Source organism: Engystomops pustulosus, chromosome 1, assembly GCF_040894005.1.
Source record: "Engystomops pustulosus chromosome 1, aEngPut4.maternal, whole genome shotgun sequence".
NCBI lineage: Eukaryota > Metazoa > Chordata > Amphibia > Anura > Leptodactylidae > Engystomops > Engystomops pustulosus.
This window is the reverse complement of record NC_092411.1, coordinates 79,417,821-79,535,608: the sequence shown is the minus strand read 5'-3', so window position 1 is coordinate 79,535,608 and position 117,788 is coordinate 79,417,821. Positions and strand designations below refer to the sequence as shown.

At 41.7% G+C, this 117,788-nt stretch overlaps 2 protein-coding genes across 10 annotated transcripts; both read left to right on the top strand.

Annotated features, from left to right (window-relative positions):
* Positions 1-14,120: 14,120 nt before the first annotated feature.
* On the top strand, positions 14,121-72,675 carry SEPTIN5 (septin 5). Of its 8 annotated transcripts, none has more exons than XM_072144506.1 (14): positions 14,121-14,303; positions 14,428-14,438; positions 32,821-32,895; positions 51,964-52,060; positions 52,779-52,865; positions 55,349-55,472; positions 55,559-55,696; positions 57,724-57,841; positions 58,222-58,323; positions 58,714-58,810; positions 62,848-62,983; positions 65,508-65,537; positions 65,951-66,053; positions 68,323-72,675. In XM_072144506.1, the coding sequence occupies exons 1-14, from the start codon at positions 14,258-14,260 to the stop codon at positions 68,377-68,379; spliced, it is 1,221 nt and encodes a 406-aa protein (XP_072000607.1). In that variant the 5' UTR covers positions 14,121-14,257; the 3' UTR covers positions 68,380-72,675. The 8 variants fall into 8 exon arrangements, with proteins under 8 accessions (XP_072000607.1, XP_072000614.1, XP_072000608.1 ...); XM_072144507.1 differs by having other exon boundaries at positions 14,123-14,303; positions 55,562-55,696; XM_072144513.1 differs by lacking the exon at positions 32,821-32,895.
* Positions 72,676-77,756: 5,081 nt separating this feature from the next.
* Positions 77,757-91,130, top strand: GP1BB (glycoprotein Ib platelet subunit beta). 2 transcript variants are annotated; one of them, XM_072122149.1, is made up of 2 exons: positions 77,757-77,903; positions 90,476-91,130. In XM_072122149.1, the coding sequence occupies exon 2, from the start codon at positions 90,490-90,492 to the stop codon at positions 91,105-91,107; it is 618 nt and encodes a 205-aa protein (XP_071978250.1). In that variant the 5' UTR covers positions 77,757-77,903; positions 90,476-90,489; the 3' UTR covers positions 91,108-91,130. The 2 variants fall into 2 exon arrangements, with proteins under 2 accessions (XP_071978250.1, XP_071978335.1); XM_072122234.1 differs by lacking the exon at positions 77,757-77,903 and adding an exon at positions 86,828-86,950.
* The last annotated feature ends 26,658 nt before the right edge of the window (positions 91,131-117,788 follow it).

Sequence of the window (117,788 nt, the reverse complement as noted above, 5' to 3'; positions counted from 1 at the left end):
CACTATGACTATAAGATGAAGAATTGTTTCATTGTCTCTATGTTGTGCTCCCCAGCAATCCCTAGTGTCCTTGTATATACAGTAAAATACCTGAATAGTAGCCTCAGTGACCACATGTGTTCTGGTATATGTGGCTGCCTATGTGCTGTGTGCAGCCATACAGTATGTAATGATGGCTCTCAATACTGACAGCATGGGATTGCAATCGCTGGAGCTGTCGTGTAATGAAAAGCAGAACTGCCAGCAATGTTTAGCTTCTTGGAGCCTGTGTAGAAGATCACTGGGCTGATGTTCTCACATTTAATTAATATCACTTTTTATATGGGTTATATAAGGTTCAGAAAAGATCAACTGGAAGGAATAATCCATAAATATATGAAGAAGTCTAAACCACACAGTATTGATATAGCAGGACCGTGCTTATATATATGTCTTTTCTTTATGTGGTCTGGCCCTATAAAAGCCCAATAGGAGACACTGGGGATTATTTACAGGATTTGTACGGCTTTGACAGCTATTTAACAGGGTTTTTGCGCTGAGATTGTGTCACACGCAATCAGATTTTGGCGCAGTCCCTATGTGGGGACTAATACAGTGGGAATGGTACTGTATGGGAATCCTAGTGGGGTGGGACAAAAGGATGCGCCGCAGCTTTGGTCCCTCCTTCTCATTCACAAAAGTTGTGAGGTAGTAAGCAATGCTTTATCTAAATCCCCCATCTAAGGGTTACCTTATAAATAGAAACTATAATTAATTTTTATTGTAGGTGGAAATCTATTTTCCTTAACTGAAAATTTGATACAAGTTATACACACATTGTATTGGGAGCGGTTTGTAGCTATTCAAAGGTTACATTTTTGAGTGTGTTTTTGGCTATATGTTTGGAGTGGTTTGCACTGGTATTTCTAGAGCACTATGGGTGGACTCGGACAAAGTTTATTTTGTTTCAGAAATCTCTTTGAATATTATATCAGTTCAATTTATCTAAAGGGGCGTCTTTGGCAGCATACACACAGATTTCTGCAAGACTTTCAATAAAAATTCTGCATTCAAGTCAGTTCCTGTACGCTATATGTTACACCCCGCAATATTGAGAAATTAATATTCTTCTGTATTGTTAAAGGTTATTAATTTATCTCTGCATATAAATGCAGCCAGAATATCCAAGCTATGCCTCTGACATTTGACCTGGTCCTGTTATGACTCATGCTGCCTGCCAGCCCCCAGGAGTATATGGCCTGACTTCCCACAGTATATAACCATCCTGCCAGCCCCCTGTAGTATATTGCCATCCTGCCAGCCCCCTGTAGTATATAGCCAGCCCTCTGTAGTATATAGCCAGCCTGCCAGCCCCAAGTAGTATATAGCCAGCCTACCAGCCCTCTGTAGTATAGAGCCTGTCTGCCAGCCCCTAGCAGTATACAGCCAGCCTGCAAGCCCCCAATCTTTTTATAACTTTTATTTGCCTAATATGCTAATTTTTTTAAGAGGCTACTGGCGCGTGGAGTAGCCAGAGCTGAGGCTACACGGCATGGCTACTCCCTGCCCCAGTAGCCTTTTTGATCCTCCTACTAGATATCTTCAGCACGCAGCAACAAGGACACATCCTCGAAGCCAGAGTTCTGTGCAGAATGCTGGATCCGTGGACGTGGGTGCGCAGCTCCTCATAGCTGCACGCTGAAGATATCTGGTAGGAGGATCAAAAAGGCTACTGGGGCAGGGAGTAGCCATGCCGTGTAGCCTCAGCTCTGGCTACTCCACGCCCCAATAGCCTCTTTAGAAAATTAGCATATTAGGCAAATAAAAGTTATAAAAAGATTGTGGGGACGTGAGTATTAGTCCTTAAAATGACTATCCTCCCGATCAATAGAGGTACCTACCACATGATCTCCCTTAATAGGTAGATCCGTGGTGGTAGGTTTCCTTTAAAAACTTCTGCATAGCTCCAATAGCTTCTCCCATGCCGGTGAGTGTTAATATTCTTTGCAGAAAGTGTTCGGTAAGGAATGCCTAAACACCTAGATAAGAGATCCTCCTTCTCCCAGAACAGCATATCTGTTTAGTAGTTCATGTAGGGAGGAAGGGCAGATTAGACAAGGAGACCACTGACTTTAAAGGGGAGAATTTGCAAATACAAACACAAGATAAAGTAGCAAATGTTGCAAACATTATGACAATGCAGAGGAGTGTAGTCTCTGCTGAAACAAGTTGCGCCTCAAGGACAGTCTTTATTTTGTTTTTGTAAAACTTATTAATAGGCTCTTTACGTTTGTTCTTAAGTTGAATTTGAATGTAAGTTGTAACTGTATATTTTATAGTTGGAGTTCTTTACAAAAATGTTTTTTGTCCCATTGACAATTTTCAAAATTGTTTGTTGTCATTGGAACAATTAATAAAGCTTCATTACAGATACCATAAAGCTGCTCATTCCAGTCTGGGACCAAAGTATAGCATCCAGAGAGTTTCACCAGAGATGACAGTGGGCAGTGTTGTCTGTCTGTAACTTGGGGTCATCTGTAAGTTGGGTACAGTTAAAGAGAACCCATCAAATTAACCACCAAAAAACTAAATATATTTTCATAAACTGCCATTAGAAAGTGTTGCCCCTACTGTATTAGCGTACTCGAAACGGCTTGTTGCTCGGACGAGTATTTCCCCTGCTCAAGATCGAGCATTTACTTAAGAAAACACAGTGAAGAACAGTGAAGAATACAATGAAAACAGTGAACAAAGTATCATTTAAGTGAAGAACACATTGCAGATGTTTCCATACATCTGCTAATTTATCCGAAGACACGCGTGCCGAACTGTTTTCTTCACAATAGTATGTGAAGAACAATATGTGTGAAGAACACACTGCAGATGTATGGAAACATCTGCAGTGTGTTCTTCACACATATCGTTCTTCACATACTATTGTGAAGAACACCGTTCTGCACACGTGCCTTCGGATAAGTTAGCAGATGTACATAAACAATGAATGAATAGTAAACAGGAGAATTATTAAGCCTTGCAGTGGAAGTGATCTGTCCTAAGGTCCACAATGATGCAGCTCGTACAACAGAATCAACTTCTCCATTAACAACACAAATGTTCCAGTATGGAGTTTCTTTGTCTAGCCTCAAGGAAAATAGACCACCATTCACACAGACTTCCACACTATGTGGCACATTTATTAATGAAAGCAACCAAGATTATTAGGGGAATGGAGGGACTAGAATACAATGACAGATTACAAAATTTGGGATTATTCAGTTTAGATAAAAGACGACTGAGGGGAGACCTTATTACAATGTACAAATACCTGAACAAGGATCTCTCCAAAGATCTTTTTATACCTAGGCCTGTGACCAGGAATTTGGGATTATTCAGTTTAGATAAAAGACGACTGAGGGGAGACCTTATTACAATGTACAAATACCTGTACAAGGATCTCTCCAAAGATCTTTTTATACCTAGGCCTGTGACCAGGACAAGGGGGCATCCTCTACGCCTAGAGGAGAGGCGATTTTACCATCAACATAGACAAAGGTTCTTTACTGTAAGAGCAGTGGAACTCTCTGCCGCAGGAGGTTGTTATGGCGGACTCTATGTACATGTTCAAGAGAGGCCTGGATGACTTTCTGGAGAGAAAAAATATCACGGGTTATGGGGAAAAAACATTTAATTGTTAGAGGTTGGACTTGAGGGACTTGCGTCTTTTTCCGGCCTTATGTACAATGATACTCTGATACTATGAATAGTGTTGATGCCACAAAACCCTCAGTTTTCCAACACTCATGCCTTTTTATTTTTATCACTCAATCATCATTTTTTCCATTAACTGAGGGCTTCTTATTTGTGGGATTAGTTGTAACTGACATTGGTATAATTTTGGGATATGTATGGAGTTATGATGCTGCAAATTTTAATTTAGTTGAGCAACAAGACTGAACTTTTTACATTCTGTAATTTTTTTTATATTTACAGTGCCTACAAGTAGTATTCAACCCCCTGCAGATTTAGCAGGCTTGATAAGAAGCAAATAAGTTAGAGCCTTCAAACTTCAAACAAGAGCAAGATTTATTAACAGATGCATAAATCTTACAAACCAAAAAGTTATGTTGCTCAGTTAAATTTTAATAAATATTAAACATAAAAGTGTGGGTCAATTATTATTCTGTTTGGTTCCCCTAAAGTATTAAGAAGTAGTTCAGGCACAAAGAACAATGAGCTTCACATGTTTGGATTAATTATGTGTTTTTCCAGCCTTTTCTGACTTTTTAAGACCCTCCCCAAACTTGTGAACAGCACTCATACATGGTCAACATGGGAAAGACAAAGGAACATTCCAAGGCCATTAGAGACAAGATCGTGGAGGGTCACAAGGCTGGCAAGGGGTACAAAACCCTTTCCAAGGAGTTGGGCCTACCTGTCTCCACTGTTGGGAGCATCATCCGGAAGTGGAAGGCTTATGGAACTACTGACTACTGTTAGCCTTCCACGGCCTGGACAGCTTTTGAAAGTTTCCTCCCGTGCCGAGGCCAGGCTTGTCAGAAGAGTCAAGGCTAATCCAAGGACAACCAGGAAGGAACTCCGGGAAGATCTCCGTTCCAGACGAGCACGTAAGGTACCTTTGCTTTCAAAGCGTCATGTCAAGGCTCGTTTACACTTTGCTCAGGATCACTTGGAGGACTCTGAGACAGACTGGTTCAAGGTTCTCTGGTCTGATGAGACCAAGATCAAGATCTTTGGTGCCAACCACACACGTGACGTTTGGAGACTGGATGGCACTGCATACGATCCCAAGAATACCATCCCTACAGTCAAGCATGGTGGTGGCAGCATCATGCTGTGGGGCTGCTTCTTAGCCAAGGGGCCTGGCCATCTGGTCCGCATCCATGGGAAGATGGATAGCACGGCCTACTTGGAGATTGTGGCCAAGAACCTCCGCTCCTCCATTAAGTATCTTAAGATGCGTCGTCATTTCATCTTCCAACAAGACAACGACCCAAAGCACACAGCCAAGAAAACCAAGGCCTGGTTCAAGAAGGAAAAAATCAAGGTGTTGCAGTGGCCTAGTCAGTCTCCTGACCTTAACCCAATTGAAAACTTGTGGAAGGAGCTCAAGATTAAAGTCCACATGAGACACCCAAAGAACCTAGATAACTTGGAGAAGATCTGCATGGAGGAGTGGGCCAAGATAACTCCAGAGACCTGTGCCGGCCTGATCAGGTCTTATAAAAGACAATTATTAGCTGTAATTGCAAACAAGGGTTATTCCACAAAATATTAAACCTAGGGGTTGAATAATAATTGACCCACACTTTTATGTTTAAAATTTATTAAAATATAACTAAGCAACATAACTTTTTGGTTTGTAAGATTTATGCATCTGTTAATAAATCCTGCTCTTGTTTAAAGTTTGAAGGCTGTAACTTATTTGCTTCTTATCAAACCTGCTAAATTTGCAGGGGGTTGAATACTACTTGTAGGCACTGTATATCTAAAGATTTTTATTTTATCTTTCACATTGTATAGAAGGAGTAACACTTTCCAGCAGTTTCCTACAAGCCCATTAATACCTTTCATGCACCTCCTTCTGACTGGTCTTACAAAGCCTGTCTTTTTACTGTGAGCATAATTGTGTTGTGTTATCACTCTGTGAACCCTCCACAGAAGCTAATAACTAATAGAAATGCCCCCCGCCCCCCCCCCCCCATTTCTGGTGGATGACATTTTGTGTTGCTTCTCTTTTAGGAAACATTTACTAGATTCTTCTAGCTTTTTAAAACTGAATATATTTGGTTTGCAAAATAGTGGGGAAAGCTTCAGCTCACAGCAACACTGTCAGCACCCGGCAAACCCTGCTGGTTTGGCCCACTCGTGGCCACATCTCTGTTCCTAACAGCCTGGCAGTGCCATAAAGTGACGCTATATTTGTTTTAAAGGTTCTGATTAGAAAACATTGAATGTTTTGAGATTAATAATTAAATTAAGAACTTGCATTGGTGATACAACCCCTTTAATCTGTCCCTATGTTTCAATATGGTTATTGGCAAAATATTATTCAGTCTTTTCTTTGTAAGTCTTTTTTATTTTAAAAGGTAGGGACCCTACTAGGAGCTGGAAAACCTATAGCCCCCTACTTCCACATATTGGTTCCTTTCACCACATGGATCTTGATGAGAATACAAGCCAGAAAAGGTCTCCTGGCGTTACTATTCCCCTATGGGAAAAAGTGTCTAATGCATGGCATAGTCAGTCACTGTTTGCAGAACATCTGCTCTCCATGGGGGTTGATCGTGTCCCCTCCCATGCAGATGGTCACCACCTTTGCACTGCCTCCTGGTATACCACAGAGAACACAGTATGTGCTGTACAAACAAAGGCATGTTTGATCTATACCCAAAGCATTAAAAAATGGTGCACATTAATATTATTGCCATATACAGGAACTTATAAAAATGCAGTAAACACTACACTGCATGTGTAATGTGCAATTGAGACACATCAGACAATATGAACACAGCTCATGATCCACAGCAGATTTTTTGTTCTGTGCAGAATTGGATCACAGTGGATTTAAAAAAATGTCGTTTTAAAGCTACCCACGCATGTGCAAAATATTTCTGCATATTATTAAACTGGATTTTACAATCTCATGGTGTGTAGTCTCTGAGGGTGATTATCATGAGTCTTCAAATGGGTGTATGGTTTTGCATGCGTCAAACTTTTCACCCACAATACCACTTGTTAACTTGGTCTAAAGCAATATAGGCAATGCATCATTTTTTTTGTGCATAGAATGTCTTTGTGTATTTCCTACAGCATCCTGTCAAGCTTTTAATACATGCAAGGCCTGGGGAAAATTAAGGGTGGTGTAGGCCCCTGGGCGCAAATTGGTGGGGGCCCTTACCAGATTTTTTTTTTCAATAAAGTAAATAATAATGCTTCTCCAGAGATCGCTGATAACAGAATAACCCTCTAACTGATACTGAATAAAAATCACAATTTATCGACTACAGACATTGGCGGATTAAGACTACCATGGCTTCTGGCCTGTATGGAGATTGCAGGCCCCTTCTAGTCTTGAGTTTTTGAATACATAAATGTGGCCTTCTATCTCTAACACACCACATCATGCCACAAAAAGTTTACCAGGCAAACCCTAAAAAGGACCCAAATCCTAATCAACTTAGACTTACACGGTGCCAATAGGTCATTTGTGGAAGAAAGACTCACTATCAACTCACAGGTGATGTTCTGCTCCATTTGGTCCACAACTTCATGGTGATTTCTCCCAGGCTGCACAATTTTCCCAAAGATGCTTTCACCATTTTTTAATCCTCAAATGTGGAACAAAAATTACCAGTCAATTACAAAACCATGTCACCTGGATAAATACACTGTGCTCCTAAATAATATATACTTCACACTGTGATCACTTAAAATATTACAAAATATACTATACTCTAAACATAATATTCAGAGGAATTTATTATATCATACACCATGAATAAATATATACTATACACACTAAATAATATATACAGTGTGTCCTGTAACATAATATATAGTCCCCCTTTATCAATAATAAATAGTGTTGTCCTAAATGTATTTTATAATATACTGTGCCCACTCAACCACATACCCCTTAACCTATATATGGCACCTATCTCTTCATTTATTCACTGCATACCCATACCTAATTAAAATGCATGATAAATCCACCCTATTAATGAAAATATACTATAAAACAACCCCAATTAATATATGAAGCACCCTCTTATACAGTTATTTATATCCTGTACCCCCTAATTAATATATCCAGACCTCAGTAATAAATATATTCATCCCCCACTAATGAATACATCCAGCCCCCCGTTAATGAATATATACAGTCCCCAGTAATGAATATTGCCAGCCCCTCTTGTCGTGTGGACTTCTCAGTCTATGGGAGAGCAGGGCATTGTTCTTCTGCTCTGCCATAGACACCTGTGTGTGGGGGATCTGGCTATCACCCGCTTCGCTGAACTGGCTCCTGTTTTAACAGCCGGTTAAGAAGAGCTGGTAAGCCAGGCTAGATTCAGGTGGCCTTTGTAAATACGTTCTACGGTATACAGATGAAAAATTGGTAATGAGCAAGTTTCTGATAAACGGCGCACACATATTTGGTTTACAATCAATGCCAGACAGAAAGCACAAAATTTTAAAAACAATACATTAGTGAATAATGAGCAAAGTAAATTGAAGTAGGCGACGCTATGTAATTCGGATGAATCTTTTTATGTGGTAAAAATAAGAAATAATAGGGTACGACACGTTTCAGCTTAGAACTTAAGTCTTCCTCAGCAACATTAAAATATCAACATTACATCTTTACTGTACTAGAGGAAGGCTTATATTCTAGGTCGAAATGATTTGTTATTTATAATTTTCTACATAAATAACATTCATTCGATGTATACATAGCAACACCTACTTAAATCCTGGTGCACAAATTGCTTTGCTCATGATTCTGCATGCACACTATGCTTAAAGCATTGGGGCTGACCAGGTAGCGTTTTCTGCTGGCTACCTGGGGTTGTGTGGCCACCACCTCTTCCTCCAAGCTCTCATACCCTAAATCTGAGTATTGCCTCATTTATTCACTCTTTTTTCAATAACTCATGGCTGAGACAACCTTTCTGTATTGAAGAGGGGTGAGGTTTAGGGCTCTGCACTTTCAGTAGAAGTGGAGCAGGTTGAAGACAATTCGATGGAACTTTGAGGCACTGTTTGCAATTTGATCTACTAATGCCTCAACTCTGTGAAGCCTCTATATTCTGAGAGCGCTGTTGGGGTCTATGGAAATACATTTGCACCAGGGGAAGGTGTAGCAGGCACGAATGTAACACGTCCTCTCCCTGCAGCATCAGCTCCACCACCACCAGCAACACCATTGCCACATCCGGTTCCTTAGTTGCTTATTTACACATACAGGCCCAGATTTATCAAAAGTAGTGCAAACTATGTGCAGAGTTCACCAGATGATTATTATTGTTGTAACCTGGCACACGCTGCAATGCTCGGGAAGTGTTCAATAAATATGGTGCACGGTCCGAGTTGGCACCAGAATGCCCCTTTAAGTGCAGAATTTTATGTAGCGGCGGGCATAGTTTAGCGCATCACAATACTGGCGCAAACACTTCATAAATACACAAGCTATGTTTATGCACACGCAGTAATTGTCACTGTGCTAGAAAAACATACGGGTTTACACACACAGTTACTGTCACTACCGTGTTTCCCCGATAGTAAGACACCCCCGATAGTAAGACTTAGTGGGGTAGGCTAGTGGGGTAAGACGTACCCCGAAAGTAAGACATAGTTAGAGCTGACGGGAGCCGGGTGCTGCAGCCTCTTTATGTCACTGCTGTAGCTCCTGGCGGATAGAAGATTATGTGACCGGAGCTCAGCTACTCCGTGCAGGCTCCGGTCACATGAGGAGAGAGGAGACAGCAATGCACACTTTGGACTCTGCAGCATGGAGCCGAGGGAGAAGCTTCCTGCTGTGTGCTGCTGCCGTCTGTGTTACTGGAGCAGCTCCTCCCCCTCCTGTGTAGCTGCTAAACTCTGCTCCATCAGTCGGAACAGGAGGGGGAGAGGAGCAGGGGAGCACATGTCAGCCTGGACCAGCCTCTACTCAGCCCTGCAGTCAGTGACACTGAAAAGTATGTATGTTATGTGTTTATGTGTAGTGTGTATGTAGGTGTGATGTCTGATCTATATGTGAACATTGTGTGCATGTTTATTTACATGTATAATGTATGAATGTAGTGTGTCAGTGTGTTTGCTTGCACAGTTCTATGGTTTGTGTTAAAACACCCATCCCCCCTCTGCACTGTATAATGCCCCTACTCACAATGTATAACCTCCCACACTGTATAATGCCCCCCCCCTTACACTGTATAACCTCCCACACTGTATAATGCCCCTACTCACAATGTATAACCTCCCACACTGTATAATGCCCTTACTCACAATGTATAACCTCCCACACTGTATAATGCCCTTACTCACAATGTATAACCTCCCACACTGTATAATGCCCTTACACACAATGTATAACCTCCCACACTGTATAATGCCCCCCCCTTACACTGTATAACCTCCCACACTGTATAATGCCCCTACTCACAATGTATAACCTCCCACACTGTATAATGCCCTTACTCACAATGTATAACCTCCCACACTGTATAATGCCCTTACTCACAATGTATAACCTCCCACACTGTATAATGCCCCCCCCTTACACTGTATAACCTCCCACACTGTATAATACCCCCCTTACACTGTATAACCACCCCTTACACTGTATAATGCCCCTACTCACAATGTATAACCTCCCACACTGTATAATGCCCTTACTCACAATGTATAACCTCCCACACTGTATAATGCCCCCCCTTACACTGTATAACCTCCCACACTGTATAATGCCCTTACTCACAATGTATAACCTCCCACACTGTATAATGCCCCCCCTTACACTGTATAACCTCCCACACTGTATAATGCCCTTACTCACAATGTATAACCTCCCACACTGTATAATGCCCTTACTCACAATGTATAACCTCCCACACTGTATAATGCCCTTACTCACAATGTATAACCTCCCACACTGTATAATGCCCTTACTCACAATGTATAACCTCCCACACTGTATAATGCCCTTACTCACAATGTATAACCTCCCACACTGTATAATGCCCTTACTCACAATGTATAACCTCCCACACTGTATAATGCCCTTACACACAATGTATAACCTCCCTGTACTGTATAATGCCCTTACTCACAATGTATAACCTCCCACACTGTATAATGCCCTTACTCACAATGTATAACCTCCCACACTGTATAATGCCCTTACACACAATGTATAACCTCCCACACTGTATAATGCCCTTACTCACAATGTATAACCTCCCACACTGTATAATGCCCTTACTCACAATGTATAACCTCCCACACTGTATAATGCCCTTACTCACAATGTATAACCTCCCTGCACTGTATAATGCCCCCCTTACACTGTATAACCTCCCTGTACTGTATAATGCCCTTACTCACAATGTATAACCTCCCACACTGTATAATGCCCTTACACACAATGTATAACCTCCCACACTGTATAATGCCCCCCCTTACACTGTATAACCTCCCACACTGTATAATGCCCTTACTCACAATGTATAACCTCCCACACTGTATAATGCCCTTACTCACAATGTATAACCTCCCACACTGTATAATGCCCTTACTCACAATGTATAACCTCCCACACTGTATAATGCCCTTACTCACAATGTATAACCTCCCTGCACTGTATAATGCCCCCCTTACACTGTATAACCCCCTGCACTGTATAATTCCCCCCCTACACTGTATAACCTCCCACACTGTATAATGCCCCCCCTTACACTGTATAACCTCCCACACTGTATAATGCCCCCCTTAAACTGTATAACCTCCCACACTGTATAATGCCCCCCCTTACACTGTATAACCTACCACACTGTATAATGCCCCCCCTTAAAGTGTATAACCTACCACACTGTATAATGCCCCCCCTTACACTGTATAACCTACCACACTGTATAATGCCCCCCCCCCCCCCCCCTCAAACTGTATAACCTCCCATTACACTGTATAATTCTTGGCACTTGCTTTTATAAAACTGTTTTGTGGTGAATACCATACTGTTCAGGTTGTTAATAAATGTTAATTTTATGGTTAAAACAAAAATTTACAATTTTTTTCCTATATAAGACATACCCCGAAAGTAAGACATAGTGGGACTTTTGGGGGTAAAAAGAATGTAAGACACTGCCTTACTTTCGGGGAAACACGGTAGAAGGCAGGGTTTTTTCGTACATTTTTCACTCTCCACCTTCAAAAATCCATAACTTTTTAATTTTACCGTGTACAAAGCTGTGTGAGGGCTTATTTTCTCCGTAACAAATTTGACTTCTTAGTGATGTTATTTATTATCCCATGCCGTGTACTGGGAAGCTGGAAAAAATTCCAAATGTGGTGACACATTTGTGTCACTTAAAGTGACGTTTCAGACATTGGGCACTATTTTCCATTATGGTGTTCACCGCTGAGAATAACCATTTTTGTATTTTGATAGATTGGGTAATTTGAGAGGTGGCAATACATAACATGTTTGTGATTTTTTTTTTGTGAACTTTTTTTAAAACTTTTTGAAAAAATATTTTTTAGACCCTTCAGGGTTACTTTAATCCTAGATGGTCTGATCGTTCCTAACATATATTACAATACTACCATATTGCAGTATATGGCATTTTTACATAGTCTTCATTACAATGAGCCACTGGGTCATTGTAACGAATCTTCAGAAGCCATGCAGCCTCGGGTTTGATGAAGACCTGAGGCTGTCAGGGCAACCGATCACCGCTCACTGGTGATGTCCGGGGTGCGATGATGGAACAAAGATGGCAGCGCCCTTGCACCTTTGTCTTTAAAATGCTGCCGGCAGCATCGGAAGAGTTAATAACTGTGATTGGTGCTAGCAGTAGGGTATTAGTAGTAGTCGTTTGAAGACAAACCCAGTGAGCCCTTTAAATACAGCTTCTGCATCTCTGAATCGTACATGAAGGTGTTAAGATTATTTTGCCTGTGATATTTACTGAGGAAACAGCAGCTCATTATTGTTTATGTCTTTGGGTGTCACATGTCCTTTATTCACATGTGACACACTTCAGTCACTGGTGCATTGTTTCCCTTTTGTGCTTTAATTGGAATTGATTATAAACTATAAATAAAGTATTCAGACCTCTTTAGATTCATTGCAGTCAATTGGTAAGTTAAAAAAAAAAATCTTTTTTTCTGTATCCAAACTTGACAGAAAAAAAACTGAAATGCAGATATTTAGCATCTCTCCAGAGATGCTCAATTGGGTTTAGGTCAGGGCCCTGGCTGTGCCAGTCAGGAATGGTGACAGAGTTGTTCTAAAGCCACTACTTTGTTATTTTAGCTGTGTGCTTGGGTCATTGTTGGGGTTGTATTTGGGAGGTGATGAGCAGTGCCTGCTTTTCTCCACACATACCGCCACTCTGTAGTGATAGTTGACTTTGTGGAACTATTTCCCATCTCCCTACTGTATATCTACAGCTCTGCCACTGTGATCTTGAGATTATTCTTTATCTCTCTCCCCAAGGGTCTTCACACGCTTAGTTTGGCTGGGCAGCCAGTTCAAGAAAGAGTTGTGGTTGTCTCAAACTTCTTTTATTTAAGAATTACGGAGGACACTGTGCTCTTAGAAACCTTGAGTGCTGCAGAAATTATTTTGTAACCTTGACCAGATCTGTGCCTTGCCACAATTCTGTCTCTGAGCTCCATGGACAGTTCCTTAGACGTCATGATTCTCATGTGCTCTGACATGCACTGTGAGCTGACAAGTGTGTGCCTTTCCCTATCAAGTCCAGTTGGTTTGATTAAAAACAACTGGACTCCAATGAAGGAGTAGAAACATCTCAAGGAGATGGACAGCATATGAGTTATGTCACAGCCAAGGGACTAAATACTTATGGCCATGTGATATTTTAGTTTTTCTTATTTAATAAATTAGCAAAAATATCTACATTTCTGTCTTTTTCTGTTGATATGGGGTAAAGAGTGTACATTAATGATCTTACCAATTGGCTGCAATGAAAGATAGGGTGCAAAATGTAGAGGGGTCTGAATACTTTCCCTACCCTCTGTATATATACATTTGGACTGTTTATATACTTGCTTTTCTCCCCTAGTAACTCTAACAGATGCCCGCAGTGGCAGCACCCAGGGGTGCTATGGCTGTGTATGTGTGTCCCGCCCTCATGAGGGGATATACTCCATGTCAGTAGAGCCGGGTGGTATGAAGGTGGTGATGTGAGCACTCCCCAGCCCCATGGGGTAAGCAGTAGTAATGGGGACTCTCTGTACGTGGAGTAGGGATCATCCATTAGTAGACAGCACATTGACGGCTCAGCACCGGGCAAGAGCAGACAGCGGGGGGCGGGCCCGTCCTGCGTCCTCTGCGGACCTGATTGGCTGCACGCTGTAGGCTGGGACAGGCTGAGCCAATGGCTGTAAGCTGTGAGGCCAGTAATGCAGCAGCAGCCTGGTCTCCTCATCCCTGGGAGTCTATTGTAAGGGAGAAGCAGCAGCACAAAGAGCGCAGCGCCCGCAGCCCGCAGCATCAGCCAGCGCTGCCCGCACCATGAGCACCAGCATCAGGTACAAGAGCAAGCTGCTCAGCAAGACAGGTGAGGCCCGCGCTAGTGCAGGAGGGGGCGCCGCCCGCCGGCCCGCAGCATCACCTCTCTGACCTGTCTCTCTTCTCTCTCCCCGCTCCTGCTGGATTCCCCGCGGCCTCCCGGCTCCCCGCAGATGAGAAGGAGGTAAGCGCCCCCTGTGTGTACTGTGTCCTACATGGCATCGTGAGCATGGCATCACTGCTGTGCCCACCTCCCCAAATTACCCGCACACCATAGCACGTCACTGGAGCCATCGGCCTCCGCACAGGTTCCCTGGCATCTCCTGCAGGATACATGGGATGAGTGAGGACAAGATGTCATCTGGATGAGGATTTAACCCGTTCATCATCTGTTAGGGGAGGAGAGATCCGACTGGGAGGGATCCAAGCATTCCAAGGATCACTTCTCCTTATCTACACTACAGCCAATTATACTGTATCCATCCATCATTACAGCACCCATGGACAAGCACCCATGTACACATGATACAAATGCAATCAGCCATGTACAAGCGCCCATGTACAAGCACCCATATATACATGATACAAATACAAGCACCCATCATAACCTGGTGCTGTAGATGCAGAGCAGATACATAGTATAAGAAGCCATCGCTTCTATCTTACTGGTAGTAATGTATGAGCAATACTGTATATACAGAGCTTTGTTATCTGTATCTACACAGTGTTTTACATGTTTTATTACAATAGCTATCTATAGCTCTGCCTATACACACCCTGCATTACATATCAACCCTAATAATAGGGTGTTGTATTTACAGTGAGGGATCTGTATGGCTGTGGTATCTGTAGATGCTGTGTATATATGATGGATCACTGGCTACCTCTGATGTTTATCCTCGTAGATTCTGTGACATAATGTAGCTATTTTCTAGAAGGAATGCTTCATGGAGGAGGACCAGGGAACAGGGTCTTTATATATTGTATGGATTCTTTATACACCATGTAACATGTACACAAAACAAATACATGTGTAAAATAATCACCAAAGCCTGGATCTAGATATCCGATCTCCGGATGGAATGTCCTGGATGAAAGGATGGATGTTTGTAGTGATAGAAATGTGCACCCTCGCTAGGTGTCCTGCAGTAGGATACAGGTGGTGTATTGTACTAATATAATGCATGTGTTCAGCAGAAATACCAGACCATTTATCATTTGGAGGAATGTGGGCCCTTGGGCTATATCACTCATTGAAAATGTTATGGATTGTATCAGAACTGGGTGATAACTTCTAAAGCCCCTATAGCAAAGTCACTTTACATCAGTTACCATGTAGTGTTACATTTGTAGCCTGTGGTAGTAGGTGAGGGTTTAGTGGCCAATCTAGCTGTGAGAAATGATGTATTGCTCTACTACTTCTCTTATGCTTAGCCTTTTTTAGTTCCAAGGGTAACAGTTTAAAGGACATCTTTCACCAGATCAAGAAATGTAAACCAAACATACGGACATCCCCCCTCTGTTGTTCTTTTAGCTTCTTATGCTCTTGTTTTTAAAGAAAAAAATATGCAAATGAACCTGAGGGGCACCATTAACTCCTATGGAACCTGGAGCCCCTCAGGCTCATTTGCATAAGAGGAAAAGCCTTTTTTTTGTAAAAACCAGGGCATAAGAAGCTAAAAGAAGAGCAGATCCTACTAGATGGGGCACACCCCATCCCATCCATCACTGCTCACAAGAGGATTTGGAGGCCAGAGCCGCGATCCCAGCAATCTTTACTATCAAAAGTGTTTGTCATGATGAGGAAGCTTCACTTAGTCATTACCCAAATGTGTTAGAATCTGAATGGTCATAAATTAGTCTAAATGGCATTATGCCCAGCGGGTGAATTTACTATAACAGATCTGCACTATGGATGATGAAATATAAATCCATTTTATATGATTTTAGGCTCTGTTATGTTTAAGAGCCTGTTGTGTCTTGGGAATAAGAGATGTGCCCATGAGTGTTACAAATGTATACACAATGTATGTTAAAACCTGGCAACAGTTTGTACACATTGATATAAAATACACAAGTAGATGTGTACAAAATAATCCTTGTTCATAGAAATAGACATGTGTCCCATTATTTAGAGAAACATATGTATTTTATAGCTACAAATATTGTCTGAGGTCACATTGGGGGAATTTAATAATGGTTCTGTGCTTGTGTTTTTTATCAGGCAATCCCAGGGTTTTTTATTTTGTGCCTGTTTCAACAGATTTTAACTGTTCCAACACTGTGCGCAGCTTGTTTCTGCAAATTTTCCTGCACTTCTAATCTAAACACCTATTTGGTGCACATTTAGAGCAGTAGAAAGCAAATCTAACAACTTCTAAACCCCTTTCTGAATGTGGACTGAATCGCCACAAAGTAAAATCCCAGTGCAAAACACCACTAAAGTCAGGTGCCAGGAAACAGTCTTGGCGCTTCAAATGAATAAATTCCCCCATTGCACCAGATCTTGTGGTTGCTGACAGCACTGGTACCATATTGTGTATTCTGTATGCCAGAATGTATAGTATGTTTTGTGCATCCCAGGATCTAGAGTGTGTGTTGTGTATCCCAGGATCTAGAGTGTGTGTTGTGTATCCCAGGATCTAGAGTGTGTGTTGTGTATCCCAGGATCTAGAGTGTGTGTTGTGTATCCCAGGATCTAGAGTGTGTGTTGTGTATCCCAGGATCTAGAGTGTGTGTTGTGTATCCCAGGATCTAGAGTGTGTGTTGCGTATCCCAGGATCTAGAGTGTGTGTTGCGTATCCCAGGATCTAGAGTGTGTGTTGCGTATCCCAGGATCTAGAGTGTGTGTTGCGTATCCCAGGATCTAGAGTGTGTGTTGCGTATCCCAGGATCTAGAGTGTGTGTTGCGTATCCCAGGATCTAGAGTGTGTGTTGCGTATCCCAGGATCTAGAGTGTGTGTTGCGTATCCCAGGATCTAGAGTGTGTCTTGCGTATCCCAGGATCTAGAGTGTGTCTTGCGTATCCTAGGATCTAGAGTGTGTCTTGCGTATCCCAGGATCTAGAGTGTGTCTTGCGTATCCCAGGATCTAGAGTGTGTCTTGCGTATCCCAGGATCTAGAGTGTGTCTTGCGTATCCCAGGATCCATATTGTGTCTTGCGTATCCCAGGATCCATATTGTGTCTTGCGTATCCCAGGATCCATATTGTGTGTTGCGTATCCCAGGATCCATATTGTGTGTTGCGTATCCCAGGATCCATATTGTGTGTTGCGTATCCCAGGATCCATATTGTGTGTTGCGTATCCCAGGATCCAGAGTCTGTGTTGCGTATCCCAGGATCCAGAGTCTGTGTTGCGTATCCCAGGATCCAGAGTGTGTAGCACAGGTGTCAGATGTTACACATGGAGCCCTCTTTGTGGGCACCTAGGCCATTACCCAGAGCATAGGTCACCATTTAGGACTCATGGTCTCCCCTTGCAGTCACAGGCAGCCCAGGATGTGCCACATTCAGTGCTATTTTAAATAGAACTGCAAGAGGAGCCAGGAGGGGTGGACAGTGCTGAAATCACATTGGAGCTGCTACTCTGCGCCCTGTGATTCTTCCTGTTATCAGGGTACCCTGAAGGGAAGCTACAGTAATAATCTGAACTTCTCATTCTTTATACTGTATTGGTGCCCTCAGGTCCCTGATATAATTGAAACCTGTGACAGAACAGGGAGCAATAAGTTACTGCTTAAATTGCCATTTGGCACTTTACGAAAAATATGTTTTTAATAGGTTTTGGTTGTGGTTTGGGTTCTCGTTACTGATCTATGCTGTGTGTTCTGTATCCCTGGATCTATAATATATTCTGTGTTCAATGTCACTGAATTTTACTGAAGGTGTTACTGGGTTATGCTGTATTATATAACTATAATCATAGAATTGGAGGATAATTGAACAGTGGTCTGCAACACGTGGATGTTACTATAACTCCCACCATGTCCTGATTTGTGGAGTTGGGTCATTGGCAGGAGTTAGTAGATGCCCAACGGGAATCGCGGTATTGCCAGGCTGCACCTGTACTGGTATTTACTTCAGATAGAAAGTACATGTGGGTGGTCCTGTGTACAGACACCCTCACACATTGTGCCTGAGCTGGGTTCACCTGTACTTGCCACAAAACCACAGCAATTTAAGGTGCAGCACAGCAATTGTGGTAAACCCTGTTTAGTTACAATGGGACATTAGTGAATGTTGTTGTTGTTTCTGCAGCGTGTATGTGGATTTTTATCCACTCCATTCAGGCACATGGGCTATCAATCTTCTGCATGTGATTGCAACCTTAGAGCAGTGTCTGCAATGTGTCTCTCTAGGACAGGTGATGTAAAACTCTCAGCAAGCCCTTATAGCCCAAGATTGGAAAATTTTGGTAACACTAAGATGTTTGTAGGTTAAATATAGGGAAAGACAGGTGAGAAGGTCAGAATGGGCAGCCAGTGCCATGACCACCATTATTCTAATATGAAAGACCGTACTGAAGGTAAGTATAGATTGTGCCATGTGACAGACACCGGCATCTACTAGTAAATAGTTACAACAGCTAATACTGTCCTCAGAGGAAAACGGAGGTAAGTGCAATGCTGTATATGACTGACCACCATAGACTTCCATTTAGTGTTTAATGTCTATGTCTATGTGGTCTAGGGTGAGTTTTAATACATAGGTTTAAAAAATACAAACAATAAGCAGGCAACCTTGTCAAATACTTTTATTATTTTTACATTTTTTGGTTTTTGTTTCTGTGAATTATAGCCATTATTGAGAAATGGTTGCTATTATAGTTGTGTATAGTATCAGTCTCTCCTCTTTCATTTTTTTCAGATGCATTAGTGTATAGCTACACAGATACTATATAATATGTATACGGTACTTGAAGGGATTGTCTTTTTGCCATTTTCCTTCATTTTATCTATTTACATTATTTCACAAACAGGTTTCCATAGAGAATGCTTAGGCATAGACAGCATGAAGTGTCACTTTCAGGCCCCTTTCACGCCTGCGTTTTTCACGCGCGTTTTCTACGCATGCTTTTGACGCTCAGAACTTGCATTGCACTCTGACCCATTGTAATCAGTGGGTCTTTTCAGACTTGCATTTTTTTTTCACGCACACATGCGCGTATTTTTAAACGCGCGTTTAAATCTCAGCATGCTCTACTTTTGCAAGTCACGCGCCAAACGCACCATACAAGTCTATGGAGACGCATCAAAAACCCATTGCACTCTGAGACACTTGCAAGTGCAATGCGTTTTTCACGCATCAATTGCCATAGAAAAGATAGAGCTCAGTCCCGAGTCCATTTCACGCGCATTACCTGCGCGTAAAAAAAACACATTGAAATTGCATTGAAAACGCGCGTGAAAAACTGAGACACTGAACAAACTCTGACTGAAAACTCATTGTACTCTGATGCAAAATGTGCGTTTTTCACTGACCAAACACTGATCGCACCCTGATCAAACTCTGACGTGATCTGCAACGCAATTGTGGAAGGGGCCTTATAGTAGGTATGATGTTCCTGACGTGGGGTAATACAGGCAGTCCCCGGGTTACATACAAGAAAGGTTCCGTAGGTTTGTTCTTAAGTTGAATTTGTATGTAAGTCGGAACTGTATATTTTATTATTGTAACTCCAGCCAGATTTTTTTTTGGTCTCTGTGACAATTGGATTTTAAAAATGTTGGGTTATCATCAGAACCAGGATTAACAATAAAGTTTAATTGCAGACACCTTTTGATAACTGTTAAAGCTGTTTATTGTAGGCTGGGACTAAAGTACAGTACCAGAGGTCCGTTTGTAACTAGGGGTCGTCTGTAAGCCGGGTGTTCTTAAGTAGGGGACCGCCTGTATTTATAAGTATTTCTACATAGTAAAAACAAAATAACCTCTTTTACAGTTTTATTAACTTACTAGTAGCATTGAAGCTTAGCAGCCCATTTTAAAATAGGTGTGGCACCCTGGACTAGTCCATGAACGCTCTCCAGCAAACCAACCCTTCCGTTTATGTTGGCAGGATGGAGATCCATAGACCCATTACACATGTGGTGTAGAAACATTATGTGTGCCTGCAACGTTTTGTATGTAAATGATTGATAAAAAGAACACCGTTTTTGATTAAGTGTTGTTTGTATCTGTCAGTTACACAGCATTATTATTGTTATTGGACGTGTTACACCTTCCATAGTCTTTGATGGGTCAGAGTGGCTGTTCCTGATTATCCAGGCAGTGCTCGCTGTTTATCTGACAGGTCGGCATTACTCAACTGCTTGTATCATTGTAGTATCATGAGAACAGCTAGGGAACACCTACGGGCTGTGCCGGGACACGTAGTGGAGACCTACCTGTATCAGAATGCATATACTATACCAGGGCAACACCTGTCATCACTTTACATTGTGGTTTTGTTAGTATGGACAATAAAGGAACATTTCTCAAAGCATGTACTTCACCTCCCAACTCCCCCACTAGTAAAACCTGCATTTTGTAGGGGTATTTATATGCTTTCCTCTTTTCCTACAACCTCTCATTTTAGAGAAGGGGGTACAAAGGTTCTGCATCTGCTGTTGCACCTGTTTTCTTCCTTCTTTGCCACACAGGACACTTTTACACAATAAATAACCCCCTGTTGTAGAAAACAGGATCATCAGCAGACACAATCCTACCCTTGGGACTCCAAGAACCTTATTTGCATAAAGTTAAATAGTGTTTTATTTTTTAAATGACAGAAGGCATGGGAACGTGGGTGGACTAAGACTGCCATTGGCCCTGGTTGCATGAATATTATAGCCCCTGGAAATCACATCCTATACAGGCGGTCCCCTACTTATGAACACCCGACGACCCCTAGTTACAAACTGACCTCTGGATGTAGTAATTTACTGTACTTTAAACTTAGGCTACAATGAACAGCTGTAGGAGTTATAAAATGTGTCTGTAACCAAGCTTTATTGTCAATCCTGGTTCTTATGACAACCCAACATTTTTAAAATACAATTGTCACAAAGACCAAAAATATTCTGGCTGGGGTTACAATTATAAAATGTACAGTTTGGACTTACAAATTCAACTTAAGAACAAACTTACTGACCCTGTCTTGTACGTAACCCGGGTCCTAGAGTCAAACTTCCTGTGTGAATGGAGGATGTGTGCTTCTGCCTGCTTTCTATCTGCCATTTTAAGACCTTTGAAGGACTTTCAAAGGTCCTGAAATGGCTGTTTTGTACACAGTACACAGTATTGATAGCATGAACACATATATGAGGATTTCATGGGTGAAGGTCCTTCTGCATATAAAATTAGGTGGTTTTGGCCTCGGGCTACCGCTCAAACTGCCTATTTTATAATCCACTACTGCTAGGAAACCATAACGATAGATCTGGGAAACTAATAAAGTACCCTAGATGTGGGTTGATATGGGAGGTGGTAGACAACCTGGAACTGAAAACAGCAGAATCTTCTCACCTTTACTCATGATGGTTTATTGCCAGCAATGTATGAAAAATTTGTAAAAGTGAAGGGGCCCCTATTCAGCAGTGTGAAATAGGACCCTGCCTCTACTAGTTACACCCCTCATTCCTTAGGGTGCTGTTACACAGGGTGTTATGTGGTTTTTAAACGCATGCGTTTTTGTATGTTTACAATGGGTTTGGTTGGTTTTAATCCGTTTCACAGCTGCTTACACTTAAACAAATTAAGATAAACCGGTTCAAACCAGCCAAACGAATGGTAAACATACAAAAAAGCATGTGCCTCCCCCCTGAGCCGTTTCGGGGTGGCACCAATCGTTGCTATGGCAGCCCTGGAGTCCGATCATATGATGTCTATGGCATCATCTTAAAGGCACAGTGCCACAAAAAAATGCTATAAAAACTGATTAAAAAAGCATATGTACTCCAGAATGATAATGTTGCAAAGTACAACATGTCCTGCAAAAAAAAACAAGCCATCAACCAGCTCCGTAGCCCAAAAAAAGTAAAAAAGTTATGCCACTTGTAAGACGGCAATATAAAAATGATAGACTTTTCCCCACATTAGGGTTTTATTTGGCAAATTTGGTAAAACATAAGAAAAAATATTCAAGTCTGGTATCCTTGTAATCATATTGATCCATAGAATAAATATAACATGATTATTAGGCTATACGGTGAACATGAAAAAAAAAGTAAAAAATCCAGTACAGAATTGATGCTTTTCTACTCCTGCCCTAAAAAAAAGTGAATAAATTTCAACAATAGGGGATACCAACCCCAAAATGGTGACACTGGAAAAGGCATCTCATCCCGCAAAAGAAATCACATGGCCCCAATAACGAAAATACGAAAATTTTATAGCCTACAAAAGGGGCCAATGAGGAAGCTAAAATCCTGGCATCTGCAGGGCGCTCCTTCCCTCCTGCGCCTCGCTGAGCACCCATAAAACAAGTAACGTCCACATGTGGGCGGTCTCTGCACTCGGGAGAAATTGCTCAACAAATTTTATGGTGGGTTTTCTCTTTTGGAAATGTGTAAATTTTAGGGCTAAATGAACGTATAACCGTCAAAATTTGACCATTCTAAATTTCGCCTCCATTTTGATTTAATTACTATGAAGATCTCAAGGGGTTAACAATCTTCCTAAAAGCGGTTTCTGATAGTTTAAGGGGTGCAGATTTGAAAATGGGTTGATATTTAGCATTAAAACCACCCTATATATTTTCTAAGGGACAACATGGCGACATTTATAGGAAATTATCGTCACACAGGAACATTTTTTTTAATAACATCCAATTTTTACATATGTTTACATATTACAGATGAATTAAATTACGTTTAAATGCCCAGATGAGAATACCCCTTTAAGCTATAAAATGGCTATGCCCTTAAGGGGTTAAAGCACAAAGAGCATCATGAAGACCATCACAAAGCAGGTGTATTTATAGGGTGCAGTTACATGTTGCAGTTAAAACTGCATCACAATTAGTTTCGAGGTGGTTTTAGGTGCAGTTTTGTCAATTTCTCAGGTGAATGACATAAACTGAATGGGTGAATTTGATTTTGAAGGAGAAAGCTGTTCCACAAATGTCATTCACCTGTTGATTTGATGTCTTTCACTTGTTTAAATAGGTAATACCACCTAAAACCAACCCAAAACTAATTGCGATGCAGTTTTAACTGCAACGTGTGACCGCACCCATACGGAGACTTGATTACACACAGATTGATTATATTTCTCATCATCAGTCATTTAGGACATTGGATCAGTCAGAGATCAGAGACTGAACTTCTGGAGTGAGTTTGCTGCACTGAAAATAAAGGGGCTGAATAATATTGCACGCCCCACTTTTCAGTTTATTATTTTTAACAAAAAATATCCAATAAATTTTGTTCCCCTTCATAATTGTGTCCCACTTGTTGTTGGTTCTAAACCAAAAAAATGTTATCTTTATGTTTGAAGCCTGAAATGTGGCAAAAGGTAGAAAAGTTTAAGGGGGCCGAATACTCTTAAAGCACTGTACAATAGTCACATGGTCTAATGTGACTCCAAAATTTCTAAATGATCCAAGCCTTATCTCTATATAATTCTGTTATGATGAAGCATAGTTGTGGTGTCATATGAGGAAAGTTTATGGGGTTGTGCAGAGTTGATGTCAGATATGATGTGTACTCTGCTATTCCAGAGCAACCTGCCTAGCAGCAAAATATTCCTGGAAGTTGGCAAGTATGAGACTTTTTTTGTCTTGTCATTGGTTTACAGTGCAGATGTTCACACAGTCTTGTCACTTTATTATTACTCTTTTGACAGTTGCTAGAGGGCTGACCCTGATCCAAGTAGGGACATGTAGAACACATTTTGTTTCAGTGTAAATGTAAAATACTGTAATACAGTGTAAATGTAATACTGTAATACCTGTGAGTTTTTACTTATTGTTTCACTTGAGACTGATCTTTTTTGGACTTTGGTGTATCAGTTGCCTGCATTATTGCAACTTCTATGGGACTTTTGGGATCTGTGGACTGAATGTTCGTGACTAATACTGGGTACTAAATGGCAACCAGAATAGAGGGCAAGGATTTATCTGTATCAGCATTTTTTAAATATCTGGTCATATTTATGATAAATACTTTAATGTAGTCCAGAGTTAGGCCCCATGCACACTACCGATGGTGGGCATAGGAATGGCTGCAAGCTTGCGCATAGATGTCAACGGCCGCACAGAGCGACATGTCCTATCTTTCCCCCTGTTACGGCCCATATGCTGTGCATTGCTATGGAGAGGGCGCCTCCTCTCTATGGCGTTGAACGTATGCCCGCCCAGCTATGGCATACGTTTGTATGATTGCAGCCTTATAATAGACAGTCATTTATGACATTTGAGTTCTCAAAGTGCCTAATGCTGCAGGATAAATCTGTCTAGTCTAACTTTGCACCTCTTATTTATTGGCTAAGTTTACACCAGAAAATACAACATATTTTGGTGCAACTTACTGCACCCTCCCAAAAGACATGGGTGGATTTATCCAATTTTCTTGCATACATTCTTTGTCACAAATCCAGAAATTGCAACCAATACCACCTACATGCCAAGTGGGTGTGGAGGGATGTGAAGGGGGTTATGCTCACCCGCAGAGTGGACCATGGTGAGGGATTCCTGCCCCACACCTGTGCACTAGCTATAGCCTACGCCAGGAATTGGCACAGATTATAGCACAATTCTAGATTGGCCGGTAGCACAGTTGACCACCGGATATATTAGGAAACTGGAAGATATCTCTGGGGGCTTTACAGCATGCGCTGGCGTGCCATGTGATTGTGATGAATCCTCTCCAGTATCTTTCATTGTTAGTCGAGCTACTTTTAGAAATGTATTGGTTGCAGACAAAAACATGTGGGCCAAGCCCACAATGGTGTGTTAATAACAATTTGGGAAGGCATTGGGTATCTCCATTGATGCAATTGACTATATGACTTCAAAGACAACCTGCAAATGATGTGCCAGCAGACTGGCTGGTCTGGTTATTAGGCATCTGTATGGTGCTAGCCAAAAGGACCAATTGTCCTGTAAGCTCCCCCATTGGCTAATAAAAAACAAGATACCGGTATCTTGGATTAATAATGTAGTAACATTCCTTCATTTAGGTGTTTACACACTTCATTACTCTATGTAATTGGTCATTTAGGGTCAGGCATTAGGGGGTTACTGTACTCTTCTATACATATTTAGATTTTATGTACATAAATACAAGAACCTTCCACTTTTACCCAGATGTTTTGAATTCCGGAAAGAAAGTACAACCATGAAATAAATTCAGTGTTGTGTTGGTATGATAACAATGTATACACCATCAGGGCATAGCCGTGTGGGAGTAAGGGTATATGTGAGGTGAAGGAAAGTACATACAGGAGGAGACGAGTCTTCATCTAGTCTGAGTATGTGTTTATGCATAAAGGTCTGGTCTTTGTAGATTTTTACTTCTATAATATAATTCTGAATTCTTAATCCTGATGTAGGTCCAATCTTGATACATGGAGGTAATATGTCACCGCAAAATTACCTATTTTTTTACATCAAGTTTTCAATTAAAATATATTTTAAAAGGTCTTGTTTATACTTAACCCAACTCTAAAACGCCCAATACATATTAGATTAAAAATAACCTAATTTCCCAAATTCAGCTGGTTAAATGGACCAGCCCCTGGCTTTACCTCATTGGCAGATTTAGGGGAAGATACGGACGAGGCAAGTTTGTATTCGGCTGCCCAATCCTTTCTCTTGAGATAAGATGCTATTAGAGGAGTCCTACAGTTACCTTCTCAGTTCAACATACATGCAAATTTGTGGTCTTTCTGTTGCCACAAAACTATAATTTTTTTTTTAATCCAGCAGATTCCATGTGTAATATCTCCTTTAACCCCTTAACAACCAGGCCCTTTTTAGTTTTTACATTTTTATTTTCATGTAAGGAGCTGTGTTAGGGTTTGTTTTCTGTGTAACAAATTGCACATCCATATTTAATATTCTATGCCGTGCACTGGAAAATTCCAAATGCAGTGAAATTGGTGACAAAATGCATTTGCACCATTTTCTTGTGGGCTTGTATTTTACGGATTTCACTGTGCTCCCCAAATTATATGTCTACTTCAATTCTTCGATTGGTTGGTATGATCACTTGGATACCAAATTTGTATAGGTTTTATAATGTTTTCATACATTTACAAAATTTCAAACCTCCTGTACAAAAAACAAATTCTTCATTTTGCCATGGTCTGGCGCTAATAACTTTTTCATACTTCAGTGTACAGAGCTGTGTATGGTAAGGTTTTTTGACACAATGACTTTTTCAATGCTACCATTTTGAGGACTGTACAACCTTTTGATCACTTTTTATTGAATTTTTTTATATTTTGCAAAATGGGTTACAGGGTTAAAAGACGGGAATAACCATTATCATATTTTGATAGATCGGACATTTTGGGACACGGTGATACCAAACATCTTTAGGATTTTTTACTGTTTATTTATATTGATATCTGTTCTAGGGATTAGAATTATAGTGATCTAAGCCAACATGGCGGTGCCCATGCGCCAACTGCTTTTTAATGCCGCTCGGCAGCTTAGCCAGCCTGGATCGAAGGGTTAACACCTGCAATTGGTGCTGGCACTGATCACAATATGCAACAAACGCTTATCGGCTAAGGAGAGGGCTCTTCCCATAAGCCCTCTCCCAAAACCTCTAGACGGCGTTGTTGTGCACCACTAAGGCCAGTGATTGGCTGCATTAGCCCCCCGTTAGGTGGGGACATGATCGCAGTGGCCAAGTAAACCACGACAAGTGGCGACCTCTGGAGCTGTAGTAACCATCTAGCTGTGACCAGCAAACACTGTAGAATACTATACACCATCTCTCCTCTTTATAGGTCTTTATAGGTTTGGATTGTAGTCCACTGCTGTCATTTTAAAGGAATTTGTACTTTATGTGACTCTCTAAGAGATTGTAGGATTTCCTGCTCCCTGTCCTGGCATTGTTTTCTATGTAAATACATATATAGTAATCAGCTTTCTAAGCTATCACCCTTAAAGAATGCATTAAGCAGACCCAGACTTCCTTTATTCTCAAAAGTGCGCTTTGGATAGTATCAAAGGCCAATGAATAAATGCATTGACGTACCAACGCTATTTCCGTTTATAAGGGGCAGCTCCACCCATGAATTACATTACTTAGTAAAATTTGTGATTCTTAACAGTACAATTGTTAATACTTAAAGGGAATCAGTCGGTAGTTAAGCTACAGACAGTGTTAGGTATTGTCCCTGGAGATCTGTGTAAGCATACCTTTGTGTTTGTTAGTATTAGCAGGACTGTAAAAATACATGAATATTCCAGGATTGTAACTGTATTTGGGACACTGGCACTGATGTGTGAGAACTTTTCAATGTACTGCTACAAAGCACCTGTCCTCTGCTATGACTCACTTTGTAGCAGGCTTCTGTTGGAATATGACAGCAGTCATTTGGGGGAGAGGCTGTGCTGTATTCAGTGAAGAGATCTCACACACAAGTGCTCCAGAGTCCTTTGATTCCAGCTACAACCCAGGAATATAAATGTGTGTTTCACAATCCTACTGCTAATAACAACACACAAAATGATGCTGTTGTCATTTTTGTATGCTCAAAATTGCTGACAGATTCCTTAAATATAAATTTAGTTAAAATTTCACTTTATTGCAGTTTGATAAATTTAAAACATTTTATCGATAACTGTAACTATAGAGATAAAAGGATGCATTGTCAGGTTTATTAAACCTGTTATCAGATTGAAGTGGCCCTAACCATGGGAAGGATGATTTTTTATTGGGCAAGGAATGCTGCAGCTTTACTGTTATCAAGCAAAGCCATAGAAGTTTTTAAAAGTCACAAAATTTGGAGGAGTTGAGTTACATCTCAGGACATAATTCATACATTTAAGTCTCTCGGTACAGGCAGTCCCCGGGTTACGTACAAGATCGGTTCTGTATGTTTGTTCCTAAGTTGAATTTGTATGTAAGTCGTAACTGTATATTTTATAATTGTAACCCCAGCCAAAATATTTTTGGTCTCTGTGACAGTTGTATTTTAAACATGTTGGGTTGTCATAAGAACCAGGATTAACAATAAAGCTTAATTGTAGACACAATTAATTACTGTTACAGATCATCATTGTAGAGTAAATTACCAACATCCAGAGGTCCGTTTGTAACAAGGGGTCGTCTGTAAGTCGGGTGTTCTTAAGTAGGGGACCTCCTGTACTCTCTGTATTATTTTATAACTCCCATAGAGGTAAATAGGCATTATAGCAATGTCATAGCACAATGAGCTCTGCTGTTTCTGTAACTTCTTTTTATCCCTATTGGAGACAATGGGGGCAATCTATTGAGACTCACATTTTGAACACCAGTCTTCATACACCCCTCCTCCCCTGCCAGCGCTGAGCAGGGTGTTCACATGCCATGATGTATTGTCCAAAAGTAATTTTAAAAAACGTAATGATTTCCCCCTATGTTTTTTGAAATCCTTTAGTCTTTCACAGTAAAAGCTGTTTTGTGATGTTTGTGGTTAGGATCGAATGAATCTGATGGAAAGTTCCCTTTTAAGAGAGTTTTAAGCATTTTTAGATTGCAGACATATTTTGACTGGAGTGGTCTATTGTTCTTGGCAGGCATCTGGAAAATATTGTGCGCTGCAGAAAGAATAGGTATGAGCATTCCAAAATACTGAGTTGCTCATTATTATCTATTGTGAGTTTGTTATGTGAATTTTGTATGTAAAAGTCTCAAAAGTATAAAAATTATAATTTTATCCTGTGACCTGTAAAGGTACCTGTATCAGGTCCACTTGTAACATTGGGCCAAAATGGGAGGTAAATCCACATGTAATACATGCAGGATCATTGTGGATTTTGTGATATATTTTGCTGTAGATGATATTGAGGAGAGATCAAATGATAAATCTCAGCAAAATATTTACTATGGATTGTTAAATTGTTAGGTTTCGGTGAAGATTCATTCTGCAACACGTGTACAGTAACTGTGTGATCTCTTTGATAATGAAAGATACTGCATTTTGCCAATCTGGCCCATGTGACCAAGTCATGATGGGATATCGGTGGAGAAAAATGCCTTCTTCCTTATGGGATGTATGCAACAAGCGAATTCCCAGGATTCTCAGTGCGTTTACCATGATCAGCATATTTCTCTTTCAGCTCTTCCTATTATGTCAATTTACACCCAGTAATTTGCGTGACCACATTACGGCAGCCATGATGCTTTGAAGCCGGCCCCTTGTATACAGCATTATTAATTTAGGAAGTCATTGTTCCTTTGGAGATAAGGTGTGGCTGTGCAGTCGTCTTGTAAGTCATTCTGCCATCGGGAAGTAAACATTCAGCTCCACAGGTTCTGCATTCCTTTTACTGCCACTTGGGGATTACTGTTTTATCGCTGTTGAAGGAATCTTTGAAAAAGTTACGGATAAGGAATATGCAAATAACTTTTGTATTATTCTTTTATTCCATGCTGGAAAATATATGTACAATAGGTAATCTGCATTTGTTTTGCATGGATAGGAAGAAGAAACAAAGGCTGTCTTTGATCTTAGCTATGTGCATACTCTGAGGCTTATTAGTTTTAGTGTTACCATAGTGCTAACCACAGATCATATATGGTCTTAAAGGAAATCTACCATTTGTTTTTATGCATTGTGAACCAAACATACCTTGAGAATGCTGTAGCTACCCTGATGCAATAACATATCTTGTTTAATCCCAGATCCGAGTAAGTTTGCTCAAAAACTATTATAAAATGCAGGACCTTGGGAAAGCTGGGTGCACACTGGCTAACACGTTACACGGAGCTTCCTCAACTGCCCAGACAGGACTAATCAACCCCAGTGATCTGTAGGGAGGATGTTAATTGTCTGGTGCATGTCCTTTAACCCCTTCTGCTCCAGGAATCCCATGGAAGTCACAGGATCCCATTACAGGCACAGCATACAGTATGAGCGTTGTATTCAGGGAGCTGCAGTGACAGGGCACTGACAATATCAGCCTACAGTACATGATTGGGCTGTCACACTGACAGCCTGATCTTGCTGATAGCATTGTGTGCAGGAACGCACACTGGCATGGGAAAGGGCAGAGCTCACCCCTGGTCGTTGCAGAAGGTCTTGTGCTTGTACTGAATAACCTGGTCGGGAGTTGCAGCAGGAAAGAGATAGGAAGAGGCTGCAGCTCACGGCCCGGCAAAGGGAGAGTAGAGAATAGTCCTTTTCATATGACTAATTTTCTGTTTAAATTGTTTTTATTCATTTTTCTTTCTTCCAAAATAAAATATATCCAGTGCTATAGTTGCATATCAAAGATATAAAGGATTTACAGTTGCCATGAACACTACAGACCGGTACTCAAAATAGACAGGAGAGCAATAACATATATAAAACACTGGTTATTAGCTTTCTGAAACAAAGTAACTAAACAAATACAAACTTAAACTTAGAACCAAGGAGGTGAGTAGGACCTATTATATATACAAATATTGGATGTCTTGTTGTTAAAAGAAGTTTAGCATAAAATTAACACTGCGGTCTGGATGCGACCAGAGATGAGGAAGACCATAGTTGCCATATTTTATAGGGGTGATGGGCTTTTAGGAAGCCATATGGTAAGGCTATTTTGTAGGAAAAGATTTGATTGATCACTAAAATGATGTCGTCTTGGAAAGGAATTGATGTACCATAGATTTCCAGTTTCTGTTTAATAAGATTTTTGCCGTGGTATGGATTTTGGTGTATTAAGTAATATCACAAGGATTCCTTAATGGAATATCTAAGAGAAGTAAGGCGATTTTGAGGACATTGGGGGAAAAACCATTGAAATAAATCTCTTAAACTATTAAAGATTTTATGCCAATAATGAGTTATTTGAGGACAGGACCAGAAAATATGATATATTTTCATAATTCATACTTTTAAACAGGAATTACTACCTCAGTCATTGAATATACATCCAGAATAGTAAGGAGATCTTAGATAAGTGTTTGTACTGTGGTATAAATTTGCTATGGATGACTTCTTGTTCTGGGTCTCTGAGGTCCCTCAGATATCTTTTTCAAAAGACTTTTGGATGAAAGACTTCCTGTTTTAGCAGCGGCATCCATACATTAGTAGTGAGGGCTGTGTGGACACCTGGCTGTACTGTGAGGCAGCTTTGTATCTTCTGCAGCTGCTCTTGTCATATGCAGTGCCTGTCACCCAAAGTACCAGGACCATAATGCTCTACTGTTACAATGTCAGGCAAGTGCTCTATTTACATTTTTCGGGACAGTGTTAGTGTATGTGGGTGAACTACTAACAACCCGACTGATAATGATGAGGGATAACATTTTGGAATGTACATTTCATGACAGTATTCCTGTGCTTGACATACTGATATCTAATACATTGGCTTACATTTATTTAAACATTTGCGACAGTTTACTGTCAGACTTTGCACTAAAAAGAACTGCAAAAATATGCACCACATTTATTACTGATGTGACCTATAATTCTGCTGCACCGAAAAAATGGTGCACACTCTCATAGCAGTTGAGGGGGCCCCACATTAAAGAGGTTTTTCCACAAAGAAAAGTTAGGCCCTATCCTGTAGATAGGGCCTAACTCGTTGATCGGAGGGAGGTCTTAGTGCTTAGATTGTGAAAACGTGGGTTCCGTCGGATTAATGGAGCAGACGAACGCACATGGTCGTTCTGCTTCATTCATCTCTGAGACCCCCACTGATCAGCAAGTTAGGCCATATCCTGTGGATAGGGCCTAACTTGTCTTTGTGGGAAAACCCCTTTAATGAAGACCGTGCCCCAGTTTTGCTTAATCACCCTGCACACTCGACAGGGAAACTGCACCTAGTACAGGCTGCAGTAGTGATAAATGTGGGCCAGTGTGTAAGGATTATACTTCCATGCACCATGCAGTCCCATGCAACTTGTACATGCTGCCCAGAAGCCATAGTCTGATGCTTGAATCTTGCCATTGTACTCGTATACCACTAGTATCAGAAGATGCCACCAGCTTTGGTGGCAATTACTCCCTTGAATTGCTTGAGACACAATGAACGGCATGGAGAGCAAATAGTTGTATGTCTCAGCCTGTGTTAAAGCCTTTGAAGAGGATTGATCAACGTGTTCATCTCTCAAACACATTATTAATGCTGTGTACTGCTCTTAAGTGGCTCATAGTGTGGGGGAAACTTATTGCTGAATCATTGTAGAAGAGGGAACACCCAGAACTGCTTTGGTGCAAAAGGAAAGTCACTACACCAGTAACTGTTTATTTCATAGAAATAATTTATTCAACGTGCCTTATTATTTTGCTCCCCAACATCTGAATATCTGACCCTGATTTTTTTTCTGCTAGATACATAGTTAAACAGTGAGTGGAGGTGGAAGTGATACTTATCGCCCCCTCATTGATAATTCTTGTACAGTCTATGAAAGTCATGTTGTTTAATCTTTTGCAGACAGGAGGGTTTGATGGCTTCGGAAGTGGTTTGACTTTAGGCTCCCATGAGGGCCGCCCTCAGACCCTTGTCACGGTAAGAAGACCCATGTCCACACTGGGTCATTATTTTGACTCGACCCGACCTTTACCCTTTATCGAGCACCTGTTCCCTCCCTGCACCGTTTCCCTTGGTTGTAATGCTGCACTATGAATAGCCTCAGCATACACCCGTCACCTTTCTTCTAGCATGATATCCACAACCAGAGGTCGCACTAACATTTTTCCAGAAGGGTAAAAATACTCCTCTCACCATTTTTGAGGAGTATTTTTACCCGAGGAGGAGTATGAAAATTTCTGTAATACACATAGCACGCACACACACTACGCTCCCAGGACACTGCACACACACACACGCACACACACACACTACGCTCACAGGACACTGCACACACACACACACACACTACGCTCACAGGACACTGCACACACACACACACACACTACGCTCACAGGACACTGCACACACACACACGCACACACACACACTACGCTCACAGGACACTGCACACACACACACACTACGCTCACAGGACACTGCACACACACACACGCACACACACACACTACGCTCACAGGACACTGCACACACACACACACACACACACTACGCTTACAGGACACTGCACACACACACACACGCACACTACGCTCACAGGACACTGCACACACACACACACACACACACTACGCTTACAGGACACTGCACACACACACACACGCACACTACGCTCACAGGACACTGCACACACACACGCGCACACACACACACTACGCTCACAGGACACTGCACACACACACACACACACACACACACTACGCTCACAGGACACTGCACACACACACACACTACGCTCACAGGACACTGCACACACACACACACACACACACACACACACTACGCTCACAGGACACTGCACACACACACACACACACTACGCTCACAGGACACTACACACACACACTACGCTCACAGGACACTGCACACACACGCACGCACACACACACTACGCTCACAGGACACTGCACACACACACACACTACGCTCACAGGACACTGCACACACACACACACTACGCTCACAGGACACTGCACACACACACACACTACGCTCACAGGACACTGCACACACACTACGCTCACAGGACACTGCACACACACACACACACACACACACTACGCTCACAGGACACTACACACACACACACACACACTACGCTCACAGGACACTGCACACACACACACACACACTACGCTCACAGGACACTGCACACACACACACACACACACACACACACACTACGCTCACAGGACACTGCACACACACACACACACACACACTACGCTCACAGGACACTGCACACACACACACACACACTACGCTCACAGGACACTGCACACACACACACACACACACACACACACTACGCTCACAGGACACTGCACACACACACACACACACTACGCTCACAGGACACTGCACACACACACACACTACGCTCACAGGACACTACACACACACACTACGCTCACAGGACACTGCACACACACACACACACACACACACACACACACTACGTCACAGAACACTGCGCACACACACACACACACACACTACGCTCACAAGACACTGCACACTCACACAGCACACTGCACACTCACACAGGACACTGCACACTCACACAGGACACTGCACACTCACACAGGACACTGCACACTCACACAGGACACTGCACACTCACACAGGACACTGCACACTCACACTGCATACTCAAACAGGACACTGCACACTCAAACAGGACACTGCACACTCAAACAGGACACTGCACACTCAAACAGGACACTGCACACACTCACCCGGTCCCGTCGATCACATAAACGCAGGCAGCATTTGGAGCAGGACGGGGAGCGGCAGCCCCGCTGCCCACATGCCTCGCCCGGGGCCTGCGCTCTCGCTGCGGGTCTCTCCTGCCCGCCCCTGACACTGAGTCACGTGTCCTGCTGAGCGGTCCAGCGCGCGCTGCGATCGCTCTATAGACATTTCCCTCATTTGCAGCGCGCGCTGAACCGCTCAGCCTGCGCGCTACAGGGGATAATTGCCATGCGTTCTTTTACGCATGGCAATTATTTTGGGGGGTAATGGCGCCTCATCACGCGTCTATGACGCGTGGTGAGGCGTTAATGCGACCTCTGTCCACAACTATCTTTCCTGGTCTTCCTACTTTAGTGTCCACCTTACTTCCTAATTTTTCCTTTTGCCTTAGACTGTCTTTAGAATTTTCCTTTTGCTTTAGTTATCTTCCACCATTTTACCTTCCTATGGTGATGTGTATCTACCACTCGTTCACTTCTTTTTCTTCCCTTACATATTTATTCTAGGTGGCTGCCTACTTGATGTTTGTTACTGTTAGATGACTTTTACTCTTACATACCAATATCATGTGCTCGTAGGAATAATATAGGTTATGAATGAATGGTCTAATTTCTTATTTTGGGTAACATTGTGGGGGTTGTATTTGATCTAGTCTAATGGCAGTAGACCATGTGATTCAACAATCTTCACACAACAAATTCTGCAGAAAGAGATTTTTCCGATATATATATATATATAGACTACATAGATTGTCTGCCATGAAAGTAGAATCACTGAACTGTACTGACATGCTGAGTTCAGTTGAGTAAGTTTAGGTTCAGTCTGAGAAATCCTGTAAGGGCACAGAGCTTTTTCCTTTACTATAATGGGTCTGTGTGCTATCCATTTCTCTTTTACTAGGATGTTGTGGAAACATTTCTGTGTGGTTCACATTTTGGTGCATAATCCCCTTTGATAAACTGATATCATCTGTCCATATAAATGCAATACTTTGGAGTTATGACAAGGCTCCATGAACCTTCGTGGCCAGGGCCGCCGATAGGGCAGTACAACTGGTACTGCCCTATGGGGCCCGGACTCTAAGGGGCCCTATGGGGCCCGGCCGGTGGGGTAATATTACGTCAAACTTCTGGCCCCGGCTCCTGAATGGAGCCGGGGCCAGAAGCTGCGGGTGTCGGCTATATATTATAGCCGACACCCTCCTCTAACACCCGCGATCGGAGATTTCTCCGATCGCGGGTGTTAACCCCTAACACGCCGCGGTCGCGCTGACCGCGGCGTGCTAGGGGCATTTAACAGGATTCGGACCCCCCCGCGGCGCTTACCGGGGGGGTCCCGCTGCTCTGATCGCAGCCCCGGGACTGCCGGTGCCCGGGGCTGCGCGATCTTCTTCCGGGTGCCGGGTCCGTGCCTCCTGGCAGGACCCGGCTGTGACACACTGAGCATGCGCAGCATGCTCAGTGTTTCACATAATACAGTGTAATACATCTGTATTACACTGTATTAGGTGAAGAATGGCTTGAACAAGTGATCAGTGGATCACTTGTTCAAGCTAACCTGTAAAAGTAAAGAAAAAAAAGTTAAAAACACTGAATAAACACAATTTTTAATAAAAATAATTAATTAAATAGAGTTAAAGTCCCCTAAACACAAACATTCCCTATACACATCTAATAAAGTAAAAATACCTGAAAATCACCAAAACCCCCCACATATTTGGTATCACCGCGTCCGTAACAATCTGTACAATAAGTCAGAAACATTATTGGACCCGTACGGTGAACGCCGTAAAAACAAAACCCGAAAAACTCGCCAAAAATATAAATTTTCATAAAATCCCTTTACAAAAATGTTCTAAAAAGTGATCAAAAAAAGTTATGTGCCCCAAAATGGTACCAATTGAAAGAACAACTCAACACGTAAAAAATAAGCCCTAAACTAGCTCTGTCAACCAAAAAATATTAAGGTTAAGTTCCCGAAAAGATGGCGATGCAGAAACAAATAAGATTTCCTCTGTATTAGTTTTTCTCCAGTAAAATTGTAAAAATAAATGAAAAACTATATAAATGAGGTATCACCGTAATCGTAGTGATCTATAGAATGAAAATATTATAGTATTTTTAGTGTATGGTGTACGACCCCCAAAATATACAAAAAAAAGAAACCCCAAATTGACAATTTTCTTTTCCTCCATACATTAAAGAGTTAATAAAATCTCATCGAAAAGCTATAGACCCACTTAAATGAAGTATTTGTAAAGTGCATCTCATGTCGCAAAAAATAAGCCCTTAAATGTCCAAATTGCCAAAAAAATAAAGATTGTATAGCCAATAAAAAGTGACAATGCATAATCTGCTCTGAATGGCGCAGCTCCCCCTCAATGCCCTGGCGTGTGCCCATACAGCAGGTTACCACCACATATGGGGTATTGTTATACGCGGGAGAGATGGGGGATCAAATTTTGAGGAGCGTTTTGGAATTTTATCCACTGAGAATTTGTACATTTTATGAAAAACACATTAATTTAGCCAAATAAAATGTAATTTCGAAATTGCATCCGATTTTGTTTTAACCCCTGTAAACCAATTAAAGGGTTAACAAACTTCATAAAAGTTTTTTTACGTACGTTGAGGGGTGTAGTTTCTATAATGGAGTAATTTATGGGGTTTTACTTTATTTAGGCCTCTCAAAGTGACTTGAAACCTGAGCAGGTCCCTCAATAGCAGGATTTAGCTTTTTTTATGAAAATGTGAAAAATTGCACGTGACGTTCAATAGTATGACTCCTATTGGCAATCTACCAGAAGAGTGTGCCTTGTCGTAGCAACAGGCCTCAAACCCTGTTTGTGAAAGGTCACTGCGGGGGGCAGGAGGCTTGTTCGGTTTTGGGGTGTGTTGGGGCCCAGACACTTTTGCTGTATGGGGCCCCGAATTTCCTGATGGCTGCCCTGTTCGTGGCAACTATTGGATTGCTTACAATTTTTAGCCCTTTGTTATATGGTGGGATGGTGGGAGATGTAGCAGCCAGTATTGTACACCCATATGGGGTCGCTCAGAGGTCTAACATCAGAAGCAGGCATCAAAATCAGGCATTTATAGGGAAACATTTCTGACATGACCACAACCATTGTATAGAAATACACAACAAACAGAACTATAATAAGAAATACAAAGGTTAGTTCTTAGGAGTGTGACGCTAGTTTCAGGCTGATAACAAAGAATATCTGTCACAAACCAGACTCGCCGGAGTTCACACACTGGGATAACTACTCTATGGAGTCCCAGAATTTAGCCCTTAAGCTCCGCCTACTTCCACAAAATGGCGTCCTTACGCTAAATTTACTCCACAGAATCCACACTGCCACCACCCACGAGTTACTTATGCAAAGAAGGCCGTAGGCACCTCAACCACACAGACAATGCACCCTGATGATAACTCAGCACATGCACTCACTACTTACACGATATTACAATTATAAACTCACACAGAACATGCAATCGCTTACTACATGGACTATGCTAATAATGACCTCTGGTAACGTGATTCCCTTCAGAGACTCAGATTCTTTAAGGCTACAAGCAGAGGCTTATTAAAAAGTTTTAATTTACATAAAAATGCAGTACACTCAAAGAATTCAATTGTCAGATAAAATAAAAAAAGGATTAAAACAATACACATACAATACTTACAAACAGTTATGGAAGAAGAGGAAACAAAAAAGTTCTTGCTAGTGAAATAGGAAGAAATTCTTTGGCCCGAGGACAGGGCATAAGCATCGATCCAGCCTCCTATTGTCATAGAGTCACCCAGACTGAACACTACTATGTGGCTGCTTCATTAATTTAAGCCCAGGTGATTTTTGACCCCCACCCCTGGCTGTGATGTCACTGTGAGAGGGATTTTTCTACCCCCCTCCCATCAGTGAGCTACTTTTTGGGTCTGGGTTTTTATCAGAATCCCATAACTTTTGATTGGGAGATGGCACAATTGTGCCATGGCTTCCAACCAAACGGGCATGTTATTCCCATTAACCCCATACCAAACTCGGGGTGTCTTAGCCTAATATCAGGGGTGTTCTGCTATTGGCTGCCTTCCATTGCAGCTAATGTTCTGGTTTTCAGACCAGGAGTGTGTTTAGACCCCATAACTGTCCTGTGTAACTTGGGACCTATAATTATGAATTATGTCCCAGTTATGGGCAGCTATGATATTCCCCTTTGTCTGAATTTGGAGGGAAAAACATGCAGTCTGTGGCTTCTTTTCATCCCCCACTAACTAGACTACTCTGGCCGAGAGGTGTTAATTTTACCACTTAGGAAGACCATGCTTCTCTGATCAAGCATAGACTCCCTGGGGTTTTATAACCACCCTGCCAGGCTCATCTTCCTGGCTGATCTTAAACAAATGGAACCTAATGATTTATAACAGGCAGAATGAAACACAAAGAAAGAAAAAAAAATATATATATAACAAACAAACTGTGGAGGAGTAATATTATTATCACACCTCCCTCCAGAGATATGGCATGGGATTTTGATATTCTAATCAATATCCCAAGCCATTGTCCGCCGGCTCTCCCTGCCGTGACAACCCGTCCGCATTCCCATGTTCACTGCCCTTCTTGTGTTGAATGGTAAAGTCATATTGCTGTAGGCCTAGACTCCATCTCAGCAGCTTTCCGTTATCCCCAGATACCCGGTGAAGCCAACTGAGAGGGTTGTGGTCCGTTACCACGGTGAACTTTCGGCCATATAAGTAGGGCTGGAGTTTCTGTAGGGCCCACACAATGGCAAGGCATTCTTTTTCTATGGTGGCATAGGCCACCTCCCTGGGTAAGAGTTTCCTGCTTAGGTATAGGATGGGGTGCTCATCTCCCTCTGGGTTGACCTGGCTGAGTACCGCACCCAAGCCATAGGCGCTGGCGTCAGTCTGGACTACGAACTTGCGGCTGAAATCTGGACTCTGTAAGACTGGAGAGCTAGTCAGAGCCAATTTCAGAGCCGCCATGGACCGCTCACAATCGGCAGTCCAGCTGACTACCTGTGGTAGTTTCTTCTTTGTGAGGTCTGTGAGGGGCTTGGCCAGGGTACTGTAGTTAGGGACGAACTTACGGTAGTACCCAGCTGTTCCTAGAAATGACATCACCTGTTTCTTCGTTTTGGGGGTAGGCCAATTTGCAATGGCCTCTACTTTCCCTGGCTCGGGCTTAAGTGTCCCCCCACCTACCAGGTGTCCTAGGTATTGCACCTCAGACATGCCTATCTGACACTTCCCAGGCTTGATGGTGAGACCGGCTTCCCGGAGGCGCTTGAGCACCTGTGACAGGTGTGTCAAGTGCTTCTCCCAAGTCTGGCTAAACACTGCAATATCATCCAGGTATGCCACAGCAAACCCTTCAGACTTACTTAGCAGTTTGTTCAGCAAGCGCTGGAATGTGGCAGGGGCATTCTTCATGCCAAAGGGCATGACTTTAAACTCATATAGTCCAAAGGGGGTGATGAAGGCGGACTTTTCCTGCGCCTCCACTGTCATGGGAATCTGCCAATACCCCCTACTTAAATCCATGATGGTGATATACTGGGCGCTGGCGAGTTGATCCAAAAGCTCATCTATGTGGGGCATTGGGTAAGCGTCAAAAACTGTGATGCTGTTCAGCTTCCTGTAGTCCACACAGAAGCGTGTGGTCTTGTCCTTTTTGGGGACAAGCACCACAGGTGATGCCCACGCACTTTGAGATTCTTGGATCACCCCCAGTCCCAGCATTTCCTCCACCTCCCTCTTAATGTCAGCCCTTACTTCTGTAGAAACCCGATATGCACCCTGTCTGACTGGTGGGTGTTCCCCCGTGTCTACATGATGAGAGGCTAGTGGGGTTTTACCTGGTTTACCGGTGAAAATGTCAAGGTATGGGTTGAGTGTCTCTCTCAGCTGGGATTTCTGAGATCCAGACAGCTGGGCGCTGACTATTGCATCCTCAATGGACCCTCCCTCCTGTGCGGATGCCACTAAGTCAGGCAAGGCCTCTCTTTCTCCCTCCTCTGGTATACTGCAAACTGGCAGGACGCACGTATCCCTATCATGATGAGCCTTGATCATGTTGACATGAAAAACCTTGTGCTTCTTGCGAACATGGTCGATCGTGACTACATAGTTCACGTTATTTAGGCGTTGATGAATGGGATACGGGCCTTCCCACGCAGCTTGGAGTTTGTTTTGAGTAGTGGGGATCAGGACCCACACCTTCTGGCCCACCTCATACACTCTCTCCCTGGCGTTCCTGTCATACCACCGTTTCTGGTCGGCCTGGGCTTGAGTCAGGTTCTCCTGCACCATCCCTGTCAATGCCTGCAGTCTGTCCCTGAACTTCAGAACATAGTCAACTACAGAGACCTCTGGTGACCCTAATTCTCCCTCCCATGACTCCTTCATGAGATCTAGTGGGCCCCGTACCTTCCTGCCATAGAGAAGCTCAAAGGGAGAGAATCCAGTCGATGCCTGCGGTACCTCTCTGTAAGCGAATAGCAGGTGTGGTAGATAACGATCCCAGTCCTTCCCATGGGTATCCGCAAACGTCCGGAGCATCTGTTTGAGGGTCCCATTAAACCGCTCGCAGAGTCCATTGGTCTGCGGGTGATAAGGACTGGCTACCAAGTGCTGCACCTGTATTTTCTTACAGAGGCACTGCATAAGGTGAGACATAAACTGGGTCCCCTGATCTGTGAGCATCTCTCTGGGGAACCCTACACGAGAGAATATAGTGAGGAGCGCATCTGCCACCTTGTCAGCCCGGATGGATGACAATGCCACGGCCTCTGGGTAACGTGTGGCGTAATCCACAACCGTCAGGATGAAGCGTTTACCTGAGCTGCTGGTGACATTCACAGGGCCTACAATGTCAACAGCAATTCTCTGGAAAGGCTCTTCAATTATGGGTAAAGGGATGAGGGGTGCTCGCTGTACCTGGCCGGCCTTCCCCACCCTTTGACATACTATACAGGAACGGCAATATTCCGCCACATCATTCCCCATATTGGGCCAAAAGAAATTCTGCTTGAGTCGACTTTTGGTTTTACTTATCCCCAGATGGCCTGCTAGTGGTATCTCGTGGGCAACTCTCAAAAGCTGCTCCCGGAAAGGGCGAGGTACCACCAGTTGCCTATCAAGGGATACATCCTGCTGGGGGTCAGTGTGAAGGCTCTGTCTATACAGCCTACCCTGGTCCCATGTAATACATTCCTTGTCCCCCTCCTCAGGGGTCTGACCAGCCCTCTCACGTAGCTTGTGTAGATTCTCATCTGAGTGCAGGGCGTCCAGAAACTGGCGACGCTCTGACTCTGTACTGGTTAATAGTTTAACCCCTTGACTGGTCTCAGCCACTGGTGACAGGCTGTCAGTCTGCGCCTGTTCCTCTGTAACCCGGACAGCAGGAGGTTCAGGACTCAGGCAACGGTGAGCTTCCTGAAGACTCCGACTGCGAGTTACAGCGGGCACGGACACACCACACTCCAGCTTTTGGCGCAGAGCTGTGGGTGTTAACATACTACCACTCTTAGCCACATTATTAACACAGTTAAACTCTACATCATTACTATGTTCACATTCATGGTCTATGGCATTAGAAGCTAGGTTAGAAACAGGTAAATGGTTACTACACATTTCAACAATATCACCTGATGCATCATTGTCACAGTCTACAGTAGGCATAGTCCCAAAAATATCAGATGTTAACTCACGTGGGGCACCAGGGATGCCTGTGTCCTCATTGGCATCCTGGATTACATATCTAGAGACCAGACGCCCCAGGTCGGTCCCCAGCAACACATTGGTGGGAATTTTATCCGTTACACCCACGTCTGTCATCCCTCTCCCCGCCCCCCAATCCAGGTACACCCGGGCCATGGGCAATGCAGGGGTGAGGCCTCCAACTCCAGCAACTGTAAGAGTCCGTCCTGGGATGAGATCCTCCGGATTGACAAGTGAGGGGTGCACAAGGGTCATCTCTGCACCAGTGTCCCTCAACCCCATTGTGACATTGTCACCCACAGTAACCTCCTGTAGGTTGTCACCAACCCCCCGCTTACTCCCACCCACAAACAAAACAGATGGTGAAGACAATGTTGGTTTGGTCAAAGGGGTGGTCTTCCTCTTCTCAGGGCATGTAATGCTGATGTGCCCCGATCTGTTGCAAACAAAACACCTGCGTTGGTCTCCCGCTGGCTTAAATGATGAAGAAGGGGATGCCCCAGAAGCTTTGTGGGAAACTGTAGAAGAGTTAACAGGGGGCTTACCCCCCTTCCATCCTGCAGCTGCAGGTTTCCGTGCCTCGGGCACTCTGCTGGCAGCAAACACATCTGCCAGCTGGGCAGCCTTTTCCAACGATTTTGGCTCCCGTTCTCGTATGAACTGTCGCACCTCCGCTGTACAGGTGTGAATAAATTGGTCCATGGCGATCAGGTCATCCATCTCCTCTAGAGTGGTCACACCCCATCCTCTGGACCATTGTTTCACCAGGTTTAGCAGTTTCCTGGCAAACTTGGCATAGCTATCCGTATCTGTCCGCCTGACAGTACGGAAACGCTCCCTGTATACCTCTGGAGTGAGGTTAAAACGCTGTATCAGAGCCCTTTTGATAGCCTCATAATCGTGCTCCACAGAGGCAGGTAAGGCTACAAACGCCTCCAGTGCTTTGCCTTTAAGTCCAGGGGTAAGGTATCGGGCCCATTCAGCAGGCGGCAGTTGAAATTGCCTGCAGACCCTCTCAAATCCTTGCAAAAAGACATCCAGGTCCCCATCATTCTCCAGGACAGGAAAACGATCCAGGCGGGGCCTAAAAGAAACACTGTCCATGGACTCACTCTGTGCTGATGGTGAAGTTCTTTGCTGTTGTTGGAGCTGTATCTGGGCCATCTGCAGCTCATGCTCCCACTCTGCTTGGCGTTCAGCAAACTCACGTCTACGTTCCTCAGCCGCCCTCTCTGCTCGGGCAGCTTCCAGCGCTGTTTGGCGTTCAGCAAATTCACGCTCTGCTTGTCTCTCCCGTTCTTGCATCAACAGCTGTATCCTAAGGCTAGGATCACAGTCACCAATCTGCTGGAGAATTAGAGAAAAAGAAGTGTCCATACCGCTGGCGCCGCCATGCCCAGCCGGTTGCTGCAGGACATCTCCTATCGGTTCCTCTGAGGCTGGAGGTCCCTGGTCCGGTTCCGCAGAAGGATGGGACTGCACATCAAACGCCACCAGCGTTTGAATTATCTCCGCCTTGTTCTGGCCCGTTGTTATTAGCCCTCTCTCTGCACAGAGAGTCAGCAGATCAGCCTTGGATCTGTTTCTGTATACCTCTGCCATCGTAGCAGTGGTCTCACTAAGCAAACAAAAGATAGAAAAGAAAAGAGGGGGAGGGGAACTGTTTTGCACGTATGTATATTGACTGACAAGTTTTGAGTGCACTGAGTCTCTTGCTTGTGGACTGTAGTATTAGGAATACTTCAGCCCTTAAGTGAAAGGGTTAATTGCTTAAACCAAACACTTAAAGCCTTAACAGTGTAATAAAAAATTATACACTATCCCACCGCTATGCCACCAATCTGTCACAAACCAGACTCGCCGGAGTTCACACACTGGGATAACTACTCTATGGAGTCCCAGAATTTAGCCCTTAAGCTCCGCCCACTTCCACAAAATGGCGTCCTTACGCTAAATTTACTCCACAGAATCCACACTGCCACCACCCACGAGTTACTTATGCAAAGAAGGCTGTAGGCACCTCAACCACACAGACAATGCACCCTGATGATAACTCAGCACATGCACTCACTACTTACACGATATTACAATTATAAACTCACACAGAACATGCAATCGCTTACTACATGGACTATGCTAATAATGACCTCTGGTAACGTGATTCCCTTCAGAGACTCAGATTCTTTAAGGCTACAAGCAGAGGCTTATTAAAAAGTTTTAATTTACATAAAAATGCAGTACACTCAAAGAATTCAATTGTCAGATAAAATAAAAAAAGGATTAAAACAATACACATACAATACTTACAAACAGTTATGGAAGAAGAGGAAACAAAAAAGTTCTTGCTAGTGAAATAGGAAGAAATTCTTTGGCCCGAGGACAGGGCATAAGCATCGATCCAGCCTCCTATTGTCATAGAGTCACCCAGACTGAACACTACTATGTGGCTGCTTCATTAATTTAAGCCCAGGTGATTTTTGACCCCCACCCCTGGCTGTGATGTCACTGTGAGAGGGATTTTTCTACCCCCCTCCCATCAGTGAGCTACTTTTTGGGTCTGGGTTTTTATCAGAATCCCATAACTTTTGATTGGGAGATGGCACAATGGTGCCATGGCTTCCAACCAAACGGGCATGTTATTCCCATTAACCCCATACCAAACTCGGGGTGTCTTAGCCTAATATCAGGGGTGTTCTGCTATTGGCTGCCTTCCATTGCAGCTAATGTTCTGGTTTTCAGACCAGGAGTGTGTTTAGACCCCATAACTGTCCTGTGTAACTTGGGACCTATAATTATGAATTATGTCCCAGTTATGGGCAGCTATGATATTCCCCTTTGTCTGAATTTGGAGGGAAAAACATGCAGTCTGTGGCTTCTTTTCATCCCCCACTAACTAGACTACTCTGGCCGAGAGGTGTTAATTTTACCACTTAGGAAGACCATGCTTCTCTGATCAAGCATAGACTCCCTGGGGTTTTATAACCACCCTGCCAGGCTCATCTTCCTGGCTGATCTTAAACAAATGGAGCCTAATGATTTATAACAGGCAGAATGAAACACAAAGAAAGAAAAAAAAATATATATAACAAACAAACTGTGGAGGAGTAATATTATTATCACAATATCAATTCCACATTTAGGAATAGCACATGGAGAGTGGACTTCCAGGAGGTACCAGGAGACCGCTGAGATTTGTCAGCACTTCAGGGTGTCTGGGAGGTTTCACCTTTTTCCAGGAGCCTCCCAGACATTCCAAGCCAAGTTTGCAATTATTATCAGCTTCATTTTGAAAAATAAGAAAGTTAGTGGCTTTAGTGTTACATGTGTTGTCTGGAGGACTTAAGGGGAACCTGTCACCAGGACCCCTTTTTTTATCCTCCCCCATGTCCCCATAGGCACTTGTATGCACATTACCAAACTGTTTCTATAAATACTCAAGAGACACAGGTATTCTTTGATATAAGTTATCTTTAAAACTAAAAAAGGCAGTGTCCCAAGTCCCAGGGGTCATTTAGCTCCAGACTCCCCTGTCCTCCTCCCTGCAGACTGTCAGTCTCCCTGTAATCCCTTCAGGCCTCTTTGTCCCTCCTCTAGTTCAATGCTTATGTCTGATAGTGCCTGCAGCCAGATTCAGGACACTCTGGAACCAGATGTCATAATCCAGCGGCTGCACATCCTGGTCAAAGTGTGACATGCGCCTTAGAATCGTCCCAGCCACGTCACACAGTGACTGTCAATGGCATTGGCATCTTACAAAATGATTGCATGCGGTGCCAGGGCCCACCAGAGGATCCTCCAGTCCTCCAACGGGACAGTCCGACCCTGCACATACCCCTAGGACTTGTGAAGCTGACATCAAGTGACACAGGTATTATTTGATATAAGTTATCTTTACAACAAAAAAAGGCAGGATTTGGATATGTGTATGCAAGAGAGGACATGGAGGAGGATAAAATCCTCCTGGTGACAGGTTCCCTTTAATTTAGAGAAGCCTCAAAATATGGGGGTAGCGGCTCTATACAGAATGGCATTGTGGCCTTCTATATTCTGTTTCTATTATACATTGTAGTTTATGTAGATAGAAATCTATTTAGCTATGAGAATTGGGGTGCTGTATTACCAGATGCACTGTAGGATACATTTTTATACTTGCTGCATTTTGCTGGTGATGTGGATTTATGTAAATGCAAGGCTATATTCACACTGCTATATGGCGGACTTATATACGTCCCCAATACACGGCAATGGGCGCATGGCGTCCTACGGGAGCGGTACAGTGCAGCACACGTGTGGTACCGCACAGTTCCTTAGCCAGGAGAAAGATAGGACATGTCCTATCTTTCACTGGAATACGGCGCCGTGCGCCATATATTACTATGGAGAGGGGCGGGGGTGAGCGACGCTCAGCCTCTCCTCCTCTCCCCTACACTGACGTATGCCTGCCTTAGTACGGTACGGCAGACACACGTTAATGTGATTGTATCCTTAGCCGGGGGTTCACATCAAGTTTTTCACTGAAAAAATCTTTTTAAAACGTGTGCTATGGTGTATCCATTCCTGTCTATGGACATGACTGATGCACACAAAGTGGACGTTTGTTGTCCTGTACGTCTGTATCCTTTTTTTCTTTTGGTTGAGAAAAACATTTTTCATGTCTTTTGCAAAATGTATGCTTACATATACTTTTTTTTTTAACATTGGTGTCTATGGACAACGTATGCATAAAGTGTTACAGCGTATGCATCACAAAAAAGTAAGTGTAAAAACAGGTGCAAACATATGCGATGTATATAGCGTATACAAAAATGTTGTCAATTTTTAGGCTGCATTCACACGAACATTTTAGGCCGGATAGAACATGCTCTGTCTTTGGCCGTAAGAACAGCCTTGCGTCTCTATTTTGTAATCGGAGGGGAGGGGTGAGCAGCGCTTATCCCTCCTTCTCTTCATCGCGCCAGACGTGTGCCCGCCCACGTGTAAATGCGGACTAAGACATTGCACCATTTCTAACAGATGCAAAAAAAAACGAGGTGTGAACCCCCGCTTGAAGAATGCGATGGACTATACAAGCCAATGCTCAATATTAGACAACATTCAGGCTTCCTCTGCCTCTTTCAAATGTGTGATGTTGTCAAGGAAACTGCAACATTGTTTCAAGCTGGTGCTTGTGGTTACTTACAGAAGGGATGGATGTGGCATTTAAAAAGGACCTGTCACCTAAATTTTCAGCACTAAAGTAAGCCGCTCCTAGTGCTTGATCAAACGCGCAGTGTTAGAGTGATAGCGTTACCGGAAACCTCCGGTAACGCTATCTAACACTGCGGCGGGGTACAGTGTAATCATCGGACCACTTGCAAAGCAGTCCGATGTATTCATGAGGGGGTGCCCCTAGCCACGCCCCAACCCCGCACCCTCATGAATACGTCGGACAGCTTTGTAAGCTGTCCGACAATTGCACTGTAACCCGCCGCAGTGTTAGATAGTGTTACCGGAGGTTTCCACTGCGGCGTTTGTTCAAGCACTAGGAGCTGCTTACTTTAGTAAGCAGCTCCTAGTGCCAATAAATTGGGTGACAGGTCCTCTTTAAGTATACAAATGTAGCTACGACCAACCCAGGAAATACTCCACAATTCTGATGGACCACTATTTATAAACTCCCCCTAATAACCTCGTCATGTTATAGTGGTGCCCTCTATAGTATAGTATAGTATAACATTGCAACAATAAAGTAACATAAAGTTGTATATACATAGAGAGTAAATATAACTACTTCTCGGTGCTCCCCTATTACCATCTCCAGTAGGAAAAACAGTTTCAAATCCGTTATAAATATAGATTATTACCAGAAACCTGGTGAACTTTGCTCAGAATATAATAATAATATTTGTTTATTTATATAGCGCCATCAAATTCCGCGCTTTATTGAAAATTCTATAGAGTTACATAATTCCATTATTTCTACTGTACTATAGGAGCTCTCTAGCAACAGAATTTTACTGCCTCCATTACTTTACACTGGCTGTACAAATCTGTATGCAATGTGCTCCACCTAGTGGCTGAGCAACCACCTAATGCTCTGAGCCCCAGGGTCAATCAGATCCTGGTCTGCTTAGAAAGTGAAATTTGAGTAAATATTTCTCATGACTTATAGATTGTTTGGGTTGAGCTGCAGTGACCCCTGAACTCTGCAGTAAGAAATCATTGTTTATATTTAGATACCACTATTCTCTGTGGGAAAAGCAGCTGAATTCTGGCTGTGAACTGTGCTGTCTGCTTCATATTAGGAATCTAGCTGTTTGCATCGAGTTTATATTTAGCATTGGATATAGAGTAGGTGGAATTAGTCACCAGTTACTTTTATAGGATATTGACTGTAGCTTGCGGATTGCCTTCAGTTCTTCGTAAATGGTGAATGTAGCTGGCGGCAAGTACAGTCTTATCCCCGAGGAGAGTTAATACATTATAGAAGAATTTATTTTTGGGAAACTCAGAAAAACATTTAGACCCAATATTATGTAGTATAGAATATCTTTCTTCAGGAACAGGGGAAATATGAATGTTGAGAATGACTGTCCAACCACATTACTTAAAGTTACCTTTGAGGAGCCACAATCATAGAAGGAATTGATTAAGAGATGGCGCCTGCTGTCCTAGTGCATGGACTGATATAATTCACTCTGTTTGGGTTCCATATAATGGGTAAAAAAGCTTTCTGTTAGCTGCTGCAGTCTTCATTCGGTACTTTCTTTCTCCTCCCCCTCTTCTCTATGTCGACTTGTGCTTGTCATAAGATTTCTGAGCCCTGGGAGATTGTTTTAGAAAATGTCTGGAGAGGAGCAAGAAAAAAGCCTCCTAAGTGAGGAAAGTTTCTTCCGTTCCCTACTACTCTAGTATTCCTGTTCTATTGTGGTCTTAGAAGTTTACATATAAACTGACATTCCCATCCAGTCAATTGTAAGTCCCTACCATACTCATCGTATGCTGCCTGGACCATCTGATGCCAGTGACTTGGGCCAGTCACATTGCCCTCCAAAAGAAAATTTCTTAATGAAAAAAATTTTCTAATCTTAAGCTTTTCTGTTATGGATAGACATTTTGGAACAACTCTGAGGGCATTCATTATTGGCTTTCCCTGCTGCACTTTGAGCTCCTTATTTATGTATTAGTCCCTTTACGAGACTCGCTTTCACTTTGGGCGCAGCTTGGTAGTCCTGACACCTTTCTTGTGCTTTTAGCCGGACAAATAAATGAGCTTCCAAGTTCTATTTTACCTTCATGAATGTGAAGGTGAAACAGCTCAGAACATTTTCGGTCGTGCGCCAATTCAATAAACCCTTGCATCCTCATATAAATTACAGCACAATTTGTGTGCCAAAAACACGGACCCTGCGCCTCAATCCATGAATGCCTTCTCTGTGTCTAAATTTGCCATTTTCGAGAAGCAAAAAATAACATCCAATAAGTACCACAGTTTGTTCCACTGGTTTTGATTTGTGGGAATAATTTGAGGAAGTAAAGAAGGTTCTTTTCAACTGAAATGTATTGGTAAAATATTCTCTGAATGGGAAGCTTATGTGTTACTCTATGATAGTGCCAGCCTGCCTGGTAGCAATAAAGTTAATTTAGTACAGAGGCCAGATTTTGTGGGGTTAATGGCCTCCTTCCTCTTCTGTCTCTCCCATTATCCGCCTTCCTTGCTGCTAATCTTCTTTCCAATGGGAAGTTACAGGAAATTCCAGAGCAGAGGCTGGGGAGGGCAGTCACACATGCTGTAGCTTACACACATATACATATGGTTGTGGTCAGCAGTGGGAGGGGATGGATGGGTGTGTGTATACTTGGCGAGGTAACTCTGTGCTAGCGGCTGTTGCTCGTGGGTATGGATGCCATCATAATTCAGGAACTTTTGGCGGAGAGATTGCTGTCTCCCAGAACTCTGACACAGAGAACATACCCCATGAAGCTGAAGGTAACTTAAGGGGTGCAGCTAGCAATGCAGTGGGTAATGGCAATAAGCTTTCATCTTAAAATGCATGCTTAATAAATATGTCAGTATGTAAGTGAGCTTTGCATGTCAGAGAGTTAACTCTTCAAATGCTGCACTTTTTGTACAATGTTGCTCTTTGTTCAGGAATTAGCGAGAATTACTGTGTACATGGCTCTACCAGGACTGTTTAACTTCACTAATAAATAACTAGCCATGTTCTGTGTACAGGAAGGAGGGGGGTGACAGTGTGACATGACGACTATAAAATAACTGAAATAAGAAAGGCGCACAAAGAATGTGAAGGGGCAGAGCAGCTGGTAGCAGAAGGAAATGAATGGGATGAAGTCCAGGAGATTCAAAAGTGTTGTCATATTCCCATAGGTTTTAACAACTTAAAGGATGAAAGGAAAAATAGAATGTTTAATACTCTGTCCTGTATGAAATATTTAATAACACGTTAGATGCTTGTATACTCTTACAGTATAGCCTGCAGATTATTTAACTGAACTTAAATGTGAAGACTTCAACAATTGCTAAATATGCGACTTGAACTATTTTAGAGTTACAGATGTCATTGTCCTACTGTACACAAGAGTTTGACAGGCCTTAGTTTATACTGTGGGGGTCTGCAGCCATGTAGCCAGTGTTATACTAATACTAAGAAGCATCTATAAAAGCATAAAGGTGGCAGATGGGGGAATAAGAGGCTCCACATATCACCATAGCAGTATTATAAATGACTATAAAAGATTATACAATCTTGATATAGATTTAAGGACCGCAGCTCCATATGGCAGTGTTGGTGTAGATCTAATTAAGAACATTTGTTTTGAAACCAGAACTTCCTTAACTATGCAATAGTTAATGATTACAGAATCCAAAAGAACTTGTTTCAGATTGAAGCGCACAAAGTCCCTTACACATTCATATGGCATGTGGATAGAACAGATACTCCCCCAGAGCCCATGGTTTACTTGTAAACCGAAAGGGTTAGATATATTTTAGATTCATCTATGAAAAGTGAGAAGTGAAATGAAGGCCTTGGAATGATGATGTAGTTGTGCCACACCCAAAAGCAGGTCCCTATCTTTTGCATGCTATGGTCACCATGAGTATAAATTGTGCCTCTTCAATCACTGAGAACAAGTTGTGCTTTATTGTACATGGCCCAAGAAGATAACACTGCTTTGTTTGGCCCGTGACCAGAACATCATCTTGGAAAGTCTTAGAATACTATTTGGAATCTTTCCATTTCTTCTTTTGACATTTTAATATGCATTTTTATTTAGCAACATCACAAGAATGGGGTCAATAAAGATCAGCCTGCTTTGGGTATTCTTTTACGCACTATTTTAAGATGGTTGAATCTCCTGAAACTTGTTGAATTATAGCCTGGACGTGTATAAGCTAGGGAAGGTGGTGGTCAGTAGTAGGCACCTTGAGAAGAAGCGTTTCATTCTTTACTTTTCTATGGTAATCATTATCATGGTTTCCTTCCACAGGACCAAGAAAAGCAATATGTTGGGTTTGCAACTTTACCCAATCAAGTCCATCGGAAATCAGTGAAGAAAGGGTTTGACTTTACTCTCATGGTGGCTGGTGAGATAATCCCCTTTGCATTACTGTACAAAATCAGTTGTCTTATGTTCCTGAGCATTCTCCACAAAAATAACTCCATAGCACAGCTTTAACCACTCCCTCTCCCATTTACAATTCTAGCTAACATGGATGATTTTATCAATATACAAAGTTGCTGTAATGCCATACAAAAAATTATCTGTGAGGTTCATTCTACATTGAATAGTACCGACACATTACAAAGCTGTATTTTGTTCCCTATGATTTATTCATAATTTTTTTATCGTGTCGGTTACCCAGACTGCTTGATACTTGGGTCATTAATTTGCCACATTAACCTCTTGGATGTCACATCTTTATGCAGTATAATTTGCTGTTGAAGAGAGGCCTGTAAATTTACGCCCTGGGGGCACAGCTCATTAGGAAGTAAATCTACAGATCAGAGGCGGGAGAGCGTTAAAATGAATAATTATTTGCAGCAATACAAATCATAGTGAGCATGGGGTGTGCCTAAGGTGCTTCACAATGAAATTTCATCATGGTCCCCGAATGCAATAATTAACAATGAAAATGGTGAAACATGTAGGAATGCATTATAACAATAAGATCATCTTAAGATTTCCATTATCTCTATGAAGGTAAAACTACCCTCAAAATCTAGATATCTGTATCTATTTATCAAAGTAGTAATTTATTGGATATTGGTGGCAACTAATTGAATAAATCCTGTGCTTTTCAGGTGAATCCGGCCTAGGGAAATCGACCTTGGTGAACAGCCTATTCCTGACAGACCTTTACAAGGACAGGAAGTTGCTTAATGCAGAAGGTACAATGTTTTCCTTCCTTTCCTTTTCCTCACAGACATGTTACAGTATATCCATGTACACTGTATCCTATGTCCTGCTGGTTTGTTATCTATATAAGCCAGTACTATTAGGAAGTCTATTGATTCTTTTCTCTGTGCTCTATTTCTAGAGTGTGAGGTGGTTGTTATAATAATGGTATCATGGTATTTTTGTTATTTGATAAAATTAGATTTTTAAGTTTTCTTGCATTGTATTAGATGTGTAAAATGTTGTTACTGGAGAAGTGTCTGCATTGAATCTTAATAAACTTTAGTTTTGCTATCAGACACTTTGATAAATCTCCCTCAGCAAACTACTAATCTAGTTGCTCATGGCAACCAATCAGAGCTCAGCTTTCATTTTCCCAAAGCAGTTTATAAGAATGATAGCAAAACTGTTCAATCAGAGCTCAGATTTATTCTTAGACATTGCTTTGGGAAAATAAAAAAAGCTTTGCTCTGATTGGTTGCCATGAGCAACTAGAACAATTTTGATAAATGAGACCCACTGTGTTTCTGTAATGAAGAATGGTCATTTCTAATTCTTGTAGTGATCATTTCTTACCTGTAATTTTATCACCTTTTTTTCTATGGAGGAGATTTTTGTAGGTAAACAGGTGAGATTTCACATGATAGGAAATTCTCGAAAGATATTTCATACCCTACGTTAAGGTTCTGGTAGATTAATTAGGTAAAATCTGTAATACACAGCAACGTTTATGGCAGTGTGTATTCAAATTGGAACATCATCTTTCAAGCCTAATGTAATTTTGGACATTTGTGTAATTGAACCAGCTGAGTTTAATAGAATTTATTTTAAAAGAGGGATGCCCACACATTTTTCTGAGGACAATTAAATGGACACTAAGCATAGAAATTGCACAAAATAACATTTTCCAGCACTAGATCTAATAATCTCCTATCCTAAAATTCTATGTTTTCTGTTTTACAAGTAAAAGTGAGTAATCTGTGCTAGTTTGTAAGACAACTGTCTGTAGCAAGACCCATTTTTATTGTGCCATTTCTGCAGGAGGATATAACATAATTGCCACTAAGCCTACTGTTGCCAGAAAGTCAAGTTGTGAGCTTTTAAAGGTAGTGTCTTACCTCCACCAAGTGGCTGGCAGCTTCCTGCAGAGATTTACCAAGGCTTGTATTGTCCAACAATTACTGGTGCATGGTCAGGAGTTGTCACCATTTTCCCCCTTACACCACCTCTACACCAAATGGGCGTGTGAAAGGGTGTGCTGGTCTTGGCGTAATTCTACGTTAGCCCGGAGGCCAGAGCCTCTTTGTAGATCTGATGCGACTTGCGGTGTTGACATCAAGCGCATTGGACACAATGTTCCAGTGCTTGATAACTCCACCCCACATCTGATGGGGGGCATCATCCAGTCTAAGGCTGGTACTATGCACTATGCTCCTCTATGCACTTACTAACAATGTGAGGCATTTATCAATTTTGGAACAGGATCCAGGTTTTTTGGCACACAAATGGTACAAAACTTTTCATTGGGAGGTTAGATTGTGGTGTAAGGGGTTGATGAATTGGCGGAGGACTGAAAAGGTTTAAAACTGGCTCCCCATTGACCAGCTTTTTGCAGCTCTAAGTGTGCCCCAAGAACATGTCGGGAACCACAGGATAAGGGTCGGGGTTCCAAGGTTCACACACATCGTGGGCCCAAAAAATAAAAATTTGTGAGTGTTGGAAAAGTACCAATATTTTGGCGATGACACTTCATAAATAAGGTACCCAAGAGGAAAAAAAAAGATTTCTGTTGGAAAGTCGAGAATGAACGCCCCCCAATATTTTTGTATAATTCCGAATACAGGCAGTCCCCGGGTTACGTACAAGATAGGGTCTGTAGGTTTGTTCTTAAGTTGAATTTGTATGTAAGTCGGAACCATATACTTTATCATTGTAACTCCAGACAAATTTTTTTGGTCTCTGTGACAATTGGATTTAAAAAATATTGGATTGTCATCAGAACCAGGATTTACAAAAAAAGCTTCATTGCGGACACCTGTGATAACTGTTATAGCTGTTTATTGTAGTCTAGGGCTAAATTACAGTAAATTACCAACATCCAGAGGTCCGTTTGTAACCAGGGGTCGTCTGTAAGTCGGGTGTTCTTAAGTAGGGGACCGCCTGTATCCAGAATTACTTGGAAATGGCATAATGGACAAAAATCTTTAAGGTGTCTTGGAAATCACAGGGCATTTCTCTACAAAATTCTATGAGCAGTTTATAATGCTTGATGGAAGTGGCCGCGTGTCACAAGATACTCCAGACCCAGAGCCATCATAATATTGTAATACATAATAATGATATACGATAGCCAGATTATTAGTTTAGAGGCATTCAATCAACAGCACAGATCTCTTTAAATAAAAGCATCAATGAATTAGAAGAGTAATTGGTGCCACATGTTACTAATTATCTGTGTATGCTTGTTCTTATCTAGAAAGGATTAACCAGACAGTAGAGATAGTGAAGCACACAGTGGACATAGAAGAGAAGGGGGTGAAGCTGAAGCTGACCATTGTGGATACTCCTGGTTTTGGAGATGCAGTGAACAACACAGAGTGGTAAGCAGTCAGCCCTCAGATTAGTGAATATTATTGCTGGAGAAAACACATTCCACTTCCGTTCTAACATTTTTTTTTTCCTGGAGCAGCTGGAAGCCCATTACTGACTACATTGACCAACAGTTTGAACAGTATTTTCGGGATGAGAGTGGACTGAATCGAAAAAACATCCAGGATAACCGAGTGCACTGCTGCTTGTACTTCATCTCACCTTTTGGACACGGGTAAGGGGAATACTGCATTGCTGTAAGTGTTGCTGTTTTTTTCGGATCATGATGTCATGTGTGATAGCTAACATTAAAAAAAACCCTGATGGTGTTGCCATGGTAACCTATCATGTTCCAAGTGCGTTCATGGATGGTAGCAAGCGACAAATACGTTTCCATGGTTAATGCCAGTGTTTTCCCCAACATATACATCTACATTTTTTTGTGGGGGTGTAGGTATCTGTCAAGACTTTACAAGAATTCATAACTAAATCCTATTCAGGAATTAGGAGGTATGCGGATGAAAGGTTTTAACCTTAGTGAATTATAGAATAGTGGCGATTAGTGAAGTCCTGAACTAAATGTTGGGTCAGATTAATTTGTACAATTTAGGCCTTATTCAGACATATTGTTGGTTAGGGCACTATCCTCCTTGGGGCATGGTGCATAGGGCCAGCCTTAGGTTGGATGTTCCCTCATATCTGTCATAAAAAAGACATAAAACCATAAAGGGGTTGGCAACTTATACTAAACTTTAACAGGGTAAGTATAAGACCCTAATAGGGTCACCCATACCTGTTCAAGGTCTCTGTTCATGGCTGAACAACTTCCTCCATCCGCCAGAAATCAGCAGGACATAGGACATCACATGAAGTCCGAGTCTTTCTGTCCAGGGGGTCACATGAACTGCAGCACCTTGGGCAAATTATAAACTTTAACATGGTAAGTCTAATAGTGACCCTATTAGTATCTTATAATTACCTTGTTATAGCTTATCATAAGTGGCCAACCCCTTTAAAGTGGACCTTACACAACCTCACACAAATGAAGATAAACATACCATAATGTAGGGGCTGCTTCATAGATTCAGGCACACTTCAAATTTCTTAGCCCTCATGATTGCTGAGATATCAGTCCCAGTATCTGACCATTGTAATCCTCTCCACTGTAAGAGAGGAGGTGCTGGAGCAGAGGGCGGGTGTGCTGATAAACACTGAGACGATTAGCATGACACTTGCACCCTTCTCTGCTCCAACAACACCTTTCTGACAGTGGAGAGGATTATAATGGTCGGATACTGGGACTGATAAATGTGGGGGCAAGAAAGGTAATTTCATTTACCCATGAATGAGTTGAAAAGCCCTCTTTAACTTTAACCTATTTTAGACCCTTATGGTTCAAACATTTCATTTTTATTTAATAAATATATATATGTTAATCCTCAGCACCATTATCTGATATGGTGAGGGGGAACTCCCTTTGTAACTAATGACAAATTTACACTGTTCTCCTTAATAAAAACACTTACACCCTCCTCATAGGAAAATGCCCCCATCGATGCTCTTTCAGAGAGAGTGCCTAGGAGCTTGCAATACTCCTTGGTAACTAGCAGACACTGATGTGTTTGGATGGTAAGGATATGAGTACAACTAAATTTGAGGGGGACTGCTATGTAGTATTGGACAGCCCCTGTATGTTCCCCTTTTGGTGCCCCCATTAGACTGACCATGATGAATCAATTCACACTATTTTAATTTTCTGCCAGTAATGTGGGAATCAGAACAGGCACAACTTAAGTCCATAGCTATGGGGACCATTGCAGACATTCCTCTCCTCTGTGGATCTGTGGCCTGAACACACAAAACATTGTTGTCCCATTATCTCATAGATTGTAAGCTCTTGGGAGAAGGGTCATTCCTATTATTTAATCTGATTATATTATTTCTTGTTTGTATATATAACACATGATCTGTAAAGTGCTGCCGAATATGATGCCACTATAGAAAGATTTATTATTATTATTATGATAATTACATCTGACTTTAACATGTGTAGGCACAGTGGGTGAGAAGTAGGACATATTTGTTTCTTCTCTATGTTCTATAATTCATATATGTTTTTCTCTCAGTACAATCCTTTATAACTACAGTGTAATGTCATGGAGAAGCTGCATGAGGCATCCCAGGGAGTGCATGTATGTCACACTGAGAGCTGATAAGAATCCATGAGCTGATCTCTCTCTGCTTTTCTTCCATTTGTGCCAGGCTGCGGCCAGTGGATGTGGCTTTTATGAAAGCGCTGCACGAAAAGGTCAACATTGTTCCTCTGATCGCCAAAGCCGACTGTCTGGTACCCAATGAGATCAGGAAACTGAAAGATAGAGTGAGTTTTCCAAGAACCGGAATTGCTAATGTAGGATAATGTAGATGCAGCAGAGCTTGAGTACAAGAAATGGAAAGCATAGTGGACTCTTGGGTTATAGACACAATACTGTACACTTGTCTTCTATTATGGTGTGTCCCCTTCCTGCAGTGTTCAGCATAGTGACCTGCTCGGGACAGATGGTCATGTGATTTGTAGCAGAATTATGGGGTGACCACACATGGGGTTAGCCACACTAACTCAGTATTTGTCTATAGGAATCAAGTTTTCTGCAGATAATAAATTCCAGCATAATCCCTGGAAACGTTTTTGAATTTGTTAGATATCTTTGCATTATTTTGTCAAATGATATTATATATTTTAAACCTGTTTTTTTAAAGGTGAGGGAAGAGATCGAAAAATTTGGAATAAAAGTCTATCAGTTCCCAGAATGCGATTCGGATGAAGATGACGACTTTAAACAGCAAGACAAGGAGCTGAAGGTGAACAGAATAAGAATAGAAAATCGCTACCTCTTTCTTTCCATCCCTTTTCTTTAAAAACATATTGAAAGAAAAAAGGTTGGAAAAGAAAAGGCCCGTTGGGGGTGGGGGGGGTAAATTCCTTCCCAAGGGAATCCAAAGTAAATCTTTTGATAAACATAAACATTGTTTTCATAATTTGTGATATGTTGACTTTCAGACCCGTGTACAGTATATTAACCATTCTGAGGCAGTGAGTTCCATAGTCAGAATTCCTTTACAGTAAAGAATCTCCATAGATGTTAATCATTAAAAAATGTATTTCCTCTGGGTATATAGGATTGTCCTATCTCATCATTAAAAGCTTAGGTGTAAAAAGATCACCACTACTCACACAGTTCACTGTTACAGGAAAGTGCACCTTTTGCTGTAATTGGAAGCAATACGGTGGTGGAGGCTAAAGGTCAGAGGGTACGAGGTCGTCTCTATCCATGGGGCATAGTGGAAGGTAAGTTAAGTATTCTAGAATTTCAATTTGTCGAAGATTCCAAGAATGTTTTTTTTTACTTCAATTATTATAGTCCTTATATTATGGCACTACTTTTTTGTGAGTCTACAGTATACCGTATATGCTTGAATATAAGCCGAGTTTTTCAGCACAAAAAATGTGCTGAAAAATCTCACCTCGGCTTATACTCAAGTCAAGAAAAAAAAACAAGCAGTGTACTCTCCCTCCAGTGAACTCACCACCCAGGCAGGTCCTCTTCTATACTGTGATGCTTCGGCATGGTGCCTGCAAAGGACCGCACAGGAACACAGAGCTGATGCCGGAGCATCGCTGTATAGAAGAGGACCTGCTGGGGGGACGTCGGAAGGTGAGTACACTGTTTGTTTGTTTTTTCCTACAGGCATTATATTGGGGGCAAGGGCAGACAGGTTCTTTACTACGGGGGGCTGGCAGACTATATACTGCAGGGGGCTGGCAGACTATATACTGCAGGGGGCTGGCAGACTATATACTGCAGGGGGCTGGCAGGCTATATACTGCAGGGGGCTGGCAGGCTATATACTGCAGGGGGCTGGCAGGCTATATACTGCAGGGGGCTGGCAGGCTATATACTGCAGGGGGCTGGCAGGCTATATACTTCAGGGGCTGGCTGTATACTACAGGGGGCTGGCAGGCTATATAATACAGGGGGCTGGCAGGCTATATAATACAGGGGGCTGGCAGGCTATATACTACAGGGGGCTGGCAGGATATATATACTGCATGGGGCCGGCAGGCTATATACTGCAGGGGGCTGGCTGTATACTACAGGGGGCTGGCAGACTATATACTGGGGGGCTGTGACCAATGCATTTTCCACTTGAGTCAATAGGTTTTTCCAGTTATTAATGTGTTAAAATTAGGGGTCTCGGCTTATACTTGGGTCGGCTTATACTCGAGTATATATGGTATATATTTAAAGTTTTGTATTTCAAATTTATTTTTGGCAATTTTTCACTCAAATGTTTGAGAAATTCAGATAGTTGTAAGGATGGATTCACACCTTGTTTTTGCTGAATGTTGTAAGCACACGTCAGGACTTACAATCTGGGTCACAGACCAGACGCATCCCACTGTATGCTCATACAGTAGGATATGTTGCCTGGTGCCTCCTCCTCGCCTCTGAAAGAGGGGGGATAAGTAAGCATTGTCAGAAGCCAGAGACTGGCTGCTGCTGATGCTCAGAGCGTTTCCTGGTTTTATGCTCAGTGGAGGCCGGAGAGGATGCAGTACCGCTACGCTCCTCCCTTGTAAGCTTCATGCTTACAAGCCTCTGCCTCTGCCTGCCAGTATAAGTCTATGGCTATGCTGAGTACATACACCAGGAGCCTTCCCACTGTATACACTGATGGTACCAAAATAATCAGATGTGAATGAAGCCTTTGTGAGCTTTTTATTTTTGTGGGATGAGCATGACAGTGCAAGCAGTTTCTGCAATAAACCTGTGAACATACCCTTCAATGTTCCTTGGATATCTATGAATAGACACGGATAGATTGTAAGCTCTTGTAAGACGGGCCTCATTCCTATTGTTTGAACAGATGATTATTAATTCAGTCTGTAATACCGTTAATAGTCTGTATCTGCATCCTGTGGTTTGGAAATGGATGCAAATAGGCGGGTAACATAGATAAATAAATACATGAATAAATAAATGATTAATATAACATACACAATGTATAACACAGTTTTAATTCATGAATGTGGGGGTGGGGCACATATAGTGTATATATAAAATGTAAATGTACAAGAGTGTCCATATTCATGACTTCAAAATACGATAGGTAGAAGGATCTGATTTAGATGTCCATCTATGACTGCATATAGCACTACATTACTTGAAAATGGCTGCATTGAGATAGCTGAAACGTTGTAATCCCCACTGGTGAAATAAACACCCATTTGTCACGGAGTGCTGCTGTACCATTTTTTGTCTATAGCATATACAATGATGTCTGGGAGCGCAGATGACCTTAATCAAACTGCATGCTAGAAAAAAAACAGGATTTGTAGAAGCTGTACTTAAAGGCCATAACAACAAAAAAGGACAATTCTGCTTTTATGTCAGCCTTTTGATGTATTAGCGGTTAGTCATTAGTTCTGCGAACAAAGCCCAGATTCCTGCTCTGATTGCAGCGGTGGTGGCCGCACTTCCTCTGCTTCTCAAACACATTTTTCTCAATGAATTAAATGCCTTTGTCTCCAGCCAAAACAATTATACTATCTTTATAAGGCTTGCTGTGCTAAAGCTGTTACTCTGTACTACATTTACTAAAATCAGTGCACTTTGCACTATGTGCAGTGTCCAGTGTAGTGTGCAGAGGGCGCCAGATTCATAATTTGTGGGGCACATTCTTCATGAATCTGGCGCTCTCTGCACTGTGCCGACAGAGTGCACCATTTTTATTTTGGTGCACCTTTATCATGGTGGGACGTGCAACACATTTTTGTCAGACATTGCATGATAAATGTGGAGCACGGTTCGACTGTGCACCGAAACGCCCCCTTCAGTGCAGATTCTTGTGTCCTGCTTGTGTCAGGTCACGTATAGTGCAGCGTACACCACACATGTGTCTCGGACACTTCTTAAATACATTTGCAAAGTCTGCCAGAAAAATGGCACAGGGACTTTAGTAAATGTGGGCCATTGTATTTATTGGGAACCTGCCACCAGCTTTTACACCATTTAACAACACCCACAGGTAAGGTAGAAAATATATGTTTTAGCAATTACTCTTCTCAATTAAAACTCATCCATTTATTTAAAAAATCACATTCGGAAGTCATAAGGTATAAAACCCTCAATAAATCTGACGCAAATTATTCCAGAATTCTGGCGTAGACAGGTTGATAAATCTCCCCCCAGGAATTGGTAGTTACTCTGGGACTCTCATCTTTATAGGGAACATATCAGCAGAAATGTTTTGTAAATGTGTTTATAAATCCCACCTGTATGTTGTCAAGATGCTTAATAACTTTCTGATCATGATTTATTCATGGTCTAGTGTGGTGGCATCATCCATAAAATCAACTTTGAAGTGAAATCTAAATTGGATGTTTAAAGTCATGGAGGCAGGAAGGTGTAGACGGCATACCCTGAGGCAAAGTAAGTCAGACAGGTGCCCGCAGTATAATGATCCTGGTTAGGGATCCATTCACATTCCAGAGAGCAGTAGAGAAATCCGCAGCACTGCACAGAGTAAGATAAAAATACACAGAGTGTCATTATTCAACAGTTGTGGTGAATAAAGATACTCCGTGGAATTTCATCTTACTCTGTGCAGGGCTGTGGTTTTGTCTACTGCCACTTAAAGTCATGGAAGTGCAGAGCTCAAGCACTGAAGTCAAGCTCTCCCCACCTCAGAACGACCCCCTTGATATCATTCATCAGACTTCAGGAGATGCCCCTTTATGCAGGGCCTACAATTAAAGTAGGAAGAGGTTTTCCATGCAATCCCATGACTTTACACAAACAATTTACATCTTGCGCCAAAGGTGATTTTCTGGATGATGCCACCATAATGGGCCACAAAGGAAGCATGATGCTTTACAACAAATTGATAGTGGTTCATAAGGTCAATTTTGGCTTATATTCACTTGCCACTTTTTAAAACTATTCAATAAAAATAATTGAAAACTATTTTAGCTGACAGGTTCCCTTTAAAATGACATCAGGAGCCTGATTCTAGGTTCTATAAAGCCCAACATAGCGGTGTCTGATTGATGATTCAAGCCTTTCAGCATGGCTAAAGATGACTCTTCTCATCTCATTTGCATAAGCTTTGAGGGAGGTTTTTTTTTATGGGTAAACATTGTAACATAAAAGAGGGAGATCTAAAAATAATTCTTAGACTTTGCCCGAGGTCATGGTTAGTTTGGAGGCTTTAAAACTGGCGACAAGTTCACGCTTATAAATAACATATACTGTAGTCTATTATGGCATTCTTTAGGATCGTATAGTAATGATCTCACTTATACTTGTATCTGTTTGTTCACAGTGGAGAACCAGGCACACTGTGACTTTGTGAAGCTACGAAATATGTTGATCCGGACTCATATGCATGACCTTAAAGATGTTACATGTGATGTGCATTATGAAAACTACAGAGCCCAATGTATTCAGCAAATGACAAGGTAAAGTGCCTTAAATCCTATTCACACGCTTATACTTTAAGTTTACTTCCAAGGATCTGCTGTTATGGGGACTCTGGACTCGGGATGACACATACAACAGTGCAGATTCTATCAGGCAGTAGACGTGTAATTCCATCTGGTGCATTTTAGTCGGTAGTCTGAATAGTGCTCTATAGGCTGCACTGCTGATTAAAACTCCCTCAGAATCCTGTAACCAAACTTGTTAAAAACTTTATTTTAGTAATATGTAAATTTACGGCAGAGGCTACTGGGGCGTGTACTAGCCTGACCAGGTGCTCAGAACTAAGGCTAGTACACGCCCCAGTAGCCTCTGCAGTTAATTCACATATCCAAATAAAGTTTTTAACAAGTTAGGTTAGGTTAGGTTAGGTTGCAGGATTATTGAATAACAGATTAGGGCAAAGGCAGGCAGGAGGAATCTACCATCAGATTGTAGGTCTCCTTTAAAAGGGTTCTACTAATGGTAGAACTTGAGGAGACCTCCGATGCACTATGCGTTGAAATGCTTTCTAGACCCTACTGGAATCAAGAATTTTGTTCAATCTCAAGTTCTAATTCTCTCAGGAGCTGGTGGTTTAGAGCTAGCAACCACAGAACTCCCTCCAGAACTTAGACATTTATTATGGCCTTTCAAACGGAAAACTGGCATTTTTTTTTTAGCCTTTCTGCGCCTCTTGCACCTAAAGTTATGAAGTGCGCCATAATATTAGTGTTTTCCGACACTCTCGACTTGCTAAGAGAGTCAGGAACCTGGAACAAAACAGCTTCCACCCCAGAACAGGCATGTCCATAAAGCTCTTCCTTAGCTGTTTGAACGCTGACTCTGGATGAGCACTCTTCTTTGTTGCTAGTACAGGAACATTTTTTATAATAGTTTGTAAAACTCAAAAATTGTTGTAGGGCTTCAGGATTAGTGGGACATTCCCAGTTCCCAGATGGGATCTATACAAAGTGTTTGTAGTGATGATGAAACCTAGGAAAGAAATTTTTTGGACTCCAAACAGACGTTTTAGCAAGGAGACAGCTTAGCAAACAATTGAGTACATCTATGGGGCTAGTATCCTACTGGTCGAATTCATGAGGTGTCTAGAGTATTTTGTTTATGCAGACGCAATGAGTTCTGGGAAGGTGTTGAAGCTTATTGGTTATGGATATATTGTTGTGACTAAATTCTATTTCATTAGAAATGAGAAAGACCGCGCTAGTCTTTGGCCAGCATGATGTTTGCCTTGGCCAAAGGCATTGGAGGGTAATTTATTAAGGTTGATCATTATTACAACATTACTATATTAAAAACTGTGGGCTGGGGTGTTTGTGTCCGTCAGAGTCAAGTCAGTAATTTGGCTTTTTACATGCAATACAATTGTATTTGGGGTTAACGTGGAAAATCTATAACCTCTAGTATGACTGCAGTTAAAGGAAATTTCCAGGAGTGGACCTGGATAAACAATCCCTTCCAGGGAAAGGTCATTAATGTATCAGTATCTAATAACCTTGATTTTCAAATTAAGATAAACTCTTTCTATGAAGCTGAATTTTACTTAGACGTCTCTTGTATAACCTGTGCAGTTATAGGCTGAGCGGCTGCCAATACATGAGTTGCACCTTTATTTATTTTACCCCGCAGAATCGATCCTTTTTCAGCCAATATAAGCAGCCACTCCCAAAGTGGGGAAAAATATAAACAATTCTTCTAATTCTTCTAATTTCTGGAATCTCTCCTAGTTTCGGAATCGTTCCTAGTTTTACTAAAAAAAATGTTTGTGAGTGCTTATGTGAAATTCCGAATCCACCATCCATCTTATAGTATTGCAATTTATTTTTCTCCAGTTTAATTGTATCCATACATTTTAAATATTTTCCCTTAAGGCTTTGTGATCAGTCTGACTACTTGTAGACAAAATGCAGTCTCTACTCTGTGGTTGACTATCAACTCTCAGACAATTCTCTATCAAGGTCCATCCACAAAGTTAATCTGTATACCCCTCCATAGCTGCTAAACTGTTTCTAGAAGAAATACCAAACATTATAGACATTTTTGAGTGTAAAAAAAAAAATTGTCACTAAGGCGGGACTCCAGTCTTGTCCCAAAAGCTGAAATTGGATTGAATTAAAAGTAGAAAAAACATACACAGAATTATGTAGTTCTGAAGACAATTGCGTATCCTTGGAACCTTATTTGTTTTACAGCAGCAATGAAATAGATGTATGTCTTATATGCTGTCTATGTGTAGTATGTGCTCTACAAGCCTCTGGTTCATGTTTACCATATGTTGTATGTAGACTCCCTTGAACAGGTATGATACCTGTGACCACAGTGTTTTTGTACCATAGATCTAAAAAAAAAAGTCGCAAAAAACTACTTGATAACAATATAAACATATGATCCATGACTTTAATACAACATACATTACAAAACTTATTTTAATAATTCTATTAACCTTAAGTTTGATCATATTTAGTGCTGAATTATAAAATGTTCTCACTTTTTGTCTTTTTGAAGGCATGAAGATGTTTTGAACACAGCAGAAAGGTTAGGGTTAAACTTAAGTCACATTTTGTCACTAAACATTCTTGTCAATAGCTGTAATTTCTTTCAAGGGGGTTTTATTATATGTTTGGGCTTTTACTAATATAGTGTCTGTACATCCCTTAAAGGTGCTTTCCCACAAAAGGCTTTTTCTGGGATAAGCACAGGATATGTCCTAAATGTCTAATAAACGCTATAGGCGGTCTAGTCTAAGTGTATACTAGCTCTAAGATGTCTTACTAAGTGGTTACCTCTAACTTTTAAGCCACACCCCTTTCCTGACTAAGCCAAACCCACTTTTTAACAGTTGGAAATATTAGATGCACCCACATGCGCCACATTTAGGCACATGTTTCACCAAAGGCTAATCCAATCCACTATCATAAAACTTACATATTGTGGCTTATCTTTTGCAGCAAATTGACTCAGGACAACAGGATAGAGAGTCCTATTCCCATCCTTCCCCTGCCAACACCTGATGCCGAAACAGAGAAACTCATAAAAATGAAGGATGAAGAGGTATGTACTACATGTAACTAGAATAGGAAGTGGTAAGATCACCCCTTCCAAAAATCTGTAACATACTTACATAGCATATTTTGCTATTCTCTGCGGGTCACATGAACCCCGGGCACCAGGACTTGTGGCGTCCTGTGTCTTGCATGCTTCACATGGATGAAGACCTGTTGCCCATGGATCATGTTACCTGCAACTCCTGGTGGCAAAGGACAAACTTTAAAAGGATAAGAATAATATGTGTGACCTTATAAGGGTCTTGCACTATACTTTTTCAAGGTAAGTATAAGTGGACAACCCGTTTAATAGGTGTTTTGGAAATGATATAGCTGCTGTAATGTGTCTGTACACCCCAAAGTTATGAAAACAATGTACTTGACTAAGATACAGTTGTCTAAACTCTTAATCACTTGGATGATGGGGCCCCTAAACACTGTGGGCCCCATAGCGGCTACTACCACTGTAGTTATGTGACCTTCAGACATAACTTATCCTACCAGAAGCTCCTGAATTGACTTCACCCACAGTAAGGATACGAAACACGTTGTCATTTGCTCTTATCCCTTAATAAACGGAATTGATATCAGAATTGTGCCAATTAACATAGGACAGTGCAAAGTCACTTTAAAATGTGCCAAAGTCATTATTTGCTTATACTTGTTTTCACAATACTGAACTAAATTCATGATTTGCTATTTGGTGCAAATTTTTGTTTAAGCGCAAAATGACTCCTGTCACCCCCAGGCATAAAAATATCACTACCAAATTAATCAAGACGAATCGCTCCTTACATGTGCGCCAAAAAGAACATTTTGCGACAAATGCAAAAAAGCACCACAGTTATAAGCCAAACCCAAAAAAAACCCGTAACAAATACAACAATATACATAGACTCGCTTGATGAATTTATATAAAATAAAAATGGAATTGAACATAGACAACCAAGTCAAAAACAAATTTCCCCCATTGTGTTGTTTTATTAAGAAGTAACCCTGTAACCTGATTCAGGTTGGAGAGAGTTGTAGTATGTATGTGTAGCCACAAGGTGGCACACTGTTTCACAATACACTCATGGTATACTGGACTCCAATCCTGCGTCCTCAAGAGTGGAATTAACACAAAAGATGAAATTGGAGGCTAAGAATAGAAATAAAAAACAGACAAAAATACATATCTGGAAAATGGAATAAGGGTACTATTTTGTCTGTAATGATCTATTCAGAGTGTGCAATTATATTATGTAGGAGGGAGAAGAATTCACAATGACAATGAACCTAAACGTGTCACAAGAGATAAGAAAGAAGGTCTTTTTCTGCTTTGTTTTGTTAAGCAGATACCTTTAGTCATGCTCTGTACCTGGTATTCAAGTGAATAAGGCTAACAAAATGATTCTTGCTGATCTCTCTACTTATCCGTACCAATCACACAATTATACATTTATTATCAAGCCACATGTTTCTATAAGACTTGTTTCCATTATTTATTTAGACCAGGCGTGGGCAATTAATTTTAGGTTTTAGAAAGTCAGACATAATAGCTCGGTTCTACCCAATACCTATATGCTGTATACAGTATATAACCTATCCCTACATAAAAAAGTAAATAAAACATTACAATGATTCCATGAATATATAGAGGACCTAATTACATTATTGTTTAATGAAGGGGAGGTAAGCTCAAATTTTTCAATAATCTCATAGTCACAAATAGAGGGCCAGACATGGTCTCATTGATAAGTGGTTTTCCTGCTTCCATCTAATTTTAGATCACTTAGAGCACTGAGCACCAGTGTGCCACCTAGTGGCCATAGTAACAAATTACAACTTACTCCAATTTTGAGTCAGGTTGGAAGACTGTTCATTGTACAGGGGACATTAATATTGTAAAAAAAAACTTGCATGTTCTTGTGATATCAAAACTAAAGCTGTCAAGTGATGAGCTTTCCCCCCATAATAATAGTGCATGAGGGGGTCAGTAGAGGGTACATATGTAATGTACAAGATATAAATGTCATCGTGGGCACAGGTTGGCATTTCTCATACTAATTAGATTGACCGTTGATCCGGTTATTTTGGTGAATATCATATAATATATATAACCATTAGTGTAGTATATGGTATATATGTGGCAGTGCAGTATAACAGTGTTTTAGGAAACTGACCTGGCCCTCCTCCTACCTTTCCATTAATGTGAACAGTGTGTTATTTCCATTATTTCTATAGCTTTCATTAATGTCTTTGACTTCACATGATCCATTCTTATTTCCTTCCAGCTTCGGAGAATGCAAGAAATGTTGCAGAAGATGCAGCAGCAGATACAAGAGCAGTGAGCACCCCATCCCGATGGCACTTACCCCTCACATTTCATCCTCCCCAACCTGTCACTTCAAGGACCAGTTAGGAGACGGATGTGGTACTCATGGACTCATTGCAGTATCTTATTTATTGTCCTCAAATACCCGTCCAGTATGAACTCCTCCCTATTTAGACTCACCATGATTCTCTGGAACATCCCTTCATGGAGCCAAGTGAATATCACGCTGACGTCTGCAGTCATTTACAGCCATGTACATCTTCTATGAGTTGCAGCAAAACCATATTTTCTAGAATTTGTTGTCAGGACAGTGCAAACCTGTAATGGAAACAGCACCCATGGACATGCTGGGTGACCACGCATCTTCCACAAGGCACTGCCCTGAACCCAGAAGGGATGTTTTTGGGAGAGGGAGGCGGCTCAGTAGTTGTTTTCTATCTACATCATCCCCTGCTCTACAAGAAGCTTGTGTTTTTTATTTGTACAGTGTTGCAGTTTCTTGGACTCAGGACTTCTTTTTTTGTTGTTTTGCTGTACCAATGTTTACTCGACCAATAACCAACCAGTTACTTGACCAATAACCTGCTAAATATTAGAGAGCACCAGAGGAAGTATTGCCTGGACAACAGTGCAATGGGATTCAAAGAGCTTACACTCATTCAACATATCACATTATTGGGTGCAGGCGACAAAAACCCAATACTACAATTCTCGTTTCTGTTCTGGGGGCATTCATCTGATGAGGTTATAGTTTTGTTGCTGCATATAGATGCTTAATGACTGAGTTCTGCTGTTTCTTATTGTAGTCAGTATTCCGTATTAGTATTTGTAAGCTAAAATCAGAAGTGGATCCTGTAGACAAAATGAATCATTGTGTTTGGTGTCCATTTATGATTTTGACTTCCAAGTATTGACAGAGAATATTGCAGCCGGATTGTGTAGACTCGGACTCTCACTTGTCATCAGTTTCTGTCTTATGTAATGGGTTTTTAAGCATCCACCTTATACAGAATACAGGGTTTGCCTTACTAAATAGTCATCATTCAGGTAGGAAAGTATCCGCAGCCTGCTTTTACACGCCAACTGAATGGTGGCCTTAACAATTTTCATGGCCCCAGCTGGAAGGGACCAACTATAGCTTTTATTCTAGTGCTACAGATAGGGGCTCATCATACTCTTTAGATTCCATGTAATCATATGGATCAGATCTCCAAGAGCTCATTCACATTAATTTCATCATATCACATTTTTAGTGGATTACAGATTGATCATATCATTGTTCTTTCTTTGCTGTATGCTGGTTACCTGCGTATGTGCAGCTTGGCATGAGAAGAAAGTTCAGTGCCATCATTGTCCTTGGATCAAAGACTAGAGTTAGTAGTTAATGGTGTAGCCACTTGGCTAGGCAGCGTTCTGTGCACATAGGAAGGGAGGCATTTATAAATTGTGTTGCAGGGTCTACTATTGTGGCACATGAATTGTGCAGCAATTTAGATTGGGATGTTAGATTTTGGCACGAGAGCTTAATGAATTGGCTCAGGACCGAAAAGGGTCTGAACTTACTCCACAAAAAAAAAAAATTCACATCACTTCTTAGGATAGCTCTGGTGCACAACTATTGTACCATTCCTTATTCGCAATCCAACAAGTCATCACTTATTCCAAGAAAATGCAAATTCAAATGTTTTATTGATAATGGTTTAGTAATCCAAATTGTGCAACGTTATAGGCCCAAAAGGGTCCTTCATCAGACAGAGCAGGCACCCAGTGCTTGTACGGCAACACACGTATCTTCTCCTGCCACCTTTCTCGGCGGTAAAAACCATTGCTCTATTTCGTTTAGACCAGAAACGTTAGATAACTTTGGATTGCTATACAGTTATCAATACAAACATTTGCATTTGCATTATCTTGGAATGAATGTCGACTTTGTGTGAACTATATGTGAACTAACTCCACATTCATGAATGTTAAATAGAACTTGGTAGACCGACTTTTAGCTGGTCTAAATGTGCACCAAAATTGTGCCAAAAAATGTGTGAAACCAAGAAGCACAGGAAAAGTGATGGGACTTATGACACTTCATAAATATGCAGCAAGTGCAAAAAGTACACCATTGGTGTAAAGCCAATAATAAATGCCCCCCCCCCATAATGTTTCATGAGCACAAACTGCACATCCTAGAAGCAATTGCAAAACCACCATAAACTGCTAATAAGGTGCAGCACACAACCTGCTGTCCTTTTTCCCTGATGTTTCCCTATTCACTACCATCACCTAAGAATGCCTAGCAGAATATGCATCATTCTCAGATGATACACAAGAATGGTCTCCAGCAGTATACACAAGGAATCATGGAGCAATGGCTATAGGGGAAAATACCTTATACATACAGTATACACTGGAGCCTTATGTATGATGAAGTATGATCTCATAGATTCAGTAAAGGACTCCTAGATCACTATGTTAGCCTCTTAATAATAATATGACTATGGAAAGGGCCTATACACATATACTTCAGTCACAAGCTGGTTAAATAGAAGGAATTCTTAGCTGTATATCACACTATATAATCTATATACACATCTTTTAGTATCATGTATAGTATAGTGGAGTTACTTGGACATAACAGTTTTCTTACACACACTACAATAATCTCTATGTACTATGCAGTTACAGATTATAGCTCTACACTGCTGGGTCTATAATAATAATAATTCTTTATTTATATAGCGCACACAGATTATGCAGCGCTGCACAAAGCATGACAAATTGGTCCCTGTTCCCATTATATATAGTACAGTATATTGCTCTACCATCTATCATGTCCTTTGCAGCGACTATTTTATTTATGCCATTGTGAGATGAGATAATACCTCGAAATTCACATACTCCTCTCTATAGGAAACGAAACCGGTGCCATCTATCTGAGCCTATGTATTTAGGGACAAGTTGATAAATGGAAATGTACAGAGACCTGTCCATCCATGGAAATTGTACCAGATTATGCGTCAGTCTAATATCATAGTGCACGGCCCCCTTGGGTTGGATTCACACATCCAGTTCTTGACAAAGAATGTTAAAGCCAGAAGAAGGTTCAGATTCGACAAAGAAACATATTATACAAGTATTTCTCATCTCTATAGGATCCAGTCCTAGAAAATAAAATAAAAAACTATAAATAACATTGAAAACTCCATATGTAAAACCAGCGTTAAAGTATTCTGGTTTAAGGAAAGATATAATATACTTTACATAAGTTACACGGTTACAGTTTCTAGGATCTATTCTTGCTGTCATTCAATAAAAAGCTTTATTTTCTTTTCCAGCATGTCCCAATCAAGGATGGTTACAGCTTGGTTATCACCCCAATTATAAGACTTGATAAATCCCCCCGCTGTATGTATACCTGGCTTTACAGGAAGATACACTTACAATGATGTATACAATTTGATATGTTTCTGCAACATCCTTTTCATACCTAGTGATGATGATTGACTATTGGTGATAAAATCTGCTATGACTGCTCCACTGGACAAGGCTGTGGACAGTGCCGCATGTACTGTATGTTCAGCATGTGGGGTTGTACAGACATAACCTTCCATCTTTTATTTGCACATATTGCAGTAACCTTCCTTTACCCAGCACCAGACGGGGAAGCTAAGCTGCTGTTAAGTTTGGGAATATTTGAGCTAACATCCATGGCTTTTCATGTTTTACTTCTGTTATATCAAATACTTTGTTAGTGTTTTGCCTACAGGCACATTTCATTGTACAGAGTTGAGTGTCCCTGAAGATGATCCATTATCCTTCTGTCTTTTATGCAGCTAACAATATTTAATAATCCGGCATCTTTCAAGTCCAGTGAAGTAAAGGAATTTTATTTTGCAGTTAGCTTAGATGGCATATGAGATTATTTATTGCTTTTAATCTGTTTATTTCTTTATGTTGAGACTCATCTGTACGATGTTCTCTGCATAATAGGTACATGAGGTCATAAATGAGAAATCTTTAATATTCAAGCCTCCAAACTCATTCCTAATTGTAAATACCATTACTAGACACTAGTCCATATTCTTTGGCTTCATTTGGTAGATGTGTATGGAATGAAGGGGTAAGCAAAACCTACTGCCTGTTAATCTGGTGCCTCTGCCGCCTTATATGTAAGGTGGAACCTGTGCCCTACTGTATGACTGTCTCAAAGTAACCTGCCTCCTACAGTGCATATCCACCCAGTGATTATTTTGTTATACTGATTGTTGCTGTAATTAATGTTTACAACCTGAGAATCCTAATAAACCTACAAAATATACACTCCTGTCTGTAATATTCTGTGTAATCTTCTGAGACCACAGTGGATCAACGATATTGACCCTAATGATTTAAAGAGGATACCTGTGAATGATGCAAGGACGTTGGCTGATGTAAAATTTATTGAGTTTTGGGAAATTTAACATAACCCTTTCATCCCCAATGTTTATGGCTATGTAGATCTTGGTCAATGCAGTTCTGTAATTTGTACTTTTGTTTTTTTCAAATTTTGAGATTTTAGAAAAATTACTTTAAATTTGAAAATAACTTTTTTTGTCATGTATCCCCATTTAAGTTTTTAATGAGTAGTAAAATTTAATAAACCTTTACCGAAATATGTTAAAAGTATATACAACATCAAACTCACCCTTCCTAAGGTTTAGCTACAGATACAGAGTCCTCTTGTACCTCTGCAAAGTCTCAGTTCTCATAATGCTAATTAGGCTCTTAACTGTCAAATAGGTGGTCCTGGATTGAAGAAGACATCCTGGCTCAACCCATCTGACAGTAGAGATCTGAAAATAATGTAGAGAGAGCCTGGAGAAAAATATCCAACTATTCTAGAATCACTGGATAGGTATCTATTAAAGGATACAACAATTTTGAGTTGATTGAGGTGGTAAAAAAAATCTTTTAAGGGGTTTCCCAGTATATATAATTATCACCTTTTCAAAGGACAAGGGTTATATATCTGTCCTTATGTTACTGCTTGGCCGCCCACTGCGCATTGGTATTAGTGATGTCCAGACTCCCCCTTAGCAGCACAAGTAGGCAGATAGGCTTTTGGATCCTATTGTACTCAAGGTGGTGTCTTATAGCAGCCAACTCCTCTCTTCCCATTCAGAACAAGTGCACAGAGTAGTCAAGTGTGCGTGTGTATGGAGGGGCCAAGAGGGAAAGCCATTAGCCTGAATGGACAGGTTTACAGTAAATATGTAACCCAGTCATTGGGATTTCTGCCTTTTCTTTACTGTCACAATTACATTCACAATTTCTATTTTTTAATCTAGGTGTTTGCCAGTAAGGTTTTTAGCAGAACTGCATTTCATATCTATACATAGTGCCCAATAGTTATGTGCTTGGTAGATTATGGTCATCCCACAATATCAGTTTTAACAGTATCCATTCTGGAAAGAGAAATGTTATAGTTTGACACAAGTTGTACATCAAGAAGGAAGTGGTTGGAAGATTAAAGTGTCAGACCTACATTCTGTAATGCCATCAGCTGAGTACAGAACGTCTTTTGGTTTCCTACCACTAACCACAGCTATGACATATATTATACTGTATGTCTCTATATTAGAAATATACATGTGCTTTTCAACCAGTTATTTTAACACAAAACTGCATTAAACCTACTCTATGCTAAACTATGCTAAACCATGCCTCTTGTGTGTAGGACTATTCTGTATACTGAGAGATAATACTTGAAGATGTAGTGTCAACCATATACAGTACTCCTGTGTACAGTATTGCTCTTATCCTGCATATATCTACACAGCAAATTATTGTGCATATATAGACACTGCCACTACTACTGCTCTTATCCTGCATATATAGGCACTAAACAGAAATACTGTTAAACTATATATGTGGCAATTCTCATATTTATATGGATAATGCACAGTATTACTACAGTATTACTATTGTTGCCCTGTATTTGCATTAGTTTCACAACACAACTTGATTCTGTCATTATAACTAGTTAAAATGTACTTTTTAAATTTTAATTATACCTTTTCTGGGCTCTAACATTTTCTTCCAGCACAGGGGCTATGCAATTCTTAAAGTGTAACCAGGAATGTCATTTTATCTGGTGAAAGGTTCCAATTGCCTATGATATGCTAATTCAAAAAATTACACACTCATTCAGGGGGATGGTCTGGAGTAGAGGAGGAATGCATGAGGAGACGCAGGCTGCAGCTGCCCCTTCACTCGGGATTCACCACATGCTGCTGGCAGGGAGCCAGTAAATGTGAATCAAACTTATATAAAGTACTGAAATGAATGGATGCTAAGAACAGCATTCTTAAAATTAACAGAGCATAGTCTATTGGAACATGTTACCAGTTAAAAAGGACATTTCTGAAGACAAGTTCACATTAATTACCCCTGGTTGTCCTTTGAGGGATTAAATGTAATAATAATAAATCTTTATTTATAAAGCATCATCATATTCTGCAACATTTTATGGATCATGAGCTACTGAATAAAAAACTGTTCAAACATTTAAAATATTTCCCAAGGGTAATTCTGAAGATGTTGTAAGAGATACTGCTTTACCTGTTTTTCTGTGTTACAGGAGGCATTTTCCTGCATGCAAATTGCTGGCTGAAGAGTGAAGTACGCACATATCTGTATGCAAACTTACTGCGGAAAACATTTCCCAAACCATGACACTTCCCCCACCACCTTTCACTGACTTCTTTACACACTTTGTGTTCAGTCTTTCCCCAGTTTGTTGACAAACTTAATGTTTCCCAACAGATCCAAATTAATTTAAGGGGTTGTACACTTTCAGCAAATAAATGATATGGTTTGTGTAAGGAAAAGTTATACAATATCAATTCATTACAGTTTTCCAAATCTTTGCTTGCTGTCCTGCTATAGAAAGCTTCATTATTTACTTCCAGTGGATAGAAATCTGTCCATGGTCTTGTCATGGACAGGCAGGTGCAGGAGCCGTTATTATCACAAGGCTCTGATAGCTCTCTGTGATAATAACGGCATGTGTACCTGCCTGTCCATGACAAGACCATGGACAGATTTCTATCCACTTGAACTAAAGATAGAAGTTTTCCATAGAATGACAGCAAGAAGAGATCTAGAAAATATTGAGGAATTGATGTAGAAAGTATAGTGGAAATTTGTATAACTTTTCCTTACAGAGACAATATCAATTATTTGCTGAAAGTGAAAAACCATTTAACCTTACTTTCATCACTAAAATGATCTGTGGACCACTATTCCTCTGTTCACACAGCATGCTCCTCAGAAAGCTGTGTCTAGCGTTTTTATTCTTTCTGCTAATGAGGGGTAAGATTTCAGACATATTCAAATAATTACCCATGGAGATTCTCCACATTACCCTGACCTCTCATGCATTTTACTTTGAAGGATGACCAATCTTCTTAGGGAACTAGAAATCACAGATGTGGAATGACCCATTTGGCCATTATCTAGACAACCTGTTGCTGGAGGGTTTTAGTCACTTTGGAACGTAACATCATTTTTGCACATGGTGCAATAAACTCCTCACTTATTTTACTTTATTGGGAGTGCTGTATCTTTATATATATACATTATAATATTGTTTCATTGTTTACACCCAGAGGATAGAAATCTGTCCCAGTTGTGTGATGTCACACAGGTGCACGAGCCATTACTATCACACAGCTCTCATTACTCTCTGTGATAACAATGGCTCTCATTACTCTTCGGATGTCCATCACAAGAGCAGGTACAGATTTCTATCCTCTGAGTGAAAACAATGAAGCTTCCTACAGAATGACATCAAGAAGCGATCTAGAAAACAGTGAGGAATAGATACTGAAAGTATATTGGAAAACGGTATAACTTTTCATTACACAAACAATAGTGATGTACATAAAAGAGGGTAGCACTAATGTGTTTCTATCTAGATACCTCAAGAGATAGGTGCTTATTACCTGGTGAGCATTAAAACATACAACAGAGTTTATTGACTCTAAAACATACAACAGAGTAGGTTCGCTAGTTAGTTAGCTAACTAACCAACTAACTAGCTAACATTGGGTGTGAGAGGATAGTCATAAAACAGCCCCAATGCCTTATAGAGGGGAGAAGTTGAGTAACAAAAGTGCTCCTGAAATAAGCTGTACGCCTCTCGGAGTTGTAAAATTAAAAAAATGTTCAATAAAAAAGATTGGATTAAAAAAAAAGTGCTCCTGAAACAGACTTCCCCTATCCCTGATCATAACATGCCTTTAGATAGCATGATTTTCTAATACGAAAATGTATTAAAATATATATTAATAAAGAATTTCAGTGCAGTATTACACCATTATAAAAAGCTGCTGAAAATGGCATGTTCCAACAATGGCACCAAAATATGTTACAGATTGTATATCAGAAATCAGATATACTGTATCAGATTGGAGAAATTCTGGTGGGCAGGTCAGTGATAACCCTGTATAATGCTTCGTAATGTGTCACTTCCCTGCACTGGTCACAGAGTTCACCATCTTTTTTGTGGTGCACCTTTAACATAGAGTGTGCGACACGATTTGCAAATTAAATGCGGCGCTCAGCCCGAAGCAGTTGGACCGTCCGACGGCACGCCCCCTAATTTGTGTTACATGCAGGCTAGGCAAAAGGGTTGCGTGTGACTCAGCGCAGACCCTTCTTAAATACCTGTGCAAGCAGTCTTAACCTAGAAGAAGGTGCACCATCCGACAGAAGTTCAGCACAAAGCCCTTAGTAAATGTGCGCCAATGTGCACCCAAATCCCATATGTCAGTGATGGCAAACCTTTTAGAGGCAGAGTGCCCAAACTACAACAAAGACCTGCTTATTTATCGCAATTGTTATACTTTACTTGTCTCATTGGAATAACAGATTGTGGAGAAAACCATCCTGTGGAGTTTTGAAATGACCATTAGTGAATATATGATTGGAAAAATACAGAAGGGACATAAATATATGTAGGTATATATAAAGTTGAGATCAATTTCAACCTTACGACAAATTTGATATTACTTGGATGTGTGAAAACTTTGATCGAGATTTATACAACTAAAATAACTATAGTACATGATCAGTTTTGTTTTAATATCTATTGAAATGAAAGAAACAAAAAGTAACGTTAGATATTTTTTAAATTAAAAAAGTATTACATAGCCAGAGGTCCCAGGAGACAATTTGTTATCCACTTATTGTTTAGGGGTTTGTCAGTCCTTGGTAAGTATCATATAAATTTTGTTTATTCCTTCCAATTATGTCACTCTTCTTCATTGTTAGGTCTTCTGTGTTTATCATAATCGCCTCTGCCCATTGCTACGTGACCCAAAGTGGGTGTGACCCTTGCTGGAAAGCTTTAAATGCTGTTTCCTGCCTCGGATACTGTAAAACACTTCTGCCGTCTTATCATTTCTTGACACTTTGCTGTTATCATTCAGTTTTGGTTCAGCAACGTCATCACCAACGCCGTGACTGTGTCCCTCGGGACTGCATAATCCCTATAGCACGGGGGTAAGTACGCTTAATATTGTGCATTATTTTCCTATGGCTTCAGGATTTTTACTATAAAGTAAAAGTATATCAAGTAACAAATAGAATAAATTCTTCTAAGCCTATAAGCATCTCAAAGGAATACAAATCTGTATATCCTCATTATATTATATATATTTACCCTCATAGAAACAGAATTGAGAAGATTCCTGCTAGATGCTGTAATATGGAGACGTTTGCCCCTATAAGCATTGGTGCTGTCATCATAATATGGTTGTTGACACTGTATGTGTTTCTGTTTAGCCTACTAAGTTTGCTGCAAAATTCACAGCATGTGGTTTAGCTTTGTTACAATTTCACCTACTATACAGACAGGGGTATAACTTGATGTTGTGGAATCTATACTAGGTCCCACAACAATAATGTATCATTTTTGGGAATAGGGTAGAGACATCTTATGGGCCTATCACACTTGCGTTACGGATCACGTCAGAGTCAGATCAGAGGTATCAGGGTTTGGTCCGTGAAAAACTGACATTTTTCATCAGAGTTCTATCAGTTTTCAGTCAGTTTTTGGTGTTTTCAATGCATTTTCAATGCATTTTCAATGCGTTTTTCACGTGCAGGAATAAGACTTATGACTGTGGTTTATCTTATCTATGGCAATTGATCAGTGAAAAATGCATTGCACTTGCATGTGTCTCAGAGTGCAATGTGTTTTTGATGTGTCTCCATAGACTTATAATATGGTGCGTTTTGCCATGGCCGGCGTTAGGGGGTGGCAAAGTGGACATTTGCCCAGGGCCCCCTCTCCTAAAGGGGCCTCCTGCATGTTTACTTCTGTGGGCAGAGGATGTGTTGCTCATTTAATACCCCTTGGCTGAATGCCCGGGTAAAGATGCTTATCATCTATCTCCTGTCTATATATCTATAATCTATCTCCTATAATTCATCTATATCCTATTTAAATATCTGTCTTTCTAACCAGTAAAACAACAAGTGAAGCAGCACTCCGAATGGTTAAAGTGAAGAAGTGTTTTATTCCACCATGGATAAGGATGCAACGTTTCGTCTTGCTCTATGAAGACATTAAAGGGAACCTACCACCACAAATCTACCTATAAAGGTAGATTGGGTGGTAGGTGGATCATTGGGACGTGAGGATAGCCCTTTTAAGGGCTAATCCTCACGTCCCTGCACTTTTTTGAGAACTTTAATTTGATATTTATTCAAATTTACTTATGTGGCTACCGGGGCGTGGAGTAGCCGCTTATGAGATTACACGAGGCGGCTACTCCACGCCCCGGTAGCCACTTTACCCCTCCTACTCACCCATCTTCGGCGCGCAGCTCCGCGTAGCTGCGCGCCCTCGTCCGGGGAGCCTGCCGTCTGCGCATGCGCAGAAGAGCAGGCCCGCGCCTGTTTCGGAGTTGTGACCGCGCAGGCGCGGGCCTGCTCTTCTGCGCATGCGCGAAGATGGGTGAGTAGGAGGGGTAAAGTGGCTACCGGGGCGTGGAGTAGCCGCCTCGTGTAATCTCATAAGCGGCTACTCCACGCCCCGGTAGCCACATAAGTAAATTTGAATAAATATCAAATTAAAGTTCTCAAAAAAGTGCAGGGACGTGAGGATTAGCCCTTAAAAGGGCTATCCTCACGTCCCAATGATCCACCTACCACCCAATCTACCTTTATAGGTAGATTTGTGGTGGTAGGTGCCCTTTAACGTTGCATCCTTATCCATGGTGGAATAAAACACTTCTTCACTTTAACCATTCGGAGTGCTGCTTCACTTGTTGTTTTACTGCTACGACTAACGGGGTTGTCGGACCCCGACGAAGACCTGCACCCTCCAACTTTTTTACACGGTGCCGTTCCACCCTCTGCTTTTTCCTGTCTTTCTAACCATTTATCTATCTATCCTTATCCATCCTTTTATTTATCCATCAATAAATCTTCTCTCTTCTTACTGTATCTATTTATCTTTCTAAATTATCTTGTTTTCAAGCAGATAGTTTTACCACCTAAGTTAGCTACTATATAACATTTCCCATATGTCTACTTTACATGTGATAATTTTTTAAATGTTTGGATAATTTATTTTGATGTCACGCGACTTATAAATCGATTAGCAGTTTTCTGTATTTTCAGGGAGATTTGAGAATTGACTTTTTTGGGCATCTTTATTGTTATTCATGAAATTTAAAATATATAGTAACCCCCTATATATCATTCCATTTCCAAATCTGCACCTTTCAAACTATCAGAAACAGCTTTTAGGAAGATTGTTAACCCTTTGAGATCTTCATAGTAGTTAAAATAAAATGGAGGTGAAATTTAGATTTTATCGGTAATATGTTCATTTAGCTCTAAAATTTATTTTTCACAAAATAAAAAAAAGAGAGAACCCATCATGTGGATGTCACTTCTTTTATGGGTGCACTGCGAGGCTCAGAAGGTAACGAGAGACATGCATCAGCCAGTTTTGCCATGTAGTGGTTTTTAGTTGGTTCATGGGTGCACTTTTGTCAGCTAATAAACAATTAGTTTTTCCGTTAATGTTGCCATGCAAAAATTTTTTTGTGTGTGTGTGTAATTGACTTTTTTCTTTTTTTGGTGTTTACCATATACCCTAAGTTAGATTTATTCTACGGGTCAGTACGATTACTGTGATATCAAATTTCTATATTTTTGCTTAAGTTTTACTAATTTTGTAGAATAAAACCTAATGTGGGGGAAAAATCTATAATTATTGCATCAACATTTTACAAGTGGTATAACTTTTTAAGTTTTAGTCTTAAAAAGTTGCATTTTAAGTGGGACAAGATGGGTAACAATCATAATTTTTGGTGTTTTAAAATTAAAAATTTACGCCATTCATTGTGCAGCTTTAGAGAGGATTTTTTTTTATTGTACAGGTCATTATGGAGGTGTCTACATAGGTGGGGTTTGGGTGGTGATTTTCACTTTTTAAAATTTTATATATATGTGTACCGTAATATGTACCTGGGACTTTATCAATTATCAGTTTATTAAACCTATTTATTTTTTACTTTTGTGGGAGATTTGGCCCAGTAGAGACCATGGTAGCGGTGATTCATGATGCAGTCCAAGACAGTGACACCAAAGTTTAGTCCAAAACAGGTCTCGCCTGCGTTTATTGCAGCAGCAGATACAAAATAAAAACAGCCTTTACATTCAGGCATCAAACAAACAAAATCCTACCCGTCTGGGTGCTAGCTAAACGGAGTTCCTCTAACTCACCACTAGAACATAAAAGATGTTGCTGCTCCAGGCACAGAGGTCAGGGCTGTGTGTGCTCTCCAGCCTCCTTTCAGAGAGACAACACTCTCAGCTCTGCTCAGCAGCTTTATGCAGCCTGATTAGGCTGCTCCCACCACCTGTGTCCAAGGTGTTGGACAACAAAACCTCAGCACTAAGTCCTTGCATAGTAGGAAAACCGAGAGGAAACATACCGCCCATCCACAGTTAACCCCTTCAGTGTCTCACATACCCTCCCCCCGCCCTGTGGGGGTGAACACCTTTGGCCATCAGACAGTGGGTACGAGACAGGGCATCAGCATTCCCATGTAGTTTACCTGCTCTGTGTTCTACTATGAATTTGAAATTCGGTAACATTAGAAACCACCTTGTGACCCTGGCGTTCCTCTCTTTAGCCTGACTCATCCAGGTGAGGGGAGAATGATCGGTTACCAGCGTAAACTGTCGCCCTATTAGGTAATATCTCAGGGATTCCAGAGCCAATTTGATCGCCAAGCACTCCCTCTCAACTATACTATAGTTCTTCTCAGGGGGTGTGAGCTTGCGGCTCAGGAATGTCATGGGATGTTCCTCACCCTCCACTACTTGGGACCCCTAAGCCCACGTCAGAAGCGTCAGTCTGCACAATAAAGGTCTTGGGGAAGTTAGGGGTGATCAGTACCGGTCCCTCGCTCAAAACCGTTTTAAGTCGCCTCAGCCTCTTCACTCCACTTTACCATCACCGACCCATTACCCTTGGTCAGGTCAGTCAGGGGTGCCGCAATTGTCGCAAAATCGAGAATAAATTGGCGATAATAGCCCAATATGCCTAGGAAAGCCCTCACTTGCTTCTTGCTCACAGGTTGTGGCCACTGCTGTATCGCCTCCATTTTGTTTACTTGGGGTTTGATAACCTCTCGCCCAATACGGTACCCCAGGTAACGGGCCCCTTCCAGACCATCAACCTTGCTGCCCTGAGGGAGTCTATCACTGCTTGTACCTTGGCTAGATGACTCTCCCAATCGTTACTATAAACTATGATGTCATCCAGGTAGGCCGAGGCATAACTACGGTGAGGTTTTAGCACGAGATCCATTAACCTCTGGAATGTGGCGGGAGCCCCATGTAGCCCAAAGGGGGGAGTACAACATACTGAAATAGCCCATCAGGAGTAACAAAAGCTGTCTTCTCTTTAGCCCTGTCTGTGAGGGGTACCTGCCAATACCCTTTCGTCAGGTCAAGGGTGGAGAAGAACCTAGCCTGTCCCAGCCGCTCTATCAACTCGTCAACTCTGGGCATAGGGTAAGAATCAAATTTAGATACCTCGTTCAACTTCCTAAAGTCATTGCAGAATCCGTAGGGAACCATCAGGCTTGAGAATCAATACAATAGGACTCGACCTGTCACTTTTAGACTCCTCGATAACCCCTAGGTCTAACATCTGCCTGACTTCTTTGGATATTGCTTGACGGCGTGCTTCAGAGACCTGGTAGGGTTTTAGGTGTACCCGGATGTGGGGTTCGGTTATGATGTCATGCTTGATGACTGAAGTACGACCTGGTAACTTAGAGAACACATCAACGTTTCGGAGCACAAACTCCTTAGCATCCTGAATCTGGGCCCTGGAGAGGAACTCTGAGATCCGTACTTCAAGCACCTTGGCATCGGGTAGACCTACCTCCGGTGTCACCTTCTTGGGGACAGACGCTTTTTCTACTCCCACGGCTATCAGGGACTCTCTTTCCCTCCATGGCTTTGGAGGTTCACGTGGTATATCTGTTTGGGTTTCCTCCTCCCTGGCTGATATACCTTGTAGTTAATCTCCCCCACTTTCTCCATGACCTCATATGGACCTTGCCATTTCGCCAAGAACTTACTCTCAACGGTGGGCACAAGAACTAACACTCTGTCGCCTGGGTTAAAGGTCCTGAGTCTGGCTGATCTATTGTAGACCTTAGACTGGGCCTCTTGTGCTTCTTTACAAGGGGCATCACTGCCGCTATGCGGTCCTGCATAAGGGAGACGTGTTCAATCACACTACGGTGGGGGGTCCTTTCCTGCTCCTAGGTCTCCTTAGCTAGGTCCAGGAGCCCACGTGGGGAACGGCCACATAACAGCTCAAAGGGTGAGAAACCTGTGGAAGACTGGGGAACTTCATGTATGGCAAACATCAGATAAGGCAACAAACAATCCCAGTCCTTCCCATCTTTATTGACCACCCTCTTTAGCATCCCCTTCAAGGTCTTGTTAAACCTCTCAACCAGGCCATCTGTCTGGGGGTGATATACAGAGGTGCGGAGCTTTTTAACCTGCAGTAATTTACACATCTCCTTCATTACTCTAGACATGAATGGGGTACCCTGGTCAGTCAAGATTTCCTTGGGGAGGTCTGTGTGGGAGAATACCTGGAACAGCTCCCTAGCAATGTTTTTGGAGGAGGTGTTCCTTAATGGAATCACCTCTGGATACCGCGTAGCGTAGTCCAGGATAACCAGGATGTACTGGTGCCCCCTTGTGGATTTGACTATGGGGCCAACCAAATCCATTGCAATCCGTTCAAACGGCACCTCTATGATTAGTACCAGGACCAGAGGACTCCTGAAGTGGGACACCGGGGCAGTAAGTTGACACTCAGGGGAGGAGCTACAATACCGGTTTACCTCCTCCCACACTCCGGGCCAGAAAAATCTCTGCAGGATCCTCTCTCGGGTCTTCTCAGCACCTAAGTGCCCTCCCAGCACATGTTTGTGTGCCAACCTCCTCACCCCGTCTCTGGTCAACCCTGTACAACAGTTCCCCAACAATCACCATTCAGGGGTATATTTTGTCAGCCCCTGGTATTTGATGTACCCCATTTATCACTTTCACATTCTCCCGTGCTTTAAATAAGGTAGGGTCTTGTAGCTGTGCAGCCCCAAAATTTTCACAGGAAATCTCAAGGTCTGGCATGTCGGCCACCTCCTCGTGACCCTCAACCTCACCAGCTAGGACCTCTAGGGGAGAGAATTCATCACCTGGGGTCACCCCTACTGCTGGTGTGGGTACATTGGCCTCAAAGGGTTCAGGGCCCAAGGCCGGACATATCCGATGTCCATTATCTGCAATAGCACCTGAGGTGGGTCTTCGTCTCCAGAGGTCCCAAAACACCGGTAAGTCTCTGCCGATAATAGCCTCATGAAACAGGGTCCCCACCACCCCCACTTCATGGGTGATAGTACCACAAGGTGTATGTAGGTTGATGGGGATATTCACGAGTGTCCCCATGTATACATAACACTCCCACTTTACGCCCACTGTATAGTCCAGGATCAACCGAAGGGTGACCAGACTCCTTGAGTCTAGCAAGGCTTCCACCGTGTGACCACCTATTGTGACCATACACACTTGGGGGTTCTGCATCCGTGACCGACTCGGCTGCCAGAACCGGCCGGGCAAACAGTGACATTAGCCGGGTCTGGTTGCAGTCCATTGGCTCCACTGACAGGGGACAGTTGGCAGAAATATGGCACATTTCATGGCATCGCCAGCACTAGATAGGGCTATGACCTCTGTCACGAGCCTCGTTGGGTTTCTGTGTATCGAGCCCCCCAATAAACCCCCTCTGTTTCCCCTTTTCTGCAGTAGCAGTCTTACCAGATGGTTTAGTGGCCTTGTCACTGGCACTGCTTCGTGTGGGAGAGGTAAGTAGAAGATCTTCCGTAGCCCGATATCTCTCTACTAGGGACACGAGTTCCTCAGCATTTGTGGGACCGGCCTGTCCAACCCTTCGCTGGAGCCAAGAGGGCAGAGAAAGGGCGAACTTGTCAAGAACCACTCTCTGGACCATCTGTGCTGGAGTGCAGTCCTCTGGTTGTAGCCACTTCCGGACAAGATGGATCAGGTCATGCATTTGGGAGCACGGGGATAGTTTTTCTGAGTATGCCCACTGGTGGACCCGGCTGGAACGAACTTATATGGTAACCCCCAAGACGAGCCAGAATCTCCGCCTTTAGCTGAGGGTACTCACGGGCCTCCGTTTCACTCAGGTCATAGTAAGCCTTCTGCGATTCGCCTGTCAGGAACGGTGCCAGGACATCTGCCCACTGCTCAGCTGGTAACTCCTCTCGCTCAGCTACTCGCTCGAACACAGTGAGATACGCCTCCACGTCATCGGTCGCCGTCATCTTTTGCAAGGCCTTCTGCACTGCAGCCCGTGCGGAATGTTGGACAACCGGGTACCCTTGCAAACCAGTATGGGACCCTTCAGTAGTCGTCGCTTGCGGTGCTGCCATAATGCCAGAAAACTTTTCCATCATCATCTGTGACGGACCCCAGGGTTGCCATATCATGGAATCTCCAGTCGCGGAAGTGATGTCAGCGGCATGAATTGGTGTGAATAATTAGCAGCCCAGAGTTCCATACATCTCGTCCAGCACTCCAGGCTGCTAATTTTAAGTCATTTTTTTAGGAGATCTTGGCATGTCAACATTAAAGAAGACCACTGCCAGGATCAGGATGAAGAGCAGCATAGGTTAGTATCTGTTTTTTGTTATTCCTAGTGGTAGTTTTCCTCTAACAAGCTGGTCCTATTTTGTATTTCTTTTCCATTTTTCACTTTATAACTTTTTCATTTTTTTGTGTACAGAGCTGTATAGGCATGTTTTCTGTGTTACAGTATGACAGTATTTATCATTCCACGCTGTGTACAGGGAAGTGGCAAACAAGGCAGTGAAATTGGTGATAAAATGCAGTTGCGCTATTCTCTTGTGGGCTTGGTTTTTATGGTTTTCATTGTTTGATCCAATAGACAAGGCAGCACACTCATGGGGATACCAAATTTATGTAGGTCTTATTGTGTTTCAATACATTTAAAAAAAATAAAACCTGTACAAAACAATGGGGGTCATTTACTAAGGGCCCGAATCTCTATTTTTCGTCAGGTTTCCCGAAAATTACTGATTTGCGGCGAATTGCCCCGGGTTTTTGGCTCATGCGATCGGATTGTGGCGCATCGGCGCCGCCATGCACGTGACAGAAATTGGGGGGCGTGGCCGTCGGAAAACCCGACACATTTTTTTAAAAAAATGTGACGCTTGATGCACGCTTACCTGCACCCAACAATGGATGGTGAACTCCAGTGAACTCCGACGGACTTCAGCACAGCAGCGACACCTGGTGGACATCGGGCGCACTACCTTAGTGATTTGCCAGAATACCCGAATCCTCGATGGAGAACCCGCCGCTGGATCGCGGATGGACCGGGTAAGTAAATCTGCCCCAATGTCTTCATCTTCAGACACTAATACCTTTTTCATACTTGGTGTACAGAGATGAGTCAGGTGCAGTTTGTTTGTGAGATAAACTGACGTTTTTTAATGCTGCCAAAAAAGTGGCATTACAGACGTTTAGGTGCTACTTGGTTTAACTATGGGAATAACCATTTTTATTATCTGATGGATCCGGACCTTTGGGATACGACGATACCTAACAAATGTATGATTTTAATTTGTTTATTTTTATATGAGTTCTAGGGAATGGGGGGTGATTTGGACTTTTGTTAATTTTTCAAAAATGTTTAAAATTTTTGTTGACCCCTAGGGTATTGCAGTAAATGGAGAATTTGTTTTAGATCTGTAAAAGTGTCATGGCAACTGATTGCTACGCCCCGGATGACGTCAAGTCTAACTTTTGAGTCTAAATAATCATTTGAGGGGTTTGTTAGAGATGCTATCCTGGAGTATCTCACTGTACATAAACGTATAACCAAGTATCAGTACAGGTTTATGAGGGTTTGGTCCTCTCAGACTAATCTAATTGGCTTCTATGAGGAAGTAAGTTCCAGACTGGATCTGGGGGAGGCTGTGGATGTTGAATATCTGGACTTTTCCAAGGATGTTGATACAGTGCTGCATAAAAGGTTTGTACATAAAATGAGACTGCTGAGACAAGGGGAAAATCTCTATATTTAGGTAAGTAATTGGCTTAGTGATAGAAAACAGAGGGTCCTCATTAAGTGCCACAGGGGTCAGTATTGGGGCCACTTCTTTTTAATATAAATGACCTTCTAGTGGGTTTACACAGTCAAGTTTTAATATTTGCAGATGATACCAAGCTGTGTAAAGTAATTAATATGCAGACCGATAGTATAGCATTACAGAGGCATTTGTGGAAGTTTGAGGAGTAAGCTAAGAAATGGTTGATGAGGTTTAACGTAGAAAAATTTTATGCACTTGGACCATGGAAACAAAAAGTATAATTATGTTCTAAAGGGTCAATTACTCGGTAAAACTGCAGCTGAAAAGGACTTGGGGGTATTGGTGGATGGTAAACTTAATTTTAGTGACCAGAACCAGGCGGCTGCTGCTAAAGCAAAAAAAAAAAAAAAAAATGTATCAAGAGATGAATAGATTCTCATGATAAAGACATAGGGGCACATTTACTTACCCGGTCCAGTCGCGATCCAGCGGCGGGTTCTCTGCACTGGATTCGGGTCCGGCCGGGATTTAATAAGGTAGTTCCTCCGCCGTCCACCAGGTGGCGCTGCTGCGCTGAAAAGCATTTTAACGCGCCGGAATTCACCGAGGCCGTCTGAGTGAAGGTAAGCGGGTCCCGAGCGACACATTTTCGGTTCTTAAATGCGGCGGTTTTTTTCCGAATACGTCGGGTTTTCGTTCAGCCACGCCCCCCGATTTCCGTCGCGCGCATGCCGATCGCGTGCGCCAAAATCCCGGGGCAATTCAGGTACAATCGGCGCAAATCGGAAATATTCGGGTAACACGTCGGGAAAACGCGAATCGGGCCCTTAGTAAATGACCCCCATAGTTTTGCCCTTATACAAATCCCTGGTCAGACCACACATGGAATATTGTGTACAGTTTTGGGCACCAGTGCATAAAAAGGACATAGTAGAGCTGGAACAAGTGCAGAGGAGAGTAACCAAGATTATTAGGGGAATGGGGGGATTAGAATACAGTGACAGATTACAAAATGTAGGATTATTCAGTTTAGAAAAAAGACGACTGAGGGGAGACCTCATTACAATGTACAAATACCTGAACGGACAGTACAAGGATCTCTCCAAAGATCTTTTTATACCTAGGCCTGTGACCAGGACAAGGGGACATCCTCTACGCCTAGAGGAGAGGCGATTTTACCATAGCCATAGACAGGGATTCTTTAGTGTAAGAGCAGTGAGACTGTGGAACTCTCTGCTGCAGGAGGTTGTTATAGCGGATTCTATGTACATGTTGAAGAGAGACTTGGATGACTTTCTGGAGAACAAAATATCATGGGTTATGGGGAAAAAAACATTTGTTTAATTCTTAAAGGTTGGACTTGTTGGACTTGTGTATTTTTCCAGACTTCTATACTATGATGATACTATGATGGTGACATCATAGGTGTTACAATATGCAGCAAACATCCAGGTTATATGGAGAGGGTTCTGCCCGTGAGCCCTCTCCATACTGCCTTCATAGACTTGTTACGTAATAATATGTCACAACTCATAAAGGGTTAAAATGCATACATGTGTAGCATATGCTATTAGCTGTTCCACCTTCAGGAATAGTGCTGAAGTGGAACTGAGGTCCCTGACATAGCAGCAGTTGTGTACTTGCCTTGAGCACTGCCACAGTGTAATATAACAACATTTTCCCATTGTGTTACATTGAACAGTGACAGCCGTGGACCCCCTCTCCCTGTGGGCCCTGTCATGGTTGCTCCCACTTCCAACTGCTATTGTTACACCCCTGCCTCCAATACCTAGTGGTGACTTGAGAAGTACTCTGAAGCTTTGTAGTGAGCTCCTCCAAACACACTGACAATCAGTTAATTTTGGCCCAGCCATGATGTATGATCTATTCATAATCTGAGGATGCACATGTCAGAACTGACATCCAGTCTGCCACCTGCCCGACTTGTGATGTCTGCCGCCATATGAAGGAGTGCAAGGAGAAACTGACTGATTCCTCTGCTCTCCTCCACCCTCCCGGTTTCATCCACAACACAGAGAATGTGTCCATACATCATAGAAAGTAGCAAAATGATAGAGGACAAATCATCAGCCAAACAAGTAGGAATCTGCAGGAGCCATTTATATTGTGGTTGGTGTGGGCGGCAGCACATGCCCAAGGCTTCTAGAGGGGGCTATGTCCATCCAACCCAGTGGGGATGGGAACTTCATGGGTTTGACATCAGCTATGGGGAATGAGGTCAGAGGAGCTTCCCTTACTTCCCATAATGCTGAGCTCATGTCTAACACTAGCTGCCCAGCTATTTAGGACACAGAATTTCCAGTTGAATCATATCATCAGTGTTACTGCTGTGCAGTACAAATGTTACTCTAATCTGACAGATTAATTTAAAGTCAGTTCTACATTCATACTGACATGCATTGATATGTACTGTTATAACTTATATCAATTACAGCCTTATGACTACTACACACACCACCTTCTATGATCTGTGTAGACCAGGCTGTTCAACAGATGCCTGAGGAAGGCAGAAAACATAGAATTAGCAGAGAAATAGCTGTAATAATGAAAGTATATTGCAAAAATGTATTAGCTATAGCTATTGCCCCTATATGAAGAGTTTATGAACTTTGCAGTTAAGCTTTAAGGCCTGACAGCAGGAAAGTGATAATAGGACCTCTTCTAAAGGTCCTGTTTTAAAATCAAAATATCAAATATCTCTATTCCGACCAAGCACAGCAATAACTATTTTCACTAGGACACCTGACGAATAATAACCTTACAAATAAAGTTTTAGATATAATATTTTATTAAGACTTTTTAAGACTTTGTTCATACAGGCGGTCCCCTACTTAAGGACACCCGACTTACAGACAACCCATAGTTACAGACGGACCCCTCTGCCCACTGTGACCTCTGGTGAAGCTCTCTGGATGCTTTACTATAGTCCCAGACTGCAATGATCAGCTGTAAGATGCCTGTAATGAAGCTTTATTGATAATTCTTGGGCCAATTACACCAAAAATTTCGAAACTCCAATTGTCACTGGGGCAAAAGAAAAAAGATTGTCTAGAACTTCCATTATAAAATATACAGTTTCGACTTACATACAAATTCAACTTAAGAACAAACCTCCAGACCCTATCTTGTATGTAACCCGGGGACTGCCTGTATTTGTGCCTACAAGTAAACAATGGAAGAGCTGAGTGTTTAAAACCCCGGACACCAACAGAGACCCAAATATTCCACTGGAACTTTTTCGATGGTCCATAATTTTGTTTGAAATCTGTGACAATGGCTCCATATGACCTTGGCTTAATTATATTTTTTCTTTAACTCAATCATTTTAATTTAATTAACCCAAACATTTTCTCATTTCAGACAAGATAAGGAAGATGATGCAATTCTTCTGGTTGCTGCCTCTGTTGGTCTCTTTGCCCGCAGGGATTTTGGGATGTCCTTCTCCCTGTAGCTGCAGCTCTGGAATTGTGGACTGCAGCTATAAAGGCCTTACCAGCAACTCCCTACCATCTTTTCCCACTTCCACTGAGGTGATCCGTTTGGAACAAAACAATTTCTTGTATATTCCTAATGGTCTTTTGGACCACCTTCCAAATCTACGTGAAGTTCATCTTAAACATAACCCTTGGCACTGTGACTGTGACATTCTTTATTTGCGTAGTTGGCTGCAAGGACAGCAGAAGAAAGGGCTATACCGGGATGTTACATGTGCATCTCCTGAGTCCATGGAAGGGAGAATTATCATGTATCTCACAGAGGATGAACTTGTGTCCACCTGTCAATACTGGTACTGCAACCTTGCCTTGATCTCCCAGCTGTGCCTCTTCATCTTCATTGTAGTACAAGGCATTCTGCTAATCTTCATCATCCTCTCTTTGCGACGTTTCCAGAAGATTGCTAGGGAAGCAAGACGCACAGCCAAGGAACTGCAACAGAGCACTGAGACCTACACCTATGACAACATCCCATTATGCAACTATGATAGGACATAATAAAATACAGTATAACTCCTTTAGTTCAGCACCTGATGGCCTGGAAACCTCAAAAACCGGACAGAATTCATTAAATGGTCTGGAAATCTCAGGGTAACTTTAAGGAGATCCAAACTATTTACATCTAGCCTAAGGGTAACTGGATCCGTTTGAAAGATGCACTGAATACCTCTGTGAGAAGAATACATAGGTTTTTATTTAGTATGTTGTGCTAACTATGTGACCACCTCATATTCCAGGGGCAAGATTTCAGACTTACTGTAGCAACATATATGGTTATAGTGCAGGTACTTGGAGTGCACACAATACCCAAGAGTGGACCTCTTTCTTTGTAACATTTCCAGCTGACACTGGTTAATGCAGGAAATTCCACATTGCATTGTTACACAGATCATATGTTTTCACGATACTTTCTTTCACTTATTCTATTATTATTAACACAACAGTTTGTATGTTTTTAATGTATCTGAGAATACTCTGACAAAGTTGAAAGAACCGTGACATCTGCTGTTACGTTAATCTAAACAATCCTATATATTAAAGTCTTCATTAGTAGGGTATTTTCTTTTCTATAGAAAATGTCATTCTAAATTTATAAAGAAAATTATTTATAAAAATAATGTGTATAACTTGAAACAAAGAAAATGTTGACAAAGTTGCCTATCCCCTAATCCCCTGCGCTTTTTTTGGCTCGCTTAATATACAGTCATATCCTTAAAAAGCTACTACAATCTGATCAAACTGACGCTGACAACACTACTAACAATTGATAACAATTAGTCAGTGACCTAGGCAAAAGCGACATTTAGTGCCTTACAAGTGATAATGATCAAAGGGACTTAAATACGACTTCTTCTGGACATGGTTTATCACTGTTGAATTCACAACCAGATGTTTTAAGCTCTGTGCAGCACATCTCCACACTGCACCCATAAAATACCACAGTCACCGTATAATGTCACTTGGATAAGTGTTTCTAAAATTTATATACCCCTCACAACACAACTGACTACACTGTCCCCCATATATAGCACATACACTGTGTGTGGCCCTCCTAAAGTATTATAATATATATGATATTCTCCCTGAATAAATGATATTATATTGTACATACAGGCAGTCCCCGGGTTACATACAAGATAGGGTCTGGAGGTTTGTTCTTAAGTTGAATTTGTATGTAAGTCGAAACTGTATATTTTATAATGGAAGTTCTAGACAATTTTTTTTCTTTTGCCCCAGTGACAATTGGAGTTTCAAAATTTTTGGTGTAATTGGACCAAGAATTATCAATAAAGCTTCATTACAGACATCTTACAGCTGATCATTGCAGTCTGGGACTATAGTAAAGCATCCAGAGAGCTTCACCAGAGGTCACAGTGGGCAGAGGGGTCCGTCTGTAACTATGGGTTGTCTGTAAGTCGGGTGTCCTTAAGAATGGGACCGCCTGTATTGTAATTTATCTACATAAGGCCTCCCAGAATAAATTAAAAAATTTACAGCACCCCCTGTTATTATATATACTGGGTTCTCCTAAACTGATTACATACAGCACCCCCTGATAAATTATTACATATACATCATATACAGAACCCGTAATTAATATAGAGTCCCAAAGGCTGCATTCACATAATACATTTACATTGTGTTTTAAAATCTAAAAAAATCATAGTTCACAGAACTCTTTACCACGCATACATAAAAGTTAATTATATAAGCAATAGCATGTGTGTTCCCTTTTAAAATTATTATTGAACATTAACAAAACACATGTTTCTACTTACACAATGCATATGTGTCAAAATACAGTACTAAAATATGTGACAGCAACCTCAATAATATACTGTCATTTAATTAATATACATCCCATCTTAATGCCACCTTGAAAAATTTATATAATGCACCCTCTAATGTGTTTATATACAGCCCCCTCCTATTCTCCTCAGTTTTAATATATACTATATCCCATATACACTCCCCACAGTATAATTATATATATAGCCCATCTATATTCAGATCCCCCTAGTTTAATTAGTTTAATTATAGGGATAGATTCAGCCACCTAGTGTACCGTAATTACATACATGAGTGAGATGAAGCCTATTTTACCCCTGCAATTAGGGGAGGTGCTATGAGGCAAAAATGATTTCCAAAAATAGTAAAAAGTACCAAAATTTTTATTGTTTCTCAGATAAAACCATAATTAAACAAACAGAATATACAAAACAGTATGACAAGGTTACACAGTGGACATGCAGCAGAAAAAGAGGCAGTCATACCCGGACATAGCAATTTGCATGGAGGTGTTAATTGGGCTGGTATGTGGATTGTAAACCTGTTTGAGGCATAGAGGTGCACTCAGGTAAAGGCATAGCAAATGCTCATGCCTAATGAACGTCACTAGAGGGTATATAAATACCAGTCCTTACCGTATAATAGGTAGGTGTGCCAGAGGTCCGGGGATGACTGCTGCCCCAACGTACGTTTCGGCTCTAATTGAGCCTTCGTCTGGGGGTGGCGTCTATCCGGTCACAAAGCATGTTTAAAGAGGAGTTTAGCCAATGAGATCGTTTTGCTCAAAGTATCGCGAGATTGCGGATCACATGACCGCAATGATTTCGCGCATGCGCGATTGGATAGTGTTCTGTCCGGGTGCTGTGTCCTCGCGCATGCGCAGTCTCGCGCATCCGTCACCGCACGTACCGAGACCTTAGACATCCGAAACGAACTCAGGTAAGTTACTAAAAGGTTTGCGCCAGTCTGTATGTTGTATAGTTAAAGTGACAAGTGCTTTAAATAACATAGAACTGTTCCATGTAGCTAGAGCAGAGTGTAAGTGTTAAAACAATTACATATTATACATGATGTGTTACCATTGATCGGCTAAAATCTCATATCGTATCAACAAACATTATTATGTCATCATTAAATGTCATATAAAAAAACATTACAGTACCTAATTCATTCCATCATCTTTCATTAGAATGATGAAAGTGTAACTATTTACATTGTATTTAACCGTAAACTAGATACATCATATTTGTTAAACGTGATTTGCTTATAATATCCCTATATTGTGAGTGCATAGTGAAAATGAGCAAAGGAAGTGAGGGAAAGTGAGGGGAGTGGCGTGTGAAGGGAAAAAGTGATGGGAAGTGCAGAGGGCATGGTGTGGAAATGGTGCTAAGATTACTATACATTGTATTATTAAAAATCAAAACAAGTATGGAAACGGAATGGTTTATAATACTGTTGATGGGTGGAACCCATCCTCAATTAGTAGTAATCACCATGGTTTGTCCATCACAGTATACTCACAAACCGTGTCACAATTGGAAAAAGAGTTCTTTAATCATCAAGGTATGCCGTGCCAAACCATTGGCATAAAGTTCTTTAATCATATAGGTGTAGACTTATCAGCTCCTCAGAACCAGATGTGCCGAAAACATATGACAAATGTCTGTCACTTGACATGTAAAGATCTAAAAGACTGTTTACAGAAGAAAAAAGGGAAATTCAATACACAAATAAAATGTCAAAGATTAAAATAAGTCCTACTATAGTGGACGCCTAGCATGCCATGGGAGCGCGATGCAGAACAGTATGTAAATGAAGTTATAGGAGGGGATGGTATTGGTGAATCATTGGAGGAAAGGGGCGAAGCTGATGGTTTCATTCAGACCCTTAGGATAGATAGTCTCCAGGGTCCAGATCCACCTAGTTTCACATTGGGCCAGCTTCTTTTTAATTGAGCCGCCTCTGATCCCGGATATAATTTTATCTATCCCTCAGACTTTTAGTAGTCCTGGGTTTGAATCATGTTTCAACTTAAAGTGGGCGGCTACTGGTTTGCCATCGGGATCGAAGTGTGGATCGGACGTAGCTTTAATGTCCCTCATGTGCTCTCTTACCCGATGGCAAACCAGTAGCCGCCCACTTTAAGTTGAAACATGATTCAAACCCAGGACTACTAAAAGTCCGAGGGATAGATAAAATTATATCCGGGATCAGAGGCGGCTCAATTAAAAAGAAGCTGGCCCAATGTGAAACTAGGTGGATCTGGACCCTGGAGACTATCTATCCTAAGGGTCTGAATGAAACCATCAGCTTCGCCCCTTTCCTCCAATGATTCACCAATACCATCCCCTCCTATAACTTCATTTACATACTGTTCTGCATCGCGCTCCCATGGCATGCTAGGCGTCCACTATAGTAGGACTTATTTTAATCTTTGACATTTTATTTGTGTATTGAATTTCCCTTTTTTCTTCTGTAAACAGTCTTTTAGATCTTTACATGTCAAGTGACAGACATTTGTCATATGTTTTCGGCACATCTGGTTCTGAGGAGCTGATAAGTCTACACCTATATGATTAAAGAACTTTATGCCAATGGTTTGGCACGGCATACCTTGATGATTAAAGAACTCTTTTTCCAATTGTGACACGGTTTGTGAGTATACTGTGATGGACAAACCATGGTGATTACTACTAATTGAGGATGGGTTCCACCCATCAACAGTATTATAAACCATTCCGTTTCCATACTTGTTTTGATTTTTAATAATACAATGTATAGTAATCTTAGCACCATTTCCACACCATGCCCTCTGCACTTCCCATCACTTTTTCCCTTCACACGCCACTCCCCTCACTTTCCCTCACTTCCTTTGCTCATTTTCACTATGCACTCACAATATAGGGATATTATAAGCAAATCACGTTTAACAAATATGATGTATCTAGTTTACGGTTAAATACAATGTAAATAGTTACACTTTCATCATTCTAATGAAAGATGATGGAATGAATTAGGTACTGTAATGTTTTTTTATATGACATTTAATGATGACATAATAATGTTTGTTGATACGATATGAGATTTTAGCCGATCAATGGTAACACATCATGTATAATATGTAATTGTTTTAACACTTACACTCTGCTCTAGCTACATGGAACAGTTCTATGTTATTTAAAGCACTTGTCACTTTAACTATACAACATACAGACTGGCGCAAACCTTTTAGTAACTTACCTGAGTTCGTTTCGGATGTCTAAGGTCTCGGTACGTGCGGTGACGGATGCGCGAGACTGCGCATGCGCGAGGACACAGCACCCGGACAGAACACTATCCAATCGCGCATGCGCGAAATCATTGCGGTCATGTGATCCGCAATCTCGCGATACTTTGAGCAAAACGATCTCATTGGCTAAACTCCTCTTTAAACATGCTTTGTGACCGGATAGACGCCACCCCCAGACGAAGGCTCAATTAGAGCCGAAACGTACGTTGGGGCAGCAGTCATCCCCGGACCTCTGGCACACCTACCTATTATACGGTAAGGACTGGTATTTATATACCCTCTAGTGACGTTCATTAGGCATGAGCATTTGCTATGCCTTTACCTGAGTGCACCTCTATGCCTCAAACAGGTTTACAATCCACATACCAGCCCAATTAACACCTCCATGCAAATTGCTATGTCCGGGTATGACTGCCTCTTTTTCTGCTGCATGTCCACTGTGTAACCTTGTCATACTGTTTTGTATATTCTGTTTGTTTAATTATGGTTTTATCTGAGAAACAATAAAAATTTTGGTACTTTTTACTATTTTTGGAAATCATTTTTGCCTCATAGCACCTCCCCTAATTGCAGGGGTAAAATAGGCTTCATATTTGTCATTTGCATATGGGGCACCGACCTTTGGTGCAACTATTTGTACAGTTGCTATAACCTCAGGAATAGCTAATTCTGTACACTTTCTGTTTTCTATTTTTTGTTATTACGTAATTACATACAGTACCCTATAACCAGCAGTTTAATTAAGATCTGGCCACATATACTGCCCCTACCCAGTTTAATCACACAGTACCTCTTAAACATCCCTCCTACTCCCCCAGTTTAGTTAAGACCCGGACCCCAAATGCAGATCTACTATGTTTAGTTTTGTTTAGAGCCCCCAAAATGACCCCTACTCCCTATTTGATTAAACTCCAGCCCCGTTATAAAGCTTTTCCCCTCCCTAGGTTAGTGATTCGGGCAGCTGCCCGAAATGCCCACATTATGAACAGCAATTATGCCGCTTCATTCCGGCTTTGCCATCTGCCACCTGAGGCGTGATGAAAATCCCACCTCATGGCAGAAGCGGCCCTGCCCTGCAGCCTCTAAACTGATTTTCACATGACTTTGAAGGACATTTTTTTTACAGGTAAAGGAAAGACAATTCATACTCTTTCTGAGGGGCTAGTACATAGTTTAACGTGTTACATTTCATATGGGTGTACTTATTCAAATATAAGTCAAAAGAGGCACATATGATTCACATCCAGAGCTATCACACCTCCTCTCTCAATTCTTCACTCTAGCTGAAACACTCTGGGTACATAGTACATGCTGCGTACCTACAGCTCTTGTGTGGTGAAGCCAGGGTTTACTACTCCAACCAGGGCCGATTCTAGTGTATTTTTTCTGCCTGAGGCAAATATTCAAATGCTGCCCCCTCCCTTCTGTAGCCTACTCCCGTTCCGCTGCCCGCCCCCGCTGAAAACATTACTAACAATTAACATCCTCACAAGCAGGCTCAGTGACAGTGTCATCTATACTAGATGCCACTAATTACTCTCAGAAGCTGTAGTCAGTTACAATCTCTTCCATCAGGAGGTCTTTATTCTGGGTTCTTCAATCCATGACATATCACTGCTGAATTCACGGGCAGATATCTTCAGCTCCATGCAGCACTTCTGCACCTGGTGTCCCTAACAATGTCACAGTCACTTACAGTATGAAGTCTCCTGGATAACAACACTAACAACACTGTGCTCCTAAATAATATATACCCCTCACAACACAATTGACCACACGCTTCCATAATATATATATATATAAGAAAGTCCAAGGCAGCACAACCTGTGTATCTGGGTGCAAAATCTGTAAATCTGTGGCAAAGGATCCAATGATAGTTATAGGAAAGGCAGAAGCACTCCAGTTAGTGTATCAAGGCAGGGTGATCTTTATTTCAGTGTGATGTTTCGGTGTATCCACCTTATTCAAGCATATAACATAGTGACCAGCATTCATATATATATAGGCCAACCCACTTTTTGATTGGTCAAACAATTGTTTGTACAATGAATACATACATATCATATTTTACAACACGCGTTATTGTGATTGAAGTTGGTGTTATTCAACAATTATTTTCTTTTCGGTAATGATTTTTTTTTATCCAGCAGAAAGGGGTCGCTATGGGGGCTAGTATTGCCCCTTGCTATGCCAACATTGTTATGGCTGCCTTTGAGGAAGAGTCAATCTATGTATCCCACCACTTCCGACATGTCCTGAAGTGGTGGAGATACATAGACGACGTGTTTCTCCTCTGGACCGCCCCTGTGCAGGACCTCATGGAGTTCCACCAGGTCCTCAACACCATTGACCATGAAATTAAATTTACAGTCGACAGAAATGATTCAATTTTTGGACGTACAGGTCATACGTACCGATCAGGAATTAACTACAGACCTATACACGAAGCCAACTGATAGGAACACCCTTTTGCGTTATGAGAGTAGTCACCCCCGACCCATGTTACACTCATTACCTCTTAGTCAATTCTTACGGGTTACAAGAATATCTTCTGACAAACACCAGAGGAATATAGGCAAAATGGCCACAAAATTTCGACAAAGGGGATACCCTAAAAGAGTCATTAATAAGAATTTGATTGGTGCACAGAATAAAAATAGATATGAACTGCAATTACCTTCGGAAAAGAAGGAGTGTGCCTTCAGAATTCCATTTGTTTCCATGTTCAATGACAACAGTGAAAGAATTTGTAACATAATACGGAAGCATTGGCGGATTCTGGCCATATAACATCCCCAGCTTAGTAATATACTTTATCCCATATCCAGCCCCCATCTTAGTAATATACTGTATCCTATATACAGTCCCCCAGCTTAGTAATATACTGTATCCCATATACAGCACCCCCAGCTTAGTAATATGCTGTATCCCATATACAGCACCCCCAGCTTAGTAATATACTGTATCCCATTATGGTAGAAAGAAATGATGTTCGCGCTTCAGGGGATTGCGGGTAAAAAACTGTATTTCTTTATTGCGAATCCATATAAAATCCAGAAACTGGCAAGAATACAAATGTGTGTTGGCCCAGGTATGGTGACCTACGCGTCACCATTTAAAGATCTTTAAATTGTTATGCTATCTGTTGCACAACAACAGAGACCATGATTAAGCCCTGAGAGAGGGCGAAACGCGTAGGTCACCATACCTGGGCCAACACACATTTGTATTCTTGCCAGTTTCTGGATTTTATATGGATTCGCAATAAAGAAATACTGTTTTTTACCCGCAATCCCCTGAAGCGCGGACATCATTTCTTTCTACTTGGATTTCGTGCCTATGGTCCGTGGGGCTTATCTGGATGTATCACTCGCTGGGGGTCAGTCATGCTGGAAGGTGAGCTGGAACTTTGAATCCTCCTTTTTCTTGACTATATCCCATTTACATCGCCCCCAGGTTAGTAATATACGGTATCCCACATACAGCCCCATGTTAGTAAGATACTGTATCCCATATACAGCCTCCCAGCTTAGTAATATACTGTATCCCATATACAGCCCCCAGCTTAGTAATATACGGTATCTCATATACAGCCCCCAGCTTATTAATATACTGTACCCCATATGCACCCCCCCAACTCAGTAATATACTGTATACCATATACAGCCCTCCAAGCTTAATAATATACTGCATCCCATATGCAGACTCCGAGATAAGTAATTTACTGTATCCCATATACAGCCCCAAGCTTATTAATATACTGTATCCCATATGCAGCCCCCAGCTTAGTAATATACTGTATCCCATATACATCTCCCAGCTTAGTAATATACTGTATCCCATATGCAGCCCCCAGGTTATTAATATACTGTATCCCATATGCAGCCCCCCGGCTAAATAATTTACTGTATCCCATATACAGCCCGCCAGCTTAGTAATATACTGTATCCCATATAGAGCCCCCCAGTTAAGTAATATACTGTATCCCATATACAGCCCCCCAGCTTAGTAATATACTGTATCCCATATACAGCCCTCCCAGCTTAGTAATATACTGTCTCCCATATACAGCCCCCACAGCTTAGTAATACATTGTATCCCATTCACAGCCCCCCCTAGCTTAGTAATATGCTGTATCCCATATACATCCTCCCAGCTTATTAATATACTGCATACCATATACAGCCTCCCAGCTAAGTAATATACTGTATCCCATATACAGCCCTCCCAGCTTTGTAATATACTATATCCCATATACAGCCCTCCCAGCTTAGTAATATACTGTATCCCATATAGAGCCCCCCAGTTAAGTAATATACTGTATCCCATATACAGCCTCCGAGCTTAGTGACATACTGCATCCCATATGCAGCCCCCCAGCTTAGTAATATACTGTCTGTATCCCATATACAGCCTCCACAGCTTAGTAATACACTGTATCCCATTCACAGCCCCCCTAGTTTAGTAATATACTGTATCCCATATACAGCTCTCCAGCTTAGTAATATACTATATCCCATATACAGCTCTACCAGCTTAGTAATATACTGTATCCTATATACAGCCCTCCCAGCTTAGTAATATACTGTATCCCATATACAGCCCTGCCAGCTTAGTAATATACTTTATCCTATATACAGCCCTCCCAGCTTAGTAATATGCTGTATCCCATATACAGCCCCCCAGTTAAGTAATATACTGTATCCCATATACAGCCTCCGAGCTTAGTAATATACTGCATCCCATATACAGCCTCCGAGCTTAGTAATATACTGCATCCCATATACAGCTCCCCAGCTTAGTAATATACTGTCTCCCATATACAGCCCCCACAGCTTAGTAATACACTGTATCCCATATACAGCCCTCCCAGCTTAGTAATATACTGTATCCCATATACAGCCCTCCCTGCTTAGTAATATACTGTATCCCATATACAGCCCTCCCTGCTTAGTAATAAACCGTATCCCATATACAGCCCCCCAGCTTAGTAATATACTGTATCCCATATACAGCCCTCCCAGCTTAGTAATATACTGTCTCCCATATACAGCCCCCACAGCTTAGTAATACACTGTATCCCATTCACAGCCCCCCTAGTTTAGTAATATACTGTATCCCATATACAGCTCTCCAGCTTAGTAATATACTATATCCCATATACAGCTCTACCAGCTTAGTAATATACTGTATCCTATATACAGCCCTGCCAGCTTAGTAATATACTTTATCCTATATACAGCCCTCTCAGCTTAGTAATATGCTGTATCCCATATACAGCCCCCCAGTTAAGTAATATACTGTATCCCATATACAGCCTCCGAGCTTAGTAATATACTGCATCCCATATACAGCCTCCGAGCTTAGTAATATACTGCATCCCATCTACAGCCTTCCCTGCTTAGTAATATACTGTATCCCATATACAGCCCTCCCTGCTTAGTAATAAACCGTATCCCATATACAGCCCCCCAGCTTAGTAATATACTGTATCCCATATACAGCCCTCCCAGCTTAGTAATATACTGTCTCCCATATACAGCCCCTCCAGCTTAGTAATACACTGTATCCCATATACACCCTCCAGCTTAGTAATATACTGTATCCCATATACAGCTCTCCAGCTTAGTAATACACTGTATCCCATATACACCCCCCAGCTTAGTAATATACTATATCCCATATACAGCTCTACCAGCTTAGTAATATACTGTATCCTATATACAGCCCTCCCAGCTTAGTAATATACTGTATCCCATATACAGCCCTGCCAGCTTAGTAATATACTTTATCCTATATACAGCCCTCCCAGCTTAGTAATATGCTGTATCCCATATACAGCCCCCCAGTTAAGTAATATACTGTATCCCATATACAGCCTCCGAGCTTAGTAATATACTGCATCCCATATACAGCCTCCGAGCTTAGTAATATACTGCATCCCATATACAGCTCCCCAGCTTAGTAATATACTGTCTCCCATATACAGCCCCCACAGCTTAGTAATACACTGTATCCCATATACAGCCCTCCCAGCTTAGTAATATACTGTATCCCATATACAGCCCTCCCTGCTTAGTAATATACTGTATCCCATATACAGCCCTCCCTGCTTAGTAATAAACCGTATCCCATATACAGCCCCCCAGCTTAGTAATATACTGTATCCCATATACAGCCCTCCCAGCTTAGTAATATACTGTCTCCCATATACAGCCCCCACAGCTTAGTAATACACTGTATCCCATTCACAGCCCCCCTAGTTTAGTAATATACTGTATCCCATATACAGCTCTCCAGCTTAGTAATATACTATATCCCATATACAGCTCTACCAGCTTAGTAATATACTGTATCCTATATACAGCCCTGCCAGCTTAGTAATATACTTTATCCTATATACAGCCCTCTCAGCTTAGTAATATGCTGTATCCCATATACAGCCCCCCAGTTAAGTAATATACTGTATCCCATATACAGCCTCCGAGCTTAGTAATATACTGCATCCCATATACAGCCTCCGAGCTTAGTAATATACTGCATCCCATCTACAGCCTTCCCTGCTTAGTAATATACTGTATCCCATATACAGCCCTCCCTGCTTAGTAATAAACCGTATCCCATATACAGCCCCCCAGCTTAGTAATATACTGTATCCCATATACAGCCCTCCCAGCTTAGTAATATACTGTCTCCCATATACAGCCCCTCCAGCTTAGTAATACACTGTATCCCATATACACCCTCCAGCTTAGTAATATACTGTATCCCATATACAGCTCTCCAGCTTAGTAATACACTGTATCCCATATACACCCCCCAGCTTAGTAATATACTTTATCCCATATACAGCCCCCCAGCTTAGTAATATGCTGTATCCCATATACAGCCCCCCAGTTAAGTAATATACTGTATCCCATATACAGCCTCCGAGCTTAGTAATATACTGCATCCCATATACAGCCTCCGAGCTTAGTAATATACTGCATCCCATCTACAGCCTTCCCAGCTTAGTAATATACTGTATCCCATATACAGCCCTCCCTGCTTAAAAATAAACCGTATCCCATATACAACCCCCCAGCTTAGTAATATACTGTATCCCATATACAGCCCTCCCAGCTTAGTAATATACTGTCTCCCATATACAGCCCCCCCAGCTTAGTAATACACTGTATCCCATATACAGCCCTGCCAGCTTAGTAATATACTTTATCCTATATACAGCCCTCCCAGCTTAGTAATATGCTGTATCCCATATACAGCCTCCCAGTTAAGTAATATACTGTATCCCATATACAGCCTCCGAGCTTAGTAATATACAGCATCCCATATACAGCCTCCGAGCTTAGTAATATACTGCATCCCATATAGAGCCCTCCCAGCTTAGTAATATACTGTATCCCATATACAGCCCTCCCTGCTTAGTAATAAACCGTATCCCATATACAGCCCCCCAGCTTAGTAATATACTGTATCCCATATACAGCCCTCCCAGCTTAGTAATATACTGTCTCCCATATACAGCCCCCACAGCTTAGTAATACACTGTATCCCATTCACAGCCCCCCTAGTTTAGTAATATACTGTATCCCATATACAGCTCTCCAGCTTAGTAATATACTGTCTCCCATATACAGCCCCCACAGCTTAGTAATACACTGTATCCCATTCACAGCCCCCCTAGATTAGTAATATACTGTATCCCATATACAGCTCTACAGCTTAGTAATATACTGTCTCCCATATACAGCCCCCACAGCTTAGTAATACACTGTATCCCATTCACAGCCCCCCTAGTTTAGTAATATACTGTATCCCATATACAGCTCTCCAGCTTAGTAATATACTATATCCCATATACAGCTCTACCAGCTTAGTAATATACTGTATCCTATATACAGCCCTGCCAGCTTAGTAATATACTTTATCCTATATACAGCCCTCCCAGCTTAGTAATATGCTAAATCCCATATACAGCCCCCAGTTAAGTAATATACTGTATTCCATATACAGCCTCCGAGCTTAGTAATATACTGCATCCCATATACAGCCTCCGAGTTAGTAATATACTGCATCCCATCTACAGCCTTCCCAGCTTAGTAATATACTGTATCCCATATACAGCCCTCCCTGCCTAGTAATAAACCGTATCCCATATACAGCCCCCCAGCTTAGTAATATACTGTATCCCATATACAGCCCTCCCAGCATAGTAATATACTGTCTCCCATATACAGCCCCCACAGCTTAGTAATACACTGTATCCCATATACACCCTCCAGCTTAGTAATATACTGTATCCCATATACAGCTCTCCAGCTTAGTAATACACTGTATCCCATATACACCCCCCAGCTTAGTAATATACTTTATCCCATATGCAGCCCCCCCAGCTTAGTAATATGCTGTATCCCATATACATCCTCCCAGCTTATTAATATACTGCATACCATATACAGCCTCCCAGCTTAGTAATATACTGTATCCCATATACAGCCCTCCCAGCTTAGTAATATACTGTATCCTATATGCAGCCTCCCAGCTTATTAATATACTGCATACCATATACAGCCTCCCAGCTTGGTAATAAATGGCATCCCATATACAGCTCCCCAGCTTAGTAATATACTGTATCCCATATACATCCCTCCAGCTTAGTAATATACTGTATCCCATATACAGCCCCCAGCTTAGTAATATACTGTATCCATATACAGCCCCCCAGCTTAGTAATATAATGTATTCCATATACAGGCCCCAGCTTAGTAATATACCGTATCCCATATTCAGCCCCCCCAGCTTAGTAATATACTGTATTCCATATACAGCCGCCCAGCTTAGTAATATACTGTATCCCATATACAGCCCTCCCAGCTTAGTAATATACTGTCTCCCATATACAGCCCCCACAGCTTAGTAATACACTGTATCCCATTCACAGCCCCCCTAGCTTAGTAATATACTGTATCCCATATACAGCTCTCCAGCTTAGTAATACACTGTATTCCATATACACCCCCCAGCTTAGTAATATACCTTATCCTATATACAGCCCTCCCAGGTTAGTAATATGCTGTATCCCATATACATCCTCCCAGCTTATTAATATACTGCATACCATATACAGCCTCTCAGCTTAGTAATATACTGTATCCCATATACAGCCCCCAGCTTAGTAATATACTGTATCCCATATACAGCCTCCCAGCTTAGTAATATACTGTATCCCATATACATCCCCCCAGCTTAGTAATATACTGTATCCCATATACAGCCCCCCAGCTTAGTAATATACCGTATCCCATATTCAGCCCCCCCAGCTTAGTAATATACTGTATTCCATATACAGCCGCCCAGCTTAGTAATATACTGTATCCCATATACAGCCCCCCAGCTTAGTAATATACTGTATCCCATATACAGCCCCCCAGCTTAGTAATATACCGTATCCCCCCCCCATATTCAGCCCCCCCAGCTTAGTAATATACTGTATTCCATATACAGCCGCCCAGCTTAGTAATATACTGTATCCCATATACAGCCCCAGCTTAGTAATATACTGTATCCCATATACAGCCCTCCAGCTTAGTAATATACTGTATCCCATATACAGCCCTCCAGCTTAGTAATATACTGTATCCCCTATACAGCCTCCCAGCTTAGAAATATACTGTATCCCATGTACAGCCTTCCAGCGTAGTAACATACTGTATCCCATATGCAGCCCTCTCAGCTTAGTAATATACTGTATACCATATACAACCCCCCAGCTTAGTAATATACTGTATCCCATATTCAGCCCCCCCAGTTTAGTAATATACTGTATTCCATATACAGCCGCCCAGCTTAGTAATATACTGTTTCCCATATACAGCCCCAGCTTAGTAATATACTGTATCCCATATACAGACCCCCAGCTTAGTAATATACTGTATCCCATAAACAGCCTTCCAGCTTAGTAATTTACTGTCTCCCATATGCAGCCCTCCCAGCTTAGTAATGTACTGTATCCCATATGTAGTCCCCCAGCCAAATAATTTACTGTTTCCCATATGCAGCCTCCAAGCTTAGAAATATACTGTATTTCATATACAGCACTCCCAGCTTAGTAATATACTGTATCCCATATACAGCCCTCCTAGCTTAGTAATATACTGTATCCCATATACAGCCCCCCCTGCTTAGTAATATACTGTATCCATCCCTTATGCAGCCCTACCAGCTTAGTAATATACTGTATTCCGTATATAGCCCTCCCAGCTTAGTAATATACTGTATCCCATATACAGCCCTCCCAGCTTAATAATATACTGTATCCCATATGCAGCCCTACCAGCTTAGTAATATACTGTATCCCATATACAGCCCTCCCAGTTTAGTAATATAGTATATCTTATACACAGCCTCTCAGCTTATTAATATACTGTATCCCATATACAGCCCTCCCAGCTTAGTTATATACTGTATCCCATACACATCCTCCAGCTTAGTAATATACTGTACCCCGTATACACCCTCCCAGCTTAGTAATATACTGTATCCCATATACAGCCTCCCAGCTCAGTAATATACTGTATCCCATATACAGCCCTCCCAGCTTAGTAATATACTGTATGTCATATACAGCCCTCCCAGCTTAGTAATATAATGTACCCCATATACAGCCCCCCAGCTTAGTAATATAATGTACCCCATATACTGCCCCCCAGCTTAGTAATATAATGTATCCCATATACTGCCCCCCAGCTTAGTAATATACTTTATCCCATATACAGCCCCCCAGCTTAGTAATATACTGTATCCCATATACAGCCTCCCAGCTTAGTAATATACTGCATCCCATATACAGCCTCCCAGCTTAGTAATATACTTTATCCTATATACAGCCTCCCAGCTTAATAATATACTGTATCCCATATACAGCCCCCCCTGCTTAGTAATATACTGTATCCATCCCTTATGCAGCCCTACCAGCTTAGTAATATACTGTATTCCGTATATAGCCCTCCCAGCTTAGTAATATACTGTATCCCATATACAGCCCTCCCAGCTTAATAATATACTGTATCCCATATGCAGCCCTACCAGCTTAGTAATATACTGTATCCCATATACAGCCCTCCCAGTTTAGTAATATAGTATATCTTATACACAGCCTCTCAGCTTATTAATATACTGTATCCCATATACAGCCCTCCCAGCTTAGTTATATACTGTATCCCATACACATCCTCCAGCTTAGTAATATACTGTACCCCGTATACACCCTCCCAGCTTAGTAATATACTGTATCCCATATACAGCCTCCCAGCTCAGTAATATACTGTATCCCATATACAGCCCTCCCAGCTTAGTAATATACTGTATGTCATATACAGCCCTCCCAGCTTAGTAATATAATGTACCCCATATACAGCCCCCCAGCTTAGTAATATAATGTACCCCATATACTGCCCCCCAGCTTAGTAATATAATGTATCCCATATACTGCCCCCCAGCTTAGTAATATACTTTATCCCATATACAGCCCCCCAGCTTAGTAATATACTGTATCCCATATACAGCCTCCCAGCTTAGTAATATACTGCATCCCATATACAGCCTCCCAGCTTAGTAATATACTTTATCCTATATACAGCCTCCCAGCTTAATAATATACTGTATCCCATATACAGCCTCTCAGCTTAGTAATATACTGTATACCATATACAGCCTCCCAGCTTAGTAATGTACTGTATCCCATATACAGCCTCAAAGCTTAGTAATATACTGTATACCATATAGAGCCTCCCAGCGTAGTAATGTACTGTATCCCATATACAGCCTCCCAGTTTAGTAATATACTGTATCCCATATACAGCCCCACAGCTTGGTGATATACTGTATCCTATAAGCAGCCCTACCAGCTTAGTAATATACTGTATCCCATATACAGCCCTACCAGTTTAGTAATATACTGTATCCCCTATACATCCTCCCAGCTTAGTAATATACTGTATCCCATATACAGCCTCCCAGCTTAGTAATTTACTGTATCCCATATGCAGCCTCCCAGCTTAGTAATATACTGTATCCATTATACAGCCGCTCAGCTTAGTAATATACTATATCCCATATACAGCCTCCCAGTCTCTCACAGTCTCACATATAGTCCACCAGCCCTGTTGAATTACTATCTGGCCCCAATATATAGCCCACCCCCTCAGTTTAATTATATATAGCCTCCCATATAGTTCCTCCCAGTTTAATTAATATCCTGCCCCCATAGTTAGATCCCCCTCAGTTTTACTATGTACAGCCCAAACAGCATAAACTTGCCCCATATGGTAGATTTCCCCATCCCAGTTTTTTTTAGAATGGGGCCACTTTTACATTTTTTTCAGGGCCTCTTGGGCTCGGTCACAGAGCAGTGACACAAAGTGTGCTCCCTGCTATATGACCTGGTGCCATAGACCTCTATGGGGGGCAGATTGTGCGGCCATATCACCATTCACCCATGTGAATGGGGCCTATGGTGTGAAAAGATCATTGGAAAGATTTTTATTGTTCAGTATAGTATTTCTACATTGTAATTAGATTGCCCTGTTCCAAACTAAAAACCATTGTATTTTAATATTCCTTGGTCATTCTCAATTACAGCCACTTCTACAATGTCCTTTTTTATTAACTGGTATCCAAAATTGAACACAATACCCCACATGCGTACATCAAATAATTGTATTTGCCATGGCACAAGCTGTCTGGTACCGGTCACTAAAATGAAATAAAACCAGAAGTGAACCCAAAATTCTAAATGAGTGTTCATCATCATCATCATCACTCCATCACTGGACAAAGAATCACCATGAAAGTTAGTGGTCCTGCAGAGATTTATCAGGATAGATCTTCAGATTTTTTCGTCATAAGTCATTAGTATGAGACACATCTTAAACTAAATATATCAGGAGCATAAAAGTCTTAATGTTCTGCCCTGAATTCTGCTACACTGGATCAGTGCAGGTAATCAGCTTTGGGTCTGTGTATCCAGCATTAAAGTGCTTACACAAAACAATTGGAAGAAATATTACTTCTCTTTAGTTGCTGTAAGTTGCCTTTCACTAACGCAATGACCTTCGTTATGGAGAAGTTAGAATGAGCTTAGGATGCAGTAGCTAAATGAGCCACTAGAGGGAAGCAAATATCAAGTCTTTATATGATTTCCTTACAGGTATAGTGCAGTTACCCTGGTGAGAGTAATCCATATTACAGACTGCATTGTACTGTGAAGGAGCGATGGAGCTGGTGCTGGTTACCACTTTAAGGCCATGTTTAAAGGGGTTGTCCCACGAAGCAAGTTAGGTGCTATTCATAGGATATAGGGCCTAACTAGATGATTGTGGGCAGTCTCAGCTATGTCAGGGAGCTGATGAGGGGTGCGACGGGGATACATCGGATCCGTGGGGGTCCCATCATTGAGACCCCACCAATCAGCAAGTTAGGGCCTATCCTGTGGATAGGGCCTAATTGGCTTCCTGGGGAAAACCCCTCTAAGTCCTGATCCTGGGTATAGCACAAGACGGGGTGGAGAAAGGAGGGGGAGTGAGCATTTCTTACCCCTCAGGCAGGATATCTCCCCCACATACATGGTGCCATAGCCAAAGGAAAAATGAGGTCGCAGTTGAGGCCTACATTGAGACTTTTGAATACCCTTTTTTTGGTACCTTGAGCAGTAATATTACCTCTGTATACGGACTCTTGGCAAGATGAATATACAACAAATTAATCCAAAGTACTTTTTATATATTGTTGTACACTCACTCCAAGAAAGAGCATTGTAGAAAGAGAAGTAACAGAAGTATGAGACCAAGAGGTGTATGGAGAGTGCTCACAGACAGTCCCCCCTAAGCAGCGGTAACTGCCGCAGTCAGTGCTTGTATCTATCACTGGAATTAACCTGTTCTGGGCTGCGGACAAACCCAACCACAGCAAATGTAAATCCCCCTTTCCCTAGAACACATCTAAAAATATATAAGAAGTTAAATCTTAACATGTTAGGTATCCCCATACAGGTCCAGGATGAGACATTTTGGTGCCCTAGGCAGACAATCAAAATTGTGCCTTCTCCTTCTCAGTAAAATTGTAGAAAAAATGCATCAGATTCAGAGCCGATCCTGAGGGTGAGTGAAATGCACCCCCCCTCCCAATTAAAAAATCATAAGAATGAAATCTAAGAGGCCAACAACTGTGGGGTCATCTACAATGAGGCCTACCAACAGTAAATATAGCGCAAAAAGAAAAATATGTCTGCCAATGCGCATGGCAGAGGAGAAGTTGCGAATAAGCCCTTTTACTACTCAGTACATATAGAGGTAATTGAGCAGCGGTAGATTCTGCCTGGATAGGCAAGGGCTAAGCATATTAATGTTATCATCCAATGATGTTTCACTATTGTAACTGAAGTGTGGTTGGAGGAGGAGACCACCTGACCAGGGATTAACTAGACACTTGATTTACTATGCTTGGACGCATGACGGCATGACGTGAGCAAGTGTCGTTGCCGCCCCTTCCCGTCCGCTCTTACCACGCATGATGCCCGCGCTCCTGTCTCCGTCCTGACCGACCGCCCAACAGCGCTCTCCGGCTTACCAGTGGACCGTTTCCTTCAGAAGCATCCACAGCACCTCGGCAGCCGCCTGCAATGCGGACGCGGTAGACAACAGCACGGAAGTTTCCTATGCATCTGAGGATAGGAGCGGGGACCGAAGCCCAGCCTTGATGTAGTGGAGCCGGCTTGCTGCCTGAGAGGTGGAGGACCCTCTGCAAGTAGAGTGCGGTCGACCGCTGAATTCCTCTTTGGTTACGGATGCCACTCTTCCTAATGTGCCGCCTGCGTTTTGGAGCTGGAACCCTTATTAGGACTAGCGCTATCCAGGAGAAGTGGTTATCCGCTTGTGTGAACTCTGAGAGGTAACAAACATGGTAATTATGCTGTAAAAGGATATGCACCCGTCAGATGCCAGTAGCATCAGGTCTGGACGGTGAAACAGAGGTAATAGTGGTGTTAGTACTTACACCCTTTAAGCCTAATAGAGCAACCGGCTACGTTTACAGCTTTATATGAAATGTTTGTGGCTTTAATCCTAATAATATAACTAACCATATCCGTGTTCCTCTCGAATCTTCTGCAACTGTACCATTTTTTTTTTCTCCTGCATTTTGCATACGGCACTGTTAAGAAGAATTGCCAGTAATTCCAGTTTAGGAGCACATGCATGGACATAACTTCTACTAACCGCTTAATTGTCCTGACGCGATTTCTTGGATCTAACCCCTACTAACTGCCCTACTGCTGTGAATGCTTGAACTAACTTTAACATAATTTGGCGTCCAAAGTACTCCTCGGCATCTAACCTGACTAATTGGACTGAACTTATCTTTCATCTTCTTGGCATACCCTTGGTGGTTACGGGTCTGAGGACTGATCACCACAATATATTGACCCATAAGGAATGAGTAGTACACTCTCTGGGAGTACCTGGAGTAATAATTAAAAGGGACTTTTTTTTTTTTTTGATCCTTGGGAACTTTTTGTCAAAGCGCCAGTATTGCTGCGGTACCAACTGCTCTTAGATGCACACATTCCATTATAAACATAAAGAGCCTGCTGCACTGTCAAACGTGCACGTCGGAAGCTCAGTTTGTCAAGGATTTGTGTGTTTCTTTGAGTTGATTTAGTACTGGATTGCTAACACAGAGAATCTTGACATACCTACGGGGTGGTGCTGGGACCTGTTGCCAAATCTCAGTCACAAGGTTTTGTCGTCTTTCACAATGGGCCCTAAAAATGCACAAAGGAAATCGGGAGGGGGGGGTATAGATAAGCTTTGGAAAGCAAAGCCTGCTAAGACTAGACAGACCCCCAAAGAATCAGAAGGCCCAGAGGAAGGCTCCAGGCTTACTAACCTACAGAATGAGGACCCTTCAGGGGAGCTAAAAGAAACTCTAGCAGAAATCTTACTGGCCGTTAGGGAAACTAATACAAAAGTGGATGAATCCAAATTGGCCATTGAGAAATTAAACACCCAGGTGGGAGCAATACAGGGAGATTTAATGGTGTTCAGGGATGAAATGAATAAGTTAAGGGAAAAAACTTAAGGGCTAAAAAGTAGTTGCAAAAATATGGAAAAGGAAATAAGTGAGATGAAAAAAATTGTTGAAGCAACTAAAAATGACCAGAAAAAACTACAAGATAAACTTACAGACCTAGAAGATAGATCCAGACGGTCTAACATTAGAATTGTTGGTTTCCCGGAAGGGTCAGTGGACGATGATGTGATTAGTAAACTCACAAAGTGGCTGCAGGACACGTTCGGCCAAGAAGGCTTTTCAAAGGTGTTTGGGATTGAGAGGGCCCATAGGATCCCCTTTAAAAAACCTCCCCTTGGGTCTAGTCCGAGAGCCATTTTGGTAAAATTGATCAGTTTCCAGGACAGGGATTACATTCTGCGACAAAGTCGCGAATTAAAGGAATTAGTTTTTGATGGTGGTAAAATCTCTGAATCTCTGATTGACAGAGACGGCAGATTTGTTTTTCAATATGGTACCCTTAAGAGCATCGAGGTCATCCTCGCCTTTGTTTATATTCCCCCCCCTGCGTCATTAGATGTGATTTACTCCCTCTTAGAATTTATAGAATCTAAAGAACACTGCCCTCTGATGGTATCAGGGGACTTTAACCTGGTAAAGGCTAAAGACAGGTTTAAATGAACTCAAACAGTGACATCCGGAAACATTAAGAATGGAAAATTGACTCGCCTATGCGATGATTTGGATTAGTTTGATGTCTGGCGGAAGTTATATGGTAATCGAAGGGCATTCTCATGTATGAGTCGCTCATACCGGACGCTATCACGTATTGACCTCAGCCTAGCCAACCCTGCCTTTCTTGATCTGATCCGGAAAATGGAGTATGATAATATTGTAAATACCTAGCAAGGCAAATTAAAGACATAGGGGGGAAAAACTTTATTAGATATTAGGTATTAGAAGGAAGGATGGCAAAGTGACCAACGACCAGGAGGAGATAGTCCAGATTGTGATGAATTTCTATGAGGAATTATATAGGTCCGAAGAAATACAGGACACTAGAGAGATTGGGTCTTATTTGAAGGGGATACAATTTCCACAAATTACACAAACTCAGCAATTAATGTTAAATGGTCCCATCACATTAAATGAATTAAAAACTGCACTGGATTCCTTTAGTCGAGACACATCGCCAGATCCGGATGGGTTCCCCTTTAGCCTCTACAGACAATAAGGGGATGTTTTGCTCCCAAGACTCTTGGAAGTTCTGGAGGAAGTTGTAGAGAAGAGGGGAGTTGCTAGATCGATGGCTGAAGCTAGAATTGTGTTAATTCCTAAGAAAGATAATGATCCTGCTGATGTGGGGTCATATCGTCCGATCTCACTGTTAAATACGGACATTAAATACGGACATCCTATCCAAAATTCTAGCCAATAGACTTCAAAGTGTAATTAAAGACATAGTTCACAGTGACCAAAATGGGTTTATACCCGGTAGAAATACGGGAGACTGCATTCACTGGCTATACTCGGCCATCGACCTGGTAGAGGGGAGCTCCGCTCCATCCTGTCACTGGACGCGGTAAAGGCATTTGACAGGGTGGAGTGGAGCTTCCTTTGGGAGGTAATGCGGAGATTTGGTTTGGGGGATCGGTTTGTCGAGCTGGTGAGATGTATGTATAAAGCACCGAAGGCAATAATTAGGATAGGTAGCAGGGAATCGGAACCTTTTTGCCTCACACGAGGGACTAGACAATGGTGCCCATTATCACCTTTATCATTTGCAATTTACATAGAACCCCTAGCTATTAAAATAAGAGCGGACACAGAAATATCCGGAGGGGGTTGTGGGGGTCTGGGTGATAAGATCTGCCTATACGCGGATGACCTGGCTCTTCTTCTGCGAGACTCACCGGTAGAGATTCCAAGGGTAATCACGGTGGTTGAGGAATTTGGTAGAGTATCGGGCTTGAAGATAAACTGGGGGAAGTCTGCTATGCTGGCTATAGACCCAGGGGTAGAAAGTTGGGCACTGGACAATGTCACACTGCACCCTGTAAAAACTTTTCGGTATTTGGGTGTAATAGTTTCAAACAAACTGGAAGAATTTTATGGTCGTAATATGGCGCCATTAGTGGATTCGTTAAGAAAAAGAATCGGAGAATGGAATAAGCTTCCACTTTCTAAAGCAGACAGAATAGGGTTGATTAAAATGGTTGTTTTACCCCAGATATTATACTTTTGGTCCGCCTCACCAATCTGGATAGAAAACTCTTTTTTTAGAATGATTGAAGCAATACTGAATAGCTTAACATGGGGCAGAAAGAGAGTTAGAATGAAGATCGACTTTCTGTATATGCCTATAGGAGAAGGTGGACTAGGTCTTCCTTTCTTTAGAGGCTATTACTTAGCCGCACAGACTAGTCGATTAATAAAATGGAAGGAGAATCCTTTTATGGTAAAACTGGTGAGGACGGCGCAAGTGAAAGTTGAGACCATTTTTGAATTTTTGGAGAGCTCTCTTCTGGAAGAAGAGTCAGGTCATGTACAGCTTTTAGGCAAGGCCTTGAAGAAAGCTTGGAGGGCCTGTAAAAAGATTATTGGGGTACATGGTTTTTTAAACGATACCCCGCTTTGGTTTAATGCAAATGTTATGGGTGTTAGGAGCCTACAGGAACAGAACTTTTGGTGGGGGCGGGGTATTAGGTACTTATCACAAGTAATGGTAGAAGGCAAATTTATATCACTTCCTATGATGCAACGGCTTTACGGATTAAAGTCAGAAGAGTGGCTTAGGTATTTGCAACTTAAACACGCATTAAAAAATAACAGGCACAGGATTGAAATGAAATTGGAATCACATGAATGTATTTGTTTTGTTAAATCAGAGGGTAGTAGTAGAAAAACTATATCTAAAATTTATAAATTTTTGAGAGATAATTATTCTATCTCAAAAGAGTAATAGAGCTAAAAGTAAATGGGAAGTTGTCACCGGGGCACTGAGTAAGGGTAAGTGGAAAATGATCCATAAGTACACGAAATTATGTTCACTCAATTGGAGTCACAGATTAGTTTATTTTAATGTCCTGTACCAGGTATATTATACCCCAGCGGTTCTATGTAAAATGAGACTGAGAGAGAACTCCAGATGTCGGAAATGCAAACGGCCGGAGGCAGACATCCTACATATGGTATGGCAGTGTCCTATTATAGACGAATTTTGGAAGGAACTATTGCAAAAAATAGATGACACCCTTGGAATTGACCTCCCTTTAGTTATGCCTACAGCCATTTTCGGTCTGGTGGAGGAATCAGAAATAATTAGCAAGCACGGTAAATTGATTGTTAAACTGATGAATGTGGCTATGATAATTATCGTCCGAAAATGGGGTGTTAAATCTCCCCTGAAAATGTAAAGCTGGTGGCATCTCTGCAGACAGATAAAAGAATACGAGTTTAACCGATCCCGAATAATGCACATAAGAGTGTAAATGGAACAAGATCTGGTCCCCTTGGCAGTAGATTAAACATTGTTATTTCCTTCTTCCCCTTTGAAATATATATTTTTTTTCTTCTTTTTTCTCTCCTTTACAATTGCCAGTGGACTAGCCATGGGGAGGTGGGACGGGTGGGGGGTAATATTATGGTTATGTCTCAGAGTGTGATGGGGTTTTTCAGGAAGCGTGCTAGGTTAGGATTGACATGTATGTACCTATATATCGTGGGTCTCAAGACACATGTTACACGACCCCAAGGGAATCAAATGCTGAAAGTTTGGAAATTAATACATGACATATATCAGGTATTAAGAAGGTTCCCTTAGAGGTATATTGTAACATACAGTACATATTTGTCAATACCAAGTCTGTATTGTTTAGAGTTAAATGGAACTGGGTATATATATTTGAGGAAAAAATCACAGTTAGCTACAAACTTTTTATTTAGAAACTAATGTATATTGTATATTGGGTACTATGTACGCTACCTGATATGTTTTTACTGAGAAGTATATTTATGTGTATTAAGAACATATTGTTATTCTATTAATGATATTTTTGTAAAATGAAGATGGAAATAAAATTTGTAATACTTAAAAAAAACAAAAAAACAAAACTAGACCCTTAGTCAGGTGAGGAGTTAGAACAGAGTGTTTCCAGAGAGAGGAGATCTTTTAGAGCACCTGCTCTTACTACAGGCCTCCTAGGCCTCAGCTCTCAGAGCTACAGGGTGTCAGTCCACCTTCAGGGCTGATACTGAATATACTAAGGATTAAAAGCTGCAGCTTCCAGGATTGGACACAGCTACATCCCAGCCTACACCTGCATCCAGGCTGGTGAGACAACTCCTGAGGTTCCTCTCCAAGATCACTCCAGTACTGCACTTGTACAGAATCATTTGGCGAGTCGTTACCGTTGGTTGAATAAAGAACTGTAAGTTACTTTTATGCACAACATTGCCTTCGTCTGGTCCCTGCTACTGCTGTATCACCATCAAGGGTGCCCCATCTATCTACCAGGGACACATACTACAGACACTATGGGCTGCCCCAGGGTGAACCAGTACCTCAGCCTCTCCCTCTCCATCATTTCTTGCCAACACCACCTGCTGGAGACCTGCCAGGCTGTAGGACAGCCCTCCGGTCCCCATACCAAGCACCGTGACACTATGGTATTCTGGGTTCCGGCTGCCTCCAGGCCCCAGGAAAAGGCTAGGCCCCAGTGGGGGATGTTGCACATATATATATATATACCTGAAATGTATATACCACAAATATAAATATTTACCTGCAAGAAATGTAGAAAACACATAAATATATTTCAGTAATGAATATACCAAACACATAGATACCAATGGCCATGCTGTACTAAATATTTACCAGCAATTAATAAACAGCACACATAAAAATATCCTGCACATTTAAATATATAACAAAAATAAATATATTGCAAGCACAAATATTCATCAGCAGTAAATAACCAAAGATAAATATATACCAGAATTAAATATACTGCACATCTGGGCTGCATTCTAGGCAGGCACAGACATCTTTTACTGTTCTCATTAGGTTGCTGCTGTTTACTTCCATGTCTGTGTTGGCTTGGTCCATCCCAGTCTTCTTCCTGGCAGACTCCTCATAGTTGGCAATCCTTCTCCATCAGGTTGAGAAGGTCATGCCAATTTCTCCTGGTCATGACATATCATTGCAGAATTTGCTACCCTGGTGACATTTGCCTTTAAAGAACATCTCCATACTCCATACTTTAAAAAAAATCACATTCAATGCAATGTCCCCTAGATAACAGCTGTGTGCTCCCTGCATGTACAGATAATACACTTTAACCCCTCAATATATCATTATACTACTGTACAATTTTCCCTCATTTATTCATATTTAACACCAGCAAATCCTAATTAATGTAGATAGCTCACCATATGTCCCCAGTTTGTATGTACACCACAACATGCCACCACTATATATTCAGCCAAGCATGAGCCCTCTAGTATATTGTTAGTCCCTGCACCTGCACCC

Bases quoted from the DNA above. Each gene is read 5' to 3' on its own strand.
- SEPTIN5 (XM_072144506.1), top strand. From the start codon at position 14,258: ATGAGCACCAGCATCAGGTACAAGAGCAAGCTGCTCAGCAAGACAG. The intron at 55,697-57,723 runs GTAAGGGGAATA...CATTTGTGCCAG, and splicing joins ATCTCACCTTTTGGACACGG to GCTGCGGCCAGTGGATGTGG. The intron at 66,054-68,322 runs GTATGTACTACA...ATTTCCTTCCAG, and splicing joins TAAAAATGAAGGATGAAGAG to CTTCGGAGAATGCAAGAAAT.
- GP1BB (XM_072122149.1), top strand. From the start codon at position 90,490: ATGATGCAATTCTTCTGGTTGCTGCCTCTGTTGGTCTCTTTGCCCGCA.